At 42.1% G+C, this 135,706-nt stretch overlaps 4 protein-coding genes across 5 annotated transcripts; 2 read left to right on the plus strand and 2 right to left on the minus strand.

The window, feature by feature from the left end:
* Positions 1–662: 662 nt before the first annotated feature.
* Positions 663–98,718, minus strand: sbf2 (SET binding factor 2). 2 transcript variants are annotated; one of them, XM_018752608.2, is made up of 42 exons: positions 97,631–98,718; positions 77,484–77,572; positions 53,309–53,446; positions 43,771–43,905; positions 42,238–42,348; positions 40,538–40,643; positions 36,225–36,357; positions 35,634–35,742; positions 35,123–35,236; positions 34,632–34,709; positions 34,242–34,355; positions 33,485–33,613; positions 33,146–33,244; positions 32,671–32,875; positions 32,188–32,297; positions 31,329–31,478; positions 24,633–24,701; positions 18,361–18,531; positions 17,798–18,075; positions 16,710–16,882; positions 16,375–16,448; positions 14,405–14,600; positions 14,138–14,265; positions 13,247–13,422; positions 13,031–13,158; positions 12,737–12,938; positions 12,393–12,589; positions 11,749–11,886; positions 10,795–10,878; positions 9,372–9,446; positions 8,649–8,827; positions 7,555–7,731; positions 7,056–7,157; positions 5,426–5,611; positions 4,532–4,658; positions 3,941–4,068; positions 3,193–3,417; positions 2,621–2,728; positions 2,059–2,249; positions 1,851–1,938; positions 1,619–1,750; positions 663–1,227 (listed from the first exon to the last, which is right to left on the minus strand). In XM_018752608.2, the coding sequence occupies exons 1-42, from the start codon at positions 97,683–97,685 to the stop codon at positions 1,129–1,131; spliced, it is 5,706 nt and encodes a 1,901-aa protein (XP_018608124.1). In that variant the 5' UTR covers positions 97,686–98,718; the 3' UTR covers positions 663–1,128. The 2 variants fall into 2 exon arrangements, with proteins under 2 accessions (XP_018608124.1, XP_018608125.1); XM_018752609.2 differs by lacking the exon at positions 9,372–9,446.
* Positions 98,719–103,058: 4,340 nt separating this feature from the next.
* adma (adrenomedullin a) lies at positions 103,059–105,325 on the plus strand. Its single transcript, XM_018752531.1, has 4 exons — positions 103,059–103,199; positions 103,792–103,901; positions 104,048–104,173; positions 104,362–105,325. Exons 2-4 carry the CDS (start codon positions 103,804–103,806, stop codon positions 104,633–104,635), a joined length of 498 nt encoding a protein of 165 aa, XP_018608047.1. The 5' UTR covers positions 103,059–103,199; positions 103,792–103,803; the 3' UTR covers positions 104,636–105,325.
* A 6,383-nt stretch (positions 105,326–111,708) lies between these two features.
* Positions 111,709–127,829, plus strand: LOC108934688 (AMP deaminase 3-like). The gene is made up of 16 exons (XM_018752725.2): positions 111,709–111,770; positions 112,286–112,368; positions 119,030–119,252; positions 119,386–119,563; positions 119,847–120,012; positions 120,264–120,483; positions 120,900–121,029; positions 121,201–121,395; positions 121,970–122,101; positions 122,458–122,621; positions 122,941–123,067; positions 123,350–123,513; positions 123,957–124,077; positions 125,386–125,559; positions 125,666–125,776; positions 126,479–127,829. Exons 2-16 carry the CDS (start codon positions 112,311–112,313, stop codon positions 126,653–126,655), a joined length of 2,340 nt encoding a protein of 779 aa, XP_018608241.2. The 5' UTR covers positions 111,709–111,770; positions 112,286–112,310; the 3' UTR covers positions 126,656–127,829.
* Positions 127,830–129,458: 1,629 nt separating this feature from the next.
* rnf141 (ring finger protein 141) lies at positions 129,459–134,287 on the minus strand. The gene is made up of 6 exons (XM_018752726.2): positions 134,148–134,287; positions 133,532–133,738; positions 133,176–133,284; positions 132,907–133,088; positions 132,564–132,671; positions 129,459–132,172 (listed from the first exon to the last, which is right to left on the minus strand). The coding sequence occupies exons 2-6, from the start codon at positions 133,672–133,674 to the stop codon at positions 132,022–132,024; spliced, it is 693 nt and encodes a 230-aa protein (XP_018608242.2). The 5' UTR covers positions 133,675–133,738; positions 134,148–134,287; the 3' UTR covers positions 129,459–132,021.
* Positions 134,288–135,706: the final 1,419 nt, after the last annotated feature.

Raw genomic sequence — 135,706 nt, forward strand, 5'->3', positions numbered from 1 at the left:
CCTGCGACCTTTGGGTACAAAGGCAGCAGCTCTAACCCTTACTCCTACCAGCTTTCTCTATTATGCATAATGTGTAACATTATACATGTATAACTTTTATAATGAACTTGCTCCTCTTAAATTTGATGTGACTGATGACGGGTGAATTAGATGTTTTTCTAGTGGGGTGCAAGTTTTGTGACAATTTCCATTGCTGAAACAAATTTTCAGCTATTAAAGGATAGTAGTAAACATAATTTAAATTCATTGTCAGAGAAATGCAGTTGAATACTCCAGACATTGCTCAATTATGTAAGTGAGTAAGAACTTTCCTCCTACAACCTGAAGACACATGGGCAGCCACTGAATCTCCTCTGTTACTATGAAAACCATGTGTTTACCATAAGTCAGTGCTGACAGGATGGTGCTTACCCCCGATTTCAGAATAAACAAATGTGTAACGCAGCCTTTACCTACTTACAGTGTGGAACCTAAGGTGAGTTATTCTCATAACTGACTGGACATGGAATAGCAGCTATCAGCCTATAAATGAGAGCTATTTTCGGTTATAGTATTTGTGTAAAAGTAATACAGCAATTTAAATATTTCCTGTTCTTTAAATAATTAACCATATGTTGACACAGAAGAGTTATGCTTTTAATACAAATTTTAATTTACAGCACGGTAACAAAAGGGTTTAATAAAAACATAACAAAAACATTAAAAACAGAATACAAAATGTCAGATTTTACTTCAGTGTGCAAAGGTTTTTTTAAACGTAACTTCACTCCATGTACATCAGTCTAAAATAATGCCTTTAAAGCCAATGTGTTACAGGATTAAGTGCAAACTGATTGCCTTTTTGTTTAGTGCACTTCCAATAATGGTTCAGACTGCCGTATTCTGAAAGCAGCAATACTTTTCATTGTGCTAATGTTTTTACATGGACTCCACAGTATAAAACAAACAGTACAACAGTTCTGTCTAGTTGCATATGAACACTGGAAAACCTAGTGTTTGCAGTTAGTGCAATCCACAGTGATGTGATCTCCTGTCTCAAGTGAGGTGGAGGGAGCTGGACATGGCCACTGCGATGTCACACCTCTGCCCCTGTACGTTCTTGGTCCAGCCAGCCCATGATGGGCACGGTCACGCATCAGAGATGCAGCTCTGGATCCGGTCCATCCACTGCTGGGCACTCTGAGCGTCTGAAGCACAGAAGTTGTACGTGCGCTTGGTTGTCTTTAGCTGGAAGGCAACGTTTGCGTAGTTAGACACACTCAGTGAGGAGACATGTCCTGTGGCAGCGGCTTGATGGGTTTCACAGGATGTAAATTAGGAGAAACTTTTAGCACTAGACACACAGTCTGAAACCGCTTATCCCAAGTGGGGTCGCGGCGAGTCGGAGCCTAACCCAGCAACACGGGGTGCAAGGCACCCCAAGCAGGACTCGAACCCGAGACCTGGCTAAAGCTGCTGTGCCACTGCGCCCCCCATACTAGTTACTTAGCCAGTGTAATTCTTTACTGAAGACAGCTAGACAGCTATTCCCATGTTGGGATGGAGCCCAGCTATGTTTTCAGTTACTGCTGTAGTTCTGTCAACTCTGCAGTTCCTCTTGTAGCAGAGGGGCACTCACATCGAAGAAGGCCTTCTCACTGATGTGTTTGGGAGCGCCGATGGTGGGGACTGCTGGTGCAACCGACTCAACCTCTGCCAAGTCAATGTGGCCCCTACAGTTGGTGTCTTCACCTGTGTCGTAGTATCTCATCTAAATACAAAACTGCGGTTAGCAACAAAAAGACCCCCCCAAAAAAAAAAAAAAAAAAAAAAAGATTTGTGGCTGGAAGAAAGTGAGCAGGTGAGTTTACCTGGTGTTTCGTAATATCCAAAACAAACCATCTAGGTTTCCAGGCTTTCAACAGAGCTCCCCGTTTGAACAGGACTCCTTCAAATGACCTTAAATTCAAATGAAAATTATCCATGCAAACATCTACTGCATTGTCTCTAGCAGGCCATACTGTAGTTAATTCTATTGGACGGATCACCTGAAGGTTCGTGCTGCTTGCATGGCCTTACCTGTTCTCGTCATTCTTGGGAGTGAACTGGTTGTAGAGGGTGGCTGCCCTGCGGCTGACCCCATTAGAGGCTGCTGGGCTGCTGTCCTTGCCCAGGCCGCTGTCAGGCAGGTAGAGCATGGAGTGGCGCTGGAAGGCCTGCAGGTTTGAGGTTGGTATCAGACCTGAAAGGGCCACTGTCTGCTTCTGGAGCTGTAGTGTAGAACAGTACAATTTCTGTTTTTATCTTTTGGCAGCACAAAGCACAGTGGCTACAAAGTCTCAGGCCCAGTACTCTACAGGTCAAAATCAACTTTGTGTGCACCTTGGCTGAAGTAATGGATCAAACAAACAATATTACAAATGCCTCTAAATATTTAGTCCATTTTTAGAAGGGCCATGGATTCCATTTAGTGGACAAAAATAACAATATTGGAGACAGCAGTGATTGTTAGTGTTTGTCACAAGAAGTCTTGCTTTGTTCTTTGTTCCAGGCTAGCTGTTCCCACCCATACCAAATGCACAACAGACTCTTTGAGCCCCTGTTTCATATTTACTGAATGAGTTAATCAGTCCCCACTCACGCTACTTTCTTGCTTCAGGTCTTCCTTGATACTTGCTTTCACCTTCTCCAGTGTGGTTTGCCAGCGTTCAGGAGCCTGTCCAAGCTCAGCCTCCAGTCTCTCTATGTCCTGAAATCAACATTTCACATGATCAGCTCCATACACAGTGTGGGAAGTGTACTACAGAAAACTAATTGGAATACAGTAGCCCCCCCTGATAATTTCACTGACGAGGACATTGCTTTCTGTTACATCTGGATGACTCTGAGGTTGGACAAGCAATTCTGTTTTTATTTGGGGGAAAAAACTACAGGTGGTCCCTGACTTACGATGGGGTTACAGGGTGTCTGTAGAGCAACCACGTGACAGACTGGAAGTTATGGATCACTGCTGCTGCCCAACATGTGAGAGAGTATCGCACCGCATATTGCTTGCCCAGGAATAAAACAAAAAAATCAAAATTCAAAGTACGGTTTCTAGTGAATGGCTATCGCCAGCTCCCCATTGTAAAGTCGAAAAATCATAAGTCGAGGAACAGCAGTATATTTCCCAGCAGCCCTTGTGCATGCTCTCAGGACAGCGCTGGCACTTACCGCCAGCAGCTTGGTGATGGCATCGGGCTGGGCACGGCCCACACTGCTATAGCAAGGCCAGACAATCTTCCTCTTGCTGCTGCTGATGGTGTCTGTGTCCTCTCCACCCTCTGTCCAGCTAGCTACCATCCTCCAGTCATAGCAGGGACCCATGGAGAGGGTCTCCCCGGTGAAGTAGTCCCACTTGATTAGGTTGGGGATGCTGATGGATGGCTTAAGCATTGGCTAAAAAGATAGCAACAGGAGCGGGGGTAAACAAGACCTATTGAACTAAGACTGACAAAAATCTATACATCACTGCTCACACCTTGGGGTTCAGGCAGTTTCTTTCAGCCAGTCACCTTAAGGATCTGAAGAAAAGCACTGTCCTTCCGCTGACACAAGACAGCATCACCAGTACACATAAGTATTGTACCCTCCAGGGTTACTTAATTCCTTTCGCTGATGTTGAAAAAATGTGCAGATTCATTTTTTACCCACCTTTTAAGTTGGGGATCTTTCATGTTTGTACCCAGCACTACCTGGGTTGGTGTGGAAACCAACAGACATGGAAAAAAGCTATTATGCCATGACTGAGTGCCAGATAGGTGTTTAGAATGCAACTGTTTTACCAGGTGGAAGGCACAATGTGCAGCAGCTTTCAAGGAAGGATTGGGAACTGGAAAAGAACTCTGCTGCAAATCCTTTACAGGAATGCTGTCAAAAAGACCTCCAACACTGATGTGATCAGAGTGCAACGTGCTCGCACCTCAGCTTCGGAGGGGCTGTACAGGTAATTGAAGAACAGAGGCGACCTCCGGTGCATCCTGCTGATGCAGTCCCAGATGCAGATTCCTCTTTTGGCCTGCTTGTCTCCCTTGTCCTCAAACAGGGTGCCTTTGGATACAAAGGTTACCAAGGGTGAGTTCACACTGACAGTCGCAGCTCTACAGACAGGCACCGGACTCTAAAATCTATTTAATCATTTGCTTAAGAGAAATTAATGGCACATTTTGGCACAATTTTATATATTCTATTTTCCCCCGGGGGGGGGGGGCGCAGCGGGTTTGACCAGGTCCTGCTCTCCGGTGGGTCTGGGGTTTGAGTCCCGCTTGGGGTGCCTTGCGACGGACTGGTGTCCCGTCCTGGGTGTGTCCCCTCCCCTCTGGCCTTGCGCCCTGTGTCATCAGGTTAGGCTTCGGTTCACCACGACCCCACTTGGTACAAGCGGTTTCAGACTGTGTGTGTGTATTTTCCCCCAGAATGTTTGTGTGTAAATCATAATGATTTCCCTACAATGCCTAAACAATCCCAGTCATGCACAGTTTAAGTTCCACCACTCCTCTGCCTAAAGACTGACCGTGTTCAAGGCGCTCGTAGTCCGAGTCCAGGAGGAAGTTCTTGAAGCGGTTGGAAACGTAGTGGTAGGCCAAGAACTTCAAGTAATGTTGATTGAACTCAAATTCTAAGGGATACTGGTTGTGGATCTAGAATGAGAGGTTTAGTTGGCTGATATTAGTCAAGGTTTCTGGGCTTCTCTCATGCCTGAGTGAGAGCATTATGGCCACAGATGACTTGGAACACATGCTAGCCATTAAAAGTGGTGAAATGGAGACAAGAGTGCAAAGATCAGTGACATCATTGTTCTCAGGGAGTGCTCTACAGAGCAAAAGGCAGCAGCTTGATCCAAGCCACTTAACATGGCCAAGCAGAAGATTCTTCTCATTTTAACATTTGGGCCACCTGGACATACTGGCAAAAACAACAGCTGTTTTTGGGATGAGACATCTATTTTAGGACTCATCCAATAATTTCCTTCTGTTTATCAGTCTCAAAGGACTCCAACCTATCAGGTCACCTTGGCAACCACTGCACATGAAAGGATAAATGCAGAAACTATGTGTGGATGTAGGCATAGGGACCAGAGGGCTCAGGAGACTAGAAACAACTTTCTTCTAAAGGTAGCATATGCACATAGCTTCAGCACTGTACGTCCTTTCAGTGCTGAAAGGACAGAAAAGGAATGCACTTAGAATTAAGGGTCGGAACACCATGTGTGCAACCGTGACGCACTGCATCTAAACTGCTTGTTTGTCTGGGGAATTGCAGGGAGACAACTCAAAGCATCAATGATGACAGCTGTGGGTTTCACTCTTTTCCCCCTGTGGAAGGATGAGATGACCTCACTGAGGAGGCATGCCTCCACTGCAAGCATAAGTATGGTGGGTAAAAGGGGCATGTGACAATGACTTGCCTGGTGGACACAGTCCAGGAACTGCAGGAACACGGGTGCAAAGCCACTTCCCTGGCTACTTGGGGCCAGGGTACTGCGCTGGCTGAACTTGTGACCAAAGGACAACCATTCCTTTTCTAGGAGCACCTGGAAACCTTCCAGGGTCCTGTAGAAGGGGTCACTAAGCAGCTGGACAAGAGACACCACCTGAGCATGATCAGAAAAACATGCACATAGTTAAATGCTGACAGGGATGGCAATTTGCAGTGTATTCCCAACACTTGTTTAATAATATTCTCACAACAGGTAAAGGCCACACCTTCCATGGGATGAAATATAAAAGGCACTCTTTATCCCTCTAAAAACCAGTAGGTGGCTCTGTTGCACCCCTCTATTTGTCTTCTGTGTGTATGAGTCCCTCCATGACCTTTCCTTCTCTCTTGTTTGTGCTGGATTCTGTGCTGGACTGATTGTTCGCTTGATGTTCACTTTGCAGTGAGTCAATGAAGGAAGTAGGACACACAGTAGTGTTTCTCAGTGGACCCTTTTCATGAGTTCCCTGTAGTAAGATGAGGAATCTTATAAATACCTTGAGTGAATACTGCATTTGTGATTTACAGCACTTGACATTTACAATCATATGGTATCACATCTAATGGAACACATGATCATTGTGTTTGTACACTGTGACCTGCAATCTGTTACTGAACACATGAACTGACCTACATTTCCTACTTCAACATTGTACTCCAGACACAAACAAAACGTGACAGGATTTTAGGAATGAAGCAAGACTTGAGAACAATACAAGCCCGGAGAAAAATAATATTTTAAAAACTAGTGTAATATGCAGTACTCATCAAAACTACACTGACATAAAGGGAAAACTATCTGGACGATATGACACGGGACACCGTATAGATGTGCCTCTAACCCAGAAGGGGCAAGGTGGGCTTTGCCAGAATAAGGACAACTGAGTCGTGTAAACAGCCTCTTAGAAAACTGAGAGCACTGACTGAGACAGCATCTTACAGGCAGGGTGAAGACCAACAAGCTGCATGCACACAAAGTGACAGCATCATCTTTTTACTTTGACTTTACCGGGGATGAAAAAAGCTATATCCCTAAAACAGGCACATGAATAAAAACCCCGAACATAACAACATGCCTACAAGAAGATAAAAGCCTTCCTGGTCATTACTACCAGTACAGCCACTTCAACAGCATAAATCTGAACATATACATTTGACAGCATTCAGTTGGCAACACCAGCCTAAAAAGTTACACTGAGTGTGAAATTGGTAAATGTGCAGTTAAGACGGTGTTAACTGTATGCCATACTATTCAAATATGAATTACATTTTGTGAGACTTCACTAACCTGGGACTCCAGTGACTGCTATTCTTTATTTAGCAGACTCTTCCAGCAGAAGCAGCTTGCAATGTACAACTGTCTATTCATTTATAGAGCAGAAAATTCTTACAAAGTAACTCATGGTAGGTACCCTTTACAAGGGCGATGAAGGAGGATATGAATTTGCTATTGCAAGGCAACAACCATCATCAGGCTAAAAAATACTGAGCTTGTTGGAAAAATATTGACCTTTGACCTCCCTCTGACCTTCTCCATGGTAACCCCATCACTAACAAACCTGAGTGGTGAGGTCCCAGCCATCCTCCAGGCTCAGCATAGCTGAGGAGCCACTATCCAGCACCTCCACCAAGATCAGGGTGAGCTGAAGGACCTTGTGAAGCTGTGGGGGAACAGTTGGAGAGCTGAACCTTGTGAATAATTTACTGTATTACATAATAGGTTGGTGGGAGTCAGACTTTTCTTGTTTTTGTGGTTTTGATATTATTGTTTACATGGAAATGAATCAAACTGACTGCTGATTCAACTCATTTGCGTTAACAGGAACTGACACAGACTATTGTACCAGCACCATAAATAATTTAAACTGGTAGAAAGTTACCACAAAACTAAACTTTCTCACCCTTGTGCACACTGAAATGGTTCCCAAGTGGCTGTAGCCAAAAATATGAGAAGAGTCCATCAAATGAAAGAAAACAAAATGCTACTTTCTGTTGACCAGAATGGCTGTATTACTTTTGGAAAAGGACGAAGAGTGGCTTCTGTGGAAGGAAACACACCTGAAGAATCCACTCAGACTCCTCCAGGTCCTTGAGAAAGCCACCCTCTGCATCGGAGATTACTGAGCTGGGCACACACGCCCGCAGCAGCTTCTTGAAGGCCCCTTTCACTTGCCGTGTGTCAACAAAGTCCACAGGCACCAACTCACAGTTCAAGCCCACATCCAGTTTGAGACCCTTGAAGAAGGTAGCACACATAATTATTACATTGTTTACGTGAATAGCCAACACAATGTGCATCAACATATGAACTAGTGTCCAAATGAAAAAGGGAGAATAATAAGCCACAGTCTCCTCTTCTTCAGAAGATGCTACTGCCTTTGCTTGATTTAAGTCCATGTGACCCATTAAGAAAAGTCATGTAGCAAATGTATCGCTGAATTAAAAAGCGTACTGACAAAAATGACAGAAATTCAAAGGAAGTGTGAATATTTGCAAAAGGCCAAGAGGATATGTGAAATATGCTTTGAAATGTTTCACTGATGTATGGATGAGTGACCCATTGTAAGTAGTGTATCTTAGCAGTGTAAGTCACCTTTGTGAATAAGGTGTACGGGCTAGTAACGCTACATAGTATCCATTGTAAGTCGCTTTGGAGAAAAGAATCTGCTAAGTGAATAAATGTAAATGTAAATAAATGAAATGCCAGACAAGTGGACCTGCAATATTTTAAAAATGGAAATGTGCCAGCGAAGCAAGAACTCACAAAAGAAAGAAAAGGATCTCAAGTTCCCCTCAACCAAAAAAAGGTGCTGCTCTTATAGCAGGATTTTGCTGTAATACTAATAGATATAGATGGTATGAAAAAGTGAGAGTATATTATTAAACCTTTAAGTGATGATAATAATGAACTGATGAAAATGTCATTACCCGGTATAGTACAGAAAAACAGTGGTTTTCATCGTACATTTGCGAAAGCAGTGCTGTGGAATCCTGCACTTTCAAATGTACTACAAATATATTTGTGCTAATATTAAAAAAAGAACTTGGCCACCCTGCAGGAGGTGAGGTACCGGAAGAAGATGCTTGTTATGGCCTGTGACACTGCATGCGGACTACACTGACTGCTCACCTGAACCCTAAACTGCACTTACCCTTAGGTGGGACTTCTCCCCAAAGATGTAGAGGGCAGCCTGCTCCTTGAGTAGCTGGGCCTGCAGGCTCTCACTGCCTGCTGGTGGGGCCAGCTCCTTCCCTGCCAGACGCATGGCCAGCTCTGCTGGAGATGGATGAGCGGTGAAGCGACTACTGGAGCGGAGGCTGGCCCACACACCTGGAAGGTAGCAAAGACGAGCACTGCAAAGGCCCTTTGTACAGGTAACTACAAGTCATCACACAGTAAACACAAAGAGGGACAAGGACAGAACTGACGTACACCGAAACTTAGTAGAACATGGTAGAATTCAAATCCCTACTGTGTGTTACAAATGAGAGCCCTGTACCTGACACGCACACAGATGGCTTCATCTTAGTGAAAGTCACAGCTGGGAGCAGCACTGTTTTACTGCTGCTGCCTTTATAGCTTTAAGATTCAAGCAAACATTTTGAACCCATACAACTGTATGTAACTCATTGACTGCTGATTAACACAAACAGTCTTTGCCAGAAGGATGAGCAAAAGAACACAGCTGCTCTTCTCCAGTATGATGAAGTGTAGACTACTGTATTACACATCATTAGACTACAACTTACACACCAATATTGAGATACAGGTACTAACCCAAAGCAGGAATGGAAGGTTATAATGTAAAATTAAAGGTCAATGAGCATGTTCAACATGGATAAAGATTAGCCAAGGGAAAAGGAAGGTATGGTACCTTGACTCTGGATTCTTCCCTTAGAGGCAGGTCTTTGGTGTGAGTGAGTGAATAGTTTATCCCTGTACCCAAGCACTTGTGGGTTAAAGGTAGGAGAGAAACAAAGGCACACAGAGACCAAATCAGACTGAAATCAAAGACAAACACTGAACAGTATGATATGATGGCAAGGTGATGATAATATGGAGATGACAAAAGAGTTGGAAAGGAGAGAAAGTGCAATTTATGTAACTGGGGGGGGGAATCTGCACAAACAACCAGTGTTATGATGCACAAAGGAATGCAGACGATCTCACAGCGTGTTTAATAATGATTAGGCACAACGATTTACTGGGTAAAATAGAGCCCGAATATTCTTCAAAATGATAACTCATTACTCAAGAACTTATTTTAATGTAACCTTAAATATTCCTCATTATCATTCTTTGTATTTATTAAAAAGTGAATTGTGACCATTTCCCTAACTGGCATAACCACTATCCACAGTGCCCATGACCATGTTAATACACTCTTACACCTAGAACTCCCCTTGTAACGCTGTCGTATCAAGCGCACGAGGTCTCGGTGACTTCAGAGTAGTATGCTGGAATAACAGTGTTTGTAGGTTTCCCACTAGACTAAATAATGATGAACTGAATACAAACAGTATGGAAAAAAAACAGCCCATTTGAAAACAAGCTTCTGAGGTTTGGACTCCAGTGTGCCTAAAAAAGTCCAGAAAGGTCCTTTTTGGGACTGGACTGTACAAAGGGCCAACGTCATTCATTTAGCATCCCAAGCCAGTGGGAACATCTGGAGCCACAACTTCCATTCGGATCTTAAAATTATCTAAAAGTGTACATTCCTTTGTTATTGACTGCACAGGAAATGATGTTATCATGACATGCAATCATTGGTGGACCCCACTGCAGTAAATAATGTGTCAATCTAGACTACCTATACAATTGTAAACTAAAGAATGTGGTTCCTGAGGGATGCTTAATGCTTTCTGTCAATGCAGGTTTTCAAATATTTATATGGCCATGGCGTCTAGGGCTGAAATCACTTGACCTTAGGGTGGCTGGCAGTTTCAATTTGGTTGAGTACAGTTTGTGCTCTCCAGCAATTTGAAGGGAACATCTGCTCATTGCAGCATTTTCAGCTATGGATTTCAAGTGAGCCAAGAAGATCAGTGAGTGACTCTACAGCAGGGGAACATTTTTATAAATATGTAAATTAAAAGTGTATTTCACCCGATTGATTAAATGTTCAGACCAAGAAAGTTCGTGTGCAGGAAGTGGAGGAGGTGTTTTACCAGAGTGCAGGCTTTGTGCACTGCCATGGGATGAGGATGATGCTCTGATATCTTCAAGATTTGAGGGTCCTTGCAGCAACAGATGAGGAAGTGGACAGAAACACCTAAGCAAGGAATAAAGTGACTCACCTCCTCTTGCAAAGCTGTTGGAAACGGGCACGTCCAAATAGACCGCTGCCATCTTTGGTATCCTTGGTGTTCGTCTTTCACTGCCTGGATTGAACCCAAAAAAGTGTAAACTTAACACCTTGTGCAGACAGTCTCCGAGTCAGAAACACACCTTTAAAGACGTACAATTCCGTTTTGGCCAACAAAGTATCTGCTTTCCCTGCATTTACATCAGCACTGGTGGGCCAAAAAGATAATGGATGATATAAATCTCCAAGATTAGGTTAGATTATGGGAAGTTAGCATAAAGAGGGATTCCAGTGTTAAATGAGGCAAGGAACATAGTTCCAGAGTTATGTTACTGACTCTTGGAACAGACAACACTGACTGCACTGTTAGATAAAGCATCTGGCTGAGACTTGGAAATCGTGTTTCATTGTGCAAATTATATTTGCCTCCATTTGAACTCTGAAGGTCTTCAGCCAATGAGTCCAATGGCCTATCAAGACACCTTACTGATGTTAAAAGATGTTCAAAAGATTTTCTGGTGTTGTACTCCAGTTTCACTAGACAAAGGCTCATTGTAGCAAACAAAAGATGGCTGTGATAAGGCATGGCATTTGTTGAAGTTTTATGGACTGGGGAAGAGGAATGAACTCTGGTGAGCCTCAGTAACCAGAATAGGAACCAGTGAAGTAGAGAACAAATAGCTGGAGACCCCTTTGTCCCCTGTTCCTCTTACATAATCCAAAATCATGCCACATTGCCACATCTCCTTTCTAACAATGATAACAAGCAGAAAAAGGGATGCAAATGGTGACAAAATGCCACAGAGATAAGGAAGTTAAAAACAACTCAATAATATGCCTTTACAAAAATAACACTGGCTCTAAAAAGATAAACAAGCAATTATTGAGAATGGAGAAGAAAATAATGTGAACCATGTAATGGAAAAGACATGGATCCTGTGTTTACCAGGGGAGAAGCCAGTAAGAGAGCGGTTTGCTGCACTGTTAGAGGTGCTCATCTTGGAGCAGGCAGGTATGGCATTCACGATGGCCTGCAGGTACTTCTCTTGCTCCAGGCTGCTGGAGGTCTCTGAGGAAACTGGTGCTAAAAAGCACTAGCATGTTTCAGTCAGGGGTAACGTACACACGACTCCTTCAAACATGCTTCTGACTCAAAACAGTGGCTTACACAGCAAACTTAGGCACTTAAAACTGTCAGTAGTGTTTACCTTAAATATCACTTTACTTAAAAATATGAATATTTACCATAACAGTGTAAACACAGACACACACACATTTTCTGAACCGCCTGTCCCATACGGGGTCGCGGGAAACCAGAGCCTACCCGGCAACACAGGGCGTAAGGCCGGAGGGGGAGGGGACACACCCAGGACGGGACGCCAGTCCATCGCAAGGCACCCCAAGCGGGACTCGAACCCCAGACCCACCGAAGAGCAGGACCCGGTCCAACCCACTGCGCCACCGCACCCCCACAGTGTAAACAAATAAATACAATACATGCTACCATTAAATTACCAGTTCTAACTGTATTCTAGTCATTTTTGGTATAAGTAGCACTAGAGGATAAAATATGTGCAATACTGGGCGTACCTGTCGAGGGGCTGTTCTGGGACTTGAAGAGGCCTACGACGCTCTTGCTATGGAAGCCTCCTGAGCGAAGGAGGACAGCTTTGGTCCGAGGGTGCTTCCAACTTAACACGGGCAGGCGGTTGTGCCGATAGCAGCGTGCCACCTTCTGCAGGCTGCTGTCTTGCACTGACTGGGGCACCACTAGCAGCCCAGGGTAACTGGCACCAAGGAATGGCCACACAGGTCAAATCAGAACATCTGTTTCGGTTTTGTTTTCATTTCAGTTCCCAGTGCTAGGAATTTTCTCACTGCTTTAAGCTATCAAACATGTACTGATTTAATCGAAAGCGTGTCAGAATGCTGACCTGCGGCATAGAGAGTATAGCCTGTTGACAGCAGTGACCCGAAACTGTTCGCCGGCCTTGGACCGTGAGGAGCTTGCTGTGATGGTGCCCAGGCCCAGGCGCTGGTAATCCCGAAAGAAGGCCTGCTCCACCAGTTGCTCCATGGTGGACTTCTCTGATGCCTTCAGCGTGCTACACGTGGGTGGTTCACTGTCGTCCGACACTGCAACGAATTGTGCATGAGTGGGTGAGGCTCACCAGTGTCTACTCGCAATATTTAACTCAACGTGTTGCCACACAGCTCCTGACTCTTACCGGAGACATCATCGTCCTCATGCCAGGTCATGCGATTGCTCCTTTCACTTTTCTTGGCTGTGTTCTGACGCCCTATGGTTATCTTCCCTGCTTTCTTTGCCCCCCTCACAATGGTTTTTGAAAGTGTGCTGTGACCAAAAGGAAAACAAAGTGTTTAGAGCAAGTTGTGATGTTAATTGGATAGAGGGATTGCAGAAGCTGCACTGTAGAACTCACCGGAGGCCTGTGTTTTTCTCCTTATGCTTGGGGAGAATGAGCTGGGGGACAGTCTGCCCCGCAGCAAAGGCAAAGGTGCTGAAGATGGACTGCGGACAGCGTATCCTCTGAAGGTGCTTCCTAAAGATCTCCACCATTTCTGCACTCACCTCTTCATCGAATGCCACCTTGATCAGCTGTCGAAGCAGACAACATAAACTACATTATGGGCACCATGATTCATTTCAGTCAAGCTGAAGATAGTTGCTGCCTGGGCCATTGCACTAAGTGTACACACTGGAGGTACCAACACATTTTTAAAAAGTCTCCTTTCCAGAATAATGAGGAGATGAGATGAGATTTAAGTTTTGTGCTAAAAGCAATGACTTTCACTTTTCATAATCCCCCCAAGGGGTGATCAGGTCAGTTCCTCTGGTTAACATCTCGCTGCCCCATTCTATCATTTCTCTAACCTAAAAGTGTAGTGAACCCCAAGCTTGATGCATTCAACTGACTTGAGTTAATGAATGGCAGAAAATATAGAACAGACCGTGCCCTCTGGCAAAATGGACAAGGCCTTGCAACTTCCTCCAAACTGTGCTTTTGTTGTACAAATTGCTGAAGAATATAGAAATGAGCCAAAAAAATAATTTTTTTTACAGCACTGTGAATTGTGAAAGCACAAGCATGTGTTTGTGACTTTTTTGTGCCTCAAAAAACTGAAAACAACATTTCAAATTGTATAATTACTATGAATTCCCCTCAAAATGGATGAATTTTTACAGCAGACATTTTCAAATCTGTACTCATCATGAGAGTTAAGGTTATGGTAGAACAGTATGCTACTTAATGTTACTAAATAACATCAGATCAGATGCTTTCTGTTGAAGTTTCATTACTGGTTAGCTGTACCTGGAAGGAGGCAGACCGCATCTGCAAGCCTTCCTGGATATTCTGCTGGAGCTGGTTCTGTAGGGTGATCTTCTTCTCCTTGGTTAGGGTGGACACAGGGAAGCTGCGGATCACAGTCTGCTCGCCCACTGCCCAGACATGAAAAACATTTCACTATACAGTTCCCTGACCGTAATGATGGATCTTACATAACGGTGTGGCAGTTTTGTGTACGTTACACATAAAGGAGACCTGGTATGTGTAGACTGAAGGAGTGCACTGCCTTACCCAGGGGGTCGTGAGGTGTGCCCTTGAAGACAACCCGATAGGTGGTGAGGAAGAGTGCTCCCTCTGCAGGAAGCATGTGTGGCCCCCCCAGCAGACCTCCTGTGGCCTCCTCTCGCCCGTCCGTGTCAAGCACTACTCGCAGACCCTCTGACACAATCTCTTCTCCTGGAAGTAGTGGGGGCTTCAGGATTTTGGCCTATGGACCAAGTGAGAAAGCGCTTGGAGACCCAGGATCATATAGCCATGCACAGAATCTAATACATTTACATTTATTCATTTAGCAGACGCTTTTCTCCAAAACGGCATACATCTCATAGAAATACCGAGCAATATTCACTAAAGATATGGAATTATTTGAAACCCATAATGCCATCTGAGTTTTTTGAAAGCAGCAATTACAGTTGAGGTGGTTTACATGGAGGTCTGTTCTGGTTGCCAAAATTTCCTTTACATTTTTTCATTTATATTTAGATTAACACCAAATGAACACCAATGTTTATGCCAGTTATTCAAAAAAAAAAAAAAAAAAAAAAAAAAAAAAAAAACTGTGGAATCTGACTTCTGCCACAGGAAGTGCACGCCAGGACAGTGGGCTCCACATACACAGGCGACAGCTGGACAAACAGCCTGTTGCATTTGCAAGGCAGACACCCATTGACCAGCGCAGTTCCTCCGTTGGTGCCAATACTCTCATTCCACTCTCTGGGCAAGACAGAGCTCAAAACAGGATGCCTGGACTTGGGCTTTCCTTGAGGTTCCGATTGTTTTTTCCGCTTTCCCCCTAAAATGCTGCAGATTCCAGGCTTTTATCCCAAGCGGCACATTCTCGAGAAGTGATGGATGAATTCTTGCAGTGCTACATGCGACAGGGGGCTGCTGCCCTGTTGCACAACAGCGGGTTGGAGAGCTCCTCCAGTGTCTGTGAAGTGGAACGCTGCAATGGGCATGGACCTAGTGCTCAGCCTCTCAACGCAGTGTCAGTGCCTGGCCCCACCGCGGGGTCATGGTGCATGGCATCCTCTCAGAGTGCATTCAAAGGAACGTGCGGGGATTCACAGGGACGATTTATGGACCTCAAGGCAATGGTTGAGCAGTTGCATATTTCTGCTGTTGCACTGGGAGGAAGGCGGGTTCAATGGGTCTTTCGACACAAACAACCGTTGAATCTTAACAACCAGATACCATGATAAACGCTGCTTCTGCCCCAGCTCATGGAGCCAAAGGGATGAACTTGCAGACAGTATATTGCCAGATAGCTCTTTCTTAGTCCACAAGTGCCGCTTCCTTCAGCTCACTTGATTACTTTAAGAAAACTGGCTTGTCACACCACATCACTGGCTGAGGTGTTTTCTCCAGTTACAGAGCGGACCTTTATGTTCCTGCCTAAAGCGACAGGTTGCTGGAGTGTATTCTTCACCCTCACTGTGCCAAAACACAGCCAAGCACACAAAGGGTTGTACAGCATGCAGCAGATCCAACTCTGCTAGTCATAAATATTCCCCCAGTGACTCACTCGGGTCATGCCTACAATTGTTCACAACATTTGATATTCTATTGGCAACGACATGGAGTAACATTGTCCGCTCTGTAAATGTCAGAGAAATGACAGGCAAAAGGCAGACACAAATTAGCTCTTTGGCTTGTGCTACAGTTACACCTCCTCAAATAGCTTAGCTTATCAGGAGATGGGAAGATAAAGCCAAGCTCGGGATACTTATCGTCAAGCAGGGAGCGTGACTAAACAGGGTATCCCATTTCATGACACAATTTTGTGTGACTGGAAGAGAATATAGAAGTGTTCCACAAGTCAAGTTTGGTTGCTGTTTCCTCAGAATATGGTAGGAAGAGATGTTATTCTTTAATTTGCCTGCTTAGTTAAGGAATGGTTGATTGTGGCTATTCCACATTTCAATCAATGGCAATGGAATTTCAGCTAAGAAATACATCCAGTTATCCCAAGCAACACCAACCTTCTGTATGGGAGGAAGTCTCCTGCTTTCCCGATGAACAGCCTCCAGGGTCTCCATCTGCATGGCCACAATCCCTGAGGTGTCATATAAGAGCAATTTGTATAAAACCACTGTCTAGGAAATAGATGCTTTCTACTGGGAACCTGTACATGATCACAAACATCCAACATACTAACAGAAACAACACAGAGGAGGACTAAAAATTCAAAAGTACATAAATCAGAATTACAAACACACCTATACAGCTGAGTCATATTTTGCTGTGGTTCCAGGACATGAACCTTGGAACCTTCTAGCTACAAGTTTTTATAGATCTGTTCAGTTGTTGTGCCAACCTGGGATCATGCTGTGAAGATTTTTGATGTGGTCCTGAGTGACTCCACTCTCAGTGCACACCTTGTCGATGAAGCGTGACACAAATCTCACCACCGAGTTGGCAATATCACTGTTCTCGGAGTCCTCAAACCCACTCTCTGTGTCAAAGCTCTCTGCCACGCTGCCTGCAATGCTGCACCATATACATGCACACAGTTGTAGAATTAAGTGAGTGGCAAAAGGTTTTTGATCAATTGCAAGCATAGGAAAGGCCCAGTATGTGATGAAGCACCTCTACTTGGCATCTTCTATTTAACATAGACCTTTGAGACACTAAGCTTTCTTGTACACATGTTTGCACTGCATCATAAATATTGACACTGCTTTTCTAATTGAGCAAATGAATGTTCAGATGATCTTTCCTGTGAGGGGAAAAACATGTTCATGGTTAAAAAAAAAAAAAAAAAGATTAGAAACTGCAAGCAAACACAAATAATAAAAAGAAATGCTCATTGAGGTTATTACTGTTGTTTCAGGCTTACAAAAATAGGCTTAAAAAATAAATAAAATAAATGCATTGTGAAAACGAAGTCCTTGAAGCAAAATTATGAGGACAGTACTGACAGCCTCTCTCTCCAGTGAGGTGAACGTCACCAATAAATGGCCGAGAGCTACTGGGCAGCAGAATGACGAGCAGTGTGTTTGGCAGAGCACCTTCACTTTCTGGGAAACCTTTACAAAGGGAATCTCCCACATATCACTGTTACCATAAGGCTTGCAGAGTTGGTTTCACTTCCACTTAGTTCCCGTGGGTAAAAGGAAAAAGTCCCTTTCTACTACATCCTGTATGCTGATTCGATTATGCTGCCAACAGGATAGATGTGGGATGGTTTTAAGCAGGAAATGACTGTCCACATTTTGAAGGAAATAGTCTTCCTTAGTAAGGAGGGGTGATGTTCCCCCCTCTCATTGGTGACAAATCTTATGTTAGAAATATGGCACCTGGCCAATATATCTTTCCAGTCCCAGACACACATCCCATGCACCTCTGACGAACAGACCCCATGGTGACAAGAGAACAGAAGCTCACTGCTAGGTGGAGACCTGCCTGTTGTTGGTGATGACACTGTTGCTGCCACTCTCCCAGTCTGCCGCAGGTGCAGAGTGCAGCAGCTTGTTCTTGCTAGCATCCAGTGGTACCAGCATGTAGACCATGAGGCTGCCGTAGTGGATGGCCTGGCTGAAGACTGTGCTCTCCTCGTTCTTTACCAGTTCTCTCTGCTTCTCCTCGCTGAGGCTAGGCCAGGCTCGCAGCTGTTCTGCTGCCAGGTCCATGGCTGTGAGCTCTGCCTCTGATCTGCTGAAGGGCACTGATGAGCCCCTCTCCTAAGCCACCGGATGCGGGTTAGTAACACAAACACACAATGGCTACACTGCCTAATTTACTTCAGGTTGCCTTTTCCAACCTATTCGCTCAAGCTGAATACATATTTTTTAGCATTATCTTGTAGAAATTATTTTACCCTCTCATTAACTTTGAAAATCAGTTGTAAATTAACAGCACATGACTGAAAATGGAGTCGAGGACTGATGCATGTCTTGATACGAAATCAGTTGACACTCACAGTGAAAATCTTGCCATGTTAATGTTAAAAATCTCTCGACAGTTACCTTTAGTTTGGCAGTGAGCCCTATTTTTTCTTGTGGTGTGATGAGGTAAAGGGATCGAATCTGATTTTGCACTTCACTGTAGAATGTAGTTTCCCAAAACTGGTGATTGGTCCAGACGGGGTGGTCCTGTACACAGGTGTAGGCAAACTGATTCACAGTGGGAGCCAGTTTCTGCAAACACATAACAGTTGGTGTTGTTGGCAACTAGTAAACATTTCAATACACATTTTTTCAGAAGCGTCAAACTTGCAGCCGTCTAAGGTTATTTCATTTTTATTTATACTTTAAAGCAAAAAATACTGAATTTTATTAAAACCATGCCAATGATACAAGGACAGATGTGATCAGTATTAAGTTTACAAATACTAGTTAAACCACCAGCCAGAAAATAAAAAAATTTGCAAAGTTAGTTTCACTGATGAAATCCAGAACAAACTTTATATATCCAACACTAAGCGCTAAAAATATATGTTTCTCTTGAGTAGTCCCACTTTTTATCCCCCATTAGGCTTGATGAATAGTTATTTCCAACATCAGTAATTGGAGGGGCAATAAACATGACCTTCTTGTGGATCACCATAACCCACAAAAATCCCCTTCCAACACATCCTGTACATTAAACCACAGTACTGAAATGCAGGACTGAACATAAACCTCAGAGTTCAAATACTAACTGCCACCCTGTCTTTTACTGTATTTGTCTACTGTCCTACAATGTATGAGCAGTCCAAAAAGTCATTTCCCATTAGAGGGCAGTAGCAGACTATGTCAGCACCCCACTGCAATAACCTCTCTGCCGGCTTAGAAAGACAATGCAAATTATTTACTTAGTATCTATGTGGCTTTCTTTTTTTAAATTTCTAATTCATTTTGACATGCACTTTGAACACTGAGTAACTACGAACATCGAGTAAAGCGCTGCTGACAAATATTCCTATACAACTAAACAAATCAATCAAAATAATGAAAAAAGATTCCTAATTCTTAACAGAAGCTTTCACAAGCTTAACACTAAACTGGTAATCCTGGTAAAATTCAGTTATGTTGTCCAGTTATCTCAAAGTGCTCTATGTGGAAGACTGACAGTGATGAGGATCCCTGAATATTAGTCATAATAAATACACAATCTACGTTTCTAGTAGCAGGGAAAAAGTATGGAAAGGAGTAGCACAAGTAGGTGTAGCATCTGAAGAGAAGAATTGACACAAGAACATTCACTAGGCAACACTGACATATTTCTCAGATTCTCTAATGCTGCACACAAAGAGGGGTAAAACAAAAACTGTGAATGATGATGGCTTGATCAAGGAGAAGAAAGCTCAGAAAAAGTCATACAAGGACTGATGGACTCGTTGACATTCCTGAATTTCAGAAGGGAATACTTGGCTCAGTTACCTTTAAGATCTCTTCATATTAATGTAAGCTTTGACATCTTAATGGAAAACTCCTACCAGTGTCTTTTCATCTGGAGCAGTTGTTTAGCACAATCTGAAGACTCCAAAACTCATGGGAATGTTGTGTATAGAAAAACAGGCCACAACACTTACGTGCAACGTTGTATAGATCATTTATGCTTTCCTGCTGCCAGCAAGACCTTAAATCAACCACTGAACAAGGCAGAGGAAGAGAGAAGAAACACTTGGAACACAGCTCAGTGGATGCTAATGATTTTCAGAAGATAGCAAAGGCTGGGTGTAGCCAAGAAAGCTGGGTTCCAAGAATAGATTACTCTCTCTAGAGCATTTAATAAAGATTCAATGATGGGACTTCAATCAATGTAGTCACTCAATGACAGTAAAATAAAATTAAAAAAAAAAATAATGGTACTGAAAGTGTTACTCTGGGATATACAAAAATAATAGATCCATAGTAAGCGAGCATACATACAGAACATGATGCACACCATGTGCAAGGAGCAGTGACTGGCTGGGAAATGGCAGTGGCAGTGTTAGGTGTGTAGAATACCATCAGATGGCCGTGGCCCTCAACCACCTATCTCAGGAGATAGGGCATGGCCTCCAGGTGGTCGGACCTTCCGGTACCATGCTCACATCTACTCAGCCGTTTTCCCAGAATCCTCAATGCAGCCCCAAGAATTACAGTATGACACAACTGCCTTCTAAATGGCAGCAAATTTACACAAGGTTTCCACCACTCAGCAAAATCAATGATTGCTTACAGAAAAGGTACAGTTCACACACAGCATATTTATCAGATGGTTTACACTTTTTTCAACTTATTAAACATGTCAAAGATTTAGGCTGGAGTGAACAGAACATGACAACTAGGCCATTAGTCAGGAAGAACTAATCAGTAATAACTGAATAAAAGTGGTACTGAACTGAATAATAATTAACAATTGAAATATCCTAGAAATATCAGTGCGAAAAAAGTAAACTGAGAAACTGCAGAGAGCTAAGACCGAAACTGAATGCACTCTGTTTTTCTGAATGTGTACTTGAATGCTTGAACTTTCACAGAAGAACACAAGTGACCTTGCGGTTGAATCTAAAGGATGTATTACAGCAATTAATCAGCAGATAACCTGGTGTTTGGCTTGGTTAATAAAAATACAAATATTAATATAGAATTCCATCAGTCATCAGCTGCAAGCTCTTAAGGAAAAAAAAAAAAGCACTAGCAGACAAGCATGATATATTAGCTCTAACTGCAAAGAAGGAGCGCTAGTGTCACAAGGAATCAGCAACAGAACCAGGACTTTTTTGTAATTCTGTACTAAATCATGATCCAGACTATGTATTTATAAAAAGAAGTATGTGAATTCATATATTATAAAAGTCAAACAAGCACTACTAACAAGAACACAATAATACACTCTCTTGGAGAGAAACAAATCCACCACCATGTGCTATCTAAATGTAGTTCATGCAGCGATTATAAATGTTCTACTACATAGAATAAACAGAGAAAAAACAAGCTAATCTCTGAACATCTTACACAAGTCAGCAAGCAAGTCTGAGAGAAGGGGGGGGAACTCATCCAGTTAATCATTCCACCACTGCAAACTGGCAATAAAATACAAACACTTAAATACCTCAGTTTCCCTGATTCCAGAGTGTATTGCGGGATCTTAGTTTGACACTTAGCTAATTTAAATTCCACAGAGCAGGAGAAGAGACAAGGGGGGGGGGGGGGGGGGGGGGGGGGGGGACAAACATATATTCTGATTTCATCCTGAAGTTACCTATGAACCCAAGATGACGGAACTTCTTTACCATAAAGCTGAATTCCAGTACTAATACATATGCTGCTTGCAGGCATATTTTGAATTACACTGAGAATTGTGAACAAAACATGATTCCAGGCATAGGCTCCAGACTAGAGAACTGGATAAGTGGTTACTGAAAATGAATGGAGGTTTACTCTGCACTGTAGCCATATCTCTGGTTTCTTTGTAAACAAGTGCTTCAACTAAGTGTTGGTCTTCTGAATGATGAACATGGGAAAAATAAGGAATAAGGATAGCTCCAATTTCAGTTATGAACATTACAAAATATACTCTCCTCCTTTAGAGGAAAAATATGGTGGAACCCTTTACACTGACTGGATGCTAATGATAGATGTTTCAAGTGCCTCTGCACTGTGTCTAAGGCCAGCAGCCTTAACCACAGCCTCTGCTTGGGCCAGAAACAGGCCCTGAAAAAGCCAATTTAAAACTTATATGTCCCATGAATCCACAAGATCTCTGCTTTAATACATTTATACAAGAACTGCATCATAACCAAGTAATTTCTTCCTCCAATTTAACCCTTCTTTCAGCAATTTCTGTTTTGGCCATGTACTTTGCTATTCATACATGACAAGTTCCAACATGAAAACCCTTTTGTATGGGTTACTAGGACTGCTGAGAGGACAATACAAAGAGCAACTCCAATAAGGAAATTGTGAAACACATATGTTTACTGGAAAATGCACTGAGTCCAACAAAGAAAACGCATGTAAATCCAGCAGCATTCCTGAACGAATACACATGAAGCTTCAGGCCATGGTGCAGACTAACCCAGAGCCTTGCGCTCAGCCTCAGTAAACCCAACATGGAAGCATGGCTCACACTGTGACCAGTGCATGCTGACTGGCTCACTCCCAAGACTGTGCAGAGCCCAAGGTCAGCGGACAGCAGTTCGCTCTCTGCTTCTTAAATTGGGAAAGGGGCTGAAAAGGAGGGAGTGGCACAAGGGCCTGGCCGGGAAGGTCTCACGACACTTTATTTGAACAACTTAAGTGGGCCAGCGAGCACCTGATGGGCACTCATGTTTCGAGAGTGTGCAGCTTTTGCTGAATCACAGGAGAACAACGTAAGTCTATAAATCGCAATGGGCTGCGCACAGCTAGTTGCCGTTGGCCGACATGACAGTTTGCAGGCTGCTTTTCTCTGCTTCAGTCAGCTGCAGATGTAGACTTGCCAAGTTCACCTCTAGACACTTCTCCTGAATACAGCTATTACAACAGTGACATATTTAGGAAATGTGAATGAAACCATGTAATTTGTCAGCAAACATATCAATCTTCAGCAATTCTGTAGTGACAGACTTTCCTTTGCGAACATTGACACAGTACATGCATTTGAAAACCGTATTTCTAAGGCACTTTTTCTTCTCTCCTGTAGGGGTACTAATGAACTTTGATAACTGCCATAATAAGTGATACCAATTGATCACTGAATGAACAGGGGGGTGGTGGGATGACAACTCAGCCCATTCTGGCCCTGATAAGAAACAGCAAGTAGTACTGTGTGACAAGATATTTGAAATCCCATTTCAGAACAATTTTGTGTGAGCAAACAGCTGTTCGTGACTTCCTGTTCAGCGTTTGGTATGAACTAGAGGAGACCAATGGACCCACTGCATGATCAGCAAATTCTCCAGCAGAACAAAGCTGATCATCTACCCCAGCGCCGTGTCGTCTCCCCGTCACCCCCTATGGACTCAGAGGTTGCCTGACTCTGGTTTTGATCATGTAAAAAGCTGCATTCCTCAGAGGAATGTCAGTCTGCTCGTAACACTTCATCTACTCTTCCTCTGAAAACACTCAGAACCGACTACAAATAGCAACGACAAAGTTCAATTTAGTCAAAGGCTTAAGGATAAAAACAACACCAGATTCTATCACAGCCCAAATGCCCCTAATGCAAGAAACCTTTTATTTCACTTATAATTAAACAGTATTTTCAGAGTCAGACACATGGCAGAAGTGCCCATCAGGTGTCCAAATTAAAAATAATTTGAAAGATAATCCAAATTTGACCTGTGCTAATGTGAACTCTTTTTGCAGCAAGGATTCCCTCTGAAGTCAACAATAACATCACAACTCCTTCCGTTCGGATCCATTTAAATACTGTTAAGGAAGAGTTAGTAGAGGAGTTGAACTTGAATGCGTCAAGATATGTAGAGGTGTTAATTCTAATTACTGTAAATGATTCACAACAGGAGTTGCAACTATAAAGCTGAATGAAACAAAAACCACCTGCAGACTACTTCCATTTTCGTAAAAAATCTCAAAAAAAAAAAAAAAAAAACTATTCAAACAAACACCACAAGCACTTCCAGGCTTTCTTTTTCAGCATTTATGAAAACAAGCTGGTAATAAGGGATACCAAAATGCTCACAAATGCAAAGTAAAGCTTTTCAACACTATCAGTTTTATTAAGAAGCAGATAAAAACATCATCTTCATTTATGAAGCAACCTGATATATATGACAGTATTGCTTGAAAATCCATGGAGGTCCCCAGAGAGGGACATGACCAGCTTGCACAGCCATGTGCCCATCTGGAAGCCACAGGAGAAGGTTGTGTCTGTCCCCATGGTAACCATGTTACCATATTTGTGGTCCAGTTCGAAGCAGCACGTAGAGTGGCCGTCAGTGCTGGTGCCACACAGAGCCAGCCCTTTTGGTTATATTTTAAGAAGTGATTATCCTTTTACTTTCCATGCTTGGCAGCAGACAGCAAGGGCACAATCTAAGATCAGCTTCATCTAACAATTGCTTGTGGAGTTATGTAGGTTGAAAGACTAGTTAGGAGAGGAAAATGCAAGGAGTAAGTTGAGCAGTATTTCACATGAGGGTTTCACATTAATGCCAGTTCAGACACGTATCTTCTCAGGACAGCAAAGCCCTGGGATATCTGGTGATCTGGTCCTTCTTTATTCCATTGTTTGAGTTAGTACCCAAAACTCATCAAAATTATGCGCTGAGAAATGTCGTTTTCTGCCCCAGACAGATTAGCAGACAGACCTGGAGATATCAACTCACCCTGTAGAAAGCTGTTGTCAACGGTAGCAATGCCGCAGCAACCGTGTATTCCTCAGAGCTGGAGCAGTCCTTCAAACCAAACAAGAGAGGAGCTGGGTTACTGCACTGGTTTCATTTCCTGATTCATAAAGATACCTGTCCTTTTTAGCATTAGAATAAACAGCTACATTCTACAAAACGCCTCACACATTTTTTAATGTACAAATGTTTCCATTTAAATTAATGCAAACAGGCACTAATACAAGAACAATTCTTTATTTTCTAATATACCTAAATATAACATGATTTTCTCCACTGTTGTATATCAAATGGGCCAGACAGTCAAACTGAAAAGTCAAGTGCTCCAAATCACACATATATTTTCTATATGCTTACGCAACACCTGCAGAATTTTCCAGTTTACAATATGAAAGTAATTTAGTTTCCATTTCCTAAGGAGGTCATAAGATGGTGCATTATGGACCAACATAATGGAATTATGGAATAAGGAGGACCATACTTTGTATAACAACAAATCTTCCTCGGTAATAAAATGGTAAAACACTTTTATGTATAGTACATAGAATACATCTGTATTCTTCTATATTTGATTTTCATTAAAAAGAAAAGTAATCTCGCTTGTCTGGCAGTAGCATGAAGATATCTAACCAGTATGAGAAAAATGCGAAGTTAGACCCAAGAAGTGCCTGTCCAACAAAGTTCCTAACTGCTAGCTTTAGAGAAGGCCTAGAATAATGTGAGAAAAATCAAAATAAGTAGGACCAGTAAAAACTTTCCTAAACTGAGTTAAAACAAGCTGAATCTTGGCCTTGCTTCTGTACCTCAAATTGACAATGTGATCACATAACACATGCAGAAGCAAGTGGTCAGAAATGCATAGAAGGAGCACATGTAAAGTACAGGGGTCTAAGTAAACTTCAGAGCTCCCACATGGAGCACACCAACTTCAGAATCATGAATCTTTCCCAGACAACAGGCTGAGCCTCACTACATTCTGTTGTGTTTAAGGGGCTTCCATTGCTTTGATTAGTGTGGTTCACAAACCTGAATATGTCCAGAGCCTAGTGCAAAGCATGTCTGAGCAATGAACCAACAGAACAGGCCAAGTGAAGGTGCATTACTGAAGAATTTGCAGAAATCCAGGGGGCTAACATTTATTTGGCCGAAAAGCCAAAGTTCAAGTGAATTCACTGAGCATCCAGGGTTGTGTGTGTTTTTGTGCCAACAACTTCCCATGTATATGCAATGCAATATGGTGTGAATACTGCTCTTAACTCAAATAACTAATTCTCATGAAATCACTTTTTACTCCTGAAAACCAGTTATCAGTTGTAAACAACAGGTCTGGACTGTCCACACTTAGTAAGAGAAAGAGGAATGCTGTCTGAACATCACCAGAACTATGTGTATATGCTTCCTAATTTTGCAATGTTTTTCCTCAGCTAAGGCTGGATGCCATGAAGACACTAAGGCCCGTTCTAGACAGGCTAAATACGGCCACATACCCCCTGGAGCTCTGAAACTCTTGACCCCGTGATCCCTGAGGTCTGTAAACAGTCTGAGCAACATGGGCATGGCCATTGCCCTCGTTCAGCATGACTTATGCAGTTTCATTAAAGCTACAAAGAAATGGGGTGTAGTTACAAACCACTGATGTATAAGCTAAACAAATGACTGTATACAAGACACACAGTACAGAGATCACAATTGTTGTAAATGGGTTTGACACTGACAAGAGAAGTTTCTTGCTTCTTACTCAAGGTCCAGCAGTTGCTACCGAGCCATATGTATACGTGCACATGGGCACAAGCGTCAGGCTCGCTCAGAGATTAGCTTTGCAACCATGAAACAGAACGGAAACAGGCCCTTTCTCTTGGGGTCACGTGGATCCGAGCTGACTCACGCGGGCCTTCCTCATACCACTGCAGGCATCCTGGCCTGCAGAGCTGAAATTGTGCTACATGGAGAGGGACACACATCCTGTACATTCTCCACATGCCAGCCCCCCAAGTCAGTCTGTGTTAACAGGAATGACAACAGCTTTTTAATAACAGCCACTTTATACACTGAGGACATTCTATGGTAATAAACCAAGATGAACAAACAGATGACACACTCAGCATTCTTAAATATCACAATGATCTGTTGACAATAATAAATGGTTTTGAAATGAAGTCACAAGGTTTGTTTGTTTGAAAGATCCGCTTCTTGTTCACCTTATTACCTAGTCACTGTGAGCACTCATCATGACACATTTGTTTTCCACATCAGAATTCCCCAGCATTTTTGTTCTAGCAGCTTTCAAACATATTTGCAAATGGAAAAGAATCCTAGCTAGCAAACAAACTGGTTGCTTCTTACCAGACCAAAAAACATCTTGCTTTTATAAAATGTGTGCACAAAGCAAGACTGGTGTCAAAGCAATCAGGAATATTAACAGTGATGAACTTTCAGAATGACAGAAAAGAGAATGTAAAGAAAAAAACTATTTCGTGGGGGGTGTAAATCCTTAATATGGAAAAATGTGAGGAGGTTCAAATTAAAAATAGATAGATAAATACTAATTTGTAAAGTTTCCCACAAATAGGTTAATGAACGCCATCCCTGAGTGGTGCGGTGCCATGAATTTAGTAGTACGGCAGATAGCCCTTATCATGATGGTAAATGTTTATGGTACACAGAGAAAGGCTCTCCTGTCCAGCCACTGACCCTAAGAGCTCTGCTTCTAAACAAATGTGTCAGAGCAGGACAGTTGGCAAGTTTCGCTCGGAGCAGTTCAGCTTGTTAAATGCACATCCTTGAGGAATGCACAACAAAATGCGCTCAGACACAGCTCATTAGTGCTCTGGGAAATTGTGCAAATTGGCCTCACTTGTTCAGAAATGGTCAAGACCTAGGGGGTCATCCATGTACCATATACCCAGCATCTCATAGTGCCTTCACGCCTCTGCTACCCTGTCTATTCAACCCATGTAAATACCTGCAAACAACATAATTAGAAGGTTTCAGGAGCAGCATGGCGAACAAAGAACAGAGGGGGGAGAAGTTACCAGAATTAAATGGTTACCATGGCATACACTTCTCCTTATGAAAGACAATAGGTGAAGATAACCTTCCTATTTGAGAAAGAATGGGATTGGGAGGGAAAATCAACACCACATAAACTGTCCACCCGGTAGTGATATTTGTGTTCATTTAAGCTGTGGCACTTTAATCTACAGAAGAACCAGGTCACTGTAACTCAAAAAGCATATGCTAAATTATTTATGAGTAATTTACACCTGAATTCCTGCACTAAGTATTACACTTTAAGCATTGAACCCATTTTAAATTGTATTCAGCCACAAGGAATAATTAGAAAGATGTGTGTGTAGAAATAATTATGGAAAACATCCGCACAGCAATAACCATGCACAGATTCCAAAGTGCATATATTACAGCAAGGACAGTGTAATAACCATTCCAAATCCAGAACAGATACACGGCGAGAGTAATTCCATCTGTTGCCTTGAATGCAGCTGCAGGTTGAGATCTGGACACCGTTCTGCAAAAAGGAGGGAGTGAAACCATGTCCTCTCTGATCCTCAAGTATGTCTCCAGGTTCTGTTTTGCAGTGGTGATTGTCAATTTTAATATCCAACCTGTCTCCTGCAGTCACGCCTGCCCTTAACGGATAAGCTCCAGAACAATCGATCTCCACTGCACGCGCAGACTCCCCAGGTGGAACACTCTGCATATCTCCCAGTCATCAGGGGTCCTATAGGCATGCAACCATTCGTTTCGCTCTGCACGTGTAGAGAGTGGTTCACCCCTCGCAAAGACTTTGCAGACGACCCTGCAAATAACTGTAAAACCACTACCTTCCCCCAATTCTGCATGCTCCAGTTGTGTGTCTGGGAGGAAACCAAACGTGGTAAACATTTGTCAGCCACATGCCGCCCATGTCCTGACCTTTACCCTGATGTACAGTCTGTAGCATTTACAGGCCCTCCCCCCGAGAGCAGGCCCCCACCTCCCATGAAGCACACATTAGCTGACAACAGAGCCACATGAATCTGGGTAGAAGAGCAACAAAAACATAACCTAAATAATATTAACTCTCAGGCATTTCCTCAATCATACATTTAAGCGATAAAAGATGTTTCTTTGCCAAACAAATAAAGTCATAATTAGGACAAGCAATTCTTTTTTGTCCAGACAGCTAGCCCTTTTCTAATGAGCCATTATATAGCCATAGTACAGAAAGTCCTGGGTTGAGTTTCAAACGGTATAAATCACACATCACTCTTGGTCTAAAGGATGGACGTCACCGACGGAGAAATTCAACACATGCTGAAGGGCAACTGGTGTGCCAGCACTCTCGGCCATGCTCCGAGAGAAGGTAATTACAAGCAGATCATATGAGTAACAGCTGGCAACACCGCAGCCTGTGATCTCTCCACACTCCCCCTTGATGAACAGGGGGTGTTGAAAAGCAGGACGGGGCAGCATAAAAAGCAAGAGCGCCCATGGTCTGGCAATCAGCTATTTTTGCTCATTTTACCATCCATTTGACAGACAACTGAGGACTCTGCCTCTGGCCCGGGTGCTTTTTTACAAAGCTTGTTGCCTTAGCGAAACACAGTGGAAGAACAATGAATTATTATATAAAGACACACATAAAATTTAAGGAATGAGGAAAAAGTTGGCTTCATCTTTAGCAAACAAATTTGTAGTCTTGTAAATATGTCACAGTAAATGGGCTCTGCACATAGTGTAAGCATATTAGTAATCCAACCGAATCATGCATACAATATTAGATGGATAATGTGAACTGTGTGCACAGCAGGACAAGCTACATGTCTGGCCAGATACTGCACGTGGCCACTTAGTGGAAACAGCCGTCTTTGCACTCTTGTGGCTGATATTATGCTGTGGACTGTGGTTCAATCACGTTTCAGCATCCTGTCCTTGATGGACACCTCAAACTGCTTCTGTAGCTTCCACCTGTATTCCAGGTCAGTAAGAAAAAAAAAAAAGCCAAAAGCACATTTAAAGACTGAGGCCCTCCATAACCTTCTCAGTGAACAGTCTCCATCTCAGCTGATTCCCACATGTTGCCTATCTACTCCATGTAACAAAATGGAAGACAAGGCAATGAACATGAGCTATCTGGGAATGTGTCAACATCTAAACACAGGCCTTATCTCATCTTGGATATGGAGTCTACAAAAGAAACCATGTGTTCTAGCTCCATCTACAGTATGGACACCAGTCTGAAAAAATTAATGATCTCTCCAGCAACCAAAAATGAAGACAACTAATGAAACTTCTCTGCAATCATCCAATGTTTTACTGCATTTAGGCAACAAATTAAACTATGATCTAATTCAGCATGCATGCATATGGGATTTGAGCATCTACCCTCATCACAGAGGGCTGGAATAAGAGCTGCATGATGGTCAGTTAGCGTGACAAGCAAATTGCAATGTTAGTGTCACTACGTCATCTCGTACATCTATTAGGAACACAGAGGGCAGGTCAGTAGTGATATATCTGATGGCTGTAGACTTGTTTCATGGTTGGTTACCTATTTTTTGATGACCAAAATTTCTGTGCATTTCTCTCTGGTACAGTTAATGACAAAGTGCTGTCGCAGTATATCAATGTATCTCTGGTGAGCAAAACCATGTCTGATGGAGGGCCGGAGTTAAATTAACCACATATGAACTTATTTTAATCCTTAATCCAAAGTTAAAGAGAGCTTGCCTCTGGTACGACTGAAGACAACGCGACTAATATAAAGCCTGTGTGTTTTCAGTTGAACCAAATAAATAAATAAGATCAATGGACCATATGCATTGGTTCCAGTAAATGAAGAGCAACTGACAGCATAGCAATTGGACCAGCTGCCCTTGGATCCAGAGGTTGCAAGTTCGAATCCCATCTCCAGCTGTAGTACCCTTGAGCAAGGTGGTTACACTTAATTACTCCAGTAAAATTACCCAGCTGTATGAATGGGTAAATAGTTGTGTGTATCTTACCATGGTAAGTCACACTGGAGAAAAGGGTCAGCTAAATGAAAAAACGTAAAATGAAATTCCTAAGACATGTCACAGAGAATGCACAAACACATATAAACATGGATATAAATCACATCTTAAAAATTAAATAAATTAAAAAACACCCACAATTCAAACTGGCTGTATTCAGCCAGGTCTCATAAAAAGCAAATGGGAGGAAAGGTTCGAGAATCTCTCTGCTGGAATAACTGAGTATAAGTATGTTGGAGATTTGCTTGCCAGACTTTCATGTTGAAGAGCTTGGCTGGTTGTCCAGAGCTCGCACAGATTCCATTATGGACTGGATATGTTATAAACAACTACAAATGTCAATGTTAGCACTGAGACAGTAAGCACTCACTACAACGCAACACAGAGACTGAGAGGAATTTTGCTTTTGGGGATGACTTGCATAAATTTTCTGAATAACCTGTTCAACTAAAAAGGGAAAGAAAGAGCCTGAAGTCCACTGAGGATTGATGCAGAGGACATATAGCTTGTAGCACTCAGAATTCACGGTATATTTTAACCTCGCTTTAAAATGGAGAAAGTATTCATTTTTAGACTCGTGGGATGAAAATGTTGTAAGCAAAAACATGTAATACGGAACAAGTTTGCCTCTGTGTGTGGGTTCAGGGTTAAGGGTCACACCAACCTGCAGTGCACAGTTCATCATGCGCACAATGTGGTCAAACTGCTGGTGGTTCAGGATGGCTCGGTTCTGCTGCACGTGAAGCCGGAGCTCCTCAGTTAGGCACTGGCGGGCCGACTTGCCCTTCAAGGCCCGGAGTGCAGCAGGAAGCATCTGTGTGCAAACACATAAGTGCACGTACACACATGGAAACAGAAAAAAATCCCTTGAAATCATCAAGTGATTGTTTCTTGTTGATACAACCTTCCTCTCAGATTACTGAAATACAGAACCACAACCTCATGTTATTGGCAAACAAAGGACCAACCCTGTATTTGCCAATAAGACCACCTGGCTAAAGACCATGGGTTGCCAGCTATGTTGCCATCACACATTATCTGCTCAAGGCTGTGAAATGCTAAGTATTAAAAAAAATTGCACATTTTACATTTATAGGCATTTATAGAAAGAACAAAATAGCAGCTTCCACAATGCTTTGTACACGTGCAGTTTGTTGTGGATGGTTTTACTGGCACACCAGTGCAATTAGCCGTGCACTCGTTTTTGCAGCCGTGTTGGGATGCAGAGCTTCTTTATATAACTCCTACGCAACTCCCAGCACTGCACACTGGACCTGGATTCTGTTCTACCCCATACACCAGGGATGGACGATGGTCAGAAAGCCAACATATGTTCACAATGACTCAGATTCATTGTGCAGCTGTATAGTGATATTAAAGTAGAATCAACTTAAGTGTTGATTGTTGTAAAGAGTATGTTAAAGGAACAAATTATACTCATACACCTTAACAACTGGCTACTTTCTAGAAGATGCCTACAGAAAGATGTGAGAAGATGGGAGTATGCTGGAAGAGGTTATCACCTTCTCTGTCTCCAAGGTCTTATTGTCGAAGATGGATGTGACGCAACTCCTAACAACCTCGAGTCTCCGCGCGCTGTTGAAAATGGAGCCTGTCTGGCCGGAGATTGACACTAAAGCAAGAGGGGTTGAGGGGATACAAGGGTTACACTTGGTCATACCTTTTTCTTTCTCAGAAGACCACCACACAAAAGTCTCCTTTTCATTCCGGGTTTAATGGAAGTCCATAATCATTGCCATTGGTTGTTCGTTTTGAGCATCATTGTGGTGTTAGTAAAATTGCAGATGATGTGCCTGTTTGTGGTTGTCAGTTGTATGTCCATACACCACATCACATGCAAGTATTCAAAAGCAGGCACCTTACAGAAAGAATATGACGAAAGCTTGACTAACACAGTTGACGTAGCCATGACGAACAAGAATGTGGATGCCGTTACCAGTGTATCAGTAGGTGGGGATAGCTGTAACGGGAAGTGATTTACGTACCCACTGGTGGTCCGGCCGGCACCACACACCTCTTCTCAGCCCGGCCAGAGGCTGCAGGGGCAGGATGCTTAGCCTGCCCCTCCTCCAGCAGCGCCTGCACACGTGTCCCATTTAGTACTGGGAAGGGCATCACGTGCACCCGCAGGTGGGAGCCCTCTGTGGGACGCGGAACTTTCTGGAAGGCCATGTGGGGGTTTGGGTTCTCCTGGGGCGCACAAGGAGCACAGGGTGCAGGATCTTATCAGCACATGGTCAGTGCGGTCAGTACGAATTTACCAAGAGGGGTGACCGCGAGGCCGAGTGCAATGTGGATGTGTGTAAGAATGAGTGGGAGGGTACAGTAATGGACAGGACTGAAAGAGGGGAGGGCTATGCAAAAGTGCTTTATGACAGGAAGGTGCGTAAGATGGAACAGCAATCTGTGAGCTGCAGTCAAAGAAACGCTCCAGCAGAAGAGGTATGGGTTCATTCTTACGTTCTTGTAGAGTTGCTCGGAAAGCTCACGGATACGCTCCTGTAGCTTTGCCTGGTTCTGCTCCTCTTCCTTGAACCGCTCCACATCACAGGCCACCAGCTACATGATGATGAGGAACACCACAATGTAGCTGAACCAATCACAGCTGTACAGTAAAGCTTTTCTTGGTGCAACTCCAAGGTTGGCTTATGTGGCCACAGCACCACCCAGCATTTAGAAAACACCGTAACACATAATTTAAAACATGTGACAGGTGGGGAAATTCCACTGCAACAGAACTGATGAGGGCTATACCTGCCAGACAGATCTCAGAGCAGTTTACACTAAGGTAAAGAGTACCTCGTCAAAGAGATCACAGGCTCTATATGGGGGACCTCTCTCTGAGACAAAGCCAGCAAATGCCATTCCGTCCATCACCTTCGTCAGGAAATCATTCTCAATGAGACCTCTTTGGTCCAAGAATGCCGTCTAGGGAAAGCCAAAGTAAGGATTCATTTAGGTAAATTCCCATGCTTCCCCTACATAACACATCCTAGTAAGTAGCAGGTCAGGTACAGATAAAGAAGACAGAATTAACTTTATGAATTATACACATACGAAACTTGTCAACATGTTAATTAATCCTGTAAAACTAAGCCAAACTGAATCATAAAAGCCTATCAAACCATAAAGATTTTGGGAAAAAGAGAAACACATAAGATTTGGACAACTGAGGTGGTTTATTAAAATTAGATCCACAGAGAGACTGCAAGTTCACACTATATATATATATATATATATATATATATATATATATATATATATATATATATATATATATATATATATATATAGAGGCATATTTTAGAAATGAGGGTTAACTTCATATAATACTGTAGGTACATGCATGTACAATTGCATTTTACATTCAGAAGTGTAGGACAAAAATGCTATGCTATACGTTATGCTATTTTCACTAAGTGCTTTGTGGAACAGTGTTAAATTCCTGACTGATTCTGGGATTTGTGGGGCAAGGGGAAATGGGGTGAAGGACCTTGTGATGGGTCACCAGGAACATGGACAGACACATTCCCGGAGGGGCCGACTGGTAGCCCACCTTGTGGAAGTGTATGACCGGTTCGGAATGGATGCGGATCAGCTGCAGACATGACCTGTAGCCCTGGAAGAGCTGAGCAAACAGGCGCAGGAACACAGCTCGCACCTCTTTGTCCTGGGGGTACACAGAACATAAGCTTTACCCACAACGAACAAATCCCATTGCCTTTTCTACTGAGGTGACAGAATGCATCTCAAAGAAATGCACGTTAGGATGTCAGTTTAAATTATTCAGGAAGAAGAAATGATGCCATGCAATCTCTAAACATTTTTCACAGTCTCCATTTGACAGGCAAACACTTCATCTGTCTTAGATAAGCTGTTGAAAAAGTACCTTTCGTTTAAGGAATGTAAATACCAATAATCCACACTACTACACACAAGGCCTTACCAGCAGTTTCATGTTGGATGAAGCTATTCGAGGGGGTGGAAAAGCATTATCTGCTACTTCGAGGTCAGGATGCAGAACCTTGGGTAAAAAGGAAACCATTACTATCTGCACATTTCCTGTGGCGCGTTAATATGTTATATCCGGTGTATCATCTTTTAAGGAATTTAGGTAAATCAGCGTAAAAGCTAAGAAATATAACATGGTAAGCTAGTCCTGCTAAAGCAATTACATGATTACAAATACCCATAATTGGTCCCTTTCTCTTGGTGGTACCTTGAACATTCTTGTTTGTGCTTAAAAGGAGACAGAGACCACTGCACAGCATGCTGACTCTACTGTGTCATAAGAGCAAGATCAACTCCATCATCTTTGAGGCCATTATGGGGCCAGTGAATTTGCTGTATATGGTTTAGAATGTTGCCTCTTGTATATGCCAGAAAGAAGAAGACAGTTGTCAGTGTGTCCAGCAAGGCCAGCTGCACTGGGTTTACCATAGACAGTGCTGCCTGGGTCTGCTGCAGCAGTGGCTCTGGCAGGTGAGACAGGTGGATGCACTCTGGAATCTTTATCGTTCCTCCATCCAGATCTGCGACTATGACATCCAGCTGTAAGCAGAATGGGTGTGTGCAATCATCATGCGGTGAACAGCTCATTGACCTTGACCTGAGTTCAACACTACAAATTCCAATGATTCATATAATTTGAAGAAAATTTTCACCCACATCAACTTATAGCTACCATTTTTAGAATATATACACATATATTAATATATTGCTAGTTTTTTCTTCCACTGAATAAAGTCAGTTACATAACTTGCTGAAAGTTCAGCTGAAGATGCCTTCCTTCAATGACTGTGTCAACAAGTTAAACATCTTACCTACTCCACTATCTACTGCCTCAAAATCTAATTACTGGTGAAGAAATTATCTTTTCGGGTTCTTCAAACGAATATACAGGTGCCCCATTTGGGGCAGATTGATGTGCAGAGTTTGGTGAGCTTACGAGTTCCTGAATCTCACTCTGGAACATTGAGTGGACCCCAATGATGAATGGCGTAGGTGAACTCAACACTTCCAGTAAGCGTGAGGGGAGGACAGGAATGTACGGGTAACTAGGATTTATAAAACAGATAACAGTCAAAGTTATAGTCAGTCTTTAAAAAAATGACAATAAAGGGGATAAAACTAAACTACAGAACAAGAACTTGAAAAACAAAAGGAAAAAAACAATGAATATTAAATTAGAAGATACTGAACATTGGCCAATGAACCTCTGCAATAACAAAAAAAGCTGAAATGAGTACACAAAATACATTAATCATATTGCTGTAAATAATGTCTTATAACTGTATACATACTGTGTCATGTATTTACAAGGATTACAGAGAACCCTGTATACTAATGTAACACAAAAAAAGTTTAGAAAAGTGATGGTCAATATGTTCAGCAATAAAAGTCACTTGTGCATGTGATTGTCATGCCCACGAAAAGATGCATTTAAGCTATGATAAGCAGTTTCAGTCAGTGTGTGTGTGTGTAGATGGAAGACCACCACAGTAGAAGGCCTCTAAGGCTGGGGGTCTGAGAAACATACCTGTATCTGAGAGGAAACATGAGGGACTCCAGAGCGCGGCAGGCCTCCCCCAACCGCTGGTAGCTGGTGGAGTGAAAGAGGACCTTGTGCTCAGTAAGAACCGCACAGAACAGGCTCAGCACGTTCTGGATACCTGCATAGTAGAAGGACATCTCATGAACATCAGCACTCTCCAATGTATGCCAATGCTAACCTAGTGTAGTCTAGTTAAAAACACCTATTTGCTTTCTTATGGCTGGCAATTTTATTTGAACACCTGCAACGTCAAAGGTATCCTCTGAGCAGAAATATGTTTTTCGGTTATGCTCTGTGCTTATAATTAAGAAACTGAGGAATATGGACATACCAGCTGATAGTGTAGTGGTTACAGCTCTTGCTTTTAAGCCCAAAGGCTGCTGGTTCAAATCAAATCTCCTGATGTGGTACCCTTGAGCAAGTTATTTACCTGAAGTTGGAACTATTTTGCAACTATTTGTACTGTCTGTACACCTTGTCTTTCTTCTGTGTGTTTCTGTAGTGTCCATATCTCTCTGTATGCCAGCTGCTGTACACAAATGAATTTCCCTCCCAATAATCAATAAAATAAGTTTAATATAATATTATAACTAAAGGTGTTAAGAGTCATAACTCCCTTTTGCTTTGAAAATCTAAAGAATTCTGTATTGCAGCTGGGGGAACCTTTGCAGTCACCCAAATTAACTGCATAACTACCTCTGCTCTTGTTCACTTCTTCTTAATGCCATCTGGCCACAAGCTTACAGATCACTTCAGATGTACAGACTTGAGGCTCTGTGCAGTTGAGGAGTCAAGTCTGGTCAAATTTTTTGTTCCAAACCAGTGTTATGCATCCAACCCTAGCACGACATTCCAGTAATCTCTTTTCAAACTAATCTGTGATCGGAAAATGCACTTAACTTCACTTTCCCCATTATTGCCAAATTGCATTTTCCTTTGTTTATTTGTCCTGAAATATATCCCCAAACATAAGAGAGCTGATAATATGATTCCAGGGTACCTGAATTAACCATACTAACAAGACAATTTCATACCATCCTGTAGGTAAAATAACATGCAACTTAATAATAAATAAAATGATCACAAAAACACATCCGGTTCTTACTTGACACTTGTTCCTGATATTAACCAGACACAACCAGAAAATGTACATCCAAATATAGTCAGATGTTCATATCCTTTAAGAAATAAGCACGAAGAATGGCGAATACCACTATGACAGATTTGAAGTTTACAGTTCCTGTTATTGTTTGCTATCACACTACCAGTGGATGAATTAATCAAAGAATTGCAGAAAAATGCTGACAGAAATCTTAGTCAGAGATCCCGGTTCTGGTTCATGCTGTGTTGAGGTTGGACTTGCACCAACAAACAGGAACGCAGATATGGTCATTTCTGTTTTTTTGTTGATGACACATCTCAATTAATACACAAACGGGAGTTACCTTTATCTTTTAAGATAATTTCTCTTACCCTTACAAAATGTACAAAATGCTCTTTGCATGTAGCAACACAGTGCCAACACTAAAGAAATATGTTACCTTTAGAGAAGTCCTATTAAAGCCTGGCATTAAAAGACTTAGTACTTAATGGTGCTTAGGCAACTAACAGCAAAGGCTGTTATTTGCTAAATATAGAAATGATGCGTAACTTGTCACCAGTTCCAAAACTCTGATTCAGAGTGGAGGGTTCTCAGTAAACCCAAAAACACTCAGCCACCCAGTTATTTTCTGACCTTGAGCTATTTACTTATCTGTACACATGTGCAACCCCAAATAGCACTGGCACAAACAGACAAGACGGCTGCAAGCAAGAATCTCCTGAGCCGTTGATTCTTCGTCCTTCCTATTCCCTGGGGTCTGCATTTCCTGTTGAATGTGACAAACTCACAGGAAATGTTTCTGCAGTGACTTTTCGGCATGAAGTGATGTGTGGGTGGGACACATATCTACTCCCCCTGTGATGAGGGACCTCTAGGGCCTCTCGGAAGTCCCATTCAGAGAAGTATCTTGGCACCTGACTGGTTACAAGAATGCACCATAAATAAGGACATCATTTCAGATGGAAAAGCACTGAGACTGAAAGCACAAATGGAAAACTACAGTGAAATGCTGTGGTTCCAGACACTGACTATTTGGTGACTTCATGACTGAATCTTTGGAACAATGACTGTGGAAGTATTCAAAAATGCTGATCGTGGCTGAAGTATGTTTTGTGGCACTGTTTGGAATTAGTTAGGTACAGGTATATATAGCTATAAGCTAAGGATAACAGGATGAAAGGACAAATATACAAGGTAGGTGGGGAGAGTGAGAAGAAGAAGAAAAAAACACCATCTTACCATTTTTAACCCTCAATCTAAGTCAACCCCGTGAAGCACAGTACTAAAGGTCAGTTCTTATTCAGTTAGCCAAACACAACAAAGATCAAGAGTCAATTTCACCTTCTATTCCAGCTTTGAACCCTTTCAATAAACAATGGCTTCAGACACTATTGTGCTTTGAAAAAGCTGAACTTTTATGACACTTTGTTTTATCTGGAAGACATGCTGCTTTTTTTCTATAAATACACAAAACAGCAGAAAGCCACAGCATACAGAAAAGCAGTTTCAAAGTGTTACATAATGTTTTTATGAAAAGTTCACTTCTGACCAGTGCAGAGAAAGGCAAAAAGCACAAAACCTGCACCAAAAGTAGAGACAGTAGCAGAAACACCCCTGATAAACAGTATTTCAATACTCAGAAACAACATTCAATACATTTGGCGCAATGTTAAAGATCAATACTGAAAGTGAAACAAAGCAAATAGCGAACAAGGTATAGACAGTGATAGTAAGCTTGAGGGTCTATTTGATACAGTCATAACATGCATGCTGTGAGGTGAACATTAGTTAATCAGTTCCAAAGACCTCTCAATTCTAAAATTAGATTTTAAAATGAAAGAGAAAAAAAAAAAAAAAAAAAAAAACACATAAGTACATATCTGCACTGACATCATCTCCCATGACAACTTCCTAATTGTTTAGGTATGTGGAGGGAAATGAACATTCTCTAAAGCCTGGCCTTTGGACAGGACATTTTAACCAGCAGCATGACCAGCAGCATTCTTTGATAAATGTGTTGTTGATTAACAGAACAATGGGAAAATTTAACATTGTAAATAAGCAGGGGAATATCCTCTTCTGGGCTCCAAGCCGGCTCTGGACCGGGCTGGGGCAGGTCGACTCAAGACTGCATGGCACATGCATTGCTGGGGTGCCAGATTCATGAGGCCTGCTAAACAGGATTCAATTATCAATTGCTCATGTTGTTTTGGTTGTATAACGTAAAAGGGGAAATTCAGGAAAAATTACAACTTTGAAGCAGAACATTTAATGGACTCCAAGATGGCCTTAGAGAGAGTATATCTCTACCAAATAATTGTGATTCATTTTTACAGTAAAAAGTATTTAAAATTATAAGAACACAAAGCATTCACACTGGATAAGTCAGATTCAGACATGGTCTTTAAAGTTCCATCCAGCCTGTTTCCTTCTTCACTACTAATTACAAACGTAACAGCAGAAAAATGTTCATCTGAAGGCATTATCCATTCTGAGAAGCAGCTGGTGGTGGAGATGGATTTATCTGCATTTATCAGTTTTTATCTTCTTTATAACTGACTGAAAATGGAGAGACTTTACTGTAACATCAGAGTGCTGTCACTCAAGATAGAGTAACACTGCTTCTAATAAATTGTGGCTCATCCAGTGCAGAAGCATTACCTCCTGGATCCCAAACCATCACTGTAAAGTCAACACACAACAATATTCCCTTTATTCCCTTACATAAACATATTACCCAGTTACAATGCTACAAATGTACACGTTATAGGATTACATTTGCATGTTATTGCATGGATACAGTGTGTGCTGTTCCTTTCCTTTCAGGCCTTTAATGAGGGCTGTTTTAAGCTTATGTCAGTGAACTGCATCCTTCCACAACCTGCATACCACAAGACTCAAAGAACTGGTCACACTTTTAAAAACCACAGCTCTTCACAACAGTTCTCAAAATTAAGGACAGACACTTGGTCCGATTAGGTCAAGAAGTTTATCACGGTAGCAAATGAATGAGCCATACCAGGCATTCAGATAAATGATAATTTCCTGAACGACTATGAGGTCATTGTAAGGGTAAATTCCATCGTTGTGAAAACAGTCCCTTGAACTATAAGTGACTATGTATTTGTGTCTGTGTCAGCTTGTATGTGTACGGGAACTCGGGAGAGGAGTACGTGCGTGTGTCACGTATACCTACCTAGCTGCTGAAAGAGGAGTGCCACGCTTTTATACGTGATGGGCAAGTTACTATTCAGTGGAGTCTGGATCAGCTGCCGGTCGCCTGCTCCAAGCGAGAAGAGTTTCTGTCACAAAGACAAATTAGTAAGGTCAGGGTGAAACATTTGTCTTTTAGTATTCAGTGCATCTCCAATACTGACAACAGGAGGCCTTGGTTTCTGAGGCTGAGAATATGAACATCATTAGAAGCTAACCCAAATGCCTTGGGAGAAGAGTTATGCTATTATTCCAGCCTCTGACAAGGATGAGATAAACTGCACACACGTTCATGCGATTTAACCTTCTACATGGACACACAGTTTTTGGGCATAAAATTATACCCAAATAAACAGTCTTCCTTTAAGTGGAAGTCAGACATTTAGATGACATTTTTCTACTACACACGATTGCCTGTAAACCAACATATAGAATTGGTCATTACACATCTGTTGTGTCATATGAGAAAGACTGATTCCAGTTAAGTAACAATTTTGTGGTAAAATTAAGGGACACGAGCAGTTCACTTACTAGGTGCACTGCATTTATTTATTTGTATGTAGCTACTCAATGCTAGTTTGTGTTCAGGTTGGGTAGGAAGGTAGGAATCTTTTGTATTGTAATTCTTCTCTGCATGAGTCACTTTGTCATCCCCAGAAAAATCTCAAAATAAAATTTTAAGATCTGAGAACAACCATTTCTTAATAAAATGTATATATCAAGCAATTCTGGTGATACGGTAGAACGTCAGATATCCAAACTAATTAGGGCCAAGGTTGGCTTGGTGGATTAAATCATTTGGATATTCAAACATACATGAGAAAACAAATTGATAAAACCTTGTCGTTTCTTTTGCCTGTAGATGCCATTATTAACATAATAGTGCGGTAATATTAAAATCAAAAAGCAAAATGACACAGCATTTCATTTTCAGTCACAGACAAAAACTGGAACACTGAATGATTAGAAACAAAACGCCTGCAATAATCTTACAGTACAGTGGCCCAGAGTACACTGAGGGAAAGCTAACCACCAACACTCACCACACTGCTGCACTCACAATGGACAGTCCTGAGTCCATACAGTAGCTAAAGCCAACATTTGATGTTTATCTTCTGGCATGACAAAATAAGTATTTCTATGCTACACTGTATATATCTTCAAATAAATAACATGAAAAAATGCATTAAACGACAGGAGTAACATGTCAGCATAACAACCAGTACACTAAAAGTACATAGATACTGTAATTTTTTTTGGGAGGGAGACAGCGGTGGTTTCGATATAACTGATGTTCAGCTAATTGACATTCTACTGTATTTCCATTTGTAATATTTCTAAACTGAATCAGCTAGCTGGAATTATAATCCTTTGTGAATGATGGCACTTTCGGCAATTGATTTTTCTTATTCTCAAACTACTCAAAACACATACACAGCCCCCCCCCCCCCCCCCACACACACACACACACACACACACACACACACACACACACACACACACAACTACAGAGTAGCCTTCATATATTTGAGTGATAAACTCTTACTTTATCCTTTCCAAGTATAACAAATCCAAGCACCAAATAAAGTGAGCTCTGGGTTTCGCTACAAACAGATAGGTTGGAGATGGTGTGAACACATTGGCTGTGGACTCTGTACACAACCTGCCTCGGCACTGCCTTACCTGAGAGCCGCCTGCCAAAGGTACAAGGCAGCAGAAGAGGTTTGCCACCAGGCCCTCAAGGGGGGAGTTGAGGGAGTCTATGTAAACTGTGTAGATCAGGCCCAGACATCCCTGCAGGACAAAGAAAAGACTGATTTAACACTTCCTCACACATCTGACTGTGCACAGTGCCAAACAGCAGTGCTACAATGAACTCGCTCTTGCAACAAAGTGCTATTGGGCTCTACAGTTGTTAAAGCATAACATGAAGACAATCCTTACAAAGAAACCAGGGGAACCAGCAACGCACTCGTAACACACGCAGCACACGTCCACTAAGGAATGCTTCACAAGCTTTTAACTGTATGGAAATCTACTGGCATTAAAACAAAGACGCAAACCAGAACCCGACTCATTAAGCTGCAGACATGCTGCTAGAAATCATTGCCTAACCGATGGGAGTCACGAAGGGGTTAGCACAACAACGTGTGTATAAATCACCCTTGAAACACCAATAATTTGAGAAAAAAAAAATCAGTCATTTCACAAATCAGTGCTGTATGACATGATAAGCGTGCTTAATTATGTACCTCCTAGGAATAATTTGGAAAATGAGTAATATGACTGTTCTTCAACTGGAAAATTAAATTAAAAAATAACAATGAACTTCGATATTATGGGTTGAAAATTATGCAATACAAACATATACTGTTATTTTTGCAGCAATCATTTACACAGCAACAATACAGTAAAGAAAAGAAGCAAAGTTGGGAAACGCAACGAGGAGCTGTTGTACTTGCAGAGAAGAACCTACTGCTGAAATTCAGTGGACCTGCTGTCCTTGCCTCTAAAGTGTCCAGCTTTCCACAGTACTCTTCACACCTTGTTGAACAGAATTTAACAAAACTATCCTCAAAGGAAACAGTGAGTTTAACTGGGGCGTACAGCTGAACCAATGACTGATCAAATACACAAGATTTCCATTTCCTGTCTGGGAATGAAATACATAGTCTATTAATGTGATGGTAATTATTAAAAAGGCATACGGTATATACATTTCCCCTTTAGTTTTATATAACAGTAGTAAAATTTTTACAGAACCAAAGGAAAAATGTTTGGTCTACATATTTGTTTTTCCAGACTAAAATTTAGATGACTGCTTTTCAGCACCAGTCAAATGCTTCCCAACAATACAAGATGGGAGGGCAGAGAAGCACAAACAAAAACTCTGTCCGAGCAGGTGAGCACTCCTCACACCAGTCTGCACTGTCATGCTCAGGGTCTGACCAGTTGCCCTGTCATGAAGCTTCAGCTCCAATTATATCACTCGGCACACACAACTTACAGAAACTCAGCTTACAGGAGCTCTGCCATTTCAGGGGACTGTTTTGAACTTTGAACAAAAAAGATGAACAAGAAAATTAAGAGATATTTTGAAAAGTCTAAAATCTCCTCAGGTACACCATACTGTATTCTAAACATTTCAAGCAACCATCAGGCTATATCTTAAGAGACTTATGAAAGAAGCTAACTGAGAAATACAATAATTATTACCCGGAATATTTCTGGAAAATCCAGCCTGGACACCAGAATAAGACTTTTTGGTGCAAACACCTGAGCAGGTTTGATCAAACAGTTCTGTTCCTCTTCCTCATCTTCATCCCCATCCATCTCCATCCTCTTAGATCCCTGAAAGACATATAAAATGTAAAGCTGCATTTGTACAGGCCTTTGAATTAAATTGCTCAACTGTAATCATTTACTGTGCATCCCTGACGTACAGGAGAATTCTGTTCTTACCGTAAGTGATTGCTGACCCCCCTTTCCCACAAGTGCAAATTTTCTTGGTAAAAACACCATAACCAAAAATCCCACAGGGGAGGTCTGATTTTATTACAAAGACCTATGAGTTGACCTTACACAACCCCGGTGTCCACTGACTGAGCAAACAGGAGGTCCTCCAGGGTCCAGTGGGAACATAGCAGTGTAGCAGCAGCAGGGCTGACCGTGACCGGCTGGTTACAAGAGATGAGTCCACCAGGACCTCTGTCTCTGAGGGTTCAAAGGGGTTGCAGCTAGTGTCTACCTTCTGCTGCCAGCAGCATGCTCCAAAATAAACCCTGAACACCAGCCATCAGAGTGGTGAGCACATATTCTCCAGGGCCTGTTCTGTGTGGCTGTTGGGTCTACAAAACCTCAGAACAAGTCCGTCTGCCCAGTCTCCTCTGCTGAACGCACACTGTGCTACTCCAACAGTATCCTCAACAAGGCAAATGGAAGAAAGCTACACTTTGGTCATCAATGTTTATGCCACAGTATTGTGTGTGATGCACACTTGGCAGGAACTCTGTCAGTTAAACAATAACAGAATACTGCTGATAAAATACAAAGACATTAACATTGCTGCTCACAATAATCTCACATACTCCTTTTAAAAACCAATTCATTTCTGTTAAAAAAAAAAAAAGACTTTATGCAGTGTAGCAGGCCCTTGAACACAGCAGTGCATGTCATATCAAAGCAGTCAAAGTGAGTGCTGTTTAAAAAAGTAGGAGAAAGAATGATTCATATCTGTGGAAAATACTACATAAGAAAAGAACCAATACAACACAAGCACAATGACAAGCTGCATTTCTGCTATAAAAATAAGCCAAACAAAAGACCAACAAGAGAGTCCATTCCCATTGTAAAGATAGTTGCCAATGCAGAAAAAAGCCTTATGAAGGCAAGACTCCAGTCAAGGTTAGGGAAGTGAGGCTGAACTTTTCCTTTGAATCAGAAGTGACATTTATGGGACATCTTGGAACATTCAAACTCAATAATACAAATCACTGCACTGAGTTGTTGCATGAAAGAGGAGATCAGTTAACCAGAGGGTCTCTGGTAGGAGGGGCTCATACAAGGTCAAAATACCCTCCAGATCAGCAGAATGACTCCTAACAGTTATCAGTTTGCCAATTTAAAACATGATAAGGGTTCCAGGAAAAGAAGAGCCCTTGTGAAAGGAGATGAGATGAGCGCTATAATTTACCAAATTCACACGTCAGCTTTAGATGATAGATGATTTAAAAGTACTAAAACAGTGTTGTGTGAATGTGGAACTCCCCAGTAACCAGCCGTCTTGGACATTCTGTTGCTGGATTTGTACATTGAGAAATCCTGATCATGTCATAGTTTCAATCAATTCATCACTTCAGTCTCCTGTAATATTGCTTGTATTAAAATCCTGCGCTGTTGTCACACCTCTGCAGACTTCAGTTTTATAAATAGCACAAAAAAAAAAAAAAAAAAAACTTACTTTTGTCAAGTACTGTCTTAAGCCCTACAACTCAAACTATCCTAGCATGTCACTACACTATTTTTTAACTATAAACAGAATTAACACAAGTTTGCCCTTTAAAAATCATTATATACTTTTTAATTATATACACACAAAAAAAAAAAAAACAGTTATATTCAAATTAAAGGGTAATTCAGGAAGTATTCACAATAATTTAAACAATTTTTTTCCACATGCCGTTTACTGGTGGAAAAACATAATACTGGACGTGAAACGGTTAAATTTGTTTTTGAATTGAAAATATTGTTTGGGATGTTATCACCCAAACTGTGTTAAGCTACATTGATTGTTATATATGAAGTAGCTTTTAGCAATGGCTTAATTTTGAAACGCTAAATCTGCTGTAAAACCCATAAAAATGGTTGCAATGACAAAACTGACTAAATTGAATATGTGAACAACAGCGCCCTCTGCAAATGTTCATGTAGCCATCAGAGGACAAAAGCCTGGTATTATTTGGAAATAAGGATTTGTTTTTGTTCTTACTGACCTTTGGTGACTGTAGGTCAAGTGCAGGTTTGGGAAGTTACAAGAGGACGGGCCTCCATCCAATCATAACACAAGCACAGTAATGGCCGAAAACTTCTTTCCTGTACTAATCTAACCCATGACAACCTTAGGGGTACACAAATTGCATTGACCACAGCACTGTGGTTTATCTAACAACCACTGAGGTCCTGTTATTACATCTTTAATTTCTAATACTTGACACTTTTTCATGAAAGCAATAACACAGTTTCTATAAATGTTCACTGTAAACTTTAAAGTTCAAGAGCAGCAGAAAATAGTCCATTGCAGACAACTTTCTATACTCCAGAAATCAATAACAATGTAATAAATTAGCATACCAGTACTGGCATCTTATGTAAACATGCCCTTCTTCCTTCCCGGTTTTCAGAAAAACCAGTTGCCATTGATAAAACCACCACTAAAATGGATAAATACCAATTCACTTTTTTGCTTTTACTGGTTAAACATTAACAGCTGGCTAACAGCTGGTTAACAGCTCTAATGATGCTTATGAGTCATTTCAGATTTAGATTTGTTTTCTTCACAGAAAAATCTGCATAAATGGTCAAATACAAAGTTGCAGCACACAGCCAGACCTTAGTTTGTTAGATTTATTCCAGCAGAATGTACCCGTAATTCACAACCATGCGTAATCAGATCTGAAGACCAGATCTACATGCATGCAAATGTCTCGTTGCCAAAACTATAATATTTTCATTACTCCAGGATGAGAAGGTGTACAGAAGGCCTACTAAACTCATGGTCCTGGAAAGCAAATTCCTGCAGGTTTTCCAGCTTTCCTTAGACCACTAAAAGCTCAGAAATGGAGATACAATCAAAACAGAAACCTAAGACAGGTGGTTCACCACCTAGAAGGAATGGAAACCTCTTGGAACTGGTGCTCCACGAACATGAGCTAAATAGCCTTTCCTTTCATTGTATATTCAGAGAGTTCTTTGGGTTAGATGCTGGAGGTATACCTGTTTTACTTGTTGGTCTAGTAAAGTAATGGAAATATTTAATTTGTATGAAGAACTGCTGCCATACTCTGACATTAACATGCTCAGTATGAATATTTATACAGCCAGCAGATGTCCAGCAGGGTGTCAAAACTGCTCTGTGCTCCCAACACCCCCTTGACAATCTCAGTGAGAAATGCACCATGCAGGACCTTTGGCTCAGTTTCTTGCAGCCTTTACTCCCTCAGCTTGGCTGCATGAACCCTCACATCAGAGTCCTGCTTCACAGCAGATAGCACTGGGTTAAAACATCCCTGACACAGAGAGCAAGTTTCAACATTATTTAAAGGATTTGATTATATTATAAAGGAAAGTGCATTCCTTTAACAATTGGCTAACTTTTTTTTCTTAGAATATAATCAGATTACATTAATCACTGAAGTGCTTAGAATTATTACAGTTATTCTCAAACTATTTAACAATGCTCGTAGAACTCTCATTACTTTATAGAACTTGGATCACATGTCAGGACCTTTCAGGTACATAAAGTCCATTCCAGTAAGTTTGGCAACTCCCATAAGACAGCAGCATACTGACAACAGAACTCTTTGGAGGCTTTATATATTTAATAAAATTCAAACAACATTCATATTTACTGACAAAAACACAGAAAAAGTTAGATTGCATTTTGGAATTGCAATCTGCTATGCCAGGACTCTACAGATCAGTGTCTCTCCCCAACTGAAGAAACAGCCATGTGGTCTGACAGGTAAGCACTCAAACAGACATGAGTCACTGAGGTGCAGTACCTTAGGAAAGGGATGATAGAAAGTTCTTTATATACCAAAACCTACCATCCTCATCATGTATGCTAGATATGCACTGTAATTCACAAGGCAATACATGAATATGTGGGTCATTGTTACAAATAATCGATTTCGGCGGACTGAGCGGATGAGACCCACGAAAGGTCCAATGGTCCAACGGTCAAGAAGGCGGTCTCAGTAATGCTATGGGAGTAAACCCAGACAGAAAATCCGGAGTGGAGCCCCGAAGGCGGATGGATGTCCTTGACACCCTACCGGCAGCTCCTGCAGTCAGACTGGCATCAAATGTATTGCATTGCTCTCCTTTGGAACATGCCAACTCGGCCGAGGGGGGGATTCTGATCATTGGGCATCTCAGGACCCCCGAAATCATTGCCCAGGTTTGCGCCTTGGAGAAGTCACTCCAACGAAACAACACGGGAGACAATAGATACCGGTTATAAGTTCTTACTCGATTGGCGTAGAGAATGAACGCCAGGGATTGTCTCCGACGGTGGGAGAGATCATCGTGTCTCACTGGACAGCTACCGCCCGTCTCAAGCTGGGAAGCCCCCGGCCAATAAGGTGCTGTCCCGCCACAGTTCACCTGCCTCACTGGGTGCGTGGGGCTTAAGGCTTTCAACCCGACAAGTGGACTGTAATTAAAGCACCAGGCAAAAAGATAACCAAGAAAAACAGGGAGGTCTTTAGGCTTGCCTGCTGGAATGTACGGTCTATGCTAACTGGCCTGACTGATAATCTACAAAATGTGAGTGACACACGGAAGACTGCCGTAATCAACAATGAACTGAAGAGGGTTCGTGTTGACGTTGCCGCACTACAGGAGACAAGGCTAGCTGCGTCAGGATCCCTTATGGAGGCTGACTACACATTTCTCTGGTAAGGAAAATCAGACTGTGAACCAAGAGAACACGGGGTGGGTTTCGCTATCAGAAACGGTCTCTTGGAACTGGTGGAACTATGTCCGGGTGGATCAGAACGAATACTTTGCATCAAGCTACAAACCTGTGCCGGCTGTGCTCACCTAGTTAGCACCTATGCACCAACCCTCGGTGCTTCGCCTGAAACAAAAGACCGGTTTTACGACGATCTCCATGCCGTCCTGGAACGCATACCTGCAAATGAGCAAGTATACCTTCTGGGTGATTTTAATGCAAGAGTAGGAGCTAATCGGGATTCTTGGCCCTCATGCTTAGGCTATTTCGATGTGGGAAAAATGAATGAAAACGGACAGCGCCTGCTGGAACTCTGCACATATCACAACCTGTGCATTACTAACACCTTCTTCAACACAAAACCACAGCACAGGGTTTCCTGGAGACATCCACGCTCGAAGCACTGGCACCAACTGGACTTGGTGATCACTAGGCGTGCAAACTTGAACAATGTCTTCTTTACACGCAGCTTCCAGAGCGCTGACTGCGATACGGATCACTCGCTTGTGTGTTCAAAAGTTAAGCTGATGCCCAAGCAGTTACATCATTCGAAACCCTATGGGAAGCCCCGCATCGATGGAAACAAGGCACTGCATGTAGAGACGGCAAAGATATTCCGTGACTGCCTTAAGAAAACGCTACCCACCACATACGTTACAGAAAGCGTCACCTCGAAGTGGGATCACCTAAGGGACACTATTCGTGACACGGCCTTGGCAGTTTTCGGGAGGAAGTCTAGGAAAGTGAACGATTGGTTTGAGGAGTACTTTGACGTGATGATTCCAGCCGTTGAGAAGAAACGTGCCGCCTTTCTGGAACACAAACGTTCACCCTGCGAGAACACCAAGCGAGCGCTGAGAGCAGCCAGAGCAGAAGTTCAGCGAACAGCTAGGCGGTGTGCGAACGACTACTGGCTCAACTTGTGTAACAAGATTCAGATCCATGCCAGCTTCGGTCATCTCCGGGAGATGTATGATGGCATCAAGCAAGCTATTGGTCCCAGGCAGAATAAGACAGCTCCTCTGAAGTCCAAGTCAGGTGATATTATAACCGACAAAACCAAACAGATGGAGCGCTGGCTGGAATATTTCTCCGAACTGTATGACCTCGAGAGCACAGTGTCAGACACCGCTCTTGAAGCCATTGAACAGTTGCCACTCATGAGTGAGCTGGATGACCTGCCCATGGTGGAGGAACTCAAGAACGCCATCAACCACCTAGTTGCTGGTAAAGCTCCAGGACAGGATGGCATACCACCAGAAGTCATCAAGTGTGCTAGAGATACTCTTCTGCAACCTCTCCATGAGTTACTGTGTCAGTGCTGGGAAGAAGGTGTGGTTCCACAGGATATGCGAAATGCCACGATTGTAACTCTCTACAAGAACAAGGGAGACCGAAGTGATTGTAACAACTACCGTGGCATCTCACTCCTCAGTGTTACTGGGAAACTCTTTGCTCAAGTTGTCCTCAGAAGGCTTCAAAAAATTGCAGAGCGGATCTACTCGGAATCACAATGCAGCTTCCGTGCCGGACGATCAACCGTTGATATGATCTTCTCCTTGAGGCAGCTGCAGGAAAAGTGTAGAGAGCAAAGGAAACCCTTGTACGTCGCTTTCATTGATCTGACCAAGGCGTTTGATACCGTCAGCAGAAGTGGGCTTTTCCGGGTTCTCAGTAAAATCGGCTGTCCGCCTAAGCTACTTAAGCTGATTCAATCCTTCCATGCTGATATGCAGGGCACAGTCCGTTTTAATGGATCAACGTCTGACGCTTTTAGCATCAAAAGTGGTGTCAAGCAGGGATGCGTGCTCGCTCCAACTCTTTTTGGGATCTTCTTCGCAGTGCTGCTGAAGCAAGCCTTCGGAAATTCCACAGAGGGGGTCTACCTACATACCCGAAGTGATGGGAACCTGTTTAACCTCGCAAGGCTTAAGGCCCGGTCGAAGGTACGAAAGGTTTTCATCCGTGATATGCTGTTTGCTGATGATGCTGCTCTGGTGTCACATACACAGGAAGAGCTTCAGCGGCAAATGGATTGCTTCTCTCGCACAGTTGAGGCCTTTGGTCTCAAAATAAGCTTGGAGAAAACCAATGTTATGGGACAAAGTACCCCTCAACCTCCATCAATCTCCATCGGCAACTACACTCTTGAGGTTGTTCATGCATTCAATTACCTCGGGTCGACCATCACAGATACCATGTCACTGGAGCCTGAGCTCAATAAAAGAATAGGAAAAGCCGCCATGACTCTGTCCAGTCTCAGCAGGAGAGTGTGGATGAATGGCATGCTCTCCAGGCGTACTAAGATCAAAGTTTACTGCGCTTGCGTTCTTGGAGTTCTGCTCTACGGAAGTGAAACATGGACTTTGTATGCCCACCAGGAGAAAAGATTGAACACATTCCACCTGCGTTGTCTCAGACGCATCCTCCAGATCTCGTGGAAGGACAAAGTTACTAACAGTGACGTCCTTAATCTGGCTGGATTGCCAAGCATGCAGACCATCCTCAGGCAACGCAGGCTACGGTGGCTAGGGCACGTTCGTCGGATGGATGATGGAAGGATCCCGAAAGACATCCTGTATGGGGAACTGGCCTCTGGTGTACGACCAACCGGACGGCCTCATTTGCGCTTCAAGGATGTGTGCAAAAAGGATTTGAGAGAGCTTGACATTAATGTGAACGGCTGGGAGGAGCTGGCAACTGATCGTTGCAGCTGGAGGCGGGAACTTCATCAAGGTCTGGGACGTGGCGAACAAAAGCTGCGACTACAGGCTGAGGAGAGGCGAAGACGCAGGAAGGTCAGGCTTCAAGTGGAACATATGAACAGCACCCAGCACATCTGTTGCAACTGCGGCAAGGATTGTCATTCTCGTTTGGGCCTTCACAGTCATGGCCGGCGATGCAAACCACCGTGAAGTGGACAAAACCAAGGCGCAATTCTATGGTCTTTCTAGACTGATGGATGCCAATGATGATGTTACAAATATGAGAATGTATTGAGATTAAGAGAAAACAGCAAAGGAGGTCTCAAGAAGTGCCCCTGCAATCACACCATAATGCTGAGTAATTACGCCAGTATTAATGTGCAGGGAAACGCAACATGTCAGCTTTAATGAAGGCTTTCTCTGTTTAATCACCCAACCCCCCCAGTGGGTGTAGGACAAACTATAAATAACGGCGGATTAGAGTCTCCCATTTACAAAGGATGAGCCGGCTGCGGTTTCCCCTATGGGCCACAGCATCTGACACGGGGCAGGATCAGCCGATAGTCGCCTCAATCAAGGAGGGGCCTGGCTTCACATTTATGGTCCCAGCTTGACAAAATAAAATTCTTAAGACTGTAAAAAATTTATTTCAGCTGTGGAGAAGGTGATCTTTCAACATTTCCTCAAAAAAATGTAAGTCTTGTGAAAAAAGCAGTACGACGCAGCTAATCCTATCCATGCACAAGTGTATGTGACCGCCAACTTTGCAGTTTTATCGCACAGAGCATATAATTGTGTCTGGATTCCCTCTGGACAAATATCTTGACAGTGTCAACTGTTCACTGCCAGCTGGATAACTGTGCTCAAACACTACATTTTCATATTAAAGCTATGGCATCGAGAAACATTTACATTTTTTTCTTTTTTTATTATTAATATGATTCACATGAATTCAGGTGAATTGTAATAATTATATGCTAAATGCTGGCAAACACAAATTGGTCATTGTTGACATAGAGCAGGGGTGGAAAAACTTGGTCTTGAGGGCTGCAGGGTGTGCTGGGTTTTGCTCAGTCTCAGCTCTTTATTTCTATATTGAAACGACAACCAGAATGTATTTCACCTCAGCTGGTATTTCAATTGTCTGTCATTTAAGCGTACTGGACAGTGTTCTGAGTGCTTCTGCCAGTGGCTGGTAACACCTGTTTCACATGGAGGCAGTAGTTAGTGCAATATTTAGAGCTGTCACACTGCAATCAAATGGATGGAGTATGGATTTCTGCTCCCACTAGTGTATTTGATCAAGGTACTCATTTTGACTTCCTCCAGTAAAAATTACTCAGGCACATAAAGGGGTAAATATTCATACGTAGCTTAGTATATAAACTCAACATTGTAAGTTGCCTTGGACAAAGGAGTCAGCTAAATAATTTAACCCATTCTACAATTACTTTGCTCTCTCTAACATCATCTTACATTTGTCTTTCAATATTTACATATTTTCAGGCATAGAATTACATTTACATGTAGCTGATCCTTTTCTCTAAGTGATTTACAACGTTAAGACACTTACAATTATTTACCCATTTCTACAGCCAGGTAATTCTACCAGAGCAATTTAGGGTAAGTATCTTGGTCAAGGGTACTACAGCTGGAGGTGGGATTCAACCCTATAACCTTTGGGTCCAAAGGCAGCAGCTCAAACCAATGTGCTACCAGCCTTGGGTGTTCTCCGACAATCCCTCAACCTACATTGACAGAACATGTTTCTTACCCTTCCATCTACCAATGTCGAGATTTTTACTGAGCAACTCACCTGCAGATTGATCTCTGCCTCATAGAATGTCAGGCAGTAGCAGTAGTGTCTGTTGGAGTCGATATCAGTCAATACCACAGTGAAGAAAGTGGGCTGCTTCCTCTCGCTGGACAGACTCCACCCTCCTGGCTGGCAGAACTGAAAAGCAGAAACAGTGGAAAAACCCTGAACAAGCTGCAGGACTCATCATGATCAGTGCTCATTAGCCTACCCATTAGTTTAACGTCATCTGCTCTAAAACAAAGTTGTGGACCTGCGTTTATGATGACAATATGATGCTTTCTTCACTGTGTGTTTGAGCACTAATCAGTGCAAAACATCCAATGCAACTGAGTTACCCACTTGGCCAGGAACCTGGGATTCATGTGAACCAGAGGGTGGTGAAAATGTTACTATGTCATCACAGCTCAGGAAAGGCACCCTACAAAGAGTTCAACGCACAAAGCTCAAGTCTTGGACAGCAGATGCTTCTCGGTAAAAGGCCTTACGGACAGAAGTTCCTCAGAACAAGATGGAAAAACAAGACTGCCGCTGGGACTCTCTGAGCTGCCGACGAAACTGCTGATGAGATGTGAGATTATGAAGCCCCCAGAGTTTCTGTTTAACAAACACACCCATATGTGGTGTGGTAAGGAGTTTTACTGGCATGGAAACCATCAACAGGATGTACACTGCGGTGCACTATGGCTATTGCACCCGCTCATCAGACTGCAGGAAATGACACTGAACTCACTAATTAGAGGTCCAAAGCACAATTATTTTTTTACTATATTTGTCAAGTAGATTGAAAGAAATCTCTTCCATTTACAAACTGAGAAAATATATGATTACTCCAAGCGTTACTTATATTGGTGAATGATTTTAGATTAGCATGTTTGCTGATTAAATCCTTATTTAATTCCTTTAAAAATAATAATATACATCATCAATAGATGTAGCAAGGCTGATTTCAGGCAAAGCAAGATAACTTTCTTTTGTGACTTCATGTCCTGGATTGAACTAATAACTGCCACATTAAATGTCTGCAGGCAAACTCTTAAAAAGAACTGCCAGGATTACAATACATAACCACATGGCTTTCCTGATTAAACAATAAAACAGACCATTTCAGTGATTAGAACACATAATCACATGGCTTTCTGCAGCAAATAATGAAACAGAGCATTGTAAATACATCTCAGTATCACAATTTGGTCAGATTTTTCATATTTTCACCATTTTTTCATAACTTATGTGCAGTCCATCTGTCCACAAATGCAGTTGGCAGGAAAACATCCACAAACTGTAAAATACAGTCTTTATGACAGAACACAGTACAGGAAGAACATAAGACCTTAAGCAATTAAGACATGAACAACGCACACATGCACATGAAAGAACGAATGAAAGTGCAGCGAAGAATCTTTAAGACCTTGTGAAACGTTTCCGACGCCTGAGGTGAAGTGCAGTTATAAGGTGCGCTATTCTGTGAGTGAAACAATTTAATCCCCTTGTGTTGGGGTTGAAGAGAATGGTAAAGAGACAGACTAATAGCTATATGACACAATGGATTCGGTCAACAAACTTGCACATTTTTACTTTCATTTCAAACTGCTGTTCATATTATGAAAAACCACTGTGGAAACACAGATATTAATTCCACTCCACTGCTTAGCTAAAATTTCAATCAAAAGAGATTTTCTATTTTTAACCAGCAGGCTAAAAACTTAAAGTCCAGTCCAGTCTAGTTTATTACTAGAAAAAGAAAACCGTAAAGAACATTTCTCAAAGGGACTCCTGTGCCTCAGTAGGTGCTCTTGTTGGATTTGAACTGACAACCTTCAGGTTATGCGCTTGTGTGAGGGTGTGGGGAGGGCTATAGCATCATGGGAGAAAGTGGAAATACTGGCAAGACCACAAGGCACGATTACCACTCTGTGGGGACGTGGCAGCTGCCTGCTCCATAAGACACAATACACGGCAGGAAGCCTGCATGCGGAAACCCCAGAACGCGTGTGGGGGGGAAACGTGGAGGAGACCTATGGCAGTATGAAAGCATCTGAAAAATGTAATACATCACAGCTGGAAAAGAGATCATATCTCCTTCCGAGTAACCCATAATGAGGGTGCTAAGAGGACAAAACACCCAACTGCTTCAAGCTTCGATGAAATCAATACACATTTCTAGGACTTTTTTAAATGTCATCCAGGAATTATATGATTAAGTGTGCTGAAATGGTGCCAGACGAAAATAATAATAATTAAATCCATGAGCACATCATCTTGATGTTTGCACATTTTTCTCTTTCCACAAATTCTCCCTTTTTTATTTTTTTTTAAAAAAGAATGAATGTCAGAAATCACCACCACTACTTTTTGGGAACTTCCAGAATATTAATCACATCTCCCAATTCAACTAAACCTCATAATGCATATTGTAATACTGTTGCTCACCAGCTAATCACTTAAGTGTAAGAAGTCACAAGAATTGTAAGATGATAAAATCAATAGAGTTTTTGTTCTGAAAGACATCAGAAATCACCAGTCTCAGTTTTGACCCAGACATGCTAAAAAGTAGGTGCAATTCTATCATAATTTCCTCCAGTGATCTTCAAATAAGACTTCTCACAAACCCTATGTAAAGGGGGAAACAGAAGAAAGTAACCAAAACTATTTTTGGGGTTTTCCCCACTTAAAAGAAAATACATGCAAGTTTTTGTCCAAGGTCAATATTCAAACCTAAAATCTTAAGCCAAGTTTTGGAAAGTTTTCTTACACATGGTCTACCATTACATTTGTTTGGTTTGCCATTTTACTGATTCTCAACCAAGATGTAGAGTGAAGCATTTACTTTTAAAGCAGAGAAAAATGTATTCAAGATCATGTATTTAGATCTGACAGGTTCTGTGCATGTGGACATCAATAAAGGGTACACATATAGTATAGAGTCCTGTATATGCAAAATATGTTGCATGCATGTAATCTTAAATTAATGCAACATTCTTAAAATATCATTTGCCATTTAAATGGCACCTTTACCCAAAGCAAATTACAAATGTTTAGCCAAATCTAATGACACAGACACTGGTCAGGCGTGGAGTAAATAAAGGTGTCATTTACCACGTTCAATGGTCACCACAGATCTATCATCCAAAGATTAAACAATGTGAAACATCCAAACTCTTTTCCCCCTCACTGTTTAGACTGTTCATTATGTAATGGCAACTTTCTCCAAAATATTGCGCCATCATGTCTATGAGTCAGACAAATGTCCCCATTACACTTTCCTTGGAATATTTTAAATTGTCCTCCCATCCACTGGGACTTCCATTGCGTGCAGCAAAAACTGAAATGTTTTCTGAACAAGTTGTAACCCCTTGACTTAACATTCAGCACGACTTTTTAGTTCTACCTGCAAATAATTCTCACACTGCCAGAATTCTTGAGTCACTGCATATAGAATCAAGTCCCACAACACCCGCTCAATCATGCTACTTGGAATGAGTTTTGTCACATTTATTAGCCCTTTCTCTTGATGGAGTTCAGAGAGCTCCGAATCACTCCTCAAGGACCTCATGAGTCACAGATCAGGGAACATCACTTAAAAATATCACTTACAAGGTCCACAGTAACTCCACAACAGGTGTACTGGGCAGACGCCTGCCTCTTGTTCTCTGTCAGACCCAGGCACAGACTGCAGCAATCCACACAGTCATGTCCAAGGGGATAGACTTTGGCCTTCACTGAGAATGCAGTCAAGTGGCAACGGTATGCCAGGCTTTATTGTGCCAGCAGTGACTGTGTCTCAGACCTTTGTTCTTGGCCTCAGTACCATGTACACCCCAAAGCCTTTGCATCATATGTCCCTTCAGAGTCATCTCTGATGAAGGACCTGCTCTTTGACCTGGCAGGAATCAGCAAAAGGATCGTATGGGGGATGCAGCTGACTGGATGCCAGGGATGGAATGTCACCCCTCCCAACTGCAGAGACCCCATCTGAGGGAGGGTGTAGGGCAGTGGGAGGGGAACTGCAATCCAGAGCTGGACCCAAGGGACCTCTGCTAAATTACTCCAGCAATGGCCTAAAAAAAAAAAAAAAAAAAAAAAATTCATAAAGATCCCAGATTAGTCCTGCAAATCATGATGCTTCTTTCCACAAATATATGAAGGCTGTTTTCCAGATCTGCAATAGTAAGATCAAGTTAAATTTGATCCCTTAAGGGTTCTTATGGTTTTTGTTAATACGTGTATATACTGTACACCGGATAAGAAAATTTCAAAATTGAACTTGGGGATAAGCACCTTTTACATTAATGTTACCCACAGAAAAAGCAGAAAGCAGAAGTCTTTGTTACCAGCAGTGTTAGAAAATGAGGACCACCAATTGGTACCAAGTGCAAGTACATGAAAACTGCCATTGAGTTACTACTGTAAAGTACGCATCTTCTGCAACTGAGTCTCAAAACACAATCATAATCAATATAACCCAACCAGAAGCAACTTAAAAATTAAAATTCAAAAGATTCCATACAGTAAAACAGGGAACACATTCATTAAAACTGATAAAGTTTCCAAAGACAATTGTTTAATATGACACAAAAATGAAAATACTGATTGTGCAAGTATAATTTATAACAGAAACATTTAAAGTAAATAAAGTATTTCAACACTTTTGAAAGCACCGTAATGTATGCAAGCAGCTATCAGGCTTGCCATATAAATTTTCCCAATACCACAGCAATAGACCTTAATATATTTAAATCAGTGCCCCCATTCACCTTGTATTCGTACTTAATCTTAAACCCTGATTTTACATTTTCCCCAATTTCAGTGTAAGGATTACCCACCATTGCTGCTGTCTGGGTCTTTGGGGGAGTGATATCTAAAGACCAAATTGCGAATGTATTTTCCTCGTTGTTTACTTAGTCTATTTAAAAGGCTACAAAAACACTGGTAAAAATGCCAGAAATATGTCAGATCGGGGCTAAGTTTTGACGCAGACCTGGATTCAGGAAAACAACAAGGCAACAGATGTGTCTCCTCGTTACACAGTCGGGACTTTCAGGAAGAGCAGAGTGACTTGTCATTGTGTTCGGGGTTACGGATCAGTGTCCCCTCCGTGTCCCTGCCAGGTCTCCAGGACAATGCCGAAAGCTTATCTTGTCTGAAGGTTGACCGATCCGCATCGCTGAACCCCAGACCTGAGGGACAGCTATTTTTGTCTTGCAGACTTGAGCCAAGAAGCAAACATTTAGGAAGACTCAAGAAAGCAGAAAAATGGCGGCTCTATTCATAGGCCCATGGATGATGACCTTAAAGGACAGGGGTTTGGGAAGGGGGGAGCCGAGGAACTAGCGCTTCCTAAAAAACATCTTGAAGATCAGCAGAAAAGCTGAAAGCAAAAAACGCTGCTCCACAACATGGGGTACTCTGAACCCAGACACAAGCGAAGCAGCACATATGTCACCTGTCAGTCTGAAGCCGAACCTTCGGGGCCCCATTCAGTCCTGCTTGCATTGACATCGATTAACTGCTGTCCTAAATAACTTGCGTTTTTTGGTTATTCTGTTTGCATTGTTATGCAACACGGCACATGTGTTTTGTTTTAGGGATGGGTATTTTTAGCCAGTCAAATGGGACGACATACATGCAGCACATAGTCAGAGGGGTGACTAATAGACAGCACTAATACTACAAACTAAACTGTGGTCACAACTCCAGGCTCATAATTCACCAAAATGATGACATGTGTGAAATTTTGCAGGAAAAAAAAAAAAAAAGTGCTGGATTTCATTTTTAATTCCATCATGTAAAATAATGTGTCAATTATAGAGTGCTACACATAGCTCCTCAGCATCTAGCCCTTGTGTTCTGCCAAGTGCTGCATTTAAAATGTCCCCATGGGGGACATGCAGGGCAAATACTTGAGTTTCTGAAGAGGGAAAAAAAACTGTGCAAATTTAAAACATATGGTGAATCCCTGGCTTTCATTTAAACTTTGAGTGATTCAATATGTCATTAACAAAGGTAAAAATGATCTTACTAAGAAAGTTAGATGCTTTTTAACAATGACTATACTGTCAGCTCTATAATTGATTATTTTGGAGGAATATGAAACCAACCCATTACTGGGAATAGATCATCTTTGGTGATGTCAGTCCAGGCTACTTCCCAAACACGACCAGCCTCAGACACCCTGCTTCGATCATTTATGTGAAGCTCACACAAACCATCTGACAAGAAATTTGCAGGATTACACGCACAGAGGAAAACTCTGTTGGGCATTTGTGCATAAAATTATGTGCTTTTCCGTTTGTTGTTCATGTCTACCTTTATGAATAGAAGTGTCAGCTGATGAGGGCATGTGCTAAGGAGGCAAACCATAGCATTCCTCTAAGACCTGGGTGTCACATCCTCTCACTCCAAGATGCTGAAGACAAGAATCAGCATGTAGAGCTATGTATGAAACACTGCTCATTAGTCATGCCAAGGAAATACGATTAATTTGAACGTGCAGAATACAAGTAGACAACCAAGCATTACTGAGTGTTTGCTTGAAAACAGGGTGGTTCTAGACAGGCAGCACCAATTCATCAACAAAATGATTGTATTTTAACATGGATGACATGTAAAGACATGCTGTTCTACTGTCTCAAAAAAAACATGACTTCCCAGAAATAGGAAACAATGATCGTTAAGGTGACTGAGGTAATCCCTTTTTAGCTGACAGCATAAAGACCAAAAAAAAAAAAAAAAAAAACCTGACATGTTCTCAAAAACAACCTAATGTAAACTGTATTGCCCTAGAAAAAAAATACAAATGCCTCAAACACATAATGCAGGAACCACAAAGTTAATTTCTGACCATTCTGGTGCTGTTGACCAGGAAAGAGGGAGGCCCAAATCCACACAATTGACCTCGACGTCCACCCTACGTGCTCCCGCCTCTGGCCAGGACGATAAAGGCCAAGAAGACAGGTGCTTCCTCAGAGCAGTGGCACGTCGTTTACTGCAGTCACGGGGCAGACTCCCCTCACACCCCCCCCCCCCCTTGATTACAAACACGGCCGCTGTCCCCCACTTGTTTTCTTTACCTGGACAAACAAAGACCAAAGGAACCGACGGGAACAATAAAAAGAATCAACCAAGAACTATGTCAAAAGGAAATTCAAGATGACAAAAAATTCGTAAAGTCACACTAACCCCCCCAAAAATGTATTTTTTTACGGACTAATTAGCTTGCCTGAGACGTGTGAGGAATTGTCACCCTTTGACGTTTTGACCAGGAAAAACAAATAAACTTTCCTGACACAGGGCTTTTAGGAGTCATTTCCCGCACTCCAAAGACAATGGCTCTACAGGAGGAAGGGGCCCGCTGCCGCATGTTTTCCATTATGGCATTCCTTTAAGCTGCATGGTCTCAACCACGCCACGTACTTGGAGGAAGGCAGTTCGCGCATAAGCCTGGCAGGACAGGCTCGAACTGGGACAACAAAGGTTAATAAATTTAACACTTGTTTTTGGTTGCTCTCAATCACTGCATTCCAGCATAATTCAGCCAACAATAACACTGACCACAATTAAACCGAGCCTAAGAAGAAGAACCACCTTGTTCCAAGGAAAGCTGTTAGGTTCATTTTACGATACTGAATCTCCTCATGATAATGACCTAACATTTCAGGTCACACAACTGAAGCATAGGGACCTTTGAGAAGGTCCCATGTCTGAATTACATACAATGGCACAAGCACACTGCTGTAAAAACTACAGTTTTGCTCAAATGAGGTTTGGGTAACTCAGAAATGTCTGTATAAAGATACAGCCAACAGATTTAACTGTCTTGGTATATACTAAATGCAATAAAACATCAACAAAAACACGTTCAGATAGCACAAAAAGACAACGCATGGAAAAAAACAAAAGGACCGTAGCAACTTGTTTCGTTTTCATTTACCATGCAACAGATTTTCAAGCCATTTTCTCCAGTGCCTTTTCCAGTTATTGTTCATCCTGAGCTTAGGCTCAACCACAGTTGTCTGTTGTCCCTCCTGTATTTTTTTTTTTTTCCCCTTCAGAGCCTGGCAAGTAGCCAGTCTGAGTCCGTTTCCCTCTCAAAGGAGGAACATGAAGTCCTTGGAGATGCAACGTTTTGGACAAGTAACAGACACATTGCTCTGTGTAATTCCACCTCTTCATTCACCAATGACTCAGAGGTTTGGATGTCATCTGTCAATGCAATAACACTTTATGTACAGGTAATATTCATGTGATGATCAGTGTTTAACACCTAGAAAACTAATTTTATCACATAATTATTCTATTATTCAAGTTCTGTGTGGGGTATTTCTGTTCAAACTTTGAGCATTTAACTTGAATTGCTTCAGCCTGTAGAATATCCCACTTTATGCACATTTAACCTAGAAATGATGGATGTTCAGTGGGGTAAAGGAATGACATCACATTCCCTGAAAACAGTTAAATATTTCCATTAATGCAAAACATTTTAACTGAAAATTCCTGTTAAATTCTTGACAACGATGCCATTTCTGAAAAGCTGCAGAAACTGTTAAACGTTAAATCCCTTCACTGTTCTGTCCCCATATTCCCCTTTAGAAACTTCAGATCCCACTTATTTAAAATAGGTCAGTCTATATGGCAAATTAACTTTTCCAGACCATTTTTGTTTTCCCATTTCCTATAAACATAATAAACAGACTTAATTTGAGCTCATTTCAAGATGCTCTGCATTCTTCTGCCAGCCATCTGGTTTGCGGGGGGTCATTAACATAGCATCTATCAAATGGGGGGCCTCTAACAGGAAAGGAAATAATAAGTCCCATAACAACATGCCGACTCGAAGAGTCGACATACGACATTAGCATGCAAAGCCTAAAATTAATGCGGGACATGCAGAGTTCTCTACAAAACCACAAGACCACAATGGGGCTAAGTTGAGAATTCAAAGAGTTTAGATAATTAAAGAAATATTTTCATTTCTCTTTTAAAGGTGAATGGAGTTCTATTGATGTGGAAGCTGTTGTGCAAAACATTCAAAAAGGACAAGAGGAGACATGCAAGTTTTGCACCACACAACTTTCTTACCATTACAAACAACCTCAGATGACTTCAGTTTTATTTTTGGCATTATACATGGCTCCTCACTTGGTTTTCTAACTTTTTAAGAATGTCCTGGGATACATTTAAGGAAGTCGTATGTTAGGACAGGAATTATTCATTTTCTGAAAGGGCAAACTAGAGAGACAAAGCAACAGGTTCTCTGGGGCACAGCAAAGACCAGAGCAGAGAGTGAGTGAGTGAGTGAGTGAGTGAGTGAGTGAGTGAGTGCGTGCACGCACACACGCCTGCCTCTTTGCATTCACCTGGGAAAGATCAAAATTCCATGCTCTGTGACTGCTACGACCAAACAGTTCGGGAAACTATTTTGCTGGTTGTCAGGCAATGACACTAGCTTTTCATTTTCACACACACTCATTTGTAGGTTGCTTCACCAGAAATTTCAGTAATAATCCTCCTGCATTTAAGGTACAAGTCTTATTTAACCAATTTATTTAACCAATTAGCCAGTCTCTGTAGACCCCATGCTTACATGTTTTATTTATCAGCCACTCATTTCTATCTGCTGCAGAATTACTAGAACGCACAACACACTGAGCCTTTGTATAGGAGAGAAATAATGAGATTTTACCATTTCACAGTGGTTAATGAAAATTACATGAACGTAAGGAAATTATGCCCTGGACCAAAGTTTCTAATTACCTCATTCAGACCTGAGCAGTTCTAAATGACATAGCTATCTTAAGGCAGCATTACTGGAGCTTTACTGCAGTGACAGTACCTCTGCCTGTGTCAATTACTGTAAAGCTCCCTCTGAAAAACACAGGAATTTAATCTCTGGGACTTGAAAGGCATCCTGGTAGCCGGATGTGGTCCTTTGTGACTTTTTACTTGTTTTACAAACATGAACAGACCCGACGTGCTGAGGGACATGTTGGCTTTGGTCACTACACTAACACAGCAGCTGCCCTTTCAGCTGGAAGCAGAAGGTGCCAGCAAATAAATTAAGTGTTTTAAAGAGACTCAACATGACTCAATGTGGCCTACAATGTCACGGCATGTCTCAACCTGACTCACAACACTGTCGAGTGTTGCAGAATGTTTCATCCTGGCCCACAGTGTCCTTGAATGTCTCAACCTGACCCAGCAATGCCTATCACTTCCCAATATTACCAAGCCCTTTACTGGTGATTCTGACTCCACCATTGTGCCCTTGATGTCTGCTGCCCCATCAAGACCAGAGCTCATGACCACTGCCAACCTCACCGTTTCCTCTACTTCTTCCTCAGGATAGAAATACTGTGAATTACTCTTGTGCCCTTCCTGGAAGTAAGGCCCAACATTCCGGATTACAACAGGGATTTGGGAGAAGAAAGGAAAAAAAAAAAAAAAAAAAAAAAAAAATATTGAGGAGAAAAGATACAAACAGCAACTACTGGCTGGTCATGGTAGGTCAAATTCCTTCAGCTGAGGAAGTCTGATCCCATGAGGAAAGTCTTCATATGTACACCGTCTTCAGAAAACATTTACATTTAGATTACAGTTCTTAGACTTGATAACTTGTCCAGGACTTCAAAGAATGGGTCACAAATCTCTTGTTGTTCTTTGCAACATAAACACTGAGTGGATTTTGTCTTATTTAGATAAAGAGGATGGGGTTTTTGTATAGCCATCTTCATATGAAAAATTGAGAGATATTTACTTTTCAAAGTGCACTTCCATCAGTAATGAAGAGATACAGCAATATTCATTAAAAATCTGACAATAAAAACCCTTAATTGTGTCAAAAAAAATTTATCTCAAATTGCTATGATTGTGAAAGTCCACAGTACGGCATGTAATCTTTTAAAATATATGTATTAGCCCAGTCATTAGATCAGTCATTCTTTGTTTTGTATAAGACAAAAAAATGCAGAGGTGGTAAAAATCTTAACTTATAGGTGTAAGACATTATTTCAGAAAAATTGTCAACAGCCTGGCTTTAAAGCCAATATATTTGGAGACCATTAAAAAAAATGCATACAAATGTATACTCTTACATTTACATTTATTCAGTTAGCAGACGCTTTCTCCAAAGCGATTTCCAATGAACTCTATGTAGTGTTATCAGCCCACACACCTTATTTACCAAGGAAACTTACACTGCTTGATACACTACTTACAATGGGTCACCCATCCATACATCAGTGGAACACACTCTCTCCGTTACTCACATACTATGGGGGAACCTAAACAGCATGTCTTTGGACTGTAGAAGGAAACCAGAGCACCAGGAGAAAACTCACACAGACAGGGGGAGAACATGCAAACTCCACATAGACTGAGTGGGAATCGAACCCACGTCCTCTTGCACCACCCGGGTGCTGTGAGACAGCAGCTTATTATTGTATATTATAGTACAAACCAACACCAAAAGTATGCCTAGCCTGACAAAACTGGATGGAAAATGAGGGGGGGGAAATTACATAACATTTCTGTTACATTGTGTCATTGATGGGGACTTCTGGCTGTAGGTACATTCTGGGAACTCTAGAACCCGAGGTCAGTGCAGCAGATTTAAGTCGTACTGCGCGTAACTCGAAATGTCAGTTTCATTGCTGCCAGTGAGGACCGCATCCAGCGTTGCTGTGAATTATTAACGTTAATAACACCTCTGTCCAAGGCAACACATGATCTAAATAGGTAACGTTTCACAATGATTTCTATTTACATTTATTCATTTAGCAGATGCTTTTCTCCAAAGTGATGCACATCTCAGATAAAATACAATTAGTGCATTACATTAGGAGAAATAGACATAGTTACAGACATGTGATAAAGCAGACCTAGTCTGTTTCTTTCCACTATATGCACTGATGCTCATCGCATGAGTAGGTGCACAAAACTCAGGATAGACGAATCCTGATCACCTTCCTACAATCTCCCCCCCCCTTTAAAGGTACACAAACCTTTACATACAATACAGGAGTAGCAGCTGTGTAAAGGCTTATCTGGGTATGATCATAAAGAAACGGTGCATGAACATTTACACAATACATGAGCTGGAGAGCTCATGGGCGAAGTGAGTCCAGAAAAGGTGAGTTTTCAGACCCTTCATGAATATAGACAGAGTTAAGGCAGTTCTGAGTGAGAGTGGGAGGTCATTCCACTACAATGGAGCCAGAACTAAGAACCTCCGCGCTTTACCTTTTGTATGCGGGACCACCAAGTGAGCAGAAGTAGATGAGCAAAGCGGTCTGGTTGGCATACAGCGGTTGATCAAGTCTTGTAAACAGCTAGGAGCAGTTCTACTGATGCATTTGTAGGCAATAACCAGGGTCTTGAATTTAATCCAGGCAGCTACAGGGAACCAGCGAAGAGAAATGAGTAGGGGAGATACATGGGAACACTTTGGAAAGTCAAACAACTCGTGCAGCAGCGTTCTGTATCAGTTGCAGAGGTTTGATGGCAGTAGCAGGAAGGCCGCATAAGAGAGAGTTGCAGTAGTCCAAACGGGATATCACCATGGCCTGGACAAGTAGTTGGGCAGATTCAGTTGTGAGGTAAGGATAGATCCTGTGGCTGTTATGCAGGACATATCTGCAGGTTTGGGTTGTGGCTTCGATGTGCTGAGAGAAAGACAGACTTGAGTCAATCATCACTCCTAGACTCTTAGCCAAGGAGGTAGGGAAGATGAGTGAGTTGTGCAGTTTGATTGATAGAGCATGACAGGAGGATGGGCCAGTTGGGAGGTAAAGAATCTCTGGTTTAGAGAGGTTGAGTTGGAGGTGGTGATCAGACATCGAAGCAGAGATGTCTGACAGGCAGCAATGCGTGCAGAAATGTCTGATGCTCCAGGTGGAAAAGAAAGGAAGAGCTGGGTATCATCAGCATAGCAGTAGTATTGAATCCATGGGAGGCTACGACTGGGCCGAGGGAAGAGGTGTAGATTGGGAAGAGAAGAGGACCAAGTACCGAACCCTGCGGGACACCGGTTGAGAAAGGCAGAGAAGAAGAACAGGAGCTCCGCCAGACACTTGATAGGATCTGTCACATAGGTAGGACTCAAACCATCTTAGTGCTGCTCCCTTAAACCCAAGCTGACTAAGGAGAGAGTAGAATCTGGTGGTTGACAGTGTCGAATGCTGCAGACAGATACAGGAGGATGAGGACCGAGGAGAGGGAGGCAGCTCTAGCCGACTGGGGAGCATCAGACACTGCCAGAACTGCCGTCTCCATGGAGTGACCGACTTTGAAACCAGACTGATATCCATCGAGGAGATGGTTCCGGGAGAGGAATTCAGATACTTGATCACAGGCTGCTTGCTCTAGAGTTTTAGACAGGAAGGAAAGGAGGAAGATTGGTCTCTAGTTTTGAACCAAGTTGGGATCCAGGGAAGGCTTCTTTAACAGAGGTGAGAGGAGAGCAGTTTTGAAGGCAGCTGGGAAACAGCCAGAGGAGAGCAAGGAGTTGATGATCATAGAGATGAAAGTGGAGAGTTGCAGGGAGAAGTTCTGTAGGAGTGATGATTGTATCAGATCAAGCGAGCAGGTGGTAGGCTCTTTGTGATATAATGAGGTTGGAGATTTCAGATTTAGAGAGCGGTTTGAATTTGGAGAGCATGACTTCCAGCACGAACCGGGCAGGGTGATGCTGAGAACTTCTAATTACTTTGTTTCTCAGGGACAAAGTCAATGCAAAGTCATCATCAGTGATAGGAGGAGGAGGAGAAGGTGGTGGTAGACACAGAAGGGAGGAGAGGTGGCAAAGAACCTGTATGTTTTTTTTTTTTAGTTGCAGACTGTATTTTGTTGTGGTAGAAGGCAGTTTCAGCTGAATAGACAGCAGAGTAAAAAGCAGCCAAGAGTAGTTCGTAGGCATCCAGGTCCAAGCGAGTCTTGGATTTTCGCCATCTTCGCTCTGCAGCCCGGAGTTTGGACCCGTTAGCACGTAACGTATAAGTCAAGGTTTGACAGACGAGGATAAACCAGGTTACTGTAGCAGCGGGAGTGTCCAGGTCTCCGGTGGTGGCAACATCGCGCAGCTCAGTTGCCGTAGACAACTTCAATGGTCGACATGGTTGACGCAACATCCCTCGCGGAACACAAGGTTGGTGGCCTTCCACAGGTAGACTCCCTTGTCTTTGCACCAAGAGGCTGCCGCAACCACTGCTGTTACGGATTACCAGCTGCTATTTAAACCAGGCTAATTCCTGTCAGCTGAGATTTCTAATTGGAATCGAAGCCACTCCAACAATGGCAACTAAAACAAACAGATGTGATTAATTGATAGACAGAGTCACGCGCCCACTCTACACTGACACTGAATTTTTTAGCTTTACATGCACCCTAACAAACCGCAAAACGCAATTCAAACAAACAAATTAATAAAAATACCACCGACAGCTGCACAAACACATAACCAATTGCTTCTCTCTATCTGCACAACTACACAACAAGAATACGTGTTGGGGGAAAGCAGTAGCAATAACAAACTTACCCAAAACACGACGAACTGTAGCAACAGACCTTCAACGCAAAATATAATGCACTCTTAAATGACAGAAGACAATACAAGTGTCAGGTAAAATAGAGACATTTAAAAAGCCCTAAAGAAAGATCTTTAGTAACGAGTGCCCTAACTCAACATCAGTGTGAATGCTACTCTTTTAACACTGTCCTCACCTCACCCCTTTCCCCATCCTGCTTAATAACACATTTCTACCATGCCTACCTGTACAGTAAAATTGAAAGCTACAATGAACTGGAAGTGGTCCATCCTATTAAAATTCCGCACTCTTGGAGTCAACTGTTGGAGCAGCCGGTAGCGTAGTAGTTACAGCTGCTGCCTTTAGATGCAAAGGTCACATGTTCGAGCCTCACCTCCAGCTATAGTAACCTTGAGCAAGGTTTTTACCTTACATTGCTCCAGGAAAATTACCCAGCTGTATAAATGCGTAAATAGTTGCAAGTTCCTTAACATTACAAGTCGCCTTGATCACTGGGGAAGTTGAGAAGGAACTCCTTGGAGCAGAGCTCTTTAGCTCAATTTCAGTCAATGATTCCCCCCAGTTATATAATGTTTTCCAGTCTAATCTTAGCTTTCATAAATCATTTCATGCAATTTTATTTATTTATTTGGCACTAAATGTCACTATCATTTAATTCAACCTTAAGAAGTCTCACTACTTTCCACCAACATTTCCTCTTTAAACAGATAAATTTAGGAAGATTACATGTGTTACTTAAGGTGCAGATAGTTCTCTATAGGTCAGATAAACCACTATTCTGTTGAAAAGTTTTCTGGGTGCTATCAAGTCATAGCTAACAGCACAATCATTCAGTTCAGACTGGCATGTAAAGTTATCAATAGTGTTCCCCTGACTAACAGCACAGTAAATGATCTGCAGTTAGCCAGTTCAATACAGATTAAGCAGGCACTTAACATGACAGGAGAATTATGGGATACACAGAAGATGAGAAGAGAGCAAGCAAGAGATTACTGTGGAAAAAAAAATCTGACATGAATATACTTTCATTTCAACACACAGTAAAAGTCATTCCTGGTTAGACCTGGGAACGTCAAAAAATGAGTACTGTAGGACTTTTAAAGATGAACGTGACTATTCTCACAGCATAGTTGTTTGTGCTCAAAATTTAAGGAAATTCTTGCTTTTATAAATCAACTGGGCAGTTGCTGGGAAACTGGGTTTGTAAACACAATTTGTAGTGTAACTAGAAACAGCCCCCCATCTGATGATGCTCATATTGTATTTTTACACTTAATGGAAAGAAGAAACAAAACAGCAAATCAAATAAATTCAAGATGTTTTTACAGGCTGCAAGTTAAAAATATCTTAATGATCAATGGTAAAAGTTAGTGATCTATAAAGCTTTAGTGTCTGTAAACCCACTGTGACAAAAAGGCACAAAAACATTGGAAACCAAGTACTAAGAGGGAAATCACAGCACCTCTAATAAGAGAATTCTCTGAGTAATAAAAGGACAAAAACTAAAAAAATAAGCAGAAAACATGACAATGCCAGCACTATGAAATGCAAAATAGTCAAACCCAACTTATGAAAGATCATAGTCAGATCAAAGACAAACAGCAAATATTATCTATAAGTGATTGAATATATTGCTTTTGGGCAGTGAAAATGGCCAGGTTTTGAGTGAATCTGGAAGTGTTCTCTTCTGTAGGCCCTCCATGATATGACTGCAAATGAACATCTGCGGCCTTAAAGCATAGGTTCTTAACCATTTCAAAGGTAAAAACCCCTTTAATTCATCTGATGAAAGCTAAGGCCCCCCTTAAGGACTGTAATACTTTTGTCCCCCCAACTCAGCTATTTTGTTTCTGTTATCAGCAGCTCAGCAAGTAGCGCTACCACCTCACAGTGCCTGAACTGTTGAGGCATAGGTTCAGATCCAGCTCAATCTGTGTGGAGTCTGCATGCTCTCCCCATGCCTGTGTGGGTTTCCTCTGGGAGCTCCAGCTTCTTCCCACAGTCCAAAGACATGAAGTTCCAATGGTTTGGTGATGCTAAATTGGCTGTAGTGTGTGAATTGTTGAGTGCGCTTGTGGCTACCCTGCTATGGACTGGCATCCTGTCCAGGGTGTACCCCCCCAGCTTTGCACCCAGTGATTTTGAGATAGGCTTTGGATTCCTGTGACCTGGACAAGTGGTTAATGACAATGGACAGACAGTGTTATTTTCAAAGCAAATCTGCACTTCATGGACCTCCTGATCCCCATCAACAGAACCCCATGGGGTCCATGAACCCTCAGTTAAGAACTCCTGCCCTAACATGTCACATTAAAAAGTGCATCCAAATACAGAAGTTACCATGACATATCTGATAATACAGTGATACTGGCAACATATTATTGTAGTATAATTCACTGAACAGGTATTCAAATTTCCATTAGGACAAAAATTAAGTAATAAATGTCAGTTTTGGCTATCACAAATTTAAATCAGATATCTCTCAGTTCTAAAGGCCAGAGGCCTGTTCTAAATTGTATCAAGCCTGTTTAGAGACCGAGATAATGAGCATTAAAAGAATTCTAAACATTCAGTTTTAATTTACATGACACATGCTGTTTATTTTCCATGTGACTGTCATGGCAATAGTACATTCAAATAATGAAGAAAAGAAAAAAAAAATATGGCACTGGGAAATACAAAATTCCAAAGCAAAGGGTGGGGGTGGGGGGGGAGGGGAGAGAGAAAAAAAAAAAAAAACACATTCATACCAAGAATAGCTGACAACATAACAAAATCATTGAAACATATTGTTTCCATTTACCCCATATTCTCAGGGCAAGGCCAGACAGACACCCGAGGGGGTACAGCTCAAATCAAAGCCTTTTATCTTAGGCTGCAAGATGATGCTTAATATTTTCCATTTTTATCATAAGGCTATTCTGAACACAGGTTGTGAATATTTACTGATCACAGAAAAAAAGATCCTTGAATGCAAGCAATAAATATTGTAATGTCTTGCTTCTTATCGAGCCGTTCGACTCCCTATGCATGCAATAATCATTGATAAGATCTTTGAAAAAAGATGGCTAGGGATTATGTTATTTCTTATTGCGACTAAAACTTAAAGTGCTTGTTAAGTGATAGATTAGAAAGTGTACATAATACCTCTTGAACAAGTCTAGAGCAACGGAACACAGAAATACAGAAAAACACAACTAGTCTGATCTTTGTGAGACTTTTGTTTTGACCATTACTTTGGTAATTACAGCTGTTGTCTACACAAGCTTTAGCATGCAAAATTAAATCATACTCCGAACTGTTTTAAAAACTTTTTTTTTTTTTTTACCCATGACTTTAAAAACACTGCCCATTCGTTGTGCACACTTGGTGAGAACACGGCAAAGGTTTGAGCTATTTCATTAACCGATCATCACCGGAAATTCGACATGGGGTTAAGGATACAAGTTAGCCTGGGTACCTGAGCTCACTGTTCTCTCACCGCCTTCTGGGGAGGTGTGAAGCAATGACAAACCACCCGCTGTGGTCCATGAGTGACACAGCTGTCCGTCAATGGGTGGCAGCTGTTTTGCATGCTGCCATGTGACTCAGTGTACAAAAAGCAAAAAGCGTGGCTGAGAATAGGAGGAACAAAAACAGGATATGCAGAGAACTGCAGGCAATTCTTCAGAGCATGGCTATATTCTAATTTCATGTTCTCAATGGTGGCATTATTGAAGGCAGCTACAGTTTCTCCTGCAACAGCTCTTGGTGAAGCTCAAAGGGGGCATTTCAGGTCACAGCAATAAGCCCTTCTTTTCCACTCTTTCCCAGGTAATGCAGGGTCACACTACCACCTTGACATTTGTACTGTTCTACTAAACTAGACTACTGTCCTGATCACATTCACATAATGTCTGCCAGTCATTGCCCAGTTCTGACACATTAGTATTAAACTTAGAGGTTATTAATTTTTGTATACTGTACTATTTTATAATTATAAATCTCCAAAATGTATTTTTATGCCATATTTGCAAACCACTTGCTTAATTTTACACATTTACACTGATGTTTTTGTTTATGTATCCTTTTGAAAGTAACCATAGCAATGCCTCGTTCCTGAACTGAAACACCTATGAGAGTTTAAGTTCAGTTTTTTTTAACCGACATTCCACCTGCCATCCATGCACAAGCAAAATGAAACTTGGTAGATCATTTGGAGAGTGAACACATCTGTCAACAGAAAGAAAATGTAAAACTGCCACACAGCTTTTTATTTTGAGACATGCCTTAGGGAGGAAGCTTGGTTTAATTATGTGTCCCTTAACCACTGTCTGCAGCTCATGCTGATGAGAAACACGTTTGGTGTACCCAGAGGTAAATGCTTAGCACACACTTAGGTCACAGTTCTCCACTCCGCTGGGGGCCTGCAGCGCACTTGGGATGCTTTTCACGTTCAGTCATTCGCTTGCTGCTGATGGTTTCCAGATAGAATTTTCTTGTGTCAAAGAACTTATTTTTTTCACAGTGCAGAGGAAAAACTTCAAATTATAAGAACTGTATACCAAGAAAAATAATACACGTGCATATAAATTGCTTACTAAGTATGTTGAGTAGAATGGTGCATTTCAGAACAAAGTAAAAAGCTGAAAATGGAGTCATCATGCTCTATTAGTAGAGAGCACAACACTTCAGGGACTAAAAAACATACCACAAGAGTTGTTCAAACAAGCTATATATACACAGTAGATCCCAGTTATCAGTCTTGTGGTGAAACAAACTCACCCCTCCCCTGGTCACTCAGAACTGCTGAATTCTTTTCAGCATTCAAGAAGAGTCTTGACAATACATGTCTTTCAGATGCATTTTCTAAAGCTCCTGCCAGCTTTGCAAATTCAGCTTTTTCTATTTTTATGTCACTTCTGCAGGCAGCTACTCAAGTGGCATGAGGGACAGCTAGTACCGTAGTGGTTTGAGCTGCTGCCTTTGGATCAAAAAAGGTCACAGGTTCGATTCCCACCTCCTGCTGTAGTACCTTTGAGCAAGGTACTTACCCTAAATTGCTCAGGTAAAATTAACCAGCTGTATGAATGGGAAAGTAGCCTTAACATTGTAAGCAGCTTGGGAGAAAAGCATCAGCTAAATGAATAAATGTAAATGTAAACAACATGTTCTAAGAAAATGGTGTAATCAAACAAGCTGTCTTTTAATAAATGTTTGTACTGAGGCACTTTGTCTGTGGTGGAATGCACTTTTGTTTACTCTGAGTTGTATGTCGCTTTAAGAAAAGGATCTGCCAAATTCAATGTAATAGAATGCAGACAAACAGCTAACAGGGTCAAACCCTTGACTGTATTATAAGCAATCTTGTGTTACACTGAGCTGCGTTACATCTCGTCTACTGTGTGTGTGTGTGTGTGTGTGTATATATATATATTCAAGTTTTGCATTCATAGTTCATAGAAATAACCATCTCATAAAAAGGCTATACTAGACCATTGCAACTCCTTAATGGTCTTCAGCCTTCAGTATCCTCAGAGGAAACTCCAGTACATGGTGGTCCACTTAACCAAGTTGAATAAGTTTACAAATGTTCAGAATGTGTACAGAACTACCAGAATGTCTATCTGAAAATATCCTTCAATAATCTGTCAGCTGATACACAAAACCCTTACAAGAGAGGAGGATGAACTTAACACTCTGGAAAACCAAGAAGAAAAAGAAAATTCTAGAACAAAATTACGTACGTAAAATTAAGTATCAGAAATTGGCACCAAAATGTGCTGTAACAGTGTCGACACTGAGCTGCCTCTAAAACTGGATCAGGCAGTCTGACTTTAGCCACCCTCCCCCATGCTGGAGAACTGATGCTGAGGTGACACACCCCGGAAACCAAGTGGGGATACATTCTGCAATGGAACGGCGCAGTGTCTTGTGTGTGCCGTATTTCAAACTAGCGGCAGCGTGACCACCAACAGTTTGTGATGACTAACAGAGAACGACACACGCTTAAGAGCTTGACATCACTCTATTGATTTATACCACACAAATAACTTGTGTCTGTTTTTCAATGGGCCTTGTAAGATCCAGATATTTCAGGGCTGTTCCTAATTATACGTACTGGAACATGCTGGAATTCTAGTGCAATTTTTTTAAAAAAGAAAAAATAAGAAAAACAGATCCTTTGTACTTATGCGAACCTCAATCTATCATTTAAGCAAGGCACCTACAGCACTTATAACTCTGTGAAAGCAAACTGATTTCCAGGTTTACTATAAATGGTAGCAGACAGTATTCTGTATGCAACACTGCACTGTCCCACGTGCACGCACGCACTGGCATTAAGTTAATGAGTGCGGACTTTACCAAGAAGAATAATTTTACAGTAATAAAACAGTCTGACCAAAGCTGGAATGGTTATGAGCAACTGTCACAAGAGACTCCACAAATGGTAAAGATATGTAGTTAGGACATTCTAGGTAGGATAACTTACTCTTTATACTTGATATGCATCCTTTTCACTGCAGCTTTATCATTCTGGGAGATCTACAGTCCAGTTGGGATGCATCATTGCATTTTGGGTCTCAAATCATTTCTGCTATGTACAATATATCATGTTCAGCAACAAATGAAGCTCCAAACTAAGTGATGTTCATCAGATAAACCTGCCACTTTATCCACTAATACAAACATGTTCATGGATCTGATTTTGAACAATGAGCTCCCCACCATGGCTGCACTTCACTGAGCAAGTCTTTCATCTCCCTCTGAAGCAGTCCCTCAAGGTATGTCTGTGTGACTTAAGCAACATGTCAAGCTCAATTCAGACCTTCAGTGAATGTGTTTATGGGTTTCAGGACTGCATGAACTGTCAACCCCTAAAGAACATAACTATAACCTACTAAGGTACAGGCCATGTTCACCTTTGGACTAAGTTTTCATTGTTGTTGGGTGATTTAATATTGAAAGAGGCATCCAGCCCAAACTCAGCAGCATAGAGACTGATATGTTAGACAATAAAGATAAATTACACTGACTTGCTGCAGCAGAAGGAGAGCTGAGAACAGCCACTTACTAGAGACAGTGTGTATAAGGGTCACTGAAAAAGGACAGGTTACTGACAATGAAATTGTCTGTCTAAGGACATGTAGCTTTGAGGTGCAAATTTTGTAACAAAACATCACTGTTCTCATTTTGTTACAGCACAAGTGCATTCCCTTGCTTACAGGCTAGGAGAGTTAAAGAAAGGAAGAAAACAAGCAAACATGCCAGTCATACTAGACGGACAAGGAATGGTGTCAAACCGTTACTACTGTGCAGGGCCTTTACAGCCAGTTTATCAGTGAGTGATGTGCATGGGCCAGTAACAGCACACTAATGGGGTCAAAGACCCTTGAGGGTGTTCCAGAGAGAGGCAGAAAGAGAACCCCAATGCCCTCCCAGGGCTCCAGCCAACAAGGGCACCACAATAATCAGCTCTGTAAAGAAACTGCAAAATAATAATAACTTAAAAAAAAAAAAAAAACAAGAAAATAACAAAATATAAAACACAAGAGGCAGTGACAAAGGGGTTTGTCAATTAGGAGGAGAGGAAAGCATTTAAACAAAGCACCATATAAACAACTTGGAAAAATTTGTTGACACAGGAAATTCCGATATCTGCAATACATTCCAGATGAAGAATACACATTCCTCACTGCAAGACGAGATTCCTCCACAGATACCGTAACACTGATGTTGTAATCCCACTGATCCATCCTCTGTTAATTTTAATACTATCACAGAAATAACATCATTTAAGCTTAATGTTAAAAAGCTGACGTAAAATTTAAAAAAAGTTAACTTGTGAAATTGCGCACTGCAAAACAGGTACTGAATTCAATTTATCTTTGCCGTTTACTCTGATATCTTTTCAACACTAACAGGCTGTCTTCGCTTCACCTGACAGTATTTAGTCTAAAGTAGTATAAAAGAGTATAACCAGTTCTGAAACTCGAAGAAGCCCTTTACTACCACATCATAATGCTAAATACACTGCATAGGCAAGAGTATTTTTCATCTCAGAACTGCTTGGGCCTACAGGTGTTTGTCATATTCTAGCATATGGAATACCTCAGAGAAACAGGAGAACTTAACTTCACGTGTCCAGTTCAATAATATTAGTCAATAAACAGTCTTCCCTTACAACACATACCAGCATGCTCACATTGCCAAAAGTTCAGTTTGACTTATTGGCAAAAACACTGCAGGGAGAAAGAAAGAAAGAAAAAAAAAAAAAAAAAAAACATGTTTTTTGAGTTACAACTCAGATGAGCTTAAAAACTGCTTTAATTACACAACGACCCCACTAAGCTCAATAAAACTTAAGCTTTCGGTATTTGGAGCCAAATTAATTCCACACATAAAAGGATTGAAATAGGCCCCACATAGCTCCTTCCCATTTAACAATCACAAATCAAACAAAAACATGGAAACAATTTTGTGGTAAAGTATGCAGGCTAAGTATGCAGAACAATACGTGTCACAGTATTTGTTTACATGTGGATGTGGTTAGCTGTGCTGTATAAACTTCCTGAACCAGTTTACACCTTATTATTGTTACATAAAGGCAAACTCCACAGAAAAAGCTGGAAATCGAACACCATCACATTGGCTCCTTCTATGACAAAATCTTGAATTATGAATTTTCAAAGATACAAACTTTTCCCCCCAGTTTATTTATTTACTATGATCATTTTTTCCACTTATGTGTTTTCTAAAATTTCTGTTTAACAAATGCAACCTGTGTTACTGCATCCAGCTGCAAGTTGGCAGTAGAATGTATCGAAACAGAACAAGAGTGTGGGACTGCATTAATTCAATATACAGTGTGTTCACATCCAGTGTCTGCTGTTCAACAACAAGATGAGGAATACATGTTTAGGGGTGAATCTGAATTAAAGAGTCTGAAGAAAATGTCATTCAATTTTCAGTCATTATAATTTAGTTTTAATTATAACATAGCTCAAAGTTAACGAAGAAAAAAATTACAAATAAGTCATACAATTTAGTTACAGCTATATTCAATACCTTTCACAAAATCTAACCTTTTAATAAATCAAGAGATGTCTGTATTATTAAGTTTTTACTGAGTGGCAACAGTTAAAGTGACTTTGGATTTATGAGCAAATCGATTTATGAAATTGTTCTGGTTCCAATTGTGTTCATAAGGTTAAGACCCAGACCAAAGGTTTCTAACCAATTTCACACCATGACCCCAATATCATCCAGAGGACATAAACAGTGTGGACAGGCAAGCAATTTGAATTCATGAACTTACATCAGAACAAAATGAACAAACTAGACAAATATAAAGAACTTGAATACCACACTAGCTCACTGGCTTGAGGAGAGATGCTTAGTGAACTACTACTCTTTGATAAAAATGTGGCAAACCTGCTTGTTACAGACATACAGAGTCGTGTCTTCCTGCATCTGACAGTAGTATGGGCTGCTTGGGCACAACAGCTATACTATCTATACACACTGTATACTGTGGCTCTTTCAACCACATCTACCTAGGTATGTGGCATTACAGTTCACTGCACAGTTGTCTCCCATGGGGCTTACATTGCTGTTTGGGTGGTGGTGGTTTTGACGTGGGGTACACTTACCATTTCCACCCCAGGAGGGAACGCCGTGCCATCCCAGTCCTTCTCTGGGAAACGCTGGATGATCTTCCCGCATCCTTCTGAACCTGGGACTAGACATCAAAACACATTGGATCAGAGAGGAATTTCCCCACAAAACACACGATGATTGGGGTAGAATCTACTAGGGCTCTTCTTTCAAAATGCATGCAGGTACTTAAATGAATTGGAGTTTCCAAAAGACTCCTGTGTGCCTTCATCTACTTTATTGGGAAGAAATGGTTGTGACAAGGGAACACTTCAGGCAATGAAAGTTCCACAGTAAACCATCACAACTAATAAAAGTATTTTGTTTTCCACATAGGGGGTGCGGTGGCGCAGTGGGTTGGACCGCAGTCCTGCTCTTCGGTGGGTCTGGGGTTCAAGTCCCGCTTGGGGTGCCTTGCGGCGGACTGGCGTCCCGTCCTGGGTGTGTCCCCTTCCCCCTCTGGCCTTACGCCCTGTGTTGCCGGGTAGGCTCCGGTTCCCCGTGACCCCGTAAGGGACAAGCGGTTCTGAAAATGTGTGTGTGTGTGTGTGTGTGTTTTCCACATGTGGAAGAAAAGTTTAGACAATTGTTTAGATATTAGCTATAATTCAAAGAAATATTCTGACAAGTGCAAAGTACAGTACAAACTGACTTAAAGGGAATCTTTCTCCAGAAAGAGTAAGTAGAAAGTTCAGTAGAAATACCCAGCTGTATAAAATATAACTCATTATTTCCTATTACTTTCATGGAAAGAGTGTGTATGCTAAGGGCAAAGAAATGGAAAACACTTGTCGAAATTAATATAATACGAGAGTATAACTATCCAGCCTTAACATTTCAGAGCGGCACCATCTTGAGCTTTGAAATAATAGTGTCAAATAATACATTCTCTGCAAAAAGCAAAGGTGGTTTTAGCAGTTATCACCTTCTGGCGCTAACATGAGAACTGGCCACCAAACAAGCAATGGACTTTAAATAAACTGGCACAGTTACTTAAATCTGAAAACAGGCACATTTACTACTGCACAGCCTTACTGCATGAAAGCTACCAGCTGTGCTAAAAATCAGACGCCACAGGAATGTGTTTTTCATAAAAAAAAAAAAAGAAAGATTTATTGTGTACATTCAACTCCCTCTGGCTTCTCTGCAGTTACACCTTCAATTCACCTAAACTGAGGGTAATATTTAATTTAATATCCCACAATGTGGGGTGTGCTTATTATGTTCAAGTACAACATCAGCACAAAGGGTAAGTTAGGACAACTTTTTAAAAAGCCGTCTCAACCTTTTTTAAAGATATGATTAGATTCCCAGCTTCCAAAACTGCCATTCTCAGCCTTTACTGTCTTTTGTTATTCTGTAAAATTTCAGTGGTTATTTTTTCCCCACACATCTTTTTTTCCAAAAATTTTTTAAAATAAATAAGGATGCTTAACAAAGAAGGATCTTTATTTTCTTCAGCACAATTAATTATTCAGAAGGAACTAGCTGACACACAGCAATTCTGTAGTTCAATGGTGGTGCACAAAAATAAGGATGGGGCGCTGGGAAGGGGTTACTTTACTACCTCAACCACTAGTAAGTCCCATCGGTCAGATAATGCAAGACAAATGAGGCAATCCCCAGAAGAAACAAAAGAAGGAAAAAAGACAGAGTATAATGGAGAAAGAATTTTAAAAGCAAACTCCAAGCCGACCAATTTAAAGGGTTACTTCTGCGCTACAAAAGATTTCAACACTCAAAAATAAAAATGCTACCATTAGTAACCATTTCTTACTAACCATCACAACCCCGACAGAAAAGACCACATTTTAAATTTGCTGTCAGCAAACAATGCTTGCAGACAAGGAAAAACTATTCCAAGTGGCTGTTTGGAAACTGTAAGAAGAATCATTGGTGCATGTCTCAGTGCCAGGAGGGCAGTCAGCAGTGGTGCTGTTTCAGCTTCCCGCTACTGAAACCATCCACATTCTTCACCACCTGAACTCTGCTGCCAACAGCCTATTTCAACAGGTTATATAGTATAAGTACCCACAATTTACACAAAAGAAGCAGTGGAGGTTTCTCTGGGGAAATTGGGCCTTATGCAAAAAAAAGAGAAAAATCAGATCTGTGGAGAATGTAAATCTAGTTGCCATGCCAGGACCCAATTAAGTGATTGGCACTGGTTTACAAAAACAACAGATGATACCAAATCAATACAGTGATTTGAGCTTTCTGTAAACATTTTCTACTGTTGCCTAGCCCAGATGTCAAAAAGCTGGACCACTAGTGTAAATTTGCTAATTTACAAATAAACAAAATAGAAATATGCCTTCTTCGTAAAACAGAAATCCAGCCAAGTTCAAAGCACTAAAACAGGATCAGACTCAGCGGATAAATAACTGTTAGATCCAAGATGCTTGCAAAAGAGCTTTATGTATAGCTCCATTACAAACCTTCGGTGTAGACTAAAAATTCCAATATAAATCATCTGAAATTTTTGAGGGAGGTGGAGGTTCAATTAAATGCATCTTTTATAATTAAATGCAAAACAAAGCCTGTCAGCAGCCCGACCAACCCTCCAAATCTTATGTTTAAAAAAGTAATTTGCCTTATTCGTTTCTGAACATTTTTCAGTGCCATCCATGTCGCTTCTTACTGCCATATGAGCAGGAAAAGTCTGGGAATATATGGGAGAAACATGAGATGTTGTTCCACTCTTTTTTGCTAGCTGAAACTGAAGTGACCTCAAGCTCCAAGGAGATCCCTGCAAAGGAATTTCCTGAAACTCATTCAGTATCCAGCAGCAGATAGTACGGTGATCTTGGACTGGCAATTGCAACCAGACGGTTGCCAGCTCCAGACTCAAGATGGTACCCAGAAGTTGTACCATGATGCAGAGAATTTAAAGTGACATGCTTTAGTAAAACATTGTCCTGTACAAAAGAATGGTGGAAAACTTTTTTTTTTTGACACAGTCTATCAAGAAACTGAATCATGGTAATGTTACATAAAGGCATGAGGTAGCATTATGATGAGAGCCATAACCTTGTAACTGAAGCACCTGGGTTCAAATCTGTGATTTGGCTTTACATCCTTAAACAAGGGACTTGTGCAAGGTACCTACAGTGAACTTAGAGAAAAAATTACCCAGCTGTCTCAATTAAGTAGCTTACTGTACAAATGCAACACTATAAGTCACCTTGAAAAAAACATCACATTAATGAAAAAATATAAATGTTTATATGACTAGCAGTTTGACCTGACTTAGTATGTTTTGCTTCTATGGGAAACACACACACACACACACACATTTTCAGAACCGCTTGTCCCTTACGGGGTCACGGGGAACCGGAGCCTACCCGGCAACACAGGGCGTAAGGCCGGAGAGGGAAGGGGACACACCCAGGACGGGACGCCAGTCCGTCACAAGGCACCCCAAGCGGGACTTGAACCCCAGACCCACCGGAGAGTAGGACTGCGGTCCAACCCACTGCGCCACCGCACCCCTATGGGAAACACTTTTTTTAAAAAAAAAAAAGCATTTTAAAAAAAAAAAAAAGTCACACTAGAAGGAAACTGTCAAATCACTAAAATCAAACATTTCAAAGCAATGTAAAAATCAAGAGGGTGATTTGCTTTTAGGTTTTTTTTTGCAAAACATCAATGGAAACATGTAAAGCAAATGTGGAGTTGCTGAAATTTCTTATTTTACATTTCATTGACAGAATTTTAGTGAAGAAACAAGCATGGAGTGGAAGGAAGGAAATTCACTCAGGACAAGTCACTAGAGCTTCTTTAGAGAAGAGCCACAATCACCTCTGCCTTTGAACACACACACACACACACACATTTTCAGAACCGCTCGTCCCATACGGGGTCACGGGGAACCGGAGCCTACCCGGTAACACAGGGCGTAAGGCCAGAGGGGGAGGGGACACACCCAGGACGGGACGCCAGTCCGTCGCAAGGCACCCCAAGCGGGACTCGAACCGCAGACCCACTGAAGAGCAGGACCCTGTCCAACCCACTGCGCCACCGCGCCCCCTGCCTTTGAACAGTAGCACCCTAATGTTTTGTCTGGTCATCAGCAGATCCTGCAGAGACTGACCTTTGCTAGGTATTTACAAAAAACTGGGTGACTAATCTTCTGAAACATCCAGGGTGAATGGAAAACTTGGAACAAATGGTACCATCAACCTTGGAATCTCAAAATTCCCAAGCTCTAGTTTCAGTGAAAATTATAGCTGCCTGGAGTTCTCTATAATAATGGGAACATATATTTATTTACTGTCCCCAACACAATAAGCCTCGAAGCCAGAATTCATCACTACAGTAGAAACCTGCAATTTAAGAATCTTTTACAGCAATAACCTGAAAAATACCAAATTTTTTCCCCCACCTTTTTCATTCAACAAATCTTCCATGAGATCATAATTTTACAAATCTTTAAACGTGTAATAGCTATGTTGAAAAGACTGTGTTAAATATATCTGCTGAAAATACAATATGTTGAAAATACCTGTTATTACAGTTCTAAAAATTACAGCACAAAATCTGTTGATTACACTACATCTCTACAACATACATGGGCAACTTCAAGAGAAGAAATGCAACAGCCCTTCACAGAATTCTTCTACTGACCTGTAAAAAGATTAGACATTTTTCGTTTTACATTTACATTTATTCAATTAGCTGAAGCTTTTCTTCAAAGTGACTTACAATGTTAAGGTCACAATTATTACATGCTTACAATCATTTACCCATTTATACAGCTGGGTAATTTTTACTGGAGCAATTTTAGGATAAGTACCTTGCTCAAGGGTGCTACAGCCGGAGGTGGGGATCGAACCTGCGACCTTTGGATCCAAAGTTTTCACTGTAAATACTATCAATTGTGGAAAAGAACTATTAAATTTCATTTACAGATTAAGATATATTACAGCTTTCACCATAAACAAAAGAGTCACATGGTGTAGCCTGCCCATATTGTGTGGAAACAAATTTAAAGGCCTTCCCAACTGTGCATCAGTAGCCATGGATCTGTATTTGAATCCAGGTCTGAATGTCCTGCATGCCACACAGTGATACAGAGGCCCAGAGAACACAAACTGTCTGTCTTCTGGATAGGTGAGAAGGCTAGTGTTCTCTTGTCCTTGTCAGTTACAGCAAAACCTACTGTCAGTCAGGTAGCAACAGGGCTATAGGTGGGACTGTGTGAGTACTCTTGTCCTCTAAAAGTGTACTAACCCTCACTGAAGCCTGTCCATTGAGTAAAAAGGTGGGTTTTTTCACTCATGGCATGCATATATGAGGAGGTGTGATCCTGTATTCCAAAGTGTCACAATTCATAGGGAAACAAGAATTCTTAAAAGGTCAAGACTGAAAAGTAGGAGGGGGAAGGAGGGGAAAGCATTATGGAAAAAGTAATCTGCTAGCACACATACCAGGACAAGAAATGATATATTTGAGGTTCAACCCAGTAAATCCCAAATGTGAAAATGTGATCTTGACCTAGAGTACAACCCTACACTTCATCGAAGGCTACAATCATGTGGAGCACTTGGAGATGGAATTTCCAAATTGGTCCAAATGACCTTACTCACATGGAAGCCATCAGGGTGTTACACACTGATTTTTGTTTCAGCTGTTTTAATTCAACTTAAGTCATGCAGAAGGTCTGCAATTCCTTAGCACACATCACTAACATTTTTAATGTCATTTACATGATCACACTGACATAGCAGAAAACCAATAAAGCTATTGCGAATTGAAAACTTTTGAGTTTATACTGATATATCCTACCACTGACAACTGGATCACACAATGCTTTCTTACTGTGTCTCTATTAAATATAATTTTTCTTCTTCTGCAGACACTTTCCCTGAACTAGTGGTGATGAAATAGTCAAATGCAAATATGTGATTTTTCTGAACAAGATGCATAACATCAGTCAGGCTTGATCCTTCTAGGAAACTGTTGTAAAGTGAGTGAGGAAGAGATAAAGGCATCCCTTCAGGTACTACATAAAATTCCTCTAAGTTGGTTTTGGCTGCGGGGTGCGGTGGCGCAGTGGGTTGGACCGCAGTCCTGCTCTCCCGTGGGTCTGGGGTTCGAGTCCCGCTTGGGGTGCCTTGCGACGGACTGGCGTCCCGTCCTGGGTGTGTCCCCTCCCCCTCCGGCCTTACGCCCTGTGTTACCGGGTAGGCTCCGGTTCCCCGTGACCCCGTATGGGACAAGCGGTTCTGAAAATGTGTGTGTGTGTGGTTTTGACTGCATTGTTAACAAACGGCACCAATCTGGCAAATTTTTTATGTCACTACAATGGTTGAGTACCTAAAGAGCTGGAAGAGCACACTTAGGCAATGCTTAAATTTGTCACAATAAACTGAAGATCTCTGACAAAAAACTAAAATCTATTTCATACTCTGCACACACATTGTTAATGTTTCTTGCCACAGAAGAAGCTCACATTTGCAGGTCACATTTGACAGGAAAAGCTTTTTACATCTTTTAAATCTTTCATGAAATCATTTAATCCATAACACTGTGGTATTTAACCCTAAGCAGTACATCATTTGTTACAGAAATAATTATTCTGGTGTATAAAATCCTTGAGGAAGGACTCCAGCCCTGTAGTCCTTTCAACAAAGCAGGTGCTTTTGTTTTTCCATTGTGAGCGGAAAAATGAGTAACAGGATGCAGGCAAAGGGCCATCAAGCACACAGGATCTTATCCTGTGGTCCCCAAAAACACAGGCTGAAAGAGGAATATGGGACTTAGATTTTATGAAATTGATGAGGGATGACAACACTGTTAAAACATTACAAAACCACAACAGGACATGACACATTTGCCCAAACTGAATTTTGTGTAAAGGTAATCCACAGGTTACGAATGTCCAACTTACGTACAACCCGTAGATACGAACCACCTCCTGCAAAGCCTATATATTAAGAATTATATTATATATTGTAAATAGTTACATATAATGATTTGTAATAACAAAAGGATGCTACTTTGCAACGTGCATTAAAACACTGCGCGTCTACAGCGGTTCATCGGCTGGTGGGTGCGTGAACCTGAGGTAGGACAAAGACTTTCTTCTTTTCAGTCACGTCCACGATCTCACCCCGAACGTCCGCATCTGCCCGAAATCAGAGCGGCGGAGTATAAAGAAACCGCGCCTGCACACCCTGGTTGCGGAATCTCATTTGAGAGACCTGTCTCTCCAGCGCTCTCGAGTGAACCCACGACACCCTACCCGTCCTTCCAATTCCCATGTTCTCGCTCCCGACGTCCACGGCTCCCAATACTTGCGTCACCTCCTCGACTACCACATCGGATTCTTCCCCAAGGCCTACACTTATGCATCTACCGATCCATGCCTGTCCTCAAGCATCAATCTCGCCTGCTCCCTTATGTACCGACAATAAAGATCCCGCGATTGGGTCCATACACACCCACTTCAGTCTCCAGCCCGGTCAGTATGACACAGACCACGTTGCTGTTAACAGTGCCTTCTGTGTATTACTGTATTTGCCTTTAATTTTTTGTTTTTACCCTCCAGACTATGGCACCAAATCATAAATGTGATGCAAGTGATGGTGATGCATCAAAGAAAATGAACACAATTTAAACTAAAGTGGAAATAATAAAGTGAATAATAGAGTGAAAGCGAAAAGAGCAAAACACAAATGAACATTGGAAAAGCACACATTAAAGTTTCTTTAACGTTTTTATACCTACACACACATTCTCTCTCTCTCTCTCTCTATTGTAAATACTATAGTCACATTTATTATCATCTCTATACCTCTCTATTATAAATACTGTAGTTACATTTATCATCATCATCATCATCATCATTACCATTACATTGTTTCTGATTATTACTTTATTGTTAAATTAATGATGTTTTAGTGTATCCGGAAGTGTTGCTTTAATGTTTTTTATGCATAGAAAGGTACGCAATATACTACTGTATATACTAAGACAAACATTTCACTAATTGACATTAGAGACAAACTGTACCCAACTATTCCGACTCGTCAAAATTGGTCTTAAAGACAGACTTAGGAATGAAACTCGTTTATAATCTGGGGACTGCTTGTAAATAGCATAAAAGATTTCCTCAATCTAAAATTTTCCAAATACAAAAACAGTAAATAAGCATGGTAATATTTGTAAAGCATAATTTAAACCATTAATCTATTTTTGTTTTCCTTCTACTCATTACCCAAAACATGATCTCCAGTATCATACAGGCAAGACTGAGTCTTTTCGAAGCTGCAATGAGTAGTTTGTGATTCATGCAGTGGTGAAAATGTCTGAAGGAAAAAGGTACACATTAAACCAGGGCAGTGAGGTCTACAGTTATTTACTCTATGCAAGTGTAAGTATCAGACAAGCAAATCATACTAGCTGGAAAATTCAAAGATGCCTCAGACACAAGACACAGATGTAGAACAACTGTCTCGATGACGTGAAGAACATGCCTTATGCAGCATGTTAACACAAAAACAACTAGTTTCCTCACAGCTAGAATAACAACCAGAGTCCATCAAAGCTTGGAGAGCATCATGTGAAAACAGAGGGTCTTAGGACATCAACGAATATAAACAAGCACAAGTATGCATTGTGTGCTGTACAATGTTTGCACTCCTGCAGCACACAATGGATCTTGCGCAGCTGGACTTATGCAACTGTTTTGCGTGCTCCAGTTCCACATTCTTGGAAGTCCTCAAAATCGTCCATTAAACGAAACAAAGAAAGATGTCTTTCAAAAACATATGCATTGATCAAATATTTTTCTTTTCTTATTGCCTTATGATGAGAGAGACAATATTAACTCGGTAAACGCTAGCCGTTCAATACCAGGCGTGTCACATGAGAAAGGATTCTTCTGGTGTGTGATTGCTACAGTCTCCAAAACAAACGCGAATGGGATATTTTTCTCTCCTTGATTCGCACAGATGTTCCTTTTCTCGGAAAATCTTTCATTAATCTTTTGGCCTTTCTCTAAACAGCAAGAATGCTTCATAAATCAGCCTTTGGGAAGATGTGGCCCTACTCCACTGAGAGACGTGGGCTGACAGTCTTCACATAGTCTCCTAACCTGGTTTGGACCCCACCACAAACAGGTGCACTGGGGGCATGATGGGAGGGGTGTCCCTCTCTTCTTCCCACTTTCACTAGAGGCAGTTGCACCCTCAGGGGCCTCCTTGGCATAAAGAACCATTTTAGCATTACAAAAACAGCAATATCGCTCTATTACCCAGTCAATTATTTACCCTGTGGTCACACTACACTGCACACCGTGTAACAGACCACAGGTCAGCAATGGGGGGGGGGGGACGACAGCCTTTTTGAATAATGTGTATTTCCACTTCAGTTCACATCACAAAGGTTAGTGAGTTCATAGATAAGGATGGACACCAACCTACACTATCAAAAGATCTACGAGTACTCAAGAAACTGGAAAGAACAGAACTCTGGGTGTTAATCTGATAAGACAAGGCAGAACATCTGGATGGAGTGTTAAACAGTGCCATCAAAAAACAGGTCAAGCCTCAGCTAGACAAAAGAAGGGATAAGTCTGCCACACTGCAATGATGCCAAAGTCGGAACTGTCTGAACATGCAATCTGTTTATACCGGCGAGAAGACTGCATTGCATAGACAGGAGCTGCTTTGGTTTTACCTAAAGGGCCAAGCAGCAGTACAGTGGTGTTCCACTCAGCTCTTTTTTGGGTCTAACCTCAAACCCTGTGTATTTCTGGGGCAGCAGCAGCTGCAGCATGGTGGTGCAACTGTACTGGGTCTAGCCAAGACTAGGCAAGCAGTACTGAGCTTTCAAGTCAGACCTCTCACGTGGCTGCTAGCCATTGCTGACACTTGTGGAACTTTCTAGAATATGACTAAGGGAGCACCACTGCAACATATCAGTCCATGAGGGATGTACCACTTGAAAGAAAGAAAAACCCCAGAAAATAATCTAACTCACTCTGTCACCAAACCAAAAGAAACCCAATCCATTCTAGCTATTAATTTCTTTTCATTTTCTCTAAAGGCTGCAAGTGGTCTTCACAGCCACCCCCACTGCATCTCTGATGATCCCTTCCTAATCAAAATCACACGGCGCAGCCTTTATGTTATCATAACCTGGCTAAGGCAAGTGGCTGTTTCATTTCCACAAGATTCTTTGCTGCAAAAAATGGGATCTCGAGTGGAAACAGTGAGTCTCTCATTTCAGACTGACGTTTTAAGCCCTATGTGTTTGACCTCTGCCACAAGTGCAGAGCTTCCTGTGGTGTCTCCATACAAGCTTTGATTATTTCCATGATTCATTGTAAATATTAATTGTCCCCAAATAATAACCCTTTCTGAATAAAGTTATGGCTTGTAAAAATGAACCCAGGGTTTTCCAAACCACAGATTAATCATGGAAGCACCACCATACTCTAAATAATTGGAAGTTTCTGAAAAATCACCACAGATCACCAATAGAGCATCTGTAAAGACAGCAGTAACAGAAAATTTTTAAAGCTAAAATGACTAAAGATGCTTAATTATAGACTGTGCACAGAATCTCAGTGACACAAGAAAGCTATAACCTACCCTTTCTGTCAGCAACACCTAATCCCTCCACGCTCTGTTCGACAATACATGAGATATGGAAGTCAGGCTATCACTATGCAAATAAAACACTTCTAGAATAAACACGATATCCTGGAACTTAAGGATGTGCAGCACAGGAAAATGACCCAGAAAAAAAATTAGATAAGAGTTCATCTAAACCAATCAACATAAGAGTAATTTCAGCTAAGAAGTGAGACAAAAAAGACCTTTTCCTTTGAACATTTGTACATTTCAACATTTACATATGTGCATGCTGTCGATTAAATCCTGAACCACTCCCATGATTTTCGTGGCAAGTGAGGAATTGAAGTGGTTTGCCATTGCCTTCCATGCCTGTCTGGGAGTTGCAAACATGGGGAGAAACACGCAGACTCTGCACACCCTGAGCATCCGTCGAGCAGCTCAGGAGCTGTGAAGTACTGGCTTTTCCCACTGCGACACCGCATCCTGAACATTTGTATAATGGAAATTTGACATTTCAAATAAATGTTAATTTCTGCAAAACACCAGTTAAAAGCATAGTGGGACAATCATCAAAACTTCTGTCTATGTTGTTTGACTACAGCATTAGTCAAGTGTCAAGTCTGAGGCACCTCTGAATTTTCCAGTCAATACTGCTGAAAAACCAGATTAGACATGTACAGCAAGAACAATCAATGTTCCCTGAATGAACTAGAAACAACTTTCTGACAGCATCTCACTGGTTAATGACCAGACTGATTTCTCCTGTAAAAAATTTTAGCTGACTCAGCCATATTCTGAGAGTTACAGAGAACAAAGAGCAATGTCGTCCATCTGATGGCAGAAATCCCCGCTTGAGTTAGAAAAAGATGAGTGGGTGTTATCTTGGCAAGATTATTTCTATCCCTTGTTTTGCTATGCCTCACTGCCCATGCAAATCATCTAGCAAAGATAGAGGTCAAGCCCAGTATAATTAATGTTGTATTTTCGTTCGGAGAGCTTGGAGTCTGGCTGCCGTACGTCCGCGCTTCTGCTTTTAGAGTCAAATCAAGCAGTCGCTAGACTACACACCAATGCTCAAATGCCATCCCTTTCTGACAAACATAAAATTTTCTCACCTTCACTTTTTGAACAAATATGTGATATGCATACCATAGATCCATTTGCTATGAGATGCACAACCAAGTCTGGGCCACCTGCTTCAGCTCCATCATTACAAGTCTGTTACAGGTAAAGAAAAATGATACCTATACACACACTGTACAAAACAAAGAAAATTATACATAGAGTAATACACATCATACAAAACAAAAATGAAACAAGACTAAGCCGTCCAGCTAAATAACGGTGTCTATGAACTAGTAAACTTCAGCTTACAACCCCTATATGTTTCCACTCAGCAAAACTTTAAACAACCAGTAAGGTTTAGTGTGAATATATATAATTCCCACTAAGATAAACCTGGTGAATAAGACTATTTGTTTTGAGAGGTCCCACTAGTGTGTGTTGCTTTTCGCACTACTTACAAAGCACCATACTTATGCTCTTGTGCAAGTAGCAATATTCTCTGGAATTCCACAAAAGCATCAATTTCAAAGTTAACTTTTGCCTTACTATATCCTTAAACAAACAAAAACCATTTATGCAATCATTAGTGGCCATCATTTCTGTGATTAGTAGAGCTACCTATCCTGTTATTAGAATGATATAAAATGTTTAAAGTTACGCATCAGAGTTATTTTTCATTAAAATTTCCCTTTGTAAATCATGTATTGTAATGTATACTGGTTCATATGGTATTGTGAAAAATGAACTATACTCAAAATTCACATGTATCTAAATCCCTCCTGCTGTTGATGCAATGTACTTTTTGTATTATTCTCTGAGATGTACATCTCCTGAGAAAAGCATCAGATAAATTAATAAAAGTAAACGTAAATCAGTTAATATTCAGTCTAGTTATCCTTAAAAAAAATGTACCATATAAAATCCATGTAATAAACATTACTTATCCTGCCAGTGAGAACTATGTCCTAAATTTGCCCGAATGCATTGGAGGATTCTTCAAGTTACAATTACTACAGTTAAAGATACAGAGATTAGCTTCACGCAACAAATTATTTCTGGACAATCAGGCAGCTTCATTACTACCACACTTCTAATTGTCAAATTACAGAGAGAAGCATTTCATTAATACATGTTTAAATTCACCATCTGATTTCACTCCATCAAATTCATGTCTATTTTGCAGGGTACCCAAGTTGTAATACATAACAACTTACAGTATACAAGTACAGGAAGATAGTACAAATGCCACTGCAACACTGGCAAAACTATACTTGGCAAGAAACCAAAACCACATCTGAACTACATCAAATCAAAGTTATCAAATTTCCCTTATATTTAAAAAAAAACCTGTCCAGATTCTCTTGAGTGGTACAGTATATATTTACAATTGCAACATCTACAGTCATGAAAAAGAACAACAAACACTGATTATGAGGAATACCGCTTAATGATAACAGTGTTTCGGAAAATCTAAATAGATGATTTTTCCATTATGTTGGCTGACAAAAGGCAGAGGCGGTCCATGAAAACGTACTTCCAGCTTTATGATTCAGAACACATGTTTTGAATCCTTGAAACATATTTGGAACAGATATCCCCAAAATAATGTGCTGATAAGTCATTTTTAGAGGCACAATTAGCTCGTCCACATTGCAAGCATGGGTCAACATGACGTTTTTCTCCAACAGGCCCTGGAATTGTGCCTCCATACCACAGCAGAATTTTAATTTGCTATCATCTGTACAACACTTCCTTGGGAGAGCGCATTTGTCATGCTTTGTGCTCATAAAAGAATTTACCCTAAAATCTGATCCCTGCATAGTTGTTTCCCCCAAGCTGTTACATTAAGCAGTAGAGAGACATGTATGCATTTCCTTCTGGCCTTGTTCATTATGCTGAATATTTGCTTAGCAGATGCTTTGACCCAAAGCCACCAAGTATCTTAGATTTTTTTTTTTTTTTTTTTTTTAAACACTGTTGCAGAACTAGATACTTAGGAATTTCAGGTCAAGCACCTTGCTCAAAGGAAAAAAACTAATTTCTCTCTTTTCGGGAGATTTTTTTGGTCATTTGATCTTTTGGTCATTTTTTGGTCTAGTTCCTTTTCCACTCCACCATCTGCTGTCTGCCATACTACGGTATGCTTCCTTCAGGTTTGGAAATACATTTTTTTGTTTTCAAAACCTAGAAGAAAGGCTTGGTATTACTGGCAAGAACAGGCTCGCATCTCAGGTCTGAAAAAGATTTTGTTTTTCCTGACAATGCTATAATCCATGTACAGTAGGGCTTTGGAATCCTATTATTAATTACAATTTGCCATTTTAAGCAACAATTAATTGAGAAGTTCTGCCTGTTGCACCATAACAGAATTTCTACAGAGTCATGAAATCAAGCCAGTATTCCTTTCCAATATACGGACCAAAACTTACAAGTAGAAAAAATGCTTTTCTTAATTTTTTCAATAAGTCTTATCTTCATGCAAGAAAAATTAATAGAAGCCTTACACAAACAGGATTATCTGTATTAGAAGTACACTTAAGTCTAACTACAACTGCAGTCTGAATGAAAATAATATACTGATTTGTGTATATGCTGAAAGGTTCAATGTGTAAAGAAAAACACAAGTAGTAGTAGTCTTTGCCTAATCACAGCTTATTTGTTATAATTTCAGTAAGTCCACATAACTGTGGGTACTGGGTAGTTAGGTCTGCAACGTGGAGATTTGGAAGCTATTCTGCTGTGAACAGGGCTCTTGTGTGCTGTCACAATATTTCTATAATCCTTGAGACCTGTATTTTTCTTACCAACACATTATTACATATTAGCAGGTAGTATAGTGATTACGGGGGGTGCGGTGGCGCAGTGGGTTGGCCCGGGTCCTGCTCTCCGGTGCGTCTGGGGTTCGAGTCCCGCTTGGGGTGCCTTGCGACGGACTGGTGTCCCATCCTGGGCGTGTCCCCTCCCCCTCCAGCCTTACGCCCTGTGTTGTCGGGTAGGCTCCGGTTCCCCGCGACCCCGTCTGGAACAAGCGGTTCGGGCAGTGTGTGTGTGTGTGTGTGTGTGTGTGTGTGTGTGTGTGTGTGTGATTACAGTAATGACCTTCTACCTTTGGTGTAAACCTATAATCATAATCCACGTATGGAGAAAAGTGCAAGACAAATCAATAAACAATATTTATTTCTGCTTATTCAAAGAGACTTGCTGCAGGTTAAGGTTAAGCACCTAGTTAAACTGTACAGCAGGGCCACTTCTAAGACCAAACCAATCTACAGATTACAAGGCCTTCAATAATTGCTATGCCCTCTGCAGCGCCAGTCCTAAACCGATACAGATCTGGTGACTTTCTGAGACACAGTGAATAGACTGTGACATGATTATGGAAAGTATGAAAACAGATTTAGCACCAAGTCACAAACTGGGCTCACGGTACAGTGGCACTTTCTGATGTTAGCTAAAAAAATCTGGCACCAGAGGACTCAAAGAACAAATGATTAAGGAATAACTGCAAAGACTACTGCTTCATCAGAACCAGTGGATGTGGCGTAAAGGCAGTCAAGCACACACTTGGGATTCCAACACTCTGCGAGAGGTGATCTTGTGACCTCTCTGACCCATACATCTCCTGCTACTCGACTCGGCTCTCTACCAAGACACAGAGCCAACCATTTTCAGAGTCCTGCCCCAGCTCAACACTACTCAGTGATAAAGAATGAAACCTAAAGGAGACAGGGGGTCAGACAAACAGACCTTCCACATTGAGCATACACGACCCAAGCCAGTAGGCAAAAAAACAAGACTGGAGGCCCTAAAACAAGAGTCAACAGATGTCTGGAAAAAGACACAGACATGCAGGACTGAAGAGTGGATGGGCTGTGAAACCTGTAAACTTCCCATTCTCACAAGGAAGGTTCCACCTGTTCTCTAAAGTATTCATAACATAACATTCATAACATAGTATCACACAAAAAAATAATTACTTTCTGCTCTTTTCAAAAGTTGTGCAACCAAATAAGTTCATTTTCAGAGGTTTGTTTCAACAAAAACAGTAATAAATAGAGATTGCTGTGTGATGGACAGTTGTCCCATTCAGGATGTACCCTGCCACACAACCTGTTCTTTTGGGAATAAAGAAGCATGTTTAAACTTTGCAATCTTGCAGTGATTGCACAGATGTACAATATATGAGAGCTGCTAAAAAAAAAAAAAAAAAAAAAAGGCAAATATGTGACTTTTTTTAAATCAACAAACAGCGAAGCATCACACAACAGTAGTGGAGAGAAGGCTATGGGAAATAAGTATCTGAAAAGAATTTGTAAAATCTATTAACAAGCTGCTAGGATAATTAGAATTAAAAAACATTAAACTGCATATTACCCCCTACAGCGTGGATGTCCACAGGATGCAAAAACAGATTTAGTACCATGCAACATGATACACTTTCATATCCCTCAAACATAATAATGTGGAAAAGAACTTGTAGGCAATCCTTCCTTTCTCTTCACAATATTCATCTTAAGCCATGTGAAAAATCCTTCAGTAGCTACTGGTTAAGCCAGGAATAACCAAGTTCAGCCACTGTTCATTTTCAAATTCCTCACTGAGATCATAGGCCTACTATAAGTTCCAATAACATGATGATGATGATCATAGTGCAAGTTTTTATCAGTGTCTATGGGTGTAAGCTATAGATTAATGTAAAGTGAACCTTTAAAAATGACAAACCTCCAACTGAATCATCCAGTCCCCTTAGACCAGAAACATCTTCACACTATAGGCAAAACAACAGAGATTGTCTCCTGCCCAGCGATTAAGCTGTTAAGGCCTACAGGACAGTGCTTTAACAGAAAATTGCATCACATCGATACACAGCTAATGCTGAACCATCACACACAGAAAAAAAAAAATTACAAACTGAGGTCTAAAATGTTTTTTTCCTTCTTTACATTATGCCTTCCTCATCTAATTTAGTTGGAGAAGTACAGTCTTCATTAAGGGATGTTTTCAGCTCACAGCATGCAACTTGGCCCAGCCAATTCCCACGTAGAGTCTGGACACTCATTCTGTGCTACCGTCCAATTCCCAGAGGCTCAAACAGTCATGGTCACGCACAATATTGCAAGCCACTGGAAACGAGGCGGAAGAAAAATAAACTAAATACAAGGGGTATGTGGGTGGAAAGGACGATGCTTGAGGCAGAAATCTTGTGTACATATTTCAGCATGTAATGAGAACATTACAAATCAATCATATGAAAACATTCTGGATGAACAGTAGCCTGGCCATTCTATTTGTTTGTTTCTTTGTAAATATGAGTCCAGTGTTCTGATGGATTACTATTGGGGAAAGCAGCCCGTGAGGTCCTGGCAAGGTCAGAGACATTCCGTCCCACCCAGGCAATATGGGCGTGACCAAAACCCTTTGCTCTACTCAGAGAGGGCAGGGGCACACCGCAGAGAATTCAGCTGTGATATTCCTTCATCCCATAAACCAGCCTTTCACCTTCTACTGTCTGAATCCGTTCTTGCCCAGCTGGCTATGAAAAGCTCACATCCTTTCTCTCTCCCGCCTACTGAACGGGAGAGGGAATGAGTTCTACAAAGTGGTTTTTTCCCTCACTTCAGCACAGGAAAAGCTAACACAAAAGGAGTGCCAACAGTTTGTTCTTACATAAACCCAGAAAATATTTATTTTAAAAGAATAAACAAGACCTCTTTTTATCTAAACCTAGGATTTTTTTGATATTGCCCAGGGCCTGTATTTTCCTCAGCAGCATCAATCTCAATCTCAACATCCCATGCAAATCAAATTGCTGATCCAAGCTGAACAACTGCCAACTTCTTCAGGTTCACTTGACCATTAACTTAAGGTTAAAATTTCACTTCTAGTTAATATAACATTAGTGATTTAGATCAAAACTTGAAGGCTTCTACGGCTGGTGTCAACTGACTGGGGTTTTAAGTCTTCTGGATGAGACCACGTTGTGTAGGAAACTCGTTCCAACGTTTCGCTTCCCCTGTTGTGGAAGCTCCCTGAAGATGCTTCCACATCTTGCGAAGGCTGGATGTGAACTGGAGTGTTTAACGAGGGTGGGCGTATTTATGGGCGGGATCGGGGTCGGTGATTTACAGTTATAGGTTCTGAATAAAACAACATATCACAGCAAACATCTCTGATATAACATGTTAGATGCCACCACAGGTTTTATAATGCATGTTTAAGCCTATAACACTGTAGATCTTGACATGTTTCTTTTAAGTTCAAAAGGTGTTTTGATTAAAATGTAGATAGAAATATAAAACTGCTGAAACTAAATGCATTTTTCAAATGCAGACATCTCAAATTTTTCCAAGCAATGAAACCAACACTTGGAATTCCAAGTACTTTATTATCTAGACAGAAGGATAGTATAGCCTGATAGACATGAAATTTTAATTTATTTATTTAGCAGATGCTTTTCTCCAAAGTGACTTCCAATGAACTCTCTGTAGTGTTATCAGCCCACACACCTTACTCACCAAGGTGACTTACACTACTAGATACACTGCTTACACTGGGTCACTCATCCATACATCAGTGGAACACACTCTCTGTCACTCGCACAGTATGGGGAACCTGAACAGCATGCCTTTGGAGTGTGGGAGGAAACCCACGCAGACACGGGGAGAACATGCAACCTCCACATAGACTAAATGGGGATAGAACCCATATCCTCTCGCACCACCCAGGTGCTGTGAAAGAGCAGCGCTACTCGCTGTGCCACCCCATATATATTTATTATCCACAATTTTCAGTTTACATTTAAAGAAAAACAGCCTGTCTCCCTTTCAGTATCACAATTTATGCTAATCATGAAAATAAACTGGCCAAACCCATACATAAGAATTTCAAAAATACACTTTGAAAACAGACATTGAATCTACATCTTCCTGCTTCATAACCAGTATGAAATTATTTGCCAAAAGCTGGCAAATAAATGAATATAAAGGTAAGATCTGAGTGGTAAGAAGGTCTGATCTGAGTGAAATTACCTTAAATTATGCATTCACAATTCTAGTCCATTTTTAAGACCTACATACAGACCTTTTGTAAATAAGATACTTATACTACAACTCTGTGACTAGCATGTCACAAAAAACTTGTCAACCAGCATCTGTCCTTTTATGAATTAATCCTTTGTCTTTTTCAATTTACACTAAGCGCTTGTCTAATGCAAGGCTCTAGCTCACCAAAAGACCCAATCCCAAAAGAACAGAGTGTGTAATAGGGTACATCCTGAATGGGACAGCTGTCCATCACACAGCGATCTCTCGCCCTCAAACACACACACAGGGCAACTCAGAGCCACCAATTCACCCACAACACTTGGACTGTGGGAACAATCTCTACAATAGAAGTGAGCTTATGATACAAATGAAGAGTAAGAAATACCACGGATAAAGGAACATGACAGACACACCTCCTGGGCTTTCAATGACGTGGCCCTCAGCAACCTGCATGATTCATCTCACACTCTCATATGCAGAAACCCGACTGGATTGTACGCATGTTTTTGTGTATGAAAATCACTGCGTCATCTAATCACGAGTGGGACGAGAGACAAACACACACACACACGACATGCGAGCTCCCGGTAAGTGGAAACACCTGCACGTCCGCCGCTCTTTCCCTCTCTTTCCACTGCCGTTTCCTCCTCATCCGCTCTCCAGGGGAAAAAGAGCGCGCTTCACGCGCACGGCGACCGCGGTTGTGTGGCGGGCAGCTCGCGGAGCAACAGGCTCCGTTTTAAAGTGGGCCAAAACGAAAAATCCATCACATATTAGGCCGCTGGCAGCGTTTTACCAACATCCAATGGCGTGTGTAAATAAATAAAGGGTAAAATATGACGTTAATAAAAATGGGAGAAAAACAACCCGGGAAAAGAAGTAAATCACTGGGAAACATGGATAATAAAACACGTCAAGTGAAATGTCTCGTGGGGTTTCGTGTAAAACCTCTCCAAATCGGTTCACACGCTCCCCGGGCCCGTCCGGTAGGGGTGGGGCGGGAGTCTGGGGCTGGGTGGTAAATAACACAGTAACAGTGTATTTCAGCTGGTAAAAAAAATAAAAGAATCGCAGCATTGGGGCCGCTGACAAGACAGGCGATACGGAGCGAGTGAAAGTTACGGATTTGGTGCCTTTCGCCGCACTTCTCCGACGCGTCGCCCTGCTCTGTGCTGCTCTCTTCAGACTCACTCTCTGAGCGGCTCGAGCGCTGCGCGCGCTCATAAATACATAAACACCTTCAATAATTCACATTTTTTAAAGGCAGAAGACGCAGCCCCAGGAGAGAGAATGGCGGAGAGCCAAGGCGAACGTGTGCACCGTACGGTACGGCACGGTGCAGTCGGGAGTATTGTCCTGCCGAGTGTGGCCTGAGGCTGAGGGAAAAAACACAGTATCCTATTTACCCATAGATCATTAGTGAAAAAAGTGTCGGACTGAAAAACTCACCGGTCTTCTCGTGGTCGTATCCCACGACAACAAAATAATCAGCCAGTCTAGCCATGGTCGTTTGTTTTTAAAACATCTTTCAAGCCAATTCAACATGTTTCTTTATCCAAAAGGCACAGCCATGTTTGACACGGGGGAGGGGGGCCGGGCGCATTGCGCGTGCGCTCGGCGGCGGCGGCGACGGCGGCTGCAGCGACGGGTGACCGGCTTTGGGCGTGGGCCGCGCGGAGGTCTCTGTCACTCCACCGGGATTCCCTGTACTCAAATCCGCCGTGAAGGTCGCCGAACACGGTGTGAAGTGGATGTCCACGCCGTGCGGATCTCAGCCTTGAAACGGAAACACGGGATTGGGGACATGGGAAACCTCCTGGATGCGCGCGCTTTTTTCCACAGGGTTGTTACAGGGTTTCCTGTTGGAAGCGCGCGGTGCAATTTGGGCGCAGTTATTGCATCTTTTTCAGAGGGTCTGCCAGGTCATGGGCTGTAAAAATGAGTTCTGTTAACATGTTGACTATGTGTTACTATCCATAGAGTTTTCTGTTAACATGTTAAGACGGGTACACAAATTGGACCTGTTAATGCATGCAGCCATGATGAGTCATTTGTAACTGATTCCAGGTTTTACAAGCATCTGTCCCTGGTCCATATTACCACTTGTCCAATGCAGGATCACTGTGGTCCACAGCCTGTCCTGCCCCTTCCGGAATCACATGTCTATGGACTGTGAAGGGGGGGGCATGTGAAGACAACATGCAAACTCCCCACAGTTTGAGCGGGATTCGAACCCACATCCAAAACCATGGCCCAGGTCCAGGGGGGGTTACCAGCTACTCTTTATTACACACATTAAAATTAATTTAATGATTCTTAATTACCATCTTATTAATGGGACTTCACCGCTGTGGTAGTCTATACACCATTTCTTCAATCAATAAAATGTCCTTGACATGAATAAATTCCTGTGGAAATGATTTTTCTTACTCTTGTGTAAGAACCAATGCTTAGTACAATTGTGTCTGTAGATTGTGTGTTTATGGAGGGACATTATTTGGAGAACTATATATATATACACACACACATTTTCAGAACCGCTTGTCCCACACAGGGTCACGGGGAACCGGAGCCTACCCGGCAACACAGGGCGTAAGGCCGGAGGGGGAGGGGACACACCCAGGACGGGACGCCAGTCCGTCGCAAGGCACCCCAAGCGGGACTCGAACCCCAGACCCACTGGAGAGCAGGACTGCGGTCCAACCCACTGCGCCACCGCACCCCTATATATATATATAATATATATATATATATATATATATATTTGACTTGCCCACAATAAACATCTGGTATTATTCACCAGATACTCAGAAAACATTCATTGCATGATGAATGTCACTGCATTTTTATATCTATGATGATGTCTTTTAAAATTTGAAATTCACTGCACTGTACAAAAGGTATAATCAACAATTCTTCTTGATCGTTCCAACCATCATAATAAACTTATAAACTTTGCTTTACTTCACCCTCATATGATACCCTGAATTACTGGTCAGTCACTAGTTTCCATTTCATGTTTAACCCCTAAAGTTTTTACACACTTGCAATTCCAGCCACTGTTGACCCCGGGGTCAGCAAATGTGCATTTTCAGAGTAGCATCCTCAATCCATGGTGAAGATTTGTGTGTAAAAGGAGCAGGGTTTCTCACACAACAGCTTGGGCAGGACAACCAGAACAAAATTAGTCCTCTTTGGAGCCTTAGGTACTGAAAGCAGCGTTTGGCCAATAAACATTTTGAATCCATTGTCTCTAGTGGTTTATAGTTTTGTGTCTATGATATTTTATTGAACTGTTCCATTCTGCCTTTGAATACTTTTTTCCTTATAACAGATTCCTTCTGTATGGTTATTTTAGATCGTAGCAACAGTATCTACAGTCAAAATACTACTCTGAAATGTCCAGGCAGTAGTGATTTTGAACTCCTGGAACAGTACTATATGAGAAGATCTTGTTCAATGCTCTGGGGAATTCAGCTCCAAAATATTTGAAAGTATTTACAGCCACACCAGTGTGGAAACATGGTGGTTGACTCATCCCAGGTGGAAATAGTCCCAAACTGAAGAAATCTGAAAATAATAAAGCATGCACTCTATTATTGGGTTATTCATTTTAAAACATCCATACACAATAAACAGGATGCTGAAACCAGACTGTTATTTTGTCTGAAATATGACATAATCTTGGCCAAAAATAGGTGTTGGTGTTATTTTGCATCAAAATTTTCCAGCATGAGGGTACATGTCTGACGTTAGTTCAACTGAATAGATGGGAGTTTAAAGCAACGAGTGCAAGAGGTGAGCATTGACGCAGGCGCTTGTGACACGCATCCCTTCTCAGTTAGGCTCTGTGCAGCTTTCACGATCCCATGTCCGTCACTTAGCGCGATGAGGGACTGTGCACAGCCGTGCAAACTATCAATCTGTTTGTGCTTGTTAGAGTCACATGGGGAGGTTCAGGCTCAAGGTAAGAAGAAACCTGCAGCAGCATTCAAGGACTGCGTAATGCATGGTTTTCAGTGGACCACGAATGCCTCCTGGTAGATGCATAAGGCAAATATTGGAGCCGTAGCCCTGCAGCGGAAAAGTAGTAGTATGCTGGGATTCTCAGTTTCTACTGTTTTTGCCAAGACTTTGTGGCTTTGAAAGAACTTCCCCAAGGTTGAATCCTGCTTTTGCCTTCCATTGTCTTAGCTAGCCAGCTAATGTAACTGACTAAACAGGAATGCACTGACTAAATCTTGACGGTACAAACAAGTCAGCATTACTTTTGGGTAACCTGCTCTGACGACACTTTGATTTCTGCTTCAGTTGTTTGCTGTTGCTTGAATCGCAATGGGCATGACTGAGAGGATCACAAGTGGCCTCTCAGCCTGAGTATTTTCAGGGAAATTATTTCCCCTGCTGTGAGAACGATAGTATTGCACTTGATTTTCTTTGGAAAGCGCACTGAGATGTGTTTTCAAAACAAAACTGAGGTTACTCCTATGTTTAAATTGTTTACAGTCTCAATCCTGTTAGCAGAGATGTTAGGGAGACGTGGATGGCCAAGTTCCTCACATCTCCGTAGAGAGGCTTTGATTTTCTTAGGGCTTTGGTCCCATCACCAGTGTTCATGTAGTATGGGAATCAAGACTGACAGGTTCACCTAACTGACTACATTATTAATCTCCCAAACATATCTGGTTTATTGGCAAAGCAAAAAAAAACAACAATGAAGAAATAAATTGTCTCATTCCACAAAAATTCCAGGTCAGTCAGGGCTCCTTCAACAACAGCGATGATTCATCGTGTAAGCAGTCATTTCCATCACTTCTCAGTGTCCCACCCAACCTTTACGTCTCACCTAATCAAGGAAACTGGCAGCTCCATTGTCAATACAGCACATGACACTGATCACATCCACATTCACAAAAAATTTCTATATATGGAGATGAGGAGTAAAACTCAAACTGTTACATGAAGATACCTTTATTGCGTAATAGCAAGAGCACCATATAAGGTCATTGTTTGTCAACCAAACACACAAAATACTATTTGATGGTGATGTATGATGTTTGTGCTATCTGTTAGACATCAGGCTAAGACACCAGCACAAACAGCCCTGTGGCGGTAGGGGTTTGCAGAAGTGTAAGAGAAATGAAAGGTGTGCAGTTTCCAAACCGGTTTGGAGTCAAGAGGTGGTTTGAAGGAGTCGTGTTTCCTCCCCGTTGCAGAGAGATCTCATCCACGCATCTGCAGGTCCTCCCTCTCCTCTTCAAGATCAGTTAAAATACATCACATTTAGATCACTTATCAAACTGGCAGACAGCTGTGATGCCACATGCCAGAAAACAAACCTGTATGCTGCTGCCTCCCGCTAACTGCCTAAATGATTTACATATTCTGGCAGTGGAAAATGGAGCCTCGGCTATTTGCAAACTCGGCACGTACAAGTTGTTTAAAACACATCCAGAAGACTTGCAAAGGCAGTTCAGGGGTTGTTGTCTAGAAATGCGGGAAGCCAAATGGGTCGGTCTTTGCTATTCCAAGCAGCTCATGGTGAAAATCACTCATTTGTTTTCCTACAACATCTGTGTGCCTTTAACATGGCACAAGACATCAACTTGTCTTCATCTTTAAAAAGAGCAATAACCGGCTGATTTTTAACCACTAGAAATACCATGACTGTATGTACTGGGTCAGTTGCTGGCTGAATGTAACCAAACACAAGTGTATAATTGTATGAAATCATAGCAGAATGGGATTGCAGGTACGCAAGCTAAGATAATCATATTTCACAAGTTTTGGGGTTTCAGTGTTGCCTGTTTTATAGGTTTACATGAAGTCAGGTAATTTCATATAATAAATCTACCCAGAAAACTTCACAGAGATCTCAGTTGCTCCCCAGAGATGCCTGCATGCACTTCATTTTTACTTCTAAATAATAATGATCTTCAAGCCCATAAGACAGGTTGTGAAAATAGTTGGATTTGCAGGATTTCTAGTCTCAGAACTTCGAAAGAGGAAAATCCAGCTACACTATGTCAAATATTACACTGAGTATTGATTTGGTAAGTTCACCTAAACCACAAATCCAGCTGATCTCCTTCTCATAAGAAAACGAAAATATTAAATGTACCAGCTAAAATAAGTCGGCGAAATGAATTAGGAAACGCTGAAGATTGTAAAAGTATTGTGATAAACATCTGGCATTGTTCAATAGTTTCAGGTTTTGGAATGTTTCTCTGTTAAACTCTATGAGCAGGGCAGCTGTTCGAAAGTCATTCACCGTGAAAGTTGCACTCCTGATATTTCCTATACAAGGAATTGTGTCGACATTCCGTACATTATAACAAAATTACATCACTGTGTCCTTGACCAACCGCCACCGCACGTTTCGCACGTTTTCATTTTATCTGTTAATTATAACAGAAAACCTTTAAACAATGAGAAAGAATGTTATCTCTTCTTGGGGCGTCACGGACACAAGGCCAGAGAGAAGCAGGGAGGGATAAAACATTTACAAAACAGACTAAAAGAAATGTAAAATCATTAGGGAAGCATAAATAAGGAAATTCTGTGTGAGAATCACCCAAAGAGAAGTTTTCAAACCCCACTGAGCAATAGTTTTAAAATATTTACTGTTTTATACTACATTCCAAGTCCATTTCATATAAACCAAGCAACTACAAGAAAGAATATGAGGTCACCAAATTCATTTATAACTTTTTCTACTGTTGTTTTTTTATTATTGCACAAAAATATGATAGAATTGTGCTTATGAAAAGGCAGGGCATGTATTACAGGAGGTGCTGGCTGGGGGATACCGGAGGATGAGGGACGAGAGGAGCTGTTAGTCATCAAGCTCCTCCCACCAGCACTATAAAGGCTCCCAAACTTGAGTCGACCACTCAGACGATTAGCTAAGTGTCACAGCTGCCGCACAGCAGCAGTAGGAACCTTGCGAGTTCTGGGATACCTTCCGTGTGAGGAGATCTTCGCCGCATATTAGCCAAGTGGATTATATCAATTTCAGGTATGTGAATATTCTTCCTTTATTTCCCAACTACATGCTGCATATTTGTCAGGCTTTCAGTAGTTGCTGTGATCTTTTGCTTGGATCAGAGCTACAGCACACCGGGGTTGGTTATCTCTGTTATATAAGATGGGAATTTTTTTTTCATCCATGTGAAAATAGAGGTCTAGAGAAGATTCCAAGAACACTTTCAGGCAGAAATACCAGGAATAGCTCAACTTTGCGCAGTACAGCATTGATCCTCCTGCTTCTTTCCATGTGGACTGTGCATGTGAGACAGGCTGGGCAGTTTGCAGCCGGGTTGGGGGGGGGGGTGAGAAAAGCCAAGTTTATACACAGTACCCCTGCAGTAGAAGCTGAACCGAAGCCAGAAGCTCGTCCAGAAGTTTACTTAGAATTAAACACATCCTCGCAATCCCTTTTTAAAATAAATGGACGATAAGTGCAAATGGCTTGGCTTTTGGACTCGATGTTCTCTTGCACAAGCAAGGTGAGGTGCAGTCAGTGGGGCCACGGGGCTCGGAAGCACTTAGCTATTCCAGCATTTTTATACGAGTCAATAAGTAACAAGAGTCCGTTTTTCTTTACACAGGTTTCAGTCAGAATGAAACTACTTCTGCAGACAGCTCTCTGTTGCTGTCTGCTGGTCGTTGTTACACCCAGTGCAGGGAGCGCCAAACTGGACTCCGAGGTGAAACGGAGGTAAGCTGATTAAACCCAAATTCATTCAGAATCAACTGGACCGTGATTGACACTGTGCTCCACTTGAGCCACAGCAGGAATCCTGCCTGTGATCTCTTCCGGAGACACTGACTTGTTCTCTAACAAAGCCCTTTCGTACCTGCCAGACTGACCATGTGGCTGCAGAGCCGGACAAGAAGAGATTTAAGTGGCGTGTCTACGGGCAGTGAGGGAAACGCGGCACAGATCGTCAGACCGGAAGATGTCAGGGATGCTTTGAATTCGCGCTCGAGGTAAGGCTCAGCCTCTTCACACACACATTCCTATTTGAACTGGTGGGGATATTTGAAGTGCTGGAAGATATAAAACATGGCAGCATACTGGACCAGTCGGAGATCCTGCAGGGTCTTCCAGGGCTGTTGTGGACCAGGTGATGAGTGTGGACTGCCCCTAAAAGACCTTTTTCCTCTTTCTCCTCTAGCCCTGATGCCAGCATACGGGTGAGGAGGTCCAAGTGCTCCTTGGGAACCTGCACGGTACATGACCTGGCGCATCGCCTGCACGTGCTCAACAACAAGTTCAAGATCGGCAGTGCCCCCATCGACAAGATCAGCCCCCTGGGGTATGGGCGGAGGCGCCGCTCACTGCCCACCCGCCAAGCTGCCCCGCTGACAAAAGGGCTCCAATTCCAGCCCGTGTGGAGAACTGGGGAAAGCCGGGTGCGAAGGCTAGAGAAGCTCCTTCGACGGACTTGAGCAGGGGAGGGGAGGGGTGAGATGGAGCTCACCGTGGCCAGCACCTTCTGGCCAGTTTGAAGAATTCCTCAGAAGCCTCAGACTCCCGTTGAGTACCACGGACCAGCAAGGAGAGCGGCGCGTCACCTGGACAGAGGGAAAGAGCAGCTGGTCAACGTGCGGGTAGCACCTGAGGAGAGTTGCACCACTGGAAGACTTTCATTGGTTGGGGGGAGGGGGGCTGGAAGGGAGAGCCATGGTCCGAGGTGGGGAGGGCAGGGATTTGCCAGGGTCTGAATCGCAGAGGGGGTGAGGGAGCTTGCTGAGCACACTGTGGAGCGGCTGGAGGAAGATGCTCACACTGGGGGGAGGACATCGGTAGCTGACTCGCCTTTCTGTTTTCTGCCAGCTCTAGAGGAACATCTGTGGCTCCTCCTCAGCTCACATCGTGGGACCCTCAGGACAGAACACCTCAGTGGCCAAGGCACCCCTGATCACCTGGAAAGGACCCTCCAGAGGGAGGGATGCTGAACCTAAAATGCAGATAGATCTATATCAAACTATGTATGCGGACACTGTATGGCAGAAATCTCACAATCTAATACAAAACTTTGCCAGCCTACCAGGGATGGTGCTCTACTTGAACTTGACTTTTTTTTTTAAACAGAGAAATGTGCAATTATATATAGTCTAAATATATATGTACTTCTATATATGTATATATTTTGTCAGTGTGTATATAAGCTGAAATATATTAAGATATCACTATTTAAATATTTTAAAATATCTGTACTATATCATTATGGAGAAACTATTTTTATACCTGGAAAAAGAGCAATATGGGCATTGTAACTGTTATTTGCTGTTACCAAACTTTTCATTCATGGATTGTTAGTATAACTCTAGTAATAGAACATCATTGTTTATTGCTGTGTTATAATAAATTTAGTATATCGGGTCTATCTTGTTTGTGTCAAAGTGAGTAACCTTGTTGAACAATAAATATTTGCATACGTGAACTCTGTTGTTGAGACGCTCCTTCTCATCCACGGGTTGTCGGGGAACGCTAGACTCATATGGCACGTATTATGCTATTAAGGGTGCTTGTTAGCGTTACCCCCCTGGCTGGCCAAGGTGTGAGCTGCATTCCTGTTCTTCGTGGTGCATGCCACCCTGGCTGGCGGCAGGAAAAGCCCGGAAAGATGAACTTTCCTGGCATACGGAGTGACAGGGTGGCTTACCTGCGATCTAGCGCCACTGCCAAAATGCAAACCTGGTGTGCGTGGAGAGCAAGTGGGTTTCATTGGCTGAGCTGACTTGCAGCTCGCTGCGCGGGATGAGATCTCCCTGCAACGGGGAGGAAACACGACTCCTTCAAACCACCTCTTGACTCCAAACCGGTTTGGAAACTGCACACCTTTCATTTCTCTTACACTTCTGCAAACCCCTACCGCCACAGGGCTGTTTGTGCTGGTATCTGAGCCTGATGTCTAACAGATAACGTAAGCGTCCTTGTAGTCTACACACCCTTAGGCAGATCAGAACTAAGAAAACACCGAGCAGAAGGTAAATAAGAATGCAATTCCAGCTCATCTGTGTCCGTTACCTGATCTGTGTAACATCAACACCTGGGTCCAAGTTTCTGTCTGCGTGTCTACGCTCCATAAGCTGTGCTGTTTCGGTGCCCACATACTGGCTGGCAGAACAGTTTCATTTCTAATTCCTAACCTGGTTGCAGGCAGAAGAGCAGCCCCTCTAGGCAGGGCATCTTGCAAAATACCGCTGTTAATCATTACCAAGGTACAATCGTGGCACACATTTAGAGTGCGCTGCTGCCAAGACCACTGCCCGAAGCCTGAATGGGGCACATGTTGCATTTGCCCTCAATAAAATCCCCTTCTTGCAGGCAAATTATTCCATGGGTCCTGAGCTTTTTACTCACTTATTACCTCACTTATTTACATGTTTACTTGTACAACAACAGAACGGAATGGCCTTTTTGGTATGTTGTCGGTCAACTGGATACATTTATGGCTCAGTGGGGGGCCCGTTCACTTCCTTCCTCTTTCTCCATAAATGGTCACTTTAAATGCCATTGGTCCATGGAAGAGCTTGAGGATTTTCTGGGGTCAGAGTAGGGGTTAAGGGCTAGGCGCCGATGGGCTCTTGCACAGCTTAATACTGTATGATTGTGCGTAGAGCGTTCATGTGGAAGGATGGGGTCCTTGATGGAGGCTCAGAGACTGGTTTCTCCAGACCTCTGGTGCCACCCAGTGGGAAACATCCTCATACCCGTCCCGCTCATGTTTCCACGGAAAAGGCCGGCTGAGCATTCTGGACTGAATGACACTTCCCTCCAAACTATCTGAAAACGGAATGTACTATGTTTGCATGGCAAATGACAAGAACAAAACAACTTCACAAAGGACCTCGGAGCTGCTTCTGTACATCACACGTTGTCCTCTGTTTACAGTATGTGTCACGGTGGGTTCTTTCTCCATCTCTTTGCCCTGCTGAAAACAGCAATCCCAAGGCTGGGTCTTAGCTCTGCCCATTATCGACAAAGTAGAAGAGTCTGCAGGTGACAGATAAGCTACTGATCTCCACTCTGTATCGAACGTACCTTTATCATTAGCGGCAACAATAATGCCGCTGCAATAACCCTCTGTGCTATTTATGCACACTGTTGTCTCTGAGCACCCTGCAGGTATACGACTAAACAGTAAACGCATGTAATCATTGTCAGACTCTGAACATTATGGAAATAATAATAATGAAACGAGAGACTTGAGGATCCATAACAATGTATATGCAATTTCACTCACCATAAAGATGCCCCATTTACTCTTCTTTTAAACCAGATTACTGATATTCAAAGGGATTATTCCATGACCTGAAAAACTGAGAGGAGAAACACACGGGAATGCAATAACTACTTTGATAGCCTCTAAGGAGAACAGAGAAAAAAAGATCAACACAACTAAGCCCTATGACAAGCCTTAAGAAGGATTTACAGCTTATACCAGGATTTGATCACCATGTACTTTCCCCGTGTTATAATCACATTATCATTAGAGGTACATTCTTTCCACAGATATGTCATCCGTAAAAGCTGAAATAACCCAATTATTTCACTGAGCACTGAGACAAATGTTTGACTGAACAATTATTGTACATCAAGTACTGTCAGAAAGCAGCAGGCAAACAATAGATGCACACAAACTACTTAAAGACCCAGTCTATGAACAAATGTTGACATGACACTGACATGATATCTGGATACTTCTGTATCTCTCTAACTGATGTGATTGGACCAAAACTCATTGATCTGTGATCTTGGCAAAAACGCTTAATAACGTCCCATTTTCTCAGTATGTGCATGACCCCTGTGCAAAAAAGCCATTGCTTAAGAGAAATTCAGAAGGTTTTATTGACATTGGAAAGTGTCACCTGGCCATGAACTTGACTTATTTGAGTAATGTCCTGCCAGTTTTGGCAAATCCACGAGGATTAAAACTACAGTCAAATTCTGTAATCAGAAGCCTAAATCATACACTCCTGTCCAGTAGGTTTAAGAGAGCACAGCAATTAATCTGCATCTTTTCTGTGACCTCAGGAGCAACAAGTGATGTGCTCGTGTGTGTGCTGTGGAGTTGTGGGTGTGGGTAATGTGGTCAAGTAAGTGAAAGAGGTCAGTGAAGCAGAATGCATGTTCTCAAGAAAAAATGAAAGAAGTGCTCTCAGGATTCTGTGTGAAATACCAGGTGATGTTGCTAGACAGACCCTCACCTTCTGGAGAAGAGGGAAGTGAGCAATAACAGAAGAAATTTTTCAGGTGCCATTATCATACACATTTTCCCATGTATCTTCCCTCCTCATCTCTCTCTACTGGATGCCAGCATTAAGTTCAAGACTCGGGCTATGGCCTATAAGACCATCAATGAATCTGCTCCACGATTCCTACAAGACGTGATCACTCATTACTCTGCAAGCATACTGCTGAGCTTCTCCACTTCTGGCCACGTGTTAGTCCCACACACAAAAGGTGCAAAATAAAAAAAGCCCAAAAGTTCTTGGTTCTGAGCCCCAATGTGGTGCATTGAGCTCCCTCTATCACTCAGAACTGCTGAATCCATCTTAACATTTAAGAAGGGTACCAAAACACATCTGTTTCAGACTTATTTCTCCCCTGATCATCTACGTGCTCAGTAATGATTACCAGTCAAAAACCTTATATATAGAGCTACTTGTGTAATGCAGCTGCATGGTGGCGCAGTGAGTATGCTGCTGTCTCACAGCACCTAGGTGGTGTGAGGGAACGTGGGCTTGATCCCCACTCAGCCTGTGTGGCGTTTGCATGTTTTCTTTGTGCCTGTGATGGTTTCCTCCCACAGTCCAAAGACATGCTGTTTAGGTCCCCCCATAGTGTGTGAGTGACAGAGAGAGAGTGTGTTCTACTGATGTATGGATGAGTGACCCATTGTAAGCAGTGTAAGTCACCATGCTGAACAAGGTGTGTGGGCTGGTAACACTACACAGAGTTCATTGGAAGTTGCTTTGGAGAAAAGCATCTGCTAAATAAATGAATGTAATGTAGACTGGTTTATATGGTGCTATGAGACAAATTGAATGTACTCTCAACATCTACAGTAATAAAAATGCCTAAAAATAAATTCACAGCCTGGAATTACAACTAGTTTCTTTTATCTAGATATTAAATTTAAAAGACACTACTTTGAGAAATCACTTATTTAACACAAAAATACAACCTTGTAAGGTCCACAACCATGTCGTTTTTTATCGTGACAACAGAGTAGCTGGTAATAATGGCAGAAGCAGCAAAGCAACTTCAGCCATGCTGACTGATTAATGTAAAACATCCAATTTCACTAACCGCTTGTCCTGAGCAGGGTCGCAGTGCACAGGAACCTATCCCAGAAGCACTGAGTGCAAGGCTGAGTACACCCTAAACAGGACACTAGTCCATCAGAGAGAGGGTAGCCACACACACAACAGGCAAATTAGCACCACAGCCTTACTGGAACTATATCTTTAGACTGTGGGAGGAAACCCAGCAGAAATCCACACATACATTGGGAGAACATCCAAACTCCACACAGACTGAGACTATTGAACTCACGAGCTCTCACAGCACACAGGCACTCTGAGGCAGCAGTGCTACTCGCTGCACCATTGTGTGCTGCCCAATTAAAATAACCAATAAAGAAATTTTAAATCCTAACTAGTAAATTTATGGTTTTGAAGACAGATGCAATCTTTAATTAAGGAAAAAATTTTTCACGATATCAAAAATAAGAAGAATAAGTAATGTTATGAAAAAGCACCTTCATTATAAGGCTGTTGCAATATATTGATAATAACAAAATAATGCTGGGAATCAATTTGAACAGATAATCTCAAACTTCTATCACGGATGTTGCCAAGTTTTTCATTTGTGGTTTTCATGGTAACAATACTAGTTACATACGTTGTAGAAATGACAGAAAAAAAAGGCAGAAAGACAGTGAGGAAGTGAAGCATTTGTCTTCCGGCACTTCAGTGAGCACAGTGCTTACAAAGAGCCATTGATCACGCAGACAATATTGTTGATATTCAGTGGCATCTTAGCTTGGTGTCTATGTACTTATGCAGTACCATTAATTTTTGAGTAAGCACTGATTGGTTTAAACAATAAAAAAGGTTATACTGGTAGAAAAAAGGTTTAACAGATTTCCTTTACATAGTTTTTGTAACCCTCAAACTAACCATGGCTGAATTATACTGGCAGGACCCACAGGGAATATTGCTGCTCTTAAGTGCAATATAAAGTTATTGCACTGCAAGTTGTAGCAAAGTCATGAGAATATGTCCCCACCCTGAGAAAAACAACAGAGTCTCAGTAGAGCGCTTTGGCTCGAAGGAAGAAATGAGAGTCAGACAGCAAGGACAGCAATGTACAAAAGAGGGCAGTCTGTGCACACAACACGCGACAGGCACAGAGGCCTGCGTAGTGCGGTGATGTGTTTTTTCTGTTCTGGTTATCATACAGCAAGTGAGGGTAAAAAACACTTCCTTTTTTTTACATTTGAAAAGTCTATTTTCAGACACCTACACAACAGCATGTTCCCTTTTTTTTTTTTTTTTTTTTCCCCCCACCCAAAGTAAGGGGCAGCTTGGTGGCACAGTGAGTAGTGCTGCTGCCTCACAATGCCTGGGTGGTGCGGGAGGATGAGGGTTCGACCCCTGTTCAGTCTGTGTGGAGTTTGTATGTTCTCCCTGTGTCTGTGTGGGTTTCCTCAGGGTGCTCTGATTTCTTCCCAAAGATGTGCTGTTCAGGTTCACTCATAGTGCGTGAGTGACAGAGAGAGAGTGTGTGTGTGTTCCACTGATGTACGGATGAGTGACCCAGTGTAAGTAGTGTATCTAGGAGTGTAAGTCACCACGGTGAGTAAGGTGTGTGGGCTGATAACACTACATAGAGTTCATTGGAAGTTGCTTTGGAGAAAAGTGCTAAGTGAATAAATGTGAGATATACTTTTAAATAGGAGTTGTACTTTCAAAGTCTATATGAGAAATTAGGTACATTATAGGCTAAAGGTTAGCATAATTTATTAAGATTTAAAAAAACCATTTTAGGCATTTCATGTATATTTAAAATTGCTTTGGTTTTCTTGAGATGTACAGGTGCAAAATTGCACTTAATTTGGACTCATTAAAACACCTGAACCGGTGGTTTCCATGTACTATCCATCAGTTTTAGCAATGCACTGCCATGGCTGAGTGTAAAATATGCATAATTGAGTCAATTGTGTAGCCATTTACTCTGTTTCATCATTCAAGCAACGTGCATCTCATAGAAAATACAATTTGTGCATTACATTAGGAGAAAGAGAGGCATAGTTGCAGACGTGTGATTGTTAAGTTAGTTTTTTTCCACTATAATCATGTACCATTATCACACACAGAAGAAGTCCAGTCACATTTTCCCCCGTGTCACAGAACAAGTCTTGATGCAGCAGTGAAAGAGTTAAGCTCACTTGAGAGCGCTGTGCAAACGCTGACATCCGACCACAAGGGAGCCGCTTTATGAGTGAGGACCTCAGCACAGCAGACATAGCTGATCGCTTGGTTGAGATCCTGCTGCAACTCAAAGGCAGTGAGTATGGAGCTGCTCAAGGGCAGCTCTTCTCAATCGCTTAAATGCCTCTTCCCGCGTGCTTATGAGGAGCAGGTGCCGCGTATTTATCAGTTTCCATTGAGCGTCTGCAAAAAAATCTGCTTCCTCCTTCATCACCCTTTCTGAAGAATTCTTTCATTGTGTGTAACGTGTGAACTTTTAGTCCGCCAAGAGCGCTTTCTATTTAAGAAATGAACCAGATCAGCTGCACTGTACATTAATTGCATCTAAAATGCATTAGTGAAACAAGTTTTCTTCCTAAAATGGGCCGGAGCTCAATAACGTACCGCCGTCATCCGCTGACACAGCGAAGCATAACCCGAGAGCTGTGAATCACGTTAACGTTTCCTGGCACAGTCCATGTTAATGACTTTTAAATGACATAAATCTAAAAAGACTGTCGCCTGTGGTACTAGAGCAATAAGAAACTTTCAGCTGCTGCAAAAAAGTGCACCCTTCCCTTGTGCGTGAAAGTGCGTTTTCTCTCCTTGCAGAGGACTGGAGGCCCACAGCTTGGAGATGAAGAGGAGAGAGACACCCTTATTCAAGCAGCACACCATTGGCTCGCTCGGGAAGGGTAAGTACCTGCTCTTGAACCTGCAAATACTCATATTGGGCTGTGTCACCTTGACTACCACTCTGTCAGCCTGTGATAAACTGCTGGTGACAAGCATATGTCTTTGCATTATAGTTACAGTTGTTCAATACTGGATTAGGTGATGAGCGCTACCTAGTTTACGTGAAGGCCGGAGTTCTTCACATACTGGGTGGCAAGGTGCTGCAGTGGGTAGTACTGGTGCCTGACAGCTGCTGGGCTGTTGCTGTTCATGTGTGTTTGAATCCTGGCCAGTCTGTGTGGAGTCTGCATGTTGACTCTGTGTTTGCATGAGTTTACGTTGGGCGCTCTGGTTTCCTCCCACAGTCCAAAGATGTGTTTCAGGTTGATTCGTGGCTTGGTTAGTCTTAGTGAGTGTGACTGTCCTGTCATGGACTGGCATTCCACCCAGCGTGCATCTTGCCTCACACCCTATACTTCCATGACAGGCTCTGTATAGCCACAACCCTGCAGTGGGCAAGTGCTTATCAGTATTGACCGAAGGCATTCTTGCATTCTTTCTCTCTTTTAATTAGGGGAAGTTCAGAAGGGTTGCCAAAGCAGAGCAGTAAGGCAGGAGGGTCTGATGTGCAGCCTGACAACATGTGTTAAGGGCAATTTAATGTCACCAATCCACCTGAACTGCATGTTTTTGGACTGTGGGAGGAAACCAGAACACCCAGAGGAAACACATGCAGACATGGGGAAAACATATAAACTGCTCACAGACTGAGCTGGATTTGAACCTACACCCAGTGCGACAGTCCAGGTGCGATGAAGCTGCAGCACTACCTACCTGCTGTACCACTGTGACACTGATTTTAATACACACACACACACACACACACATTTACAGAACCGCTTGTCCCTTACGGGGTCACGGGGAACCGGAGCCTACCCGGTAACACAGGGCGTAAGGCCGGAGGGGGAAGGGGACACACCCAGGACGGGACGCCAGTCCGTCACAAGGCACCCCAGGCGGGACTTGAACCCCAGACCCACCGGAGAGCAGGACTGCGGTCCAACCCACTGCGCCACCGCACCCCCCTGGTCTTTAATACACACTACACCTAAATAAATTTAAAATTAAATATCTAAATTGGAAAATATTGATTTAAGATTCAGCATGTCACTTACTACAGTTTTTAAAAATGGCCCTCGGACCAATTCACAGTAAAAATTCCGGTCCTTGGATGAAGTTTGGACACCACTGCTGCAAAGGAGCCTGTTTTACCGGTTTTAAAAGAAAGAGCTGTCAAAAAAAAAATTCTCACCAATTCAGAGCAGGCATTGTTTTCTATTCATATGAACTGGTTTTGGTTTCAACTGGAGGAAACCATGACAAACTTCAGTTGACATGAAAAACCACGCACTTGACTTTTTCTCTTGTTGAATCAGCTGGTCATTTTGGAACCGGCCCCTGTTAATGATGCGAAGGGCATGGTGGCCCGGTGGGTAGTGCTGATACCTCAGAGCTCCTGGGTTGCGGGTTTGGGAATGGGGTTTGAATCTAGCTCAGTCTGTGTGGAGTTTTCATATTCTTCCCGTGTTCGCCAGGGTTCATTCCAGTTTCCACACACAGTCAAAAGACATGTCTGAAGTGAACTGCTGACCCTAAATAGACTCTGTGTGTGTGTGTGTGTGTGTGTGTGTGTGTGTGTGTGTTAATGCTGCTCTGCAGTGTTCTCCAGTGGATGGACAGATACTTCTAAGTAGGTTCATGTACCAAACATTCTGTCACCTTGGACAAAGGCATCTGGTAAATACACATGAATGATGATACTGAAACTAAGAACGCTACTCTATGTAAACTATTCTATAAATGACAGAAAAATATCTTCTTACTACAATAAATAAAATTTATTACTGTCTATGCAACTGTTTGCTCAAGAGTACCTCGCTGACTCCTTTGTAATATGGTAATACACCGGCCAAGGCATGGAGCGGAGATGCACGTCACTCCAATTCTTCTACTGCAGCCAGTTACCTCAACATCTCCTGATGTGGTAGCCCATAGCACCCAGTTCTGAGAAGATGCCACTTAGGGAGAGTGGGCTGATTTACACCACAAATTGTAATACAAAGCAAAAGAATTCCCTCCCTTGCGTGGTGTATGTTCATCTCAAAGTTTCTAAAAAAAAGAACAGTAAAAGTAGCGCAATACAGCATATTTTTGCCTTTCCATTGCAGAACGTGTCCTTCTACAGCTGTATAGTATTTGAATAGAGATGAGTGCATGCAAATCACCATGTTGCATTGCCCTTCGTGAAGGCAATTCTCAGGGACATATCACAGTTCTGACACAGTCGGGTGCTCAGCGATTTTAATATATGTTTGCATATCTGTCTCTTTGCAGTGCATCTGAGAGCCCAGATCAATAATAATATTGTATAACATCAGTTTAGTTAAGCAGAAATAATTATCCTTCAGTTTATTGATTTGAAAAGGGGTTGAGTTGTGGTGTGGGGGGTAGGACTTCTGCTATGTGTTACACCACATGTGACTAAGCACCCCCCCCAGTGTAAAGTGTTAACTGACCTCAAAAGAGCCGGTAAAAATAACCTGGGACATCACTCAGTGAAACATTGTTAGCATTGCCACTGCACGCCTGCATCTCATCTACATGACAACGGAGGGTTAGCTGCACGGAGTGGGCTGGACAGGTAGCTATGCTGTGAGGCGGAGTCGGGTTACTTCCAGGAAAAAGGGAGTCGGCGCAGTTGTTCTGCTGGGATCAGGGCGGCACTCGGATGCAGAGAGCGGCGATAAAACAGAAACAAAATACGTCTCCCCTGGGCGTGATCTGCTTTGCAACCCGGCTTGGCGACGCGAATTCCACAGCCATCAGGTAACCGGCAAAGCGACTATTTCGGCCTGTGCTTGTGTCGTAGGCGGCTCAATGTGGCGGCAACGTAAGACAGGCTGAGATTACTTTGTGGTTGTTGCTAAACTGGCCCCTGCCTCTCTGACTCGGTGTAGTAAGTAGTCAGTGTGTTTCCCTGGGTGGGCCCAGAAACGTGATCACCCAGTGTAGGCAAGGTAAGTCGACGGGGAGGTAGATGCGTTACCCCGGTATGAACGTCTGCATGCTGAAAGACAACGCGTTGCATGTGGAGCGAGCAGCAACAGGGCTGAACTGTTTATTTTGAGCTGTAACATTAAGCACCTTACTATCTGACTGCAAGGTCACAGTGGAGATTGTACACTGTCGGCGCTAGCGATGCAGGGGCAGGGAGGTGGGTGTCCTAGAGTCCGCAGGCGGCCGCATGATCCTGCTCCAAGAAAACACCGGCTCCTTCTAGAAAACCGCTCCGCGGCTGATCAAGGACCAGGAGCTACGTGCCATCGGGGACTTGGTGCCGGGTGATCGTGGAGCTCCCCTAGCATCGGCCAGGTTCCATGCCATGCTCCTGCCCCCCATGTTGACAGCCTGCTGTGACATGCCGCAAGGATTAGTGGCTCCAACGACGCAATGCCATCGGATTCTTAAAATAGAGATGGAGGGTCACTCAAGGAAGGAAAAAGCATGCTCGCAAACAGTTGGAGCCTCATAGAAGGACCGGAGCCGTTTTGGGTAGCACAGCCTCACCAGCCTCCCGACGTATTCCCCCAGAGAAAGACGTGCGCTCAGCCACACTGACATGGCTTTGACCAGTTCTGAAGGTAAGGGAGCCAGGCTGCCTTGTCGAAGCTACGACGATACGTTGCTGAGTGTGGCAGCCTGCTGGGATTTACAGACACAATAGCAGGGGGTCAGTGGCGGAACGAGATTCGGGCTGCTTTGAGAGTCAGCCGAGGGAAAGGGATGGCGATACTGTACCTTTTTACTCACCATGGTAAAGGGCAAGCTAAAGTTCAGCCACGTAACAATTGAGTGCGACAATCTTGTTTCAAAGAAACACAAGCAACCAGCTCACCAGTGCGTTTTCACTAAATAAAAATTACAATAAAGGTTGATGAGTCAGCAGTTTGATATTTGGCTTGAATGAGTGCTGTTTGACCGACTGCTCTTTGTGTGTGAGGATGGGGGGGAGCGGCATACAGGCAAAGAAGTGGTAATAAATGATTTATGTGGACCCATTACTGAATCAATACCACTTTATAACACCCAATTAAATTTCACAGAGAAAAGTGGCTGCTTAAATCCTTTTCACGTTTTATGGCTGGACACACTATGGCGCTTGAGGAAATGAGGTCGGGACACAAGACGAAGGCTGCTGTGGATGTGAGCGAGAACGTGCTGCAGAGTCTTGACAACGGGAGCTGCTTTCTAAGGAGGGCTGAGCTGTTCATCTCGGACAACAAGGACCTCGGTTTAGTAGCTCCTGCCATGCACTGCCGAGATGGCGGTTGGCTCTCCGGTGACTCGGAAGTGAACGTAGACCCATCCGGTGCCTGAGAACTTGATCTGAATGTTCGGTACAAGGCAGCTCGTCTGCAGCTGCAGCAAGTTTTTAACCAAAAGCTTGAGCTGGAACTGTGCCCTGCATTCTGATGACGAGAGTAGGCCATGAGAATCCCCATATACTTTTGCAGTATTATTAACAGCAAAAGGGACAATATAAAGACCAAAACATCAAATCCCCAGCACTACAATGCAGAAGAATTTACCAGCCTGATGATAGGTGTCTGGCACTTGTCCACAGAACTTCTATTTCCAGCTTTGGTGTCATTAAACTAAACTAACAAACACTCATAGAGGTCAATGGAGCGACTGGACTCCCACTAGTTCAAGGCAAGCGGACAGTGGAAACCAACAAACAGGAATAACTTTCTCTCGACGCGGTCCTGGGAAACTGGAGCCATTTCATCAACAAACTGCCAGAAGCAAAATCCTGAAGGGACTAAAGCAACAAATCAAAAATGCTTCTATTCCTTCTCTGATGTGTATGAGACCCAAGTCTTTTTTAAAGGGAGGAGAGTGTGAGTGTAAAAAATGGTTCTTGCCTTCCTAAATTACCAGTATGTTGAGACGAAACTCTGTCGCAGCCATCAAAAGGACAACGGCCACATTTTACACTTTTGCTCGTCTGCATCAAGATGGCAAATAAGACCCAACTGGTTTGTACAGTCCATATAATGTCTTTTGAGGCTGATGGGCCATGGGAAAGACTGCGCCACACGCATGATCCTCTGAACGCCTTTGCCTGAGAAGGCCTTTATTACTGCAACCTTCTTTTTATGAAAGGGCACAGTTTGTATTTTGTAAAACTGTATTTGTGGTCAGTGAAACCTGCCATGTAATGGTGAGACGTTGAGCAGGAAGTCTCCGTGCAGATCTTGATTTAGCATCTGTGTCAAATGTATGGGTGCCAACGCTACGGACTGAGGCTAAGGCTTTCGCTAAGCATGTAGAAGCTGAAACTTTAAACGATACACACAACATTGCTTAGCTCATCTATCTGGAATGGTGACCGTAAACCGATAACTTGACCGCTGCAATCATACAGTATTGAATGAGTCAACAGCCACCTGAGGACGTGTTTACGATGGTGATTTCATAAACGGTATTGCAAAACCAGCAGCCTGTTTTCCACTTGACCTAAATCTGAACCAACATGTATACACTGTTATTAGGTAATGTTTTGCTTTCCTCTGCAGTGCTACTGTATAATTCATATTAGAACGAATGTGAAATTTCTGGGATGATGCTTACTGTTCACCTAAAACGTGTCTATGAGGCATGTCTGTCTAGTAGCTGGCTACTGCAGGACACCTTCAGTTCTACCTACTAGTCCCTGAAAAGTGCAGGTCTCTTGTTGATGGTCATCATATCTGGGATTAGGTACAGTTGCGCCTCGACTTATGGTGGTTCAGCTTACGATTTTCGACTTTCCGATGGTGAGTTGGCAATAGACATTCAGTAGAAACAGTACTTCAAATTCTGATTTCCCCCCACCTCCCCAAGCAAGCGATATAAGGAGTGATACTCTGTTGCGATGCTGGCCGGCAATGGCAAGCCGGTAATGGCCATCGCACGTATGCTAGGCTATGATGTTTGCTAAGTTAGGTGTATTAAATGCATTTTCGACACAATATTTTCAACTTATGATGGGTTTCACGGAACGTAACTCCATCGTAAGTTGGGGACCACCTGTATCAACACTGTAAAACACTTATACAATTTAACCGGGGTTTAATCATTTATATTTACATTTATTCACTTAGCAGACGCTTGTCTCCAAAGTGACTTCCAAAGAACTCTATGTAGTGTTATCAGCCCACACACCTTATTCACCGCGGTGACTTACACTGCTAGATACACTACTTACAATGGGTCACTCATCCACACATCAGTAGAACACACTCTCTCTGTGACACTCACACACCATGGGGAAACCTGAACAGCATGATCATTAATATGTGCTTTGTAGCAACTTAATCCACATTATTTTACATTGTGTCCAGCTGTATGTTATTAATTTGGCCTAACTATACGTTTGACCGTACATTAAACAAATGCATTTACAGTGTACAAAATCATGCTGCTGTGGTTGCTGAACAGTTTGTGTTTTTGTGGCTCCATCTACTATGCTACTGGCTACTGGTATTTATTTTGCATGGTCTCCATAACTTGTTTTATATATCTCTGGAGCAATTAGAGCTGCTACACCTTTGACTCCGTGGTCCCTTGTCCATGCAGACATGCCGCGGCAGTTCCCCAAGATTTCCCTGAGCGAAGTGGATGAGCAGGTGCGGCTGCTGGCTGAGAAGGTGTACGCCTCAGCGTTGAAGGAAGAGGATACCAAGGATGCGCTCTCCATGTTCACTGTCCCTGAGGACTGTCCCATTGGCCTTCAGCAGGCCAAGGACCGAGAGCTGCTCAAGGAGATTGCTGAGCAGCAGTCTGAGGAGACTGCCAAAAGGTGAGCTTCACTCCTGCATAGTCAGAAAGACTCCTCACTTAAGAGTGTCATCTAAGCTATTGAGTAGAACATAATATATTGACTGATGTTTAGACTAAATCAGAAACTGTGTGATGTTTGGCTGTTCTTTCAGGAAGAAGAGCTTCAAGCTGATCCGCTCCCAGTCCATGTCCTTGCAGATTCCAGTCAGCACTGACTGGGCCCTCTCTGTTGTGTCCCCCCTGCTGTCCCCAGCCTCCACATGCCCCTCCATCCCAGACAATGTCCCAGAGTTCCAGAGGGTCACCATCAGTGGGGATTACTGTGCTGGAGTAAGAATTTCTACCCACTCACAACCCTTTGGGAATGTACAGCTGTCTGGAACTATTTAGATGGAGTTCAAAGCATCGGCATCAGCCAACAAGGGAAAGGTGTTAGAATCCAAGAGTCAAGAGCAGCACCTTGCCTTGATCTTTTTCCTGACATCAGTCTAATTCATGTGATGAATAAAAATATGTATTTAAAAAAGGCACATTTTTTCCAGCATGCTGAAGGAGTGTATTGGCCTTGTAGAAGTATCACAGAAAAGTTGGCTAACAACCTCTCGTGTTCTAGATCACTGTGGAAGACTACGAACAAGCTGCTAAGAGCCTGCTGAAGGCTCTGTTCATCCGTGAGAAATACTCGAAGCTGGCCTACCACCGCTTCCCCAGGACCACGGCCAAGTTCCTCCGCAGCGCCGAGGGGCAGAAGTGGCTGGAGGAAGATGAGGTCCTTCCAGGTACGGCCGCTGTGCAGATTAAATATGCAATTCCAGCAGTGTGTCGGTTAACCTGCCTGGAGCCCCTCTCAGTATGTCTACACAGAAATTGCCCTTGCATTGTTTAGTTAACTCACTTTGATCATCATCCAACATTAAATCTCGTTTGCAATTTTTTTTTTTTACATCTCTAATATGGTTGTGGAGACACCCATTAAGACTACAGTTTCTATTCCCTGTGAAGTTATGTGCAACATGTCTGATGTATGTAGATGTCTCTCCCTGCCCTCGGGAGGGGGAGGACCCGTACCGGATGGAGGACATCCCAGAGAACCTCAACTATGAGCTGAAGATGAAGGACGGCATCATCTATGTCTATGACAATGTCGAGGCCCTCAAGCTACAGCAGCCACGCAGCCTCCCTTACCCCGACCTGGAGACCTTCGCCATTGACCTAAGTCAAGTCCTGGCCATGATTGCTGATGGGCCCACGTTAGTTCACTCTACCTAAACCATCTTCAGAGAAACTCCTAATGGCTTCTCCGTGAAATCATTTCCTTTTCATTTCAGCTGATCATGCATATAAAAAAGAATGGTTTACTAGAACACCCCATTAGATACTGTTCACTTATGTACTGATATCAAATTCAGTAACTATTGATTTTGCCTATGAATGTTCTGATGCTGAGAGCAGCTGCAGGAAAAAAGACAAATAATGAAGCCTCTGTAAACAAAAAAATAAGTTTTACTAATATGTCTTAACAGTTATAAATGTGTGCTTCAATATCAGTCTACTCCCAAGATCCAACCAACAATTCTTTAGTGACATACATCTACCCAAAAGCGATTACAAGCCTAATGTTTGTGGACTTTCGTTGTAGTGACTTTGTCTCTTGGTGTGTTTGTAGGAAGACCTACTGCCACAGACGGCTGAACTTCTTGGGATCCAAATTCTATTTACATGAGATGTTGAATGAGATGGCAGAACTGAAAGAACTCAAGAGTGTTCCACATAGAGACTTTTATAATGTCAGAAAGGTAACAGTGGCCTCCCTTGCTTGAATAATTTATAAGGAATGTATAAACACAGAAAGACTACAATTTTCTATTTTCAGGGATCCATGGATGAGGTCTTAAAGATTTGCCACAAGATCCTCCGCTGCAGTTCCGGGGTCTTAAACTCATACTGTACCTTTGCCCTGCCCATAGGTAGACACGCACATCCACGCAGCAGCCTGCATGAACCAGAAACACCTTCTCCAGTTCATCCAGACCACCTACAAGACGGATGCAGAGCGGGTGGTGCAGGAGAAGGGTGGAAAAAAGATTACGCTTAAACAGCTGTTTGACAGCCTGAACATGGACCCCTACGATCTCACTGTAGACTCGCTGGATGTTCATGCAGTAAGCAGTTCTGAGTCTCAGGCCACCAAAAGAACTTATTACATTTCCGAAAGTCAGCCAATGTGATTATCACTTGCCTCATTTCAAATCAAATGCAGAATAGTGTAATCCTGAATTGGGGCGGACAGCTGGTAGCGCAGTAGTTAGAGTTACTGCCTTTGGCCCCAAAAGTTGCAGGTTCAACTCCCCACCCCTAGCTGTAGTACCCTTCAGCAAGGTACTTACCCTAAATTGCACACACACATCATCCGAAACTGCTTGTCCCATACGGGGTCGCGGGGAGCCAGAGCCCAACCCGGCAATACAGGGTGTAGTGCTGAAGGGAGAGGGGACACACCCAGGACGAGATGCCAGTTTGTCACAAGGCACCCCAAGCGGGACTCAAACCCCAGACCCACCGGAGACCAGGACCTGGTCAAACCCCCCTCCCCCCTAAATTGCTCCAGTAAAAATTACCCAGCTGTATAAATGGGTAAATAATTATAACCTTAACATTGTAAATCACTTTGGAGAAAAGCAACAGCTAAATGAATAAATGTAATCATTCTCCATCTGAATTTCTGGAACTTTTCAGGGCAGACAGACGTTCCATCGCTTTGACAAGTTCAACTCCAAATACAATCCAGTGGGGGCCAGCGAACTCAGGGAGATCTACTTGAAAAGTGACAACTACATCCAAGGGGAGTACTTTGCACGCCTCATTAAGGTAAGAAATTGTGAGGAAGGGGAAGAAAAACACACTGGCATCTTAATTCTCAGCCAGTTTCTCAGTTGCATATGGTTTTTATTCTTCACGTTGTGTCTACTGTTTTAGAAGGAATGTGACAAAGCATAGCGTGGGAAAAGAATGTATATGACCTCAGGGTGTACTGTGTGCAATTTGGCTTCTAAACTGAGAGATGTGAATGTGACTATAGATGTCATGACATGACACTGTCACAAAACACAGGAGTTCTATGAATATTTTCTGAAATGCCAGTTCACATAGGCCTGATATGCTGTGCGTCACTAGTCATTTAATTACTCTTTTAATTTTAAGACTTTATCCATGTTGTTTGGCAGGAAGTAGCCCATAACTTGGAGGAGAGTAAATACCAGCATGCAGAGCCTCGCCTGTCCATCTATGGTCGATCCCCAGAAGAGTGGGAGAACCTGTCCCACTGGTTCATTCAGCACAGGCTCCACTCCCCAAACATGCAATGGGTCATCCAGGTGCCCCGGATTTAGTAAGTGCCCCGCTGCCAGCACTATGGTCATTGGCGGGACTGTGATGCACTGACTGAAGCCCTTGGGGTATTTAGTCATTGTTCTGAAAGGACTTGTTTGACAATTTCTGAGTTAATAATTCACACAATGGCACTGAATGTATAATGAAAAATTTATAAACAATTCTTGTAGGAAGCATTAATGTTAATAGCATTAACATGTCAACAAAAGGTGTTTTGAGCTATCTTGACCATACCCTCCATGTGGTACCTTTTGTACAAGCATTTTATGTGCCTGTGGAAACAGTGATTTTGGGAAAACATCTTTTATCTCTTCCAGTGACATATTCAAGTCAAAGAAGATAATACCTAACTTTGCAAAGATGCTGGAAAACATTTTCCTCCCTCTTTTTGAGGCCACCGTAAACCCTCAGAAGCACAAGGAGCTATATGTGTTCTTGAAATATGTGAGTAGAAGTAATGTCATCCTGGCTCCAGTTGGCTTTCATTTTTTTTTTGTAAGATATAGAAGAGCTTTCAGATTGAAACCCAATGTAACCTGATCATTTCTTAAGCAACTCTAAACCTCTTTGTAATGGTACATGACATACTGAAATTGACACACCGTAATGACCAAATGCCTTGGATCTGTCACAGAATTCCAAAGTCAGGTTGTAGATGCGATTTTTCCCAGTTTGGCTTTTTGAAGGCTGGCACTTGGTTGAAGACTGCTGTGTATCACACTGCAGGTGACAGGTTTTGACAGTGTGGATGATGAGTCCAAGCATAGCAACCACATGTTTTCCTACAAGAGCCCAAAACCTGAAGAGTGGACCACTGACGAGAATCCACCCTACAGCTACTACCTCTTCCACATGTACGCCAACATCATGGTGCTCAACAACCTGCGCAAGTAAGTCACTGCGGCACTCCGTCTTAGTTGTCAAGGGATGTACGTTTACATTTTACATTTATTCATTTAGCAGACGCTTTTGTCCAAAGCGACGTACAGTACATCTCAGCAAAAGTACAATTTATGCACTACATTAAGAGAAGCAGACATAGCTGCAGACATGTGACTCAAGTAAGGATGTATTTTTCTATTCAAACTTGTAGTGGAAGTTGAAATATTTTGAACAATCCTTTTTGAATATAGCTTTCAGATAACCACCTCTGTCTGAATGTGTAGCATCAGATGCCAGGGTTGCGCATAAAGAGCCAGAAATTCTTCTTGGCATGGCGTGTGGTAGCAGTGAAACACGCTATTATTCTGTTTTGCGTAATCATCTCTTGTGCAAATCTGGCATCATTGTGTACAAGTCCCTTCTCAGCCAGCGAACTTCTGGCCTCTTGCAGGGAACGTGGCCTCGGCACCTTCCAGTTCCGCCCGCATTGCGGTGAAGCGGGATCCATCACTCACCTGGTCTCTGCCTTCCTTACTGCTGACAACATCTCCCATGGGCTTAACCTGAAGAAGGTGAGCAAGAGCCGTGCCGACCACCGAGGGACAAGTGCTGTACCTCATTCAGTGTAGCCATTTCTGCTGTAATGCGATGCTTTACATCATTCGTTCTTGTAAAATATTGTGTCGTGGAAAATTGGCGTCAAAAAAATAACAGGGTTTATGGGAACAATGAAGTTGGGGCAAACCACTGAAAGCCTAAAATGAAAGCCTAACTGAAGTAATACCAGTAAAATATCATCACAGTTTAGAAATGTTAAGCTCATCATGAATAAGTCCTACTTTAAATATAGGACTTTATCTGGAAAAAAGTTATGATGGCTTGACTGTGATGTTCACTCCTTTTCGTCAGTTGCGCAGACGATACAACGTGTTCTTTCATTTCGTCCAACACACTTAACGGCAAGGTTTTCTTCAAGCCTGACAGATTTTATTTTGCGCTCACCACCTGAAATTTCATCAGCAGCATGCTTCTTGGGCACAATTCCATCACCTTGCTCACTCTTATCTGACAATAGGAAGCATTTTGTGGGCAAACCGAGAAGCTCGCAATGCACATTACCTGACGTAAATCGCGTATGAGGCGACATGAGTTTCGCGTTATATTGACACCGTTTCGTTTACTGCTTGCATATGAGCAGATCTACATTATGAAACCTCAGGCAGCAACAGAAATGACGGTATTTTTCTCAAGGTAGAGAGCACTGTAAAGCTGAGGAAAAACTGAATCAGAAACCCCGTTTGTTCTCTAGTTACCTCCTGCTCCCCAGCTATCTTGGCACCTGGGTGGTGAGAGGGTCTGGGTTCGATTCCCATTCAGTCTGTGTGGAGTTTGCATGTTCTCCCCATGTCTGTGTGGGTTTCCTCTGGTTTCTTCCCACAGTCCAAAGACATGCTGTTCAGGTTCCCTCCATAGTGTGTGAGTGACAGAGAGAGAGTGTGTTTCACTGATGTATGGATGAGTGACCCATTGTAAGTAGTGTATCTAGCAATGCAAGTCACCGTGGTGAATAAGGTGTGTGGGCTGATAACACTACATAGAGTTCATTGAAAGTTGCTTTGGAGAAAAGCATCTGCTAAATAAATAAATGTAAATGTAATCCTCCAGCGAAGAACTATCAAAGGTAGCTGGGACCAGTACACTAATAAGGAATAAAAGCAAGCCTCAGTGATCGGGGACTCATTTGCATTAGAGCCATGTGCAAAGAGATACTAAAAAAATGACCAGAGAAAAACCTCTCAGGAAAAGGCTAATCGCAGTGAGATAACGTGGCAAAACGGTGGTTGAAGTCTGTATGTCCCGTGTGTTTCCCCCACTCCCAGAGTCCTGTGCTGCAGTACCTGTACTACCTGGCCCAGGTGCCCATTGCCATGTCGCCGCTCAGCAACAACAGCCTGTTCCTGGAGTACTCCAAGAACCCGCTGCGGGAGTTTCTGCACAAGGGGCTGTGTGTGTCCCTGTCCACAGACGATCCCATGCAGTTCCACTACACCAAGGTGAGCTTGTGGCACAAGGCCAATGAAATGTCCGGAGAGGGCTGCGATTAAGGACGCTGTGTCAGAGGGTATCGATACGTGACGGAGGCGTGTGTACCTGCTGCAGGAGGCGCTGATGGAGGAGTACGCTATCGCTGCGCAGCTCTGGAAGCTCAGCACCTGCGACGTGTGCGAGATCGCCAGGAACAGCGTTTTGCAGAGTGGCCTGTCTCACCAGGTGGGCACGGTGTCTCTTCTGGTCACCTTCAAAATGCTGCAGTCTGTAACATTCTTGCATCAGGCACATTTCAGTCACCTTACCTGTAAGTTCAGCATGATACCAGAGCATTCAGCTAACCTCTTAAATAATCCTGAGACCCAGCCATCATTTCTTGTCCACTCCAGAGGACATATGTGTATTTCCCAAACAGTACATGGTACAAGAGTGAGTCCTTGTACAACTTAAGAGGGGCAGCAGGTGGTATGGTGGTTACTGGTTAGAACTGTTGCCTCTAAACTCTGAGATTGCAGGTTCAAATTCAACCTCCCCTCCTGCTGTAATACCCTGAGTAAGGTACTCAGCTGAATTGCTCCAGTTGAAGAAAAAATAAGACTCAAGCTGTAAAAATGGGCAAATAATTGGAGGTAGCTCTGGATAAGTGTCGGCTAAAATACGTATAATTTAGAGGATAGTCTATGATTTTAAATGAAACCACCTCTTTGGTGCTCAAGCTTAGGTAACTAGAAACTGCAAATGTCCAGTTTTTTTTTCTTTTTTTTTTTTTCTTTTTCTGGTTGGGTCTCAGTGGGACATAAAAATATCGAGCAGAATGTGATCCTGTGACATGACTGGTGCTGCAGATGGAAATTTTGCATGAACAGTCAAAGTCACTACACTCCAGCCCAACCTGTGTATGATATACCCTTTGCTTTCCACCAGGAGAAGAAGCACTTCCTTGGGGCGAACTACCTGAAGGATGGACCAGAGGGGAATGACATCCGGCGGACCAACGTGGCACAGATCCGCATGGCCTACAGACATGAGACGCTGTGCAATGAGCTCAGCTTTCTGGTGGATGCAGTGAAGTCAGAAGCTATGGTTTCAGAGGCACAGTGAGCAGACTGAATGTATCAGCTCCTGTCATAGTAACCTCTTATCAACCTTACTGTAAAGTTATGCTACAGTTGAAATGTATTTTACATCACTGTCCTCGGTTAAGACAGGGAAATACTGTTTCTTTTGAGAAATGCATGAGCCAAACAGATAAATGTGGCCTGTGCAAAGCATATGCTGCATACTGTTTGTAAATGGTTTTATGATGGTCTTTAAAACTTTGCCCTTGTTGGAGTGTTTCCTTGTCCCCCTCCCCCCTTCCAAAGTTCAATTTACAAGCAGCGGAACATAGGGAGGGGCTTGGGTGGGTTGTGGCTTTATGTCCCACTAGAATCAATGTTTGTCAAAAAGCAATGCTTAGTAAACACTTGCTACACATGTTGTCTATCTCACCACATACAGGGGACACTGTAAATGTGTCTGTATAAAATACAGGCTTATAGCCAGAAGGTTGCCAGTTCAGGTGCTGGGCTCTGATGCAAAACCCTGCAAAATCTATGCAGAAATGGTGCAGTAAAATATTCAGCTTTCTGTTGAACAAAACTATAAGTTGCTTTGGATAAAAGCATCAGATGAGCTATGAAACAGTAACTGGGAGGCTGCTGGATCAGCAGTGCGTGTGGAGACAGAATCCGTTATGCCCACAGGTCTATAACGTAACCCATTAAGATTCTGTTTATAGAGATGCTGACTGCAGAAAACACAAATTCTTCGGAAACCCTACGATCCAGAAAACAGATTTTACAAGCCAGATGCTACAATCTGTAGTGGTTCAGTTTGTGGAGAAACATAAAAATGTGACTTTGCCTCCTTACTAACAGCGTTTCGTAAGGACAGTTTTTCAAATGACCTCTGTTATTGTTGATGCATGATCCTGAGTCTATAGTAGCAAAAATGGAACATATGATAAATATACACCACCACTTGTACTAATGTTCTATATATGACGCACAACATGTCAGCTCTGCTTAACCTGCATGTCTGCTGACAACAGCACACAAATATCCTGCTGGTTCTTTAAGTGCCATACTGTATGTGTAACTGTGCACTTGACAAACATTCTCTTGTATGATGTGATATTTTTAAAAAATCTATTTGTAAGAGGGAAGCTGATACAGAAAGGGAAATGCACAGTGCCATGAAAAAGTATTTGCCCACTCCCTGATTTTTTTGACATATTTGTCACAGTTAAATGATTGAGATCATCAAACAAATTTTAATATTACACAAAGATAGCCCAAGTAAATACAAAATGCCATTTTTAAATGATAATTTCATTTATTAAGGGGAAAAAAGCTGTCCAAACCTACCTGGCCGTATGTGAAAAAGTAATCGCCACCCCCTTCCCCCTTCCCCCTTCCCCCTTCCCCCTTCCCCCTTCCCCCTTCCCCTTCCTCTTCCTCTTCCTCTTCCTCTTGTTAAATCATGAATGAACTGTGATTAACCACATTTTTTGGAAAGCTGAATTAAATTTCACTTGCCACACCTAGGCCTGATTACTGCCAGACCTGTTGAATCAAGAAATCACTTAAACAGAACCTGCCTGACAAAGTGAAGCATGCTAAAAGATCTCAAAAAGCAACACATCATGCCGTGCTCTAAAGAAATTCAAGAACAGATGAGAAACAAAGTAATTGACATGAATCAGTCTGGAAAGGGTTACAAAGCCATTTCTAAGGCTTTGGGGCTCCAGCAAACCATGGTGAGAGCCAAGCCATTATCCACAAATGGAGAAAACTTAGAACAGTGGTGAACCTTCCCAGAAGTGGCCGGCCTACCAAAATTACTCCAAGAGCGCAATGACGATTCATTCAGGAGCTCATAAAAGAACCCAGAACAACATCTAAAGAACTGCAGGCCTCACTTGCCTCAGTTAAGGTCAGTGTTCATGATTCAACAATAAGAAAGACTGGGCAAAAAATGGCATCCGTGGGAGAGTTCCAAGGCGAAAGCCACTGCTGACCAAAAAGAACGCAAAGGCTCGTCTCACATTTGCCAAAAAACATCTTGATCATCCCCAAGACTTTTGGGCAAATATTCTGTGGACTGATGAGACAAAAGTTTAACTTTTTGGAAGGTGTGCGTCCCGTTACATCTGGCGTAAAACTAACACAGCATTTCATAAAAAGAACATTATACCAACAGTCAAACGTGGTGATGGTCTGGGGCTGAATTGCAGCTTCAGGACCTGGACGACTTGCCATAATTGATGGAACCAGGAATTCTGCCCTCTGGTAGAAAATCCGGAAGGAGAATGTTCGGCCATCAGTTCGTGACCTTAAGCGCACTTATGCAGCAGGACAATGATCCGAAACACACCAGCAAGTCCACCTCTGAATGGGTCGAAACAAACAAAACTAAGATTTTGGAGTGGCCTAGTCAAAGTTTGGACTTAAATGCGATTGAGATGCTGTGGCATGAACTTAAACAGGCCGTTCTTGCTCGAAAACCCTCCAATGTGGCTGAATTAAAACAATTCTACAAAGAGTGGGACAGAATTCCTCCACAGCGCTGTGAAAGACTCAGTGTCAGTTATTGAAAACACCTGATTGCAGTTGTTGCCGCCAAGGGTGGCACAACCAGTTATTAGGTTTAGAGGGCAATTACTTTTTCACATAGGGCCAGGTAGGTTTGGACTTTTTTCTTTTCTTTTTTTTCCTTCCTTCTCCCCCCCTTAATAAATGAAATGATTTAAAAACTGCATTTTGTATTTACTTGGGTTATTTTTGTGTAATATTAAAACTTGTTTGATCTCAATCATTTAACTGTGACAAATATGCAAAAAGGGGGAGAAGCGGGCGGGGGCAAATACTTTTTCACGGCTCTGTAAATACTTCTGTTTCTAATACTAAGCCGCCGAGGAACCGATATTCAAATACTTGTCTTTCTATAACCTCCTGCTACTCCTGTTGCCACTCAAGTGTCAGCTTCGTTTAAGTTCAATAGAGTGAGAATAAGTTTGAATTAAAAACTTGTTTCATTTTGAACTGCTTGGCAGTCAGCTGTAAAATGGAAATTGAGTAAACAAGGGAAAGAAAATAAAAGTGCAGCATTATACAAAATTTGAGCTGAACAAATATGAAACAAAGACCTCAGAAGAGCACATTCAAAGCTTGCTTACAGTACAAAACTACTCAATCTGTACAGTCTAACAATACCTAGAAGTTAACATGCAGAAAAATTAGTCTTACAAGATATGCTTTTGTTCTACAAACTAAATGCTTTGTTTTTATTTTCTAAATGCACATGCAGACATTCTACTCTAATAGCAAAGGCAGGCCCCTCTAGTTAAAACTATGACAAGCGCGCCACCTGGAGGCCACAAAGCCTTACAAAGAAGAACAACTGTATCCCTCATACAACTTCCAAATCCATCCATGAAATCACCCCGTTATTTCAATTCCTGTTATGAGGGGATTTAAGCACTATTATTTGTGGGCAAAAACTGTTTCTAGACTACAAATGGCATCTAAAATTAAAATGCCAAAATAAGTATTATGAAAAACAATGCCAACAGGTGCTATATGAAAACAAATACATTTTGGCATATCTTTTGTTACATTTTAATTCCACAAATGTGTGACAGAAGACTGTTTATAGGGTAATTTAGAAATTAATATATTGGATTTAGCCAGACTGCAAGAGTGAGGGACAAATACCTTCTTGGTCTGAGACACAGAGTGTGGATGTATGTGATACAAGCAGTGATACTGTTGAACAGAGTAAAATACCTGTTATGGAAATAATAAACTGAAAACACAATTGGCAAAAATGGCAGCATACAGAATATCAAGCAGTAGGATGGGAAAAGGATATATATATATAATTGTAATAAGTCATTGTAGCACTTTTTTGTCGTGCGGGATCCATTAATCATCGTTTTTCCATAGTCGTACTTTCTCAGTTTAAGAGCAGCAGAACACTGTTGTATCAATTTGTATGTAAAGAAACAAACTCATTTACAAACTTCAATCTTACTGAACATTTATTTTTAAAATATTAAGTTTAAGGTAGTCTGAAATATTTCTTTTTGACCTTATATACATATATCTCTGTTGTTTATAATGCAAACTTCCCTAATGAGAACATAAAATACAAAAGGATTCCACAACACACACTTCCAGGTCATGTTTAGCTACAAATCAAAACTTCAAGAGGACACAACTGAAAAGGTGCAAAGTAAGAGTGAAGTGTTTGTGAACTCACCAACTGAAATTCACATTCACAGGGAAAAAAATATTTTTAAATATATTTCCAAACTGTTCTTATCAGACTAAAAAAATAAGTTTTATTTTAAATATAAGATTTGAAAACCAAGCACCCAATGAATTATATACCAAACAGTTTATACCAATTAATATAAATTACCCTCCATCCTTTAAATGACTGGCAGAAAATGATCATTTTTCTAATTTAAATTCAATCAAAAACAGTAAAGTCCAGGGAATGTGCAACAAAAATACCAATAAAATTGGTAAAAAATAAGAAGTTGACACTATATCATAGTTCATGCAGCAGTTAAAAAGGTGAAATCAAATATCAACACACCTTTTCAGCTACTGAGTACTGCAAGGATCTGTTGTCACTTTCCACATTCAGCTTTGAAGAGTTTCTAATGAGCAATTTAATTCCAGGAAGATTACAGGTTGGGAAGTCCAGTTTTTTCTGACCAGATGATGTGCTGCAATTCAGTCACTCCCATACTTGCTTTCCTTTGTCATTACCATGCACCTAGGCACGAGGTGTTGTACATTCCCCTTCCTTAAGCAGTATACATTGAATTTTGGATGCTTACAGAATACCTTTTGGTCCTTTGGTACTCTGGATTAATAACACTGGTTTAATGAAAGCCGTTAATTAAAGAAGAAATATCTCTAGGCGTTCCAGCTGCGAACAAGCAGCTCAAACACCTGCAGAACTATGGCCTCAGAGGGACTGGACATCTTTGAGGTACCATGCCATCTACCACAACATCTGCTTGTAGAAAAGATACAGTAGGACTCGCAGCCAACTAGCAGCAAGGCAGCTGTCAGTTCTCCATCTGGAGCTCATAGCTGTGTAGGCAGTGAAAGAAATAGCTCAATTTCTTTAGTAGTCATAATTTAGTGTCTGGAATATCAGGAAGACCTTAAAATATTTCTTCTGAAAGAGATTCACATACCAAGTGAGAAATATGAATGAAAAATCTAACAGTATAACTACTGCTTGAGAGCAGTCCATTAAAGTAGGTCAGTTAGGCAAACAAAGGACAAAGCGATTGCAAATAACACGACTGCTGGCATTTCCCTGGTTTAACCCAGTTCTCCTGTCTGATACTTATCCGCAGTTGACAGAGCACAGGAGTGCAACAAAGGCAACATAGTGTTGCTCTAAGGTCTGTGTGGATGCCCAGCCTCATCAACGAGGTTCAGAATATAACCTGCTATATCCTCCTCTGTGGGTGCATCAGACATAACCCATGATTCATTGGCAGCTGTCACCTGTAAGCGGCAAATTGGGCAGTTCCGGCTGTGGTCACTCCTGCAGATTGAAAAAAAAAATTCAGATAGACACAAGTAAATTTTTTTCTTTAGTTTTCACTTCAAAGTTCCACATAAATACCAGTAATCTCTAATTCAGAATCTGTACTCGACCTCCAATTCTTGCACCTTCTTCTGATACGTAAGAGCACCTATCGCCACATAGCAGATCAAATCACCCTTAATATTGCAGGAAGCACCTTGTAGGTACTGTATGTGACAGACCTCAAGAACTCCTAGAATCTCATTTTGTCACATTTTACTGTCCTTTCACGTTGAAACAAATGATTACTCTCCTGTGAAACAGTTCATTCAAACAATGATTTCTCACTAAGGGGAGCAACAATATGACATGGCACCAGGTACCTGCTCCTCGCACACTGAACTCTTACCACTTGTCGATGCACTTCTGACAGAAGCTGTGGGCACAGGGAAGGATGAGGTCAGCCTTCCCATCCATGCAAATACAGCATTCCTCCTCATCTGTTAGCTGCTTCACCCTGCAACAAAACACAGTCACACTTCTAACATCTATAGCCTTTTAATATAGGGTTTTGCAATTCTACACATGCTTCAAATAAACTGAAGATGCCTTGTTTACAAGTTTTCAAACCTTGCACAACAGCATGTAAGGTGACAAAACTTGGCAAAAGTCCTGGTCTCCTTGAGCCATCATCATAGGATTTGCCACCACATTGAACACCACATGTGAAAAACTTAAGGCTTTGGCTTTACCTTCCCATCCACATGCTAGCCTGACAGGAGTCCACAGAAGCCTGTGGAGCTGAAGGCCCTTCTGCACAGTTGTCTGAAGCTGGCAGCTCTGCTGCCTGGCCCATGATGTCTTTATATAGCTGGATGAACTGGTAGAGGTTCATGATACGTGAGGCTTCCACCATGCCGTTCTCCTTGTTTATCTGCCACGGCATTATGGATGAAAAATCAAGGCAATCCTTCAGTACAATTCCAAAAAGATGTCAAGTTATGAAAACAACTCCCCTTACCTTAGTGCACACTATCCTCACGGCAACCTTCCAAAGTGCAGAGGCATCAGATCCAGGTTGAACTTCAAAAAGCAAATGCTTTGGCTGCCCAGCCGCCAGCTTAGCCGTCCTAAAGTGGGAACAGAACACAAGAATCCTTTCCCATTTTTTTCATGTGGTCACTGGGTTCATTCATTTACATTTCTTCATTTTTAAAACCAAAACAACCAATCACGGAGCTGAAGGGAATTAAAAAAGAAAGACTTTATATTTTTGTTTTTTAAAAAAAGTCTGTATCTGGATACACAGGACATATTATTACAGTTTACAAGGGTTTAAGACAACTGCTTTTCTATGGATGTTACTGAGACCCTTACACATCGTTGAGCTCGGCCACTCTACCCAGGAACTCCTCGTAGGTGAGGAATCCGCTGTCCCGCACCAGGCCGGCATGCTTCACAACCTTCTCTGGCAGGCGACTGATGATGGTGTGTGTTTGGCTGGAGATCTGCTGGCCCATGCTGACTCCAAGGGGGGGGAAGCACCAGAGCGAGAGGGGGATGTCTCATTTACCACAGTGTTACCTGTACGGAGTACAATGAAGCGCAACTGAATGTTCAATTCACACATTGGATTTCATATCATATATATATTATAGCTGCAGTCACCAGGATATGTCAGGAGAGTTGTGACAACATTCACAGTAGTAGTAGAGCGGACCTTGCTTGAACGAGAGACAGACACAGCTGACACACACACACACAGAGTCGCAATCCAAAGTTTATCTATCACTGAAACCGTGCTGCTGTACAGTAATTATCAAAACATCGAGTTTTTGCCACATTTTGGTTTGCTGACAACCTCATGATAATATTAATTAATAATTATGCAGAAGTCCCGTTTTTACCATAGCTAGTTACTAGCTAGCCTAACCACAGTACTGCTGCGAACAAAACCTCTAGACAAACTTAGTGAACCACAATCTCATTTTACCAGAACGGGTGGCATCACGAATCGTCCGGCAACATCGGTGTTTCGCAAACACCAGCTCAGAAGTCGAGCAAAACGCGTGTAAACTGCGCACTGCGATCACTGTTTACTATCAATATTAACACAGAGGAAGATGTCGCGGGCGAATTACGTCATGCGCGAGCGTCCAACACGTCTCCGAGGCCGCGTTTCTCTTCTGTGTTTACGTCACTCTTTCACTTTCTGCCGCCAGTGGCGCGCGGCCTATGAGCGAGGCGGCCATGTTGTTTTTATTAATAGAGACGAACTGTTCCATTTTTAAAAGTATGCGAAGAGTATAATGTGTTTTAGATTAATTTATCTGAGCCATTTTGAGCTCCACCCGTTTCACTGCTCTGAACACTGGTACAATATAATGGCAAACACACAACAATATATGATAAACCCATAATAACAGTTGTGCAAGACAAATCAGATACGATGTATCATAACTTATTTTTCGGTTACTCTGGCCTTATTTCAGTAAACTTACAATACTTTTTTTCAATAGAACCCAGTCTAACGGAACAGTCTGAATACCCTACTCCATCATTTACACCTTCTACAATTATATTAACTTTCTAAATGTTAATCTGTAGTTTAACTGCTTTATAATGATTTCAAAGAATGAAGAATTGCAGAGAAACCACCATTTCAACCACCATTTCTCTGCCTAATTTACCTTGTTTTATTTCTGAACTGCCAATACAGTAATTATACAGTATAAAAAATGCAGTAATGTTTCTTTGAAGCCCTACAAGTGCATGGAAAACCTTCATTTAAAGAAAGCTCCCCTAACCATGTTTGCATTTAGTGCTTTGAGTCACTTGAATATAACATTCATTTCAAGTAATTAACATTAATAATACATTTTGTGATATTTCAATAATTATATTTTCCTGTCATTTTACTTCCATTAATGACACTGTTAATTTATTTTAACTACACCCAAAAATGCATTTTCTACTTTCTTTTGACAGTCTGATGATATGATGCTCATATGTTTTTTTGTGGGGAAATGCCCACTATTGCAGAATATAAACAACTATTTGGAGTACAACTGTATACCATAAATATAATGTAAATGTATGCAAGAACCATGATAACTGTTTATTATAACTACTTTAATACTTCTTTAGTAGTTCTATTGTACCCATAAGCACTTTTATTTGAACAGGTGATCACCTGTTTACGATCACCTGATTAACCTGTACTTAAGAGTCACACAACTGCAGCTATATCTCAGGTAATGCACAAACTGTATTTTCTATGCGATGTATGTCGCTTGGACACCTTGGACAGGACATCAGCCTGCCACAAAGCACCCCAAGCAGGACTCAGACCCCAGGCCCACCAGAGAGTATGCACAGGCCAAACCCGCCACGCCATCGTGCCCCCCTTTGCTTTGGAGAAAACTGTCTGCTAAATGAATAAATGTAAATATACATGTAAATAATCAGCAGTGGCACAGGACATCTTAATACAGGTTTTCCAAACAGCTGCTCTTCTATGGATGCCCATTCAAAAGGTCGGGATGCAGGCCA

Source organism: Scleropages formosus, chromosome 11 (genome assembly GCF_900964775.1).
Source record: "Scleropages formosus chromosome 11, fSclFor1.1, whole genome shotgun sequence".
Lineage (NCBI taxonomy): Eukaryota > Metazoa > Chordata > Actinopteri > Osteoglossiformes > Osteoglossidae > Scleropages > Scleropages formosus.

Excerpts from the sequence above, each read along its gene's own strand:
- sbf2 (XM_018752608.2), bottom strand. The coding sequence starts at position 97,685 with ATGGCTAGACTGGCTGATTATTTTGTTGTCGTGGGATACGACCACGAG. Across the intron at positions 34,710-35,122 it reads CCCAGGCAGCACTGTCTATG|GTTCTGCATCCTGACCTCGA; the intron begins GTAAACCCAGTG and ends TTTTTACCCAAG. Across the intron at positions 1,228-1,618 it reads GTGAGAAGGCCTTCTTCGAT|CTAAAGACAACCAAGCGCAC; the intron begins GTGAGTGCCCCT and ends GTTGCCTTCCAG.
- rnf141 (XM_018752726.2), bottom strand. The coding sequence starts at position 133,674 with ATGGGCCAGCAGATCTCCAGCCAAACACACACCATCATCAGTCGCCTG. Across the intron at positions 133,285-133,531 it reads GTGGCCGAGCTCAACGATGT|GACGGCTAAGCTGGCGGCTG; the intron begins GTAAGGGTCTCA and ends TTCCCACTTTAG. Across the intron at positions 132,672-132,906 it reads GCTAGCATGTGGATGGGAAG|GGTGAAGCAGCTAACAGATG; the intron begins GTAAAGCCAAAG and ends GTTTTGTTGCAG.
- adma (XM_018752531.1), top strand. The coding sequence starts at position 103,804 with ATGAAACTACTTCTGCAGACAGCTCTCTGTTGCTGTCTGCTGGTCGTT. Across the intron at positions 103,902-104,047 it reads GACTCCGAGGTGAAACGGAG|ACTGACCATGTGGCTGCAGA; the intron begins GTAAGCTGATTA and ends CGTACCTGCCAG. Across the intron at positions 104,174-104,361 it reads GCTTTGAATTCGCGCTCGAG|CCCTGATGCCAGCATACGGG; the intron begins GTAAGGCTCAGC and ends TTTCTCCTCTAG.
- LOC108934688 (XM_018752725.2), top strand. The coding sequence starts at position 112,311 with ATGAAGAGGAGAGAGACACCCTTATTCAAGCAGCACACCATTGGCTCG. Across the intron at positions 120,484-120,899 it reads ATGATTGCTGATGGGCCCAC|GAAGACCTACTGCCACAGAC; the intron begins GTTAGTTCACTC and ends GTGTGTTTGTAG. Across the intron at positions 123,514-123,956 it reads GTGCTCAACAACCTGCGCAA|GGAACGTGGCCTCGGCACCT; the intron begins GTAAGTCACTGC and ends GGCCTCTTGCAG.